The sequence below is a fragment of the Zingiber officinale genome, chromosome 1A, assembly GCF_018446385.1.
Source record: "Zingiber officinale cultivar Zhangliang chromosome 1A, Zo_v1.1, whole genome shotgun sequence".
Classification (NCBI taxonomy): Eukaryota; Viridiplantae; Streptophyta; class Magnoliopsida; order Zingiberales; family Zingiberaceae; genus Zingiber; species Zingiber officinale.
In genome coordinates, this window is record NC_055987.1 from 51,035,996 (window position 1) to 51,180,174 (window position 144,179).

The following is a 144,179-nucleotide window of genomic DNA, read 5'->3' on the forward strand; positions in this document are numbered from 1 at the left end:
CTCAAATTTCTCCAACCCAAACACGCTTAACTTTGGAGTTCTTAAATTTGGACTTCTGAAAAGGAAGGTGCACCTTGGTGATATGGATGGTACCATCTAACCTTTTATGCCATACTTAACTAGAATCTCAGAATCGGGGTATTACAATCATGCTCAAATAAGTTAATATGAGACATTGAACTCATTTGGTTAAGTGAATCTGCTTGAAGATAAAGATGTTGGACCCCGTGGTTGTTTTTGTTGGAATGTATATTAAAAGCCTAGCTTTTTGTATAAACATTGACTTAGAAATAAGAATCATATTGGTCAAATATCTACAAGCTAAGTGTAGTTGTTCAATTAATTTATATTATAGATAACATGGTGTGTGGTGTCATACACAGAAGATCATGTTATCAGTTCTTTATAAATTATAAACAGTTGCTCACGACTAAGATGGATAGGAATAAACCATTGGAATAGTCATAGTATAATTTGGTATTAGTTTATCTTGACTATAAAATTACACTAGTACACTCAGAGTATATTGAGCTGGACCATTTAAGGTAAGTTCTTTTTATACTGACTGAATAAAAGAACAAGACCTTTGTTATTATGAAAGTGTGTGCTCTTAATCATGATATAATAACAAGCACATATACTTAATATTCATTTCTTTGATTTATCAAAGGGTGCAATTTAGTTCGATAAATCAATAGACCCGATAAGTTGAGAAATGATATTATTTATATGGTGTGTTATTGATTATAGAATGAAACTGTAACCTAATAATCTAGGTTGATAATATCCCCAAGAGGAGCTCATAAGGATTGTCATGTTAAACCCTACAGGTGGACTTAGTCCGACATGACGATAAGGTTGAGTGATACTACTCTTGGAGCTAGATATTAATTAAAGAGAGTTGTCAGTAACTCATTTAATTAGTGGACATTTAATATCTTATACACAGGGAGACTAACACACTCATGATAAGAAGGAGCCTATATAGTAATTTGAGATTGGTGCGGTAGTTCAATAATAATTTTTTAGTGGAATGAGATATTATTGATGAACTCGAGTTGGGTGTTCGGGGGGAACACGAGAAGCTTAAGTTCATCGGGAGACCAAAACCAATTTCTCCTCTCGGTCTCTATCGTAGCCTCTTATTTATAAAGTATTATACCCACCTTAAGGTGGTCGACCAAGCCTATCTTGGAGCCCAAGCTAGGGCCGACCAGACCAAGGTGTGTTGTATCCAAGGTGTGGCTGGCCCTAGCTTGGAGCCCAAGCTTAGGTGGCCGGCCACAATAAATTAAAAGTATTTTATTTTTTAAAATATTTCCTTATGTGGGTCTTAAAAGAGTTTAAAATTTAAATCTTTCCTTTTATAGTTTTCTACAAAAGATTAAGAGAAAGGTTTGATATCTTTCCTTATTTGTAGTTAAAAGGAAGATTTTAATTTTTGATAAAACTTTCCTTTTATGAAATCATCCTCATGATTTTAAAAGAGAGTTTTAAAATTAAATCTTTCCTTTTATATCTTTCTATAAAAGATTAAGCGAAAGATATCTTTCCTTATTTGTAGTTAAAAGGAAGATTTTAATTTTAGAGAAAACTTTCCTTTTTGTAAATCATCCACATATTTTAATAGAGAGATTTTAATTTATAAAAGTTTCCTTTTATAACCAACCATGAAGGGAATTTTTAAAAGAGAAATTTTTATTTTAAAAATTTCTGGAAACAAATTAGGAAGTTTTAATTTTGTGTTTAAAACTTTTCTTATTTGGAGGGATTAAGGTGGCCATATATAGTTTAAAAGGAAATTTTTATTAAACTTTCCTTTCATTGGCAAGGAGAATAAGGAAGGTTTTATTAAAACTTTCCTTATTTGCCAAGGCCAAGGAATATAAAAGAGAGGGTAGAGGTGCCTCACCTCACAACAACATCATCTAGTATTCCTCTCTTTTCTTCCTTGGTGGTGGCCGGCCCTCTCTCCCTTCTCTTCTCCTATTCTTCTTCCTTGTATGGCCGACGACATCTTCATCTCAAGGAGCTTGGTGGTGGCCGGATTTTGCTAAAGGAAGAAGAAGAGATAGGAGACTTTGTTTCTTTGCATCCCTTGGAGCTTGGTTGGTGGCCGAAAGTTCTTCATCTCTTGGAGATTAGGAGTGGCCGAAACTTGCTTGAAGAAGAAGGAAACTTGGGTGGATTCTCGTCTCGGTAGATCGTCGCCCACACGACGTTCGAGATAATAAGAGGAATACGATAGAAGATCGTGAGGTCTATAAGCTACAAAAGGTATAACTAGTTATTAGTTTCTGCATCATAACTAGCTCATCCTTTTTGTTTAGATCTTGAAATACCAAATACAAGAGACTAGTGATTCTAGGTTTCGGATTTGTGATTCGAATTTGTGTTTCTTTTGTTTTTTGATCTTGTGATCTGATTGTTCTTAATGGTTAAACCTAGGGTTACTATAAGGAGATTAAATATTGAATTTCTTTGAAAGTCTTTGTCGAGGCAGTGGTGGATGATCCCATACCTAAGAAGGCCTAGTGCCTCACCATGTTTGACCTGAGAGCTGATCTCTGAAATAAATATTTAATCGAATTTATAACATGGGTGGATTTGGATCAATAATGTTAAGTATCGTTTGCGATCCAAGTCTAAACCTCTAAGAACAGATAAGTTAAATTTGGAATCAATAATGTTAAGTTCTGTTTGCGATTCCAAATTTAATTTCTAAAGAACACAATAGGTTGTTAGGAAAGGTTCAGGACTTGTACAAAATTTTTGTACAGGGGAACCGGTACGATTTTCCGAGTAGCAACCAACAATTGGTATCAGGGCTAGGGTTTGCCTCTGTGTGTTTGGTTTTCAGTTTAATTATGCACATGTCATACATAATTTAGGTAGGATAATAGTAGGATATGCTAACTCTATGGTTGCAAGATCCAACTATTATGGCTTATTGTGATTGTGTGTGATTGGACCCTTGGACATGTCAAGGGCATTTTTATGTGTGTGCATGATTGTATTTATTAAATACAGAAGGAGCTGTATTAGGCCTAGGATTTTACTTTTTTGTTCGATCTAGACTTCATGCACATTTCCTTGTGGAATATAGGATCGATATATGTAAAATTCTATTTTTGTCGCGGATCGTATCCTTGCAAGGCACGGTACTATTGAAGCACCAGAGATGCAGCAGAAAAGGAAGCTCGATGGACCCGACGACATGAACCCTAGGGCTGGCAGCACACGGAGGATAGTGATGGAAGAAGCCATAATAGTTGAAAAATTAATTTCGATATTTATTGCTTTTATTTACTGTGATATGTGTGTGTATGTGATGTGTGCTTGCATAAAAAAATTCCTCACCTTAAATAACTAAGTGGGAGAGGGATTAGTAAATAAATTCCACGGTCTCCATTACTGGTTTGTATGTAATGCAACAAACTTGCGTGTTGGCTCTGAGTGCCTCCCTCCACAACGGATGAGTTTGTTTATGGATCACTAGATCAAACTTTCTTTATGAATGATTATTGGTTTGTAGGTGATGCATTCAAACTTGCGAGTTGGCTCTAAGTGCCTTCCTCCACAACGGATGAGTTTGTTTGTGGATCACTAGATCAAACTTCCTTTATAATTACTGGTTTGTAGGTGATGTATTCAAACTTACGTGTTGGCTCTAAGTGCCTTCCTCCACAACGAATGAGTTTGATTGTGGATCACTAGATCAAACTTCCTTTATGGGTAATTATAGGAAATTGTTTAGGTTTGTGTGATCTTCTCTAGGTGAAGGAGCACAATCCTATAAGTAATCAAGTAATGATATACACTTAGGCACATTTAATAGTATCCTCTCCAACGAAGTGACTGCTATTATTTGTGTGACCAAAGAAAAATCAACTATTAATTATAATTGTCATAAAGTTAGGTTGACAAGATAATTAATGGGTAAGACCCTCCTCTTACAAATGTCTGAATTTGTATACATCCACACTAACGTGACATACAAAATTTACGGTGTTTGAGGTGTTGGTGAATTTAAATGATATTGTTTTGAGGAATCAATATTATTTTAAATTCAAAGTTTTGACCAAATATTTGATCAAAGATAGACCAACTATTAATTTTATCTGTCATAAAGTTAGGTTGACGAGATAATAAAATTAATGGATAAAATTTCCTCTTAAAGATTGAATTTGTATACGTCCACACTAACGTGACATACAAAATTCACGGGGATTTTGAGGTGTTGGTCTTGACCAAATATTTTTGTGATTCTTAGGATTTCAAATGTTTGTCAATCCCCTGGCTGTTATACTATAGAATATACTTAGTAGTCTCAATTATAATGATTGGAAACAAAATTGGGACACTAAGGTGGACTGTCCTTTCAGAACTAAGAACAATAAAGGTATTTTTATTCATTAGTTATTGAAACATGTTTAGTGGTGTTATTGACCGGAACCTGGTGTGTAAATACGAAAGTCACTGATCATGTCTGCAATTCATTGCAGGGGTTCCAGGAAACCCGACAACTATATAAAGGGGAAATCACCGTCTACATGGGCACTGCTGCAAAAGTAACAGCTGTTGCAATGAGAGATGTTTATCCTCTGATAGGAATAAAACATGGATTTTGAGAAATTATCTTTACGTACCAAGTTTTAGAAAGAACCTGATTTCAATTTCTAAAACTATTCAAAGAACTTGATATTCTGTCTCTTTTGATAACAAAGTTGTTATCAAGAAAAATAAGGAAGTTATCTGTTCTGATACGTTGGTTGACAATTTATATATTCTAAATCCAATAACTCCCCATGATGCAACAAATGGAAATTAATAACACATTTTCTAACTCTAATAAGAGAAAGCAACCTTCAGAAATGAACCAATCATATCTTTGGCATCTAAAGCTATGCCATATTAACTTGAGTAGGATTCAAAAGATAATAGCCGATGAACTTTTGGGTTCATTGGTGGTGGAAAACTTTCCAACCTGCGAGTCTTACTTGGAAAGAAAAATTACCAAAAGACTTTTTAGTCTAAGGGGTATAGAGCCAAAGATACGTTGGAATCGATTCATTCTGATTTGTGTGGACCTATGACTATCCAGGCAAGAGGTGGTTTCGAATATTTCATCTCTTTTATAGATGACTATTCGAGATATGAGTACATTTACTTGATGCGCCGCAAGTCTAAGTACTTTGATAAGTTCAAAGAGTACAAGGTTGATGTAGAGAAATGTCAAGGTAAAAGTATCAAGACACTGCAGTGAGAACGTAGTGACAAGTACCTCTTAGGAGAGTTTATGAGTCACTTATCAGAAGTCGAGATTCAATCCCAACTGTCTGCACTTGGTACACCCCAATAGAATGGTGTAGTAGAACGAAGGAATAAAACTCTTATGGAAATAGTTAGATCTAATGATGAGTTATTCAGAATTACCAAATTCATTTTGAGGATATAATCTGGAAACGGAAGTGAACATAGTACCTTCTAAGTCAGAACTCTCTACTCCCATAGAATTGTAGAATGGGCGTAAGCCTAGTCTAAAGCATATTCGGTCTTGAGATAGTCCAACACATATGCTGAAGGGAGACACTGATAAGTTGGAATTAAGAACAGGAGTTCACTTGTTTGAGGGTTATCCTAGAGAAACGAAAGGAGGTTTATAGTCCTAAAAATCAGAGGTCATTGTTAGCACCAATGCCCAATTTTAGAAGAGAACTATGTAATGAGCCACAATCCCATAAGTAAATTTGTTCTTACGGAAATAATAAAGGACACGTCTAATCTAGTACCAATAGTACAAGATGAGATACCAGAAGAAACTACAACACGTGTCACAAAAGATGCATAATTACAAATAGTGCCTCGTCGTAGTGGGAGGGTTGTTAGGCATCCTAAAAAATTCATGTTTTGGGAGAGTCTTTGGACTTGATCCCTGGTGAACATGAACCTGATCATCGGACATATGATGAAGCGCTCCAACATAAAGATGCAACATCTTGGCAAAGAGCAATAGAATCTATGTATTTTGATAAAGTCTGGGAGCTTGTAGAACCACTAAATGATATAAAAGCCATTGGGTTTAAATAGCTCTACAAAAGAAAAAGAAGGACAGGTGGGAAGGTGGAAACTTTCAATGCAAGGCTTGTTGAAAAAGGGTATCGATTATGAGGAAATCTTTTTACCGGTAGCCATGCTTAAGTCTATCTAGATTCTTTTATCTTTTGCTACTCATATGGATTATGAGATTTGACAAGTGGATGTCAAGATAACTTTTTTTAATGGAAGTCTTGAAGAAAGCATCCATATGAAGCAACCAGAGGGGTTCATTGCAAAGGGCAAAGAGCATCTAGTATGTAAGCTCAATCGGTCTATTTATGGACTGAAGCAAAGCTTCAAGGTCTTGGAACATCTGGTTTAATGAAATAATCCAGACTAATGGATTTATTTAAATCGGATGAGTCTTGTGTATACAAGAAGTGTGATGGAAACGTGGTGGTATTTCTTGTACTATACGCACATGACATTTTTTTTTGTAGTTGGAAATAATATCAAAGTGTTGTCGGAAGTAAGGGTATGATTGTCCAAGCAATTCGATATGAAGGACTTGGGAGAATGCGCACATATTCTTGCGATTAAAATAATAAGGGATCACAAGAAAAGAATGTTGTGCTTTTCCCGAGCTTCATACATCGATACAATCCTAGCCTGTTTTAGCATACGCTACTCCAAGAAAGGTTTTCTACCTTTTAGACATGGAGTAGCTTTATCTAAAGAGATGTCTCCGAAGACATCAAAGGAGATAGAGGACATGAAGGCAGTTCCTTATGCTTCGGCTGTCGGAAGCCTAATGTATGCTATGTTGTGCATGAGACCAGATATCTATTTTACCGTGGGCATTGTTAGCAGATATCAAAGTAATCCAGGACAGGGACATTGGACTGCCGTAAAGCATATAAGGACTAGAGAGTATATGCTGGTCTACCAAGCAGATGATTTGCTCCCTGTGGGTTACACGGATTTTTGACTTCCAATCAGATAGGCACAATAGTAAGTCAACCTTGAGGTTTTGTGTTTACTTTAGGAAGTGAAGTCATAACTATGAAGGAGTGTTAAGCATTGGTACTTTTTCAGACTCCACTATGGAAACTAAAAATATGGTACCCTCTAAGGCAACCATAGAAGTTATATGGCTCAGAAACTTCATGATGGACTTAGACATGATTTCTGGTTTGTCCAAAAATTATTACAATTTATTATAATAATAGTGGTGCAGTAGCAAACTTGAAGAAACCATAATTCCATAAGGCAAGTAAACACAATAGAGCGCAAGTACCACCCAATACGAGACATCGTATAACGAGGAGAAGTTGTTGTCGCCTACATTGCATCAGGTGATAACCTGGGAGATCCTTTCAATAAGTCCCTTAAGGCAAGAGCTTTTGATCGGCATGTTGAAGGGTTGGGAATCAGATGTATGACAGGGTACATGGCAGCATAGACTTTTAGTATAAGTGGGAGATTGTTGAAATGTATACTAAAATGCTAGCTTTTTGTATACACATTTACTTAGAAATAAGAATCATATTGGTCAAATATCTACAAGCTAAGTGTAGTTGTTCAATTAATTTATATTGTAGATAACATGGTGTATGGTGTCACATATAGAAGATCATGTTATCAGTTCTTTATAAATTATAAACAATTGCTCACGACTAAGATGGATAGGAACAAACCATTGGAATAGTCGTAGTGTAATTTGGTATTAGTTTATCTTGACTATAAAATTACACTAGTACACTCAGAGTGTATTGAGCTGGACCATTTAAGATAAGCTCTTTTTATACTGATTGAATAAAAGAACAAGACATTTGTTATTATGGAAGTGTGTGCTCTTAATCATGATATAATAACAAGTACATATACTTAATATTCATTTCTTTGATTTATCAAAGGGTGTGATTTAGTTCGATAAATCAATAGGCCCGATAAGTTAGAAAATGGTATTATTTATATGGTGTGTTGTTGATTATAGAATGAAACTGTGTCCTAGTAATCTAGGTTGATAATGTCCCCAAGAGGAACTCATAAAGATTGTCATGTTAAACCCTGTAGGTGGACTTAGTCCGACATGACGACAAGGTAGTTGAGTGGTACTACTCTTGGAGCTAGGTATTAATTAAAGAGAGTTATCAGTAACTCATTTAATTAGTGGGTATTTAATATCTTAAACATAGGGAGACTAACCCACTCATGATAAGTAGGAGCCCATATATAATATGAGATTGGTGCGGTAGTTTAATAATAACTCTTTAGTGGAATGAGATATTATTGATGAACTCGAGTTGGGTGTTCAGGGCGAACACGGGAAGCTCAAGTTCATTGGGATACCAAAATCAATTCCTCCTCTCGGTCCATATCGTAGCCTCTTATTTATAAAGTATTATACCCACCTATACTCACCTTCTTACCCACCTTAAGGTGGCCGGCCAAGCCTATCTTGGAGCCCAAGCTAGGGCCGGCCAAACTAAGGTGAGTTATATCCAAGGTGTGGCCGATCCTAGCTTGGAGCCCAAGCTTAGGTGGCCGACCACAATAAATTAAAAGGATTTTATTTTTTAAAATATTTCCTTATGTGGAAGCCATGATTTTAAAAGAGAGTTTAAAATTTAAATCTTTCCTTTTATAGCTTTCTACAAAAGATTAAGAGAAAGGTTTAATATCTTTCCTTATTTGTAGTTAAAAGGAAGTTTTAATTTTTGATAAAACTTTCCTTTTATGAAATCATCCTCATAATTTTAAAAGAGAGTTTTAAAATTAAATCTTTCCTTTTATAGCTTTCTATAAAAGATTAAGCGAAAGATATCTTTCCTTATTTGTAGTTAAAAGGAAGATTTTAAATTTAGAGAAAACTTTCCTTTTTGTAAATCATCTACATATTTTAATAGAGAGATTTTAATATATAAAATTTCCCTTTTATAACCAACCATGAAGGGAATTTTTAAAAGAGAAATTTTTATTTTAATAATTTCTGGAAACAAATTAGGAAGTTTTAATTTTGTGTTTAAAACTTTTCTTATTTGGAGGGATTAAGGTGGCTGGCCATATATAGTTTAAAAGGAAATTTTTATTAAACTTTCCTTTCATTGGAAGGAGAATAAGGAAAGTTTTATTAAAACTTTCCTTATTTGCCAAGGCCAAAGAATATAAAAGAGAGGGTAGAGGTGCCTCACCTCACAACAACATCATCTAGTATTCCTCTATTTTCTTCCTTGGTGGTGGCCGACCCTCTCTCCCTTCTCTTCTCCTATTCTTCTTTCTTGTGTGGTCGGCGACATCTTCATCTCAAGGAGCTTGGTGGTGGCCGGATTTTGCTAGAGGAAGAAGATGAGATAGGAGACTTTGTTTCTTTGCATCCCTTGGAACTTGGTTGGTGGCCGAAAGTTCTTCATCTCTTGGAGATTAGGAGTGGCCGAAACTTGCTTGAAGAAGAAGGAAACTTGGGTGGATTCTCGTCTCGGTAGATCGTCGCCCACACGACGTTCGAGATAAGAAGAGGAATATGATAGAAGATCGTGAGGTCTATAAGCTACAAAAGGTATAACTAATTATTAGTTTCCGCATCATAACTAGCTCATCCTTTTTGTTTAGATCTTGAAATATCAAACACAGGAGGCTAGTGATTCTAGGTTTCAGATTTGTGATTCAAATTTGTGTTTCTTTTGTTTTTTGATCTTGTGATCTGATTGTTCTTAATGGTTAAACCTAGGGTTACTATAAGGAGATTAAATATTGAATTTCTTTGAAAGGCTTTGTCGAGGCAGTGGTGGATGATCCCATACCTAATAAGGCCTAGTGCCTTGTCATGTTTGACCTGAGAGTCGATCTCTGAAATAAATATTTAATCAAATTTGTAACATGGGTGGATTTGGATCAATAATGTTATGTATCATTTGCGATCCAAGTCTAAACCTCTAAGAACAGATAAGTTAAATTTGGAATCAATAATGTTAAGTTCTGTTTGCAATTCCAAATTTAATTTCTAAAGAACACAATAGGTTGTTAGGGAAGGTTCAGGACTTGTACAAAATTTTTGTTTAGGGGAACCGATACGATATTTCAAGTAGCAACCAATAGTTTTGATGTGATCAACCAAGTTAGGTTACGTCCTGCTTGTTATTTGCTCCTTGTGTCTCAGTATGTAGGAGCTTAGGAGCACAGGAAGTCGAGCGGAAGACCCAGCTAGCAATAAGGACGACATGGGAAGGGAGCAGACGGGTTCGGTGCGTCCGAAGGACGAGAGAGCTACGGAAGAGTACACCGGTGGACTAGAAGAACATGCACGACGTTTGAGGGATAGAAGCCGGGTCGGAAGCTTGCTCGAGGAGAAGGCCGGAAATTGGGGGTGGGGTGGGCCCTATTTCGGTTAGTCGTAATCACCCAAGCGATCGAAAATTTGGAAGCCTTCGTGAAGATGAAGAAAAGCTGAAGAAGCCATTGGAGGCGCCCTTAACAGTGTTGAAGGTGTCCTAAACGTTGAAGGCACCTTCAACACTAATGAAGGTGCCCTCAACATTGAAGGCGCCTTCAGCCTGGTCAACTCGATCGTTTGCGCGTGGATAAAGTTTTATCCGCTCACCTCGGCTGGAGGCACCCTCAACCTCGTTGGAGGCACCCTCATGGCTCGAGATAAGTTTTCCATGAGCTATATAAAGACTCCTGGAGATAGGAAATAAATCATTAAACTAAGTATTCAATTCCTAGCAACTTGTAAGAGCTTTTAGTGTGTAAAATGCTTCTCTACCTTCAGAGAAGGAGACTTTCTTAGTGTGCCTGTTCAACTGCCTTGGATTAACAACCCCCTGGGTTATAACTAAGTTAAATTTCATGTCTCCCTTTTATTAGTGTTATTTCATATTTTTGTTGCTATTATTTTTTGAGTTGGAAAGTCTTGAGAAGGGTATTCTTTACTTGTAGGCAATTCACCCCTCCCCTCTTGCCGGCCCCGCTGCACCAACAAGTGGTATCAGAGCCAGATAACCTCAGAAGGACTAACTATCGACTGAAGCATCAAGATCAAGATAATGACCGGAACGAGTATTCATCCCCCGAAGCTCGACGGAGACTTCGTTACATGAAAACGAAGAATGGAGGTATTTTTTTAAAACAGATTTTGACATTCTTCTAACTATGAAATTTGGTTTTACAGCTCCAAAAGACAAAGAAGAGTATCAGTGGACGAAGAAGGAGCAAGCCGATTTCGTGGCCAACGGAGAGGTGGGATTTCATCTGCTCAGCGTTCTGCTGCCCCAGGAGGTAAGTCGGATCGGAAGCTACAACTCCGCCAAAGACCTCTGGAAAAATTTTTTGGAGTTCCACGAAGGCACTTCAGAAGCAAAAGTTAGCAAGGCGGGACATCCTCCAAACTCAGCTGACGAATCTCCGGATGAACAACGGCGAGAAGGTGGCGCAACTCCAAGCGAGAATCAAAGAGCTGATAACTCAGCTAATTAATCTCGGAGAATCGTTAACAAATTGAGACTCGATCCGGTACGCGCTCAACACCTTCCCAAGATCTCCAGAATGAGCATCCTTAGTATATGCATACTACATCTCTAAGGACTTTGAGGTAAGTACTTTAGAGAATTTGTTTTCTACATTTGAACTTCACGAGTCTTGAATTGCAGAGCCAAGTCAAGTGAAGTCAAATCTCAATGTAACCCTACAAGCCAAGATGGACAATCCTGACTCTAAAACATCAATCAACGAATCTGAAGCAGCTCTACTGGTAAGAAAGTTAAATAAATTTATTAAAACTAATAAATTTAGATCGAAGTTGAGAAAGCATCAACACAACAGAAGAACGATCCGATGCTACAACTGCAATGAGGAAGGGCACATCAAGGATGACTGTCCAAAACTAAAGAAAAGGGACAAGGAGAAGTCTTAAAGGTCGACGTCCTCGAAGTGCAAGAGTCTGAAGGCTACATAGGATGAATCGTCATCCTTGAAATCAGAAGTTGAAGCCTTCTCGGAATTAGCAATGATGGCCAACCATCTTTTCGAAGAAACTAGCTCGGAGATGAGCATTGATGAAGGGGGAGGATCATCAGAAGAAGAAATCCACGATGAAGGGGGAGCATAAAAAATAGAGATAAGTGAGGTATGTAATCTGACTCCCAAGAAGTCCTTTCAATTCATAAAATTTCTCACTAAAGACTTAGTTAAATTAGAAAAGGAGAATAATGAGTTGAAGTTAAACTTAGCAAAAGCATGCCCACTAGAAATATACAACAATTTAAAATTAGAGAATGAGAAATTGAAAAATGAAGTTGAAAAATGATTATGCATGCTTAAGTAAATTTCCAAAATCAAAACTTAGGATATATGGAAAATTGAATTAGTATATTAGAAAACATTAAGGACAACTTAGAAAAGTTCTCAAAAGTTATGTACCCCCTAAGTTCTTGATTAATCTAGTAGGAAAGAACCTTTATTAGGTTCTAAAATCTTTTCTAGACTAAATTTTTTTATTGAGTTAAAGTTTTCAGCGAGAAATTAAACGTTAAAATTTCTTTATGAGGTTTTGTCTAAGGAAGTGGTTGTTGCTCCAATAACCAAGAAGGCCTAGTGCCTCGCCACGACTTGGAAGCCAAAATATTAAAATAAAATGTTTAATTAATTTTTTGATAAAACATTAAAATTAGAATTAAAAAATGCTTTAAAAAGTTTTTCAAACATTTTTTTAAAATTATTCAAAAATATTTTTATACTTAGAAAAATGTCTTATACATAAAATTTTTACTTAAAAAAATTCTCAAATAATATTTTTTTGCCTAAGTTAAAATTTTCTTTTACTTAGAAAAATTTCAAAAATAGTTATGTTTGCAAAATCATTAAAATTTTTAGTAATTATTTTGAAAAGGATTTCTTTTAAAACTTGAACTTTTCCTTAGAAAACTTCTACTTGAAAATTATGACCTCATATTTTTGTTGTGATCAAAGAGGGAGAGATAGGAACAAGGAACAAGTTTAGGGAGAGTTGAGAATTAAAAAATTTTCTTTTCTTAGGGAGAGCTAAGAATTAAAAATTTCTTTTTCTTAGTATTTCAAATTCTATTATTGCAATCTTTATGCTTAAACTATTAGTTTAGTAATTTCTATAAATTACTATTTGTCTAGTTTTCCCTAACTTGAACTTGGGTTGATGTACATCAAAAAGGGGGAGATTGTTGGACCCCGTGGTTGTTTTGATGTGATCAACTAAGTTAGGTTAGGTCCTGCTTGTTATTTGATCCTTGTGTCTAAGTGTGCAGGAGCTTAGGAGCGCAGTAAGTCGAGTGAAAGACATAACTAGCGAGAAAGACAACACGGGAAGGGAGTCGACGGGCTCGGTGCGTCCGAAGGACGAGAACTACGGAAGAGTACACCGGTGGACGAGAAGAACGTGCGCAGTGTTCGAGGGATGAGAAGCCGGGTCGGAAGCCTGCTCAAGGAGAAGGTCGGAAATTGGGTTCGGGTCGTCAGGTCGTCGGGGTCTTGTTATAGCTCAACCGGATCATCTCGTTAGCAGTGCGCTGAAGAAAGATTTCTTTTTCGATGTTCTCCTAAGCCTCTGCTCAAGATAGGCTTATATAGCCTATGGAGGGCGCCTTCAAGGCCCTTGAGGGCGCCTATATCACAGGCGGATTCGTAGCGCAGATAATATCCACAACTCCCGCAGCTTATCCTCTTGAGGGCGCCTTCAATGCTCTTAAGGGTGCCTCTAAGGCCGTCCGAGGCGCCTCCAGCTCTGCTGTGTAGACTCCTCAACCCTTGCACCCGAGGCGCCTCCAAGCTCGATGGAGGGCGCCTCGGGTACTATTCATCTGAGGCAAAACTTGCTCTTTTGTCCCTGCAAGATATGTTAGTCTCAAAATACCAAGCATACCCTGCAACACAAAGTTAGCACATAATAATAACATAAACATAAATGTCTGACAGCCACCGGACTGTCTGGTTCTGACTTCGGATTTCTGTCCAGAAACCCTAGGTCAAACCGACGCCTACTATTCCCTCAGCGGGGAACGCATCCTCACTTACTCCACTCAGGAGAGTATACTTGTTGCCAGTTCGATCCTCCAGATCAACTGGGCTTTTGCTCAACGCTCGAGTCTTCAGGTCTTTTCACTAGACGTCCGCTCCATGACCCGCCCAGACTTTCCACCCGATCTGCGACACCGGGATTTTCACCTAGAGTTTCCGACTCTAGGACTTTTGCTCGAAGACCTCGACCTACCAAGGCTTTTCACCTAGAGTTACGACCCCCTAGGACCTAGGGTTACCGCCTCCTAGGGTTTTCCATTTGCTTAACCGCAACTAGGACTTTTCTTCACCTAGGGTTACCACCCCTAGGACATAGGGTTACCACCCCTAGGACATAGGGTTACCACCCCTAGGACCTAGGGTTACCACCCCCTAGAATTTTCCACCCGCCTAACCGCAGCTAGGACTTTTGCCTAAGTGCACTTAGGACTTTCCTGTAATTTCATTCAAATATGTTAGATCAAAAGACAACCTAACTTTGAACCCTTTGACATAATCAAAATACAAGTTCGATTGTCGGATGCTCCCCGCACCAACACTTGTGACTATCCCTGGGGCACTGTATATTGGTTTCATTTGTCACTGCTACAGTGGAAGTGCTGTCCAATTTTTCGTTGGACAACCTTACCCTCGGGGCGTGACACTTCCCCCCTTTTGTTTATCATTGCAGCTGAATGGTTCTCTAGAGGTTTGAACAAACTCTTTAATAATCACCCTCAATTGTATTATGATACAAGTTGCTCTTATAGGATGACACACCTTGCTTATGCTGATGATATTATGGTGCTTATGAATGGATCAATTGTGTAAAAAGGTTGAAAATTTTTTTGGACAATTACTTGAGGGTTTCTGGCCAAGATATTAATGTAGGTAAAAGTTCTTTATTTCTTGGCATTTCTAATGAAAAAAGGGCTAAGTTGGAATAGGTTACGGGGTTTACTATGAATTCTGCTCCACTAACATATCTGGGTGTGACAATACTCTCGGGTAATAGGAAGATTGTGCACTTTCAACCTTTGATAGAAAAGGTAAGGAGGAGGCTTATGGGTTGGGATATTTCAAGGCTTTCTTTTGGTAGACATTTGCAACTTATTCAGAGTGTGCTTGCACCATCCTAGTTTATTTGTTGCAGGTGTTGATTCCCCAAATTTCTGTTTTGCGTCATCTGGAAATGATTATGGCAAATTTTTTCTAGGGATCAAATATGTCCAACAAGAGAACCATGGGCTAATGGAGGTGGCTGGGATTCGTAGGCTAACAGAGGTGGCTGGATCTTTCATTATAAAATTATAGTATAGATTCAGGGAGCAAAAGACACCAGGGGCTACTTTTTTACTGAAGGATTATTGTGGATCTGTGTCTCCAGTAGTGGTTTCTTTAAAGAGGAAGGCCTTTATATGTTAGAAAAGGATGATCAGTTTTAGGGAAATTGCTGAAAAACATATTGGCTAGTGTTTGGGACAAGGACAAATCAGTTTCTGGTATGATTCCTGGCTTACTGGTGGACCATTATATCAAAAAGTTAATATTGCTGGAGATCCAGGTATGTTTGTATCTAAGTGTTGGAATTGTCGAAAATGGAATAGGAAAAGCCTGGATGCTGTTTTATCACTTGAGACTGTAGAGAAGGTGAGTCTGATAAACAGATCTAGAAGCTGACTTCTAATGGCAAGTTTTCTATCAAATTAGCTTGGAGTTTAATTAGACAAGCTGGTACCTCATAAGGTATTTGGATGGCTATCTGGAGTAAATTACTGATTCCTAGAATTTCAGTTATTGGATGGAGATTTATAAAACAGAAACTCCCAGTGGAGAGTATCCTTCAGCAGAGGGGCACATCTTTGGCATCCAAGTGTCAATGCTGTTATGAGGTGGAGTCCTGGGAGCATGTGTGTTTTCTCGGCCCCGCTGCTATGGAGGTTTGGAAATGTTTTGGGTGGATGTTTGGTGTAGATAGGTTTTGTTATTTAGAAAGGTGGAGGCATGGCTCGGAATGGTCTTTGGATGGCCATATTAAAGAAGCTATGCCATTTCTGATTTTGTGGAGTTTATGGAGTGCTAGAAATGAGGCTAAGCATGGTGGACTCAAGATAGATGGGAAAAAAATTATTCATGGTATAAACAAATACATCTTTCTTGGCATGGAGGCAGGGATATAAAGAAGCACTGGAAAGGATATGCTGGGGTTGCTCAAAGGTTGGGGGTTTCGTTGAGAATGGAAGTTATCAATACTGCTGATGTAGTATATTGGCGGAAACCAGCTTTTGGAAGCTATAAGGTTAATTCAGATGGCTGTTCAAGAGGAAATCCAGGGGCCTCATCTTTTGGTGTCGTTATTAGAGATCATGAGGGGCAAGTTGTGTTGGCAAAACATGGTTGTATTGGTGTGGGATCTAATGTTCGGGCTGAGCTTGTGGCGATTTTGAAGGGTTTAGAACTATGTATTGAAAATCATTTAGTTTCTATTTGGTTGGAATCTGATTCTATGGTTGCTTTGAAGATGATTCATTCCTCTTCCATTAGCTGGGATTTATGTAAGTTGGTGCATAAAATTCATGAACTTGTGGGGAGGTGTCAAGTAAGGTATACCCATATCTATCATGAGGCTAATGTGGCTACAAATTTTCTTGCCAATCAAGCGTTTATGTTTGACAATGATAGAGTTTTGTCAAGGGAGTTTGTGGATAGAGAGTTTTATGGTATTTGTAAAATAGATAAATGGGGTTACCATACATAAGAGTATCTGGCAAGTATGTGGAGTTTCTTTTTGTTAAGTCTACACTTTAGCCCGTCTAGTGACCATCTACTAAAATGAATTTGGTTACACATTAAGATGGAAAGTTAAAGTGTAAACAAAGGAGTTTCCTGTACTACCTTTGGTGTACACACTTTACTGCAATTTTGATGTGGAAAATTGGTGATGCTAGATGTGTTTGGCAGGATGTTTGTTCACCTTCTTCCGGGTGAGACACTTTGTGTGTTTTCCTTGGCAAGAGATGTGGTGATGTATCAGTTTGGAGTGTATTTGTATTTTATCTGGCTATGTTCATAACTACTGTTTAATGTGCAGGTATATGGATAAATTGTGCTGAGTCTCCATGGAATCTATGGGTATTCTATTTGGTTACTGGAGGAATTCGATTATAGCTGAATGTTATGTGGTTTTCATATGATGAAGTGAGTTAAGGGTGCTTATTGGTGGTTTTAATTGGTATTATTCTAGTAGTTGTTTCTCTTGTGCAGATCTTATATCTTTGTGCTACTAATTTGGAGCCTCAAGAGTTCGCTGAAAAATTTATTTTGCTAGTTGTTTCTTATGGGCATCCTTTATCTTGGTGGTCTTCATGAAATTTCAATTGTTTAAGAAGCTGGTGTATTTCTATGGGGTTTTGATATGAAAACTGATGTGTGCAAAGCTTGGTTTTTGATTTTTTTTATAGGCTTGGGTTTATCTGAGGGCTTAGGTGTGATGGAGTTATGTTGTTAAGAAGTTTGTAAGGAACTAGAGCGCTAAACACGCTTATACGTAGTGGAAATCATCTAATTCCTCCAGGAGATCCATGTGAAGGGAAAAGAAAAATATACTAAGTTTTCTAAAAGAACATGAAAAAGGTTATACCTTTGATGCGTGCACACAGACTCCTGACAGCTTGGATCACAGCCGATCACACGTTCGCGCCTCTATGGTATCCACACGAACAAGTCTTGCCTTCGTTTGTCTCACAAACTCACAAGTAGGAGAAGGAAACCACCTAAGGTTGTGCTAGCAACCTAGAGTAGGTGTTTCGGCCAAGAAGAGAGAAGAGGAAGGAGAGAATGAAGATCTACTCAAAAATGAAGAGAAAATGCTTAAGTACCTATGAAAACACTTAATGAGCATTAATTCAATTAATGAGTCTTAATGAGTATTTACACTCCATTAAGGATCACACTTGAAACTCCTCATTTTAAATTCAATTTCGAAAATTGAATGAAATAATTCATTGAATTTCAAAATTCAATGAATATCTCCATTAATCCTCACTTGAGTCTAACTCAAGTCTAATTCACTTGAGTCTAACTCAAGTCTAATTCAATTGAGTTTTGCTCAATTAATCTCATGCAATTTTAAATTCAATGAATCACATTTCATTAATTTGACTCGACTCCTTGAGTCTAGTTTGAATTGAACTTAATCCAATAATTAGATCCAATTGAGTATAACTCAATAAATCCAATTCAAATTAGACTTAATCCAATGATTCATCATATGAACCCATCTCCAAATCTATTTGTTCTTTGTGTGTGACCCAATAGGTTCTCGTAACGTTGGCAATGTGCCCAAATCATCATTTATATACATAAGCAATGAGTGACATCTAGCAAGGCATCATTGCTACTCAAGTGACAAGAAAGTCGAGATCTGACCTAACCTGTCCGTGGCTATTATCTTGTATGACTTGGTCCATCTATCCTTGATATATAGATTGATCAATGAGGCATAGACCACGTCATTCTCTTATCAAGCTTTGTGTTTCTTGACCTCTAAGTAGACACACTCAATCAAATACATGCTTTCTTGTGTCCTACTAATCAAGGGGTCCACAGATATCACTTCCGTCATATGGAAGGGATACATCCTATATATATCACTCACATCCCTTCGCATAATTCATTGCATACCCAGTGATTGATTTTATTGTCCACCTTGTTACAAGTGACGTTTACCGATACCAAAGTACACAACTCCTTATGTAGGGAATCATAGTGACTTCAGGTCTAAGGACTATTTATACCAATAGTTACATGAGAATGTTTATGACACTCATATAACGATCCATGAAACATTCTCATGGAAGGTCATTCAGTATATATTCTCTAATATATAACCATGTGTCAACTTGATATCTCATATTCATGACTTGTGATATTAAGTCATCCATTGACCTACATGTTAGTCTCAACACATTAATATTATCCTTGTATATTAATGCTTCACTAGGAATAGTTAAGAATAGTATTCTATGTATATCTCAAATATCTCACTATCAATTCAACTAATTAATATGCTATAGATAAGAACCTACTACCCAATGATATTATTATACTTATTCAATCAGCATTGAATTGAAACAAATATAATAACCAACTTTACCTTTTATTAATAATGAAATATGATACAAAATCGAGCCCTTTACAATCATCTCATAATTGGAACTAGGGCTAATACTAACAATAGTAGCTTACCTTGAGATCTCGGAAAATATTAGTTTGGAGTGGAGCTATTTTGAGCGTTCATGTAACTCTTTTGGGTCCTGTAAACTATAGTATGGAGTCACATTTGGCCCCTTCGTACTATGGTTTCTTTCTTATATGAAATTTCTTTTTTTTTAAAAAAAAAAAACAAAAAAGTGGAAGAAAAAGCTAGCGAGAAGGATAGTACGAGAAGAGAGTCAACGGGCTCGGTGCATTTGAGAGATGAAGTGTTGTAGAAGAGTACACCGGTGTATGAGAAGGACGTGCGCGACATTTAAGGAATGAAAAGCTGGAGAAGAAGTCTGCTAAAGGAGAAGGTCGGAGTTGAGTCTAGGTGAGTTCAACTCTGGTTAACCGGAGCATCACCTACGCAAACAAGATTAGCTTGGATGCTGATCTACTTCATGGAAGGCGCCTCCAATCGCTTAGAAGACACTCACATGAATAATTTGAAGGTACCTTCAAGCCTATTAAAGGCACCTTCAATGCTCGTTAGTTAAAGATAAAGTTTTATCTTCAGAGGATAAAACTTAATCTATTGAAGGCGCCTTGGACCTATTTAAAGGGGCCTCTGAGCCACGGATAGGATTTTCCTAGAGATAGGAAATTAATAACAACTTCTGTATTCATTTTCTAATATCTTTCTGAGCTATCAAATAGTGTAACATGCTTCTTCACCTTCAACAAAGGAGAATTTTAATGAGCTTTCATCTGCCTCGGATTAAGAACTACCTAGGTTATAACCAAGTAATTGTAGTCTTCTTAGTTATTTCCTTTTTTATGTTGTTCTTCTTTAATGTTATATTTTCTTAATTAATATTTCATCCTTGCTCAATTAAAATTGTAAGAGATTCTTCTAACTTTGATTTCAGGCTATTCACCCCCTCCCCCTTCTAGCCTACCCCATATGCACCAATAATTGGTATTTTAGAGCAAAACTACTTTAGAAGGATTAACTACTGACCGAAGCAAACAAAATGATGGCCAAACTAAGTATCTACCTGCCGAAGTTCAGTTGGAATTCACCCTATGGAAAAAAGCGAATGGAGGTGTTTTTCAAAACTAATTTTGAAATTTTACTAATAATCAAATACGATTTTATAGCTCCCAAAGATGAATAAGGAGCTGAAAAAAAAAGAATACCAATGGGCAAAAAAAGAATAAGTTGACTTCATAGCTAATGGGTGAGTCGAGTTCAACATGCTGAGTATACTTCTACCCCAGGAAGTCAATCGAATCAAAGCTTATGATTCAACAAAGGAACTTTGGGAGAAGTTCCTTGAGCTACATGAAGGAACGTTTGAAGCAAAGTTCACAAGACAGGACCTACTCCGGAACCAACTAATGAACCTTTGACTGAAAGAAGGAGAGCAAGTAGCACAACTGTACGCCAACCTGAAGGAGTTGATCATTGTACTCATGAATCTCAGGGAAAATGTAACAAATCGAGATTCACTAAGGTACACTTTGAATGATTTTCCTAGAATACAAGAATGGACGTCCATAGTTGACTCATACTACATCTCAAAAGATATAGAGATAAGTTCATTAGAAAGTTTGTTTTCAACTTTAGAACTTCATGAATCTAGATGTGCAGAATTAAAGAAGGAGCCAAGTTAGACAATTGCCCTAAATGTAACACCCCTAGAAAGCCTAGATAAAGTAAGGGCAATGAGAGTACGAATGTAATGAAAAGAATGTGTAGATAGTCTACGTTGAATGTTACGATGGGAAGGATTTAGATGATTAAAACTTTATGAAAGAAAATAAAGTTGAGAAATATAATCATCTATACATGATTTAAAATGTATGGAATTAATGTGGACAAAAGAAAGAAATAAGAGATAATATGTACATGTATGAAATATTTATGCATAATGCATAATATATATGAATTATTATGTGTAAAAGAAAATAAAATGTTAGAAGAGAGATTGAACCTTGGATCTCTTGTAGGGAACATGTATAGGATACCAAAGGGGATAGGAGAATTATTAGTAAAGAGAGGAAGGATTAAGTAGTTAAGAATAAGAAAGGATTCTTTCTACTTAAAAAGAAAAAGAAGTAAAAATATGAATAACCAAGTTTTGAACCTTGGTTCTCTTGTGGATGCATGCATGTGTTAACCAATTGGGATAAGAGAGGATATTGTAAGAGGAGAGATAGAAAATTTTATTAAAGGAGAGAAAAGAGAAAGATTAAGAGAGAACTCACAAGGCATATCTCTAGAATATTCCTATCATAAAGAAGAGGAATAAATGGGGAGGATGAATCAAGTCAAATTTCCTCCCCTCATTTTAGTATAAATAGGCATGGAGGGGTGACTTCAAATTCATCCTCCACTCCTCTCCCTCTCCTCCTCCCTCTTGTGCCGAGACCCCCTCTCTTCTTCTTCTTGTTGCCAAGCAACACAAGAGGAAGGAAGCTCCTCTTCCTCCTCACTCCCTCCCTCTTCTTTCTTCCTTGTTGTTGCCGAGCAACACAAGAGGAAGAGAAGCCTCTTCTTCCTCCTCCTCTCCACCAAAAGACCTAGCCACTCCTCTCCTCCATTGGTGCCGAGCAAAGCAAGCAAGGAAGAAAGGTTCACAAGCAAGTTCTCAACTCTAGGAAACTTAAGCGAAGAAGGTAAGCTTCCCCTCACCTGTGGTACAAGGCTTTTTATATGTTTTTATGATTTTATGAGAATTTTAAAACCTAGAAACAAGTATGAGAAGAGCTTTCGAAATCTAGTGATGTTTAACTAGTCTTCACTAAATGATAGATTTTCTATGCCATGGAAAAGGATTCTTCTTCATATTTTTATACCTATATGATGCTTGATAAGAGGAGCACTTAACCCTAGAATTTCGGCCAAAAATATTTTTAAGAGGCTAGAGAAATTCATTATTTTACTCAACTAGTACAAGGTTCTTCCTATGAAATGTTAGGGACCATGTAATTAGTTTTCTTGCTTAGAAGATGTTTGAACTAAAAGGAAACCCACCCATATGTTTCGGCCAAGAAGGGGTTTAGGGTTAGGAATACCCTTAAATTTAAATAAACATGCTCATGAGGTAGGATACAAAGATGTTAAAAGACTTGTATGTTTCGGCCAAGTTGTTCATGAACTAAATTTATATGTTTGTTTCTTAGTAAATTTTACCATGAAACTCACTTAGGTTTTCATGCTTTAGACTACTTAAAAACCTAGCTAAAGAATGGTAGGTTTCGGCCATGTGAAGGAAATAAAAGAAAAAAAAAAAGGAAAGAAAGAAACCTAGGAAATGTTATGCAATGAAATTTATGTTATGCCATGATATGTGATAGCATATGAAAGGCTATACATAATGAGAAGAATGAAATTTATGTAAATGCCATAATATGTGATAGCATATGAAATGCTATACATAATGAGAAGAATGAAATATATGTAAATGCCATGATATGTGATAGCATATGAAATGCTATACATAATGAGAAGAATGAAATTATGTGAATGCCATGATATGTAATAGCATATGAAATGCTATACATAATGAGAAGAATGAAAAATGAAATGCATGAAAGATTGTTAAGAATATGATATGATAGTTATGCATGATAAATTACTTTGTATGGTTTGTACCAAGGGTGGGCTCCGTAAACGCCCCGGGGTCGATGGAATAAGTAATGGGCTTCTGATGCCCTAGGTCGATGGAGTAAGACTCGGGCCTAGTATGTATGTATGGTAGGGTTCAAGACTTGCTACCTTGGACCTACGTATGATGTATGTGGTACAAACCGGGATCCCAAATGATGATGATATTAATTTCAAGTACTTATAAGTATAAAGTTTTCAAATTCATGATGCATTGCCTACATATGTGCTTGAATTATCTGATGATTAGATATAATGCCATGTGATATTATGATATGAATATGATACCCTTGTATGTCATATGCTTATGATACTATGCATGATATTAATATACGATGATTTTCGGTTTTAGTGAGTAGGAAAGGAACTTACTGGGCCATGAGTGCTCACAGCTTACTTTCCTTGTACCGCAGATAAAGAAAGAAGCTGGATGAGCTAGAGGAGCAACAGGAGGAGCAGATAGTGATGTGTGTGGTGGTGGCTCGGCAAAGAACGATTCGGACAAATTAATATGATTAGTTATAGAATCAATATTTGAACAAATCAGAATATGTGATATTATGCTTAATAAATTAAATTCTTTAAAGTTTTTATTCTTCCGCTGTTATAGTAAAACATGTACGTAAGTAGTATAAGAACGTAGCGCCACCTTTGGTTGGGTAAGAAGGGTGGGGGGTTACAGTTGGTATCAGAGCGAAGTGTTGCCAGCTCACTACACACACATCAAGCTCCTTCCTGTCGCTCCAAGTAAGTACAGTTGCTTAATTTATTTATATGCAAAAAAATTAGTATGATACTCTAGGATACATGAATAATAGCCTAGGAAGGATACCTTAAGCTATACCCTAGAGAAGGGTGCATGATGACAAGTATGTGTTAAAAATTAGTATGATACTCTAGGATACATGAATAATAGCCTCGGAAGGATACCTTAAGCTATACCCTAGAGAAGGGTGCATGATGACAAGTATGTGTTAAAAATAGTATGATACTCTAGGATGCATGAATGGTAGCCTAGGAAGGATACCTTAAGCTATACCCTAGAGAATGGTGCATGATGATAAGTAGGTGATATTCTAGGATGCTTACTTTTTATGATGTGATGTATGCCTAAGTGATGCATACTTTTATGAGATGACGTATGCCTAAGTGATGCATACTTTTATGACATGATGTATGCCTAAGTGATGCATACTTTTATGATATGAGGTGTGCCTAAGTGATGCATGCTTTTATGATACATGATATGTATGACATGTACTTTACTTTCTGTGTGATTGGCTTATACCAAGGGTAAGCTCCACCAGTGTCTTAGGAATCTGAGCAGAAATTGTCATTCTAAGTTCGGGGACGAACTTTCAATAAGTAGGAGAGTTTGTAACACCCCTAGAAAGCCTAGATAAAGTAAGGGCAATGAGAGTACGAATGTAATGAAAAGAATGTGTAGATAGTCTACGTTGAATGTTACGATGGGAAGGATTTAGATGATTAAAACTTTATGAAAGAAAATAAAGTTGAGAAATATAATCATCTATACATGATTTAAAATGTATGGAATTAATGTGGACAAAAGAAAGAAATAAGAGATAATATGTACATGTATGAAATATTTATGCATAATGCATAATATATATGAATTATTATGTGTAAAAGAAAATAAAATGTTAGAAGAGAGATTGAACCTTGGATCTCTTGTAGGGAACATGTATAGGATACCAAAGGGGATAGGAGAATTATTAGTAAAGAGAGGAAGGATTAAGTAGTTAAGAATAAGAAAGGATTCTTTCTACTTAAAAAGAAAAAGAAGTAAAAATATGAATAACCAAGTTTTGAACCTTGGTTCTCTTGTGGATGCATGCATGTGTTAACCAATTGGGATAAGAGAGGATATTGTAAGAGGAGAGATAGAAAATTTTATTAAAGGAGAGAAAAGAGAAAGATTAAGAGAGAACTCACAAGGCATATCTCTAGAATATTCCTATCATAAAGAAGAGGAATAAATGGGGAGGATGAATCAAGTCAAATTTCCTCCCCTCATTTTAGTATAAATAGGCATGGAGGGGTGACTTCAAATTCATCCTCCACTCCTCTCCCTCTCCTCCTCCCTCTTGTGCCGAGACCCCCTCTCTTCTTCTTCTTGTTGCCAAGCAACACAAGAGGAAGGAAGCTCCTCTTCCTCCTCACTCCCTCCCTCTTCTTTCTTCCTTGTTGTTGCCGAGCAACACAAGAGGAAGAGAAGCCTCTTCTTCCTCCTCCTCTCCACCAAAAGACCTAGCCACTCCTCTCCTCCATTGGTGCCGAGCAAAGCAAGCAAGGAAGAAAGGTTCACAAGCAAGTTCTCAACTCTAGGAAACTTAAGCGAAGAAGGTAAGCTTCCCCTCACCTGTGGTACAAGGCTTTTTATATGTTTTTATGATTTTATGAGAATTTTAAAACCTAGAAACAAGTATGAGAAGAGCTTTCGAAATCTAGTGATGTTTAACTAGTCTTCACTAAATGATAGATTTTCTATGCCATGGAAAAGGATTCTTCTTCATGTTTTTATACCTATATGATGCTTGATAAGAGGAGCACTTAACCCTAGAATTTCGGCCAAAAATATTTTTAAGAGGCTAGAGAAATTCATTATTTTACTCAACTAGTACAAGGTTCTTCCTATGAAATGTTAGGGACCATGTAATTAGTTTTCTTGCTTAGAAGATGTTTGAACTAAAAGGAAACCCACCCATATGTTTCGGCCAAGAAGGGGTTTAGGGTTAGGAATACCCTTAAATTTAAATAAACATGCTCATGAGGTAGGATACAAAGATGTTAAAAGACTTGTATGTTTCGGCCAAGTTGTTCATGAACTAAATTTATATGTTTGTTTCTTAGTAAATTTTACCATGAAACTCACTTAGGTTTTCATGCTTTAGACTACTTAAAAACCTAGCTAAAGAATGGTAGGTTTCGGCCATGTGAAGGAAATAAAAGAAAAAAAAAAAAGGAAAGAAAGAAACCTAGGAAATGTTATGCAATGAAATTTATGTTATGCCATGATATGTGATAGCATATGAAAGGCTATACATAATGAGAAGAATGAAATTTATGTAAATGCCATAATATGTGATAGCATATGAAATGCTATACATAATGAGAAGAATGAAATATATGTAAATGCCATGATATGTGATAGCATATGAAATGCTATACATAATGAGAAGAATGAAATTATGTGAATGCCATGATATGTAATAGCATATGAAATGCTATACATAATGAGAAGAATGAAAAATGAAATGCATGAAAGATTGTTAAGAATATGATATGATAGTTATGCATGATAAATTACTTTGTATGGTTTGTACCAAGGGTGGGCTCCGTAAACGCCCCGGGGTCGATGGAATAAGACTCGGGCCTCGTCAGTAATAGGCTTCTGATGCCCTAGGTCGATGGAGTAAGACTCGGGCCTAGTATGTATGTATGGTAGGGTTCAAGACTTGCTACCTTGGACCTACGTATGATGTATGTGGTACAAACCGGGATCCCAAATGATGATGATATTAATTTCAAGTACTTATAAGTATAAAGTTTTCAAATTCATGATGCATTGCCTACATATGTGCTTGAATTATCTGATGATTAGATATAATGCCATGTGATATTATGATATGAATATGATACCCTTGTATGTCATATGCTTATGATACTATGCATGATATTAATATACGATGATTTTCGGTTTTAGTGAGTAGGAAAGGAACTTACTGGGCCATGAGTGCTCACAGCTTACTTTCCTTGTACCGCAGATAAAGAAAGAAGCTGGATGAGCTAGAGGAGCAACAGGAGGAGCAGATAGTGATGTGTGTGGTGGTGGCTCGGCAAAGAACGATTCGGACAAATTAATATGATTAGTTATAGAATCAATATTTGAACAAATCAGAATATGTGATATTATGCTTAATAAATTAAATTCTTTAAAGTTTTTATTCTTCCGCTGTTATAGTAAAACATGTACGTAAGTAGTATAAGAACGTAGCGCCACCTTTGGTTGGGTAAGAAGGGTGGGGCGTTACACTAAAGGTAAGAACAAATGATCCAGACTCGAAAACATCAATCAACGAAGATGAAGCAACCTTAATAGTAATAAATTTTAGTAAATTTCTTAAAGCTAATAAATTTAATAAGTCACAGGCAAAGAAGCACCTTTGGAGAAAGAGGAAAATTCGATGCTACAACTGCCAAGAAGAACAATACATCAAGGATGACTACCCTAAATCAAATTGTCACGCCCCAGAGGAGTCTCTGTCCAAAGAAATTTCGGCAGCATCTCCCCTGTACGGCGGACAATCTGAAACTTTTCTACAAGCACTATATACCTCAGCCACATGCGGCTGGAATAATAACAATAAAAGAAAACAAACACCACGCAGTTAATATCAAATTCAGCCTCTGGCTGACACAACCACGCAGTTAAAAATAAAGCAGCCCACTCGTCTGTACCAAAACCAAAACACAAACTGCTAGCCGGCTAGGCTTACACACCCAATAACAAATACAAACCACCACACAACAACATCAACCCTCCAAAAATAAAACCAGAGTACAGAGCTAAACAAACTGATACATAAAACAAACAAAACATACGTGAAACCGATAAGTCTTCTGATGTGACGTGGGGACCAGCAGACAGGATGCTCCAAGCGATACCATAAATAACCTGGTACCGAAAAAATCAACAGGGTGAGTTCAACAACTCATGAATACCACTGGACATGAGTAGTAAGATATATCTAACAACAATAAACATGGAATACGACTACGATCATATATAGGAATATGCAAACCGAAAGGTAATCCGAGGAAGTCAGACTCACCAGAACTCCTATCCGGATAAAAGGGTCGTCAAAACGAAATCCTGTATGCAGGTCAAAAGTATGCATCCAACCAAAATGCAACAACCAAATGCAGAAACACAATCATATGAATATAAATGCATCAATGCATATGATGCTAATGATGCGTCCTGGTCACCCCTGACGCCAGTCAGTCATCTCACGAGCTGTTACAACCGTGCACTCTGTCGTCACTACTCCCGATGAGTGACCGAGTGGACGGGATGCTGTCGGAGTACTCCTGTCCTGTGACCCCAAATCATAAATGGGGAGCTCAATGCTCTCATCTCTCGGTACACGATGACGGGGAGGATATCTCTACCGGCTACCACGCTGAGTCACCTGACCAACGGAGCCAAACAGAGTCCACCATCTGCCGGCTACCACGCTGCTACACTAAATGCCAGCGGAGCCAAACAGAGCGGAACTGTCTGCTGGGTCATGTGACCAACGGAGCCAAACAGCAGAACCACCACACACCTGCCTGATATACCACTAAACCATGAGTGGGGGTGTGTGCAGTACATGTAACTGGAGATGGGCTCAACCATAGTGGAGCCGAAAATCGCACAGCATGTAATCATGATGCATGTCACTATGCATAACAAAAACTGATCAACATAACCATATCCATATAAACAAAATGGGTACTGTAAAAGCGATGGTCACATACCAAAATCTATAGTACACAGGTCAGATAGAATATCAAAAACCTATGTCCTGAACATAATAAGTATGGAATATCAGTAGGTCAATCCACGGATCTAGGGCATACAGGTCCTCTATGGTATAGCAACCTAGATCCTAAACATATCTCCTTCCATAACATATGTACCAACAATATACACATATCAAGAATCAAGGTCTAGGTACACGAATCAAATATGATATACAAATAGAGATACACAAGCCAGTCATGGCATAAAACCTAAGTATCAGATAATCTCGATACACATGATTGAAACCAAAAGTCTAGAACCTAGTCCTAACCTCAGTAAAACATGGTATGTCACTCATTCTAGAAACTAAGATACTCATGGTAATACAGTACTCATGGCAATAAATCACATGATATAAGCACGGATACGTCACAGGCGATAAACCTAACATGCTATGGATATCAAACAGTGACATACCAAAGACAAACATATTCATTGCTTGTAGTTATAAAATACTATGCATATCCAAAGACAATATCATAAAAGATAAGTCAAGAGGTACCCGCCTTCATACGCAGGTCGTATCAACCGTCCTCAACAAGTCCAAGAGATCGCATCCAACTCAAATCCTACAAATACAGGGTATTCAACAAAACTAAGGATCTATGATCAACATATCAACTATTAATCCCTCCAATCTGATCCAACCCTTTCCTTCACATCAATTTAATCCAAGAATACATAAACTAATGATCCACTTATCCAATCAAATTCACTACCATCAACTACTAAGCATCATGAATCAACCTCAAAACTTACCCGAATTCAAGTGGTTTGCTGATAGCTCACCATCAAAGGATGACTTAAGATCGGAAGGTTGGCCGAAGCCAAGGATCGTCCACGAACAGCACAGCTAGAGCTGTAATGGCTAATAACACCTACAAAGATTCCAAAACAAGTCACTCCTTGAAATCCTTATTCCACATCAATTGACATCAAAGCTAAATACCAACAATAACCTGTTCTCACCTCCTCTTCTTCTTCAACAGCTAGGAAGCCATGGATCGGGGCAGAGTCAACAACAAGCTACCAACACAATGGTAGCCGGAACCAACCGAATACCCTTGCCCGGTCGGCGATCCACTGGAGTAAAGGTAATCCGGCGCTAGGGCACTCCTCAGAGGGTATCCAGTGACAGTGCTAGGGCATGAAGATCGGCCGTGATGGTCGGCTCTGGCAGCACAGAGGGAAAGGAGAGCGTCGGCGGTGATGTTGCTCGGCTAAGGCACGGGATACTAGCCGGAGACCGGTGCTCGGGAGAAGAAGAGAAGGAGAGACCGGCGGTAGACTCCTGTAGCCGGCGGTGTCTCGCGAAGAAGGGGAAAGATGTCGCTAGGCACGCGAAGGAAGGGGAAGAAGGAACCGCCCCGGCGCTGGAGGAACAGCCCCGGCGCTGGAGGAACTGCCCCGGCGCTGGAGGAACCGCCCCGGCGCCGGTTAGGGCAGATGGATGTCGGGCGCGGTGAGGAGAAGAGAAGGCACGGCGTCGGGGAAAAACTCGGGCATACGGGTGAGAATAAGAAAAGAAAAGAAAAAGGGAAAGTAAAGGAAAAAGGAAAAAGGAAATAAAACTTTTCCTCATTAAAACAGGGTAACCTAAACAGGCTTTTCCGAACCCCATTTTTGTCCCCGTTAACTCGTCCATACGAGCTCCGAAAAATTCCCGAAAAATTTCCAAAAATTCCGGAAAAATCCCTTATTAATATCCGCCTATTTTCCGGTATTTTACATTCTCTCCCACTAATAAAAATTTGGTCCCCAAATTTCGTTACCTACCATCAGCAAGTACTAACAACAGATATAGAGCATAAATGCTGAACGGTAATCTAAATCACATACCTCAAGTGAAAAGATGGGGATATCGAGCTCGGATCGTATCCTCGAGCTCCTGAGTAACTTCCTCGTCCAAATGATACTGTCATCCGACTTTAACTAGTCGGATAGTCTTGTTCCGCAACTGACGCTCTTCCCGGTCTAGAATCCGTACCGAAACCTCCTCATAGGTGACGTCAGGCTGAATAGGAACTGAGATATCTGTCTACAAATCTGTCGAGTCGGATATATACCTACTCAGCATAGACACATGGAATACGTCGTGAACACCTGACAGGAACGATGGTAGTGTTAGACGATAAGCTACCGCTCCAATCCTCTTCAAGATCTGGAAAGGTCCAATGTATCGCGGAGCTAGCTTACCTCGGGGCCAAATCTCTTCACTCCTTTCGTGGGTGAAACTCGCAGAAATACATGGTCGCCAATAGAGAACGCTAGGTGTCTGTGTCTCCGATCAACATAACACTTCTGGCGATCCTGCGCCTCTAACATTCTCCGTCTAATAATACGGACCAACTCCTCGTTTTGCTGAGCTCTATGAGGTCCCAACAACTGGGCCTCCCCAACCTCATCCCAAAGGGCGGGTGTACGATAAGACCTACCATACAACGCTTCAAACGGTGCCATCTGACAGGCGAATATAAGCTGTTGTTATAGGCGAACTCTACCAATGACAGATGGTCCTTCCAACTACCTCCAAAATCCAATACACACAATCTCAGCAAGTCCTCTAGAGTATGAAAGGTCCGCTCTGACTGTCCATCTGTTTGCGGATGGAAACTGTACTAAATCAGAGCTGAGTGCCCAAGGCATGTCGCAGACTCTTCCAGAAACGAGACGTGAACCGAGGATCTCCATCCGGAATAATACTAAATGGAACACCACGTGATCGGATGATCTCCCAGCAAAACAGATATACCAACCGATCCAGGAAATCAGTCTTCCGGATCGCCAACGAGTGCGCGGATTGGGTTAATCGATCAACGATTACCCAAATTGCGTCATGACCTCGTCGTGTTCTAGGCAGACTCACCACACAGTCCATGGTAATATGTTCTCATTTCCACTCAGGAAATAGGAATCCGCTGACGTAATCCGGCAGGTATCTGGTGCTCTACCATCACCTGCTGACTGACAAGACATCTAGCTACAAATTATGTGATGTCTTCACTCATATCGTTCCACCAATAGGAACACCTCAAATCTCGATACATGCGGGTCCCGCCTGGGTGGATAGCACATCGTGAGCGATGATCATCCTGACGTAACTCCGATAAGACCGGGTGAGACTGAGGTACGCAATAATCTGCCTCGGAAGTGTATAACACCCTCCTTGTCTCGTGTGAACTCGGTCTGCTACCCGGAAGCTATCTGGCTGCAAATAACCCGCAAATACTGATCAGCAGCCTAGGGCTCTCGGATCCTCGTCCTGATCGACGACTGAGCAACTATGGTAACCAGAGTACCCTGCTCTGTCTGTCCTTATACCTCAAGGCCCAACTCGAAGAAACCTTTAATCAAGTCTGTGACCACAATTCGGTGGCAAGCTAAAGTCCCTCTGAACTTCCTGCTAAGTGCATCGGCAACCACATTAGCTTTTCCTGGGTGATAGCTAATGGTACAATCAAAATCTTTCAGAAACTCCATCCATCTCCCCTGTCGGAGATTTAAGTTCCTTCTAAGTGAACAAATATTTGAGACTCTCATGGTCCGTGAGAATCTCAAATGTAACGCCGTATAGATAAGGCTGCCAAATCTTCAAGGCACAAAATAATGACGGCCAGCCACAAGTCATATACTGGTAGTTCTACTCATGCTCCTACAACTGTCGAAAAACATAGAAGACTACCGTGTCGTGCTGCACCAAAATAGCGCCCAAACTCTGTAGTCATGCGTCGGTATAGAGCACGAATCTATCATCTTCAGAAGGTAAAACCAAAATCGGAGTCACCCCTAGTCTCCGCTTCAGCTCCTCTAAGCTGGTCTCGTAGTCCTCGGACCACATGAACTTCACGCCTTTCCTAGTCAGGCGTGTAAATAGCATAACAATCCGTGAGAAATCCTCAACGCATCTCCGGAAATATCGGCCAAACAAAGGAAGTTGCGAGCCTCTTCTATAGACTCCGTCTACTCCCAACAGTAACATCCTCTATCTCCTGTGTAACCACGATATACTCCTACTGGTGACCGTGTGTCTCAAATATCTCACAGAAAACAACCAAAATACACACTACTGATCTTCACATATAGATGTTCTCGTCGAAACATCTCTAGAACTATGCGAAGGTGGTGTACTTGACTCACCTCAGATCCGTAATAAATCACAACATCGTCAACAAAGACAATGGAAACCGATCCAAACATTCTAGGGATACCCAAATCATCGAGTCCATGGTAACCTCTAGAGCACCTCAAGCACTAATGGTAAAACCAAGACACATAATGTCCGTATCACAGACATTCCTAACCATAAGATCCTCAACAATAAACAGATCTAATCACCAACGATATATAATCACCAAAGAATAGAACCTCCAGTGTGAGAGCAATGCTCTATCACACGAAATACCACATATGTGGGAGCAACGCTCTACCACAAGAAATCCTCCATATGTGGGAGCAACGCTCCACCACAAATAATCCAAAATATGTATCCACAATAAATATGGGAGCAATGCTCCGCTACAACAATCCGCAATATGTAGGAGCAACACTCCACTACAAAACAATCCCTAAATATGTGGGAATCCAGAATAGGTGGAAACTACGCTCTACCACAAACAATCCATAACATGTGGGAGCTACGCTCTACCACAAACAATACATAAGTGCCCAAAGCACCTAACTATCTAGCTAGAGACTGCACAAGATCAATGTGGGTAGCCTAGGGTATAACCACCCAGTAAGCAAATCAAATCCATAGTCAACTCTATCGTCCTCCTAGTGGGTCGGTCACCCACTAATGAGAGAATTAGTTGACAGGGTAAAACAACCAATATTATAATGTAGACATTTAATATTCTACATTTAACATAGGTAGAATCATCATGATGCTACCAACCATATATCTGACATACATGCAAACACCACATATGTATGATCGACATAATCCTCCAATTGGTTCACACCAAAAATACCCACATCTTAGGTATAAATTACCGTGATACCTCCAACAATGTATACCGAACTCGTGTGCATATATCATCGTAGGTAAAATCAACAATACCCCTCAAACAATACTCATATATGAACTATTCATCATAGAACTCCTTCAACTCATAACAATCATATGTACACTTCATAGATATGCATAATCAGCATGTTTAATCCAATCTATCACACAAACCCTATGCCATCTTCTAAGTTATCCAATTAGGTACATACAGTCTAAAATTACAGTACCCATGGAATAGGATATATCGATCCTCTATCAACTGACCAAATCATCAATAGTATATGGCTAATTCAATCCTTTCCCACGTCAGTATAAGCTAAATACTCGATGTGCTCAAGATATCCCACTAAGCACAACAACTCAAGATTCAAACATCTAGAAGTAAAGTAGGTCAATCCCCTACTGTTCGGGTCAACAAAACTAATCGGTCATCTACTAACCAATCAAGAATAAATAAAGCCTCTACAAGCATCTAAGGTAAATCGATCACGACTACCTAAGTCAACAAACATCAATCTATCTTCTACTGACCGATCTAACAAGAATAGATCAATTATCTACTAATGAAATTAACTAAGATAACATGGTATACCACTGGCTGGTCAACATAAAGATATAAATACTATCCACTACCCAGCTATTAAAAGCAGAGGCTGGTATGTGCCTCAAACTACTAACCAAATAGTAGTAACAGAAGCTAAAGCTACTAGAGGTATGATATGTAAAATCACCAAAGCCTATAATCCTTAATCTCTATTAAGGTCAATCAAGATCAGTGGCTAACCCATCACATATAATATATGCTACAACAACCAGACAGGTACTAGTAAAGAGTGCTAATACATGTCATAGACTGTAATAATGAACATAGCATAAACTAATCAAAAAAAGTAGGATAACATATACCAACATACCTCCTATAGCTTGGAGATGTCCTGCTTCTGCCAAGTCCCAAAATCCAAAAAGTCACATCAAGAAGACTAAAACATGAAATCCGAAACACGAGAAATAAAACTCGTAAGCCGATCTCTGATACCAAATAAATTGGTATCAGATAAACCTCAAAAATCCAAAACACATAGCAAGTATCGTAAACCTGGCTCTGATACCACTAAATTGTCACGCCCCAGAGGAGTCTCTATCCGAAGAAATTTCGGCAGCATCTCCCCTGTACGGCGGACAATCTGAAACTTTTCTACAAGCACTATATACCTCAGCCACATGCGGCTGGAATAATAACAATAAAAGAAAACAAACACCACGCAGTTAATATCAAATTCAGCCTCTGGCTGACACAACCACGTAGTTAAAAATAAAGCAGCCCACTCGGCTGTACCAAAACCAAAACACAAACTGCTAGCCGGCTAGGCTTACACAACCAATAACAAATACAAACCACCACACAACAACATCAACCCTCCAAAAATAAAACCAGAGTACAGAGCTAAACAAACTGATACATAAAACAAACAAAACATATGTGAAACCGATAAGTCTTCTGATGTGACGTGGGGACCAGCAGACAGGATGCTCCAAGCGACACCATAAATAACCTGGTACCTGAAAAAAATAGTATCAACGGGGGTGAGTTCAACAACTCAGCGAATACCACTGGACATGAGTAGTAAGATATATCTAACAGCAATAAACATGGAATACAGCTTCCTAATCATATATAGGGAATATGCAAAACTGAAAGGTAACTGAGGAAGCTGTACTCACCAGGAACTCCTATCCAGACAAAAGGGTCGTCAAAACGAAAGTGTCAATAATCCTGTATGCAGGTCAAAAGTATGCATCCAACCAAAATGCAGCAATCAAATGCAGCAAACACAATCATATGAATATAAATGCATCAATGCATATGATGCTAATAATGCGTCCTGGTCACCCTTGACTCCAGTCAGTCATCTCACACACAAATGGTGAGACCGAGTGGGTAGGGCTGTGACAACCGTGCACTCTATCGTCACTACTCCTGATGAGTGACCGAGTGGACGGGATGCTGTCGGAGTACTCCTGTCCTGTGACCCCAAATCATAAATGGGGGAGCTCAATGCTCTCATCTCCCGGTACACGATGACAGGGAGGTATCTCTGCCGACTACCACGCTGAGTCACCTGACCAACGGAGCCAAACAGAGTCCACCGTCTGCCGGCTACTACGCTGCTACACTAAATGCCAGCGAAACCAAACAGAGCGGAACTGACTGCCTGCTACCTCGCTGGGTCATGTGACCAACGGAGCCAAACAGCAGAACCACCACACACCTGCCTGATATACCACTAAACCATGAGTGGGGGTGTGTGCAGTACATGTAACTGGCAATGGGCTCAACCATAGTGGAGCCGAAAATCGCACAGCATGCAATCATGATGCATGTCACTATGCATAACAAAAACTGATCAACATAACCATATCCATATAAACAAAATGGGTATTGTAAAAGCGATGGTCACATACCAAAATCTATAGTACACAGGTCAGATAGAATATCAAAAACCTATGTCCTGAACATAATAAGTATGGAATATCAGTAGGTCAATCCACGGATCTAGGGCATACAGGTCCTCTATGGTATAGCAACCTAGATCCTAAACATATCTCCTTCCATAACATATGTACCAACAATATACACATATCAAAAATCAAGGTCTAGGTACACGAATCATATATGATATACAAATAGAGATACACAAGCCAGTCATGGCATAAAACTTAAGTATCAGATAATCTCGATACACATGACTGAAACCAAAAGTCCAGAACCTAGTTCTAACCTCAGTAAAACATGGTATGTCACTCATTCTAGAAACTAAGATACTCATGGTAATACAGTACTCATGGCAATAAATCACATGATATAAGCACGGATACGTCACAGGCGATAAACCTAACATGCTATGGATATCAAACAGTGACATACCAAAGATAAACATATTCATTGCTTGTAGTTATAAAATACTATGCATATCCAAAGACAATATCATAAAAGATAAGTCAAGAGGTACCCGCCTTCATACGCAGGTCGTATCAACCGTCCTCAACAAGTCCAAGAGATCGCATCCAACTCAAATCCTACAAATACAGGGTATTCAACAAAACTAAGGATCTATGATCAACATATCAACTATTAATCCCTCCAATCTGGTCCAACCCTTTCCTTCACATCAATTTAATCCAAGAATACATAAACTAATGATCCACTTATCCAATCAAATTCACTACCATCAACTACTATGCATCATGAATCAACCTCAAAACTTACCCGAATTCAAGTGGTTTGCTGATAGCTCACCATCAAAGGATGACTTAAGATCGGAAGGTTGGCCGAAGCCAAGGATCGTCCACGAACAGCACAGCTAGAGCTGTAATGGCTAATAACACCTACAAAGATTCCAAAACAAGTCACTCCTTGAAATCCTTATTCCACATCAATTGACATCAAAGCTAAATACCAACAATAACCTGTTCTCACCTCCTCTTGTTCTTCAACAGCTAGGAAGCCATGGATCCGGGCAGAGTCAACAACAAGCTGCCAACACAATGGTAGCCGGAACCAACCGAATACCCTTGCCCGATCGACGATCCACTAGAGTAAAGGTAATCCGGCGCTAGGGCACTCCTCAGAGGGTATCCAGTGACAGTGCTAGGGCATGAAGATCAGCCGTGATGGTCGGCTCTGGCAGCACAGAGGGAAAGGAGAGCGTCGGCGGTGATGTTGCTCGGCTAAGGCACGGGATACTAGCCGGAGACCGGTGCTCGGGAGAAGAAGAGAAGGAGAGACCGGCGGTAGACTCCTGTAGCCGGCGGTGTCTCGCGAAGAAGGGGAAAGATGTCGCTAGGCACGCGAAGGAAGGGGAAGAAGGAACCGCCCCGGCGCTGGAGGAACCGCCCCGGCGCCGGTTAGGGCAGATGGATGTCGGGCGCGGTGAGGAGAAGAGAAGGCACGACGTCGGGGAAAAACTCGGGCATACGGGTGAGAATAAGAAAAGAAAAGAAAAAGGGAAAGTATAGGAAAAAGGAAAAAGGAAATAAAACTTTTCCTCATTAAAACAGGGTAACCTAAACAGGCTTTTCCGAACCCCATTTTTGTCCCCGTTAACTCGTCCATACGAGCTCCGAAAAATTCCCGAAAAATTTCCAAAAATTCCGAAAAAATCCCTTATTAATATCCGCCTATTTTCCGGTATTTTACATAAATAAGAAGGAGAAAGATAAGGGAAAAAGACCAATAAGATTGAAGCATAAACCATGAAGACAACATAGGATGAATCATCATCAGAATCTGAGTTAGAAGAGTACACCGGATTAGCCCTGATGGCAAACCACCAAAGGAACGACGAAAGTTGCTCAAAGATGAGCATCGATGAAGGGGAGCATCATCCGAAGAAAACAACGATGAAGGGAGAGTGTTAGATCATGAGGTAAGTGAGGCATGTTCCCTATCTACGGAACAATCATACGAGTTTATTAAAAGACTTTCCAAAAATATGCTAAAATTAAAAAATGAAAATGCTAAGCTTAAATTAAACCATGCTCTTTAGTAATGTATGATAATTTATAAATGGAAAATAAAAAAATAAAAGCATAAATTGAGAAATTGGAAAATGACAATACATGTTCAAATATTTTTAAATCAAGGTTTAGAAATTATGGTAGAATAAATTAGTACATTATAAATCATAAAGGATAAATAAGGAAAATTCATAGGAATTATGTATCTTCAAAATTTTTAGTGAATCCAATAGGTATAAACATATATTGGATTCTGAAATACTTTCTAGATTAAATTATCAATTTTGATTATTAAGGTACAAATGATTTTAACTTAAAAAATATTTATTTTATCTTCTATTTGAATTTTCTATTCAAAATTTCTAGACTAATAGCACAGTCATGTTTCTACTGAAAGAAATTTTTTCCAAATTTTTTGATGAAAAATAAAATTTCTAATAATTATTTTATGAAAAATTAATTTTTAATATAAAAAATTCAAGAAAATAGAAATTAGGAAACTTTAATTTTTATACAACTAAAAAATGTGTTTTATATATCCAAGAAAATTATAAGAATTTTTAGAGTTGAAAATATATTTTTAAATATTTATTTTAAAAAATTAGATTGTTCTTTAAAATAAATGATTTATGTTAGATTAAATAATATCATTCAGTGGAATTTTTTTTACAGATCTAGATTATTCTTTTTAAGTTCAACCAAAATTTTTATGATTTTTCAAAATTGAAAAGTATTTTTTAAATTATTTTTTGTTAAAAAATTAATTAATAAAAATAGAATATTTTTGAAAATTATTTCTAAAAAATATTAGCCTCTTGTAATTCTTATTTTGTACCCCTAAAAAACTTTTTCAAATTTTTTCTAAATGCTTATTTTATTTTTTCTAATTTTTTTAATGTGATTAAAGGGGTAGAAATAAATATAAATTATAGGGGAGGTGGGATAATTGAAAATTTTATTCCTATACTTATTTGTAAATAATTATTGTCATTGCAATTTTCATTCACTTACTTATTATATTGTATTTTTTTTAAAAAGGGAGAGATTGTAAGTACCCCATCGTAATTTTGATGTGGGCAACCGAGTTAACTTTGGTCCTGTTTATGTTTGATCCTTGTGTCTAAGTGTGTAGGAGCTCAGGAACACAAGAAGTTGAGTGGAAGACGCAGCTAGCGATAAGGATGACACAGGAAAGGAGTCAAAAAGCTCAGTACATCCGACGGACGAGGTGCTGTGAAATAATACACCGGTGGACAAGAAGGACGTGCGTAACGTTCAATGGATGAGAAGCTGGGGAGAAAGTATGCTCAAGGAGAAGTCAGAGTTGGGTTTGTTGGGACCCCAAGGTTGTTTTGATGTGATCAACAAGTTAAATTAGGTCTTGTCGTGTTTTTAACATTGTTTCTAAGTGTGCAGGAGCTTAGGAGCACAGGGAGCCGATCAAAAGATGCAGCTAGCGAGAAGGACGACATGGGAGAGAGCCGACGGTCTCAGTGCATTTGAGGTACGAGGTGCTGTGGAAGAGTACGCGAGCAGACAAGAAGGAGGCGCGCAGTGTTTCCGAGGGACGAGAAGCCGGAGCGGAAGGTTACTCGAGAAGGCCGAAATTGGGTTCGAGTGAGACGTATTTCAGTTGGTTTAAATCACCCAAGCGAGTGGCGCCGAAGTGGAAGACCCGGACCGAGGCGAGCAGCACTGAAGCAGAGGGCTAGGACCAAAAGTCAACTTTATTGACTTTAGTGGTCTGGGCACTCAGAACCATTCTGAGCGCCCAGACCAGTCCGAGCGCCCGGAGCCATTTCGGGTGCCTAAAATTGAATCTTGACCAGATCACAATCAAATGCGATCCGTTACGAAGGGGATAAAATTTTATCCCCTCCCAGGCACCTAGAACCCTTCCAAGTGCCCCGACCAAGGCTATAAATATAGCCTTGGTCTAGAAGCTTTTCAATTCAGTGAAGAAACTGTAACAACACTTGTGCACTTCTATTGTTTTGATTAACTTCCTTCTTTCCGTGCCTTCACTGCTGTAAAAGAGGCTTCTCTGTCTGAAGGAGAATTTAGTGTAATCATCTTCCTTGGATTAACAACCTCCTCGGTTGTAACCAAGTCAATTCTGGTGTCTCTTCTTTATGTTATTTTCTATTTATTTAATTTATGCAAGTGTTAAATTAAGTGTTCGAGAAGGGTAGTTTGTTTTTATTTGTGCAGGCTATTCAACCCCCCTTATAGTCGGCCTAATGGTCTCCAACAAGTGGTATCAGAGTCAGGACGCTTCAGGAGGACTAACCGCCGATCGAAGCACCTAACAAATGGCCGGACCAAGCATATACCCACCAAAGTTTGAGGGGGAGTTCGCAAGATGGAAAAATCGAGTGCAGGTATTTTTCAAAATGGATTTTGAGTTACTCTTAATTATGGAATTTGGTTTTGTAGTACCAGAGGGCAAAGAAAAATATCTTTGGACGAAAAAAGAGCAGGCCGACTACGTGGCAAACAGTAAAGTAGAATTCCATCTACTGAGCGTCCTTCTGTCACAAGAAGTCAATCGAATCGGCATCTACGACTCAGCAAAGGAACTGTGAGAAAAGTTCCTGGAGCTGCACGAAGGAACGTCCGAAGCCAAGCTCACAAGATGGGATTTGCTTCGCAACCAGCTCACCAGCCTGAGACTTGATGAAGACGAAACAGTTGCGCATCTGCACTCGAGAATTAAGGAGCTTATCACCGGGTAGTCGAATCTCAGAGAAAAGGTAAGTAACCGAGATTAGCTAAGGTACGCACTCAATTCTTTTTCTAGAAATACTAAATGGGCATCACTAGTAGATGCTTTTTATATATCTAAGGACTTAGAAAATATTTCCTTAGAAGAATTCTTTTCCACATTTGAAGTGCATGAATCAAGATGTGCAAGTACGAAGGAGCCCAAGCACAATATCGTCCTCAAAGCATCGAAAGACGAACCTGAGTTAGAGTCCTCTCTCGATGACGAGGAAATGGTTATGATGGTAAGACGTTTTAGGAAACTTTGTAAATCTAAGAAAACTAACCATCCGCAGCGTAGAAAGAAAAGGATGATCTGATGCTACCACTGCAACGAAGAAAGGCACGTCAAGGACAACTGCCCAAGCTAAGAAATAAGGACAGAGACAAAGGAAAGAAGTCTGTCCAAAAACACAAGACTTTGAAGGTGACGTGGGGAGATTCGTCTTTCGAATCGGAAGTCAAGGCCTTCTCCGGACTTGCATTAATAGCAAGCCATCAAAACGAGGACTACGATTCAAGCTCGTCTGAAATAAGCATCGAAGCATCGATGAAGGGGGAGCTACGTTGGAAGAAAGTAACAGTTCAGGGGGAGCTACAGATAACGAGATCGACAAGATAAGTAAGGTACGATCTCTCCCACCTGATAAATTATTTAAGTTTGTTAAATTATTAACTAAGGATTGCTATAAATTAGAAAAAGAAATTAAAAATTTAAAAGTAATTCTAGCTAAATCTTGCCCATTAGAAGAATTAGACAAAATAAAATTAGAAAATAAAAATTTGAAAATACAAGTAAATAACTTGAAAAATCATACTTGTTTATCAAATACAAATTCTAGAAAATACAACAATCTAAATTGATATTATATATTTCACAAGGGACAAATTAGGAACATTTCAAAGAAGTATGCCCTTAAGAAATTCTTAGTTAATCCAGTTGGATGAAACCTATATTGGGTTCAAAAGTCTTGTTTAATCTAAATTTTAATTAGACTTAGCGCTTTCAGCAAGAAGATTAAACAACTAATTTCTTTATGAGACTTTGTCTACGAAAGTGTTTGTTGCTCCAATAACCAAGAAGGCCTAGTGCCTCGCCACTGCCTAGAAGCCAAAATATTGAAATAAAATGTTTAATTAACTTACTGATAAAACATTAAAATTGAGATTAAATAATACTTTAAAAAGTTGTTTGTTAAACATTTTTTTTTGAAAATTACTTAAAAAAATTTTTCCGTAAGAATTTTTAACTTAGGAAAATTTTTGTAGAAAAGTCCTCAAAAATATTTATGCTTGCAAAATTTTTTTTCTAGAATATTTTTTTTTTCAAAATTGTCTAAACTTAAAATTTTTTTAGAAATTTTGTAAGTGTTGAAATAAGTTATTGCAAATTTACGATAATATCAAAATAATTTTTCTAAGTTTTCCAAATTATTCCTTTAGAGTTTTCTTTGAACGTCAATTTTTTATGTGATCAAAGGGGGAGAAAGAAAAGTATAAGTCTTGGGGGAGGTAGTCTATGATTTTCTATTTTTTTTTGTACTTTATTGCAATATTATCTGTTTTATTTTTATGTCTATTTACCCTACCTTAATTTAGGTTGCTCACATCAAAAAGGGGGAGATTGTTGGAACCCCAAGGTTGTTTTGATGTGATTAACAAGTTATGTTAGGCCCTGTCGTGTTTTTAACATTGTGTCTAAGTGTGCAGGAGCTTAGGAGCACAGGGAGCCGAGTAAAAGACGCAACTAGCGAGAAGGATGGCACGAGAGAGAGCCGACGAGCTTGGTGCGTCTGAGGTACGAGGTGCTGCGGAAAAGTATGCGGGCGGACGAGAAGGATGCACACGGCGTTTTCGAGGGACAAGAAGTTGGAACGGAAGGTTGCTCGAGAAGATCGAAATTGAGTTCAGGTGAGTCTTATTTCGGTTGGCTGAAATCATTAAAGCGAGCGGAGCCGGAGCAAAAGACCCGGACCGAGACGAGCAGCACCAGAGCAGAGGGCCCAGACCAAAAGTCAACTTTGTTGACTTTAGTGGTTCGGGCGCCCAGACCCGTCTGGGTGCCCGGAGCCATTCCGGGCACTCGAAATTGAATCTTGACCAAATCACAGTCAAACGCGATCTGATGCGAAGGGGATAAAATTTTATCCCCTCCCAAGCGCTTGGAACCCTTCTACGCGCCCTGACCAAGGCTATAAATACAGCCTTGGTCCAGAAGCTTTTCAATTCAGTGAAGAAATTTTAACAACACTTGTGCATTTCTATTATTTTGATTAGCTTCCTTCTTTCTATGCCTTCACTATTGTAAAAGAGGCTTCTCCGCCTGAAGGAGAATTTAGTGCGATCATCTTTCTTGGATTAATAACCTCCCCGGTTGTAACCAAGTCAATTCCGGTGCCTCTTATTTTTGTTATTTTCTGTTTATTTAATTTATGCATGTGTTAAATTAAAAGTCTGAGAAGGGTAGTTTGTTTTTATTTGTGCAGGTTATTCAACCCCCCTCTAGCCGACCCAACGGTCTCCAACTGGGTTTCGGTGAGCTCAACTCTAGTTAACTGGAGCATCACCCACGCGAACAAGATCATCTTTGAGGCTAATCTACTTCATGGAAAGAACCTTGCATGAATAGTGTGAAGGCGTCTTCAAGCTTATTGAAGACACCTTCAATACCCGTTAGTCATTTATCTTTGGTGAATAAAACTTAATTTATTGAAGGTGTCTTGGACTTACTTGAAGGTGTCTCCGAGCCACGGATAGATTTTTTCCAGGGGCTATAAAAAGAGCCTTAGAGATAGAAAATTAATAACTTCTGTTTTCATTTTCGAATATATTTCTGAGCTATCAAAGAATATAAGAGGCTTCTCCTCCTTCAACGAAAGAAAATTTTAATGAGCCTTCATCTGCTTCGGATCAACTACCTAACTTGTAACCAAATAAAACATTAAAATCTTCTTATTTATTTTCTTTTTTATGCTGTTCTTCTTTAATGTTATATTTGCTTAATTAATATTATATCCTTCTCTACTCAAATAGTATATGATTCTTCTAATTTTGATTTCAGACTACTCATCCCCTACCGGCCACGTGCACCAACAGTGCATGTATCAACTAATTTAGTTGTTGTTCGTTTATCAGGTATTATATTTTTCAAATGATATTTTATTTCAAAACTGTGTCCTCCATGTTATTATTCATCCTCTTTCTTTTAAATTGAACTGTCACTCATATTACATTCGGTTCCAACTTTTGAAGCTTTATCTATTTGCGTTAGTTATGTATCTTTCTATAGCATATTTTTTTCTTAGCTATCACATATTTAGATATATAATTTTTGTATGACATATTTCATATGACAATTCAGTGGGTTGTTATTAGGTCATGCCATGGCCAGGCAAGACCTAGTGGGAACTATGCTAAGCTCTTATGTTACCCACAACATCGCCCTAGGTCCATTATAGACTCAGGATGTTTACTTGTGTTAGCCCATGGGCCATGAATTTAGTAATAAATATCATAATATAAATATTTTAAAAAAATATTAAACTAATATTTAATTATATATATATATATATATATATATATATATATATATAATTTGATAGATTTTAAATTAAAAAAAAAATATTTTAGGGATAAAAATTGGTAATTTATATAATTTTATATAGAAAAAATAAAAATTCTTATCTAGGCTTGCGTCCAGGTGTTGTCAATTTCGCAAGTGCATAAAAAAACTCTCAAGCAATAAAAAGATATTGATTCACAAGAACTGGTGAGCAACCACTAGAAGCTTCATAAAATGAATTATCTAGATGGCCGAAGTGCACTTCGCTGGTGTTGTGAACTAGAAGGGGTGAGAGAGAGAGCTGGAGAGAGAAGAGATAGAGAGTGAGAAAAGTTATTGAGGAAGTCTAACTTGGGAAGGTTGTTCTAAGATTTTGATTTCATTATAATGCTCATTGATGTAATATGAATAGTTAATCTTCTATTCTCTATGTTCATGCTCGTAGGAAATCTAACTAAGTATCGGAGTTATCCTATGATAGTCACACTGGAGTGTTTATCCCTTTGACACTTAGTACTATTAAGTAGACAAAATAACATAAATAGTCCAATTAAAGGGATACTTTCTGTCACCAAGGGTCCCCCGGTCATATAATCTAAATTACACAGGTCACTTTCTATGACAGAATTGGTAAAAACCCATTAAGTGCTAATTAGGACCTTCCTTGTAGAGATTTGGTGTGCATTACAGGGGAATGTTTAAGATGTCCGGTTAAAGGTAAACTCTATCACTTAGGGCCCCCGGTCATATAATCTGAGTATTCCCTCTACGTGACCACTGATATACATATTGGTTTAATCAAAGAAAATATATAATCACATAAAGTTCACACACACATTCAATCGAACAAGAACAATACATAAACATGTCATAGAAATAGGAAATAGGCATATCCATAGAGTTTACATCAAATACATATTACAATTACTTCCTATATCCTAGAATAAGAAGAACATACTCCATGCGCAAAGAAATAGGGCTTGAAGACATGAATAAAGGCAAGCAATAACTCATAACACAAAGAAAGGAAAAGAAAGCTTAGCCGAGATGAAAAAGATGTTTTTGAGAACTAATCCTTTGCTTAGGAGGTGGACAGATAATGGTGATAGTGATGAATCATCGAGAATCTATTGGAAGATGAAATGGAATGCCCTAGTTTGTCTTCCCCAAAGGGAAAACTTCCTTCCCAAGAAAAGGGGAGGAGGATCCCTTGTTTATATACAGGGGGCATGACCCCCCTGCCTGTTCCCTCACACGGTCATACTTTAGGGCACGATCATAGTGTACAGTAGCTCACAAATGTGACATGGCCTTGTCCTGAGGCATGGCCTTGCCCTGAGGCATGACCTGCCCATGTGACTCTATCTTAAAGGGACACGTTCATTCCTCTAGGCATAACACAACCATGTGCAGCTTTAAAGGGAGGGGCACGACTATGTCTCAAGGCATGACATTCCCATGTGTAGCATTGTGGGGAGTGACACGACCTACCCATGCTAATTTTTGAAGGAGTCTACATCATGAATTCTTTATCCATTTTTGCTCCATATCGCGTCTTGTCAATGGAAAAAAGGAAAAAGTAGATCTCTGAACAAAATGAGTAATCGTGCTGGTAAAATGATAAAATGAAGTGTGGTGACATAAATTATAATAAAGAAATGAAAGTGAATGTGCATCAATCAATGTCTAAAAGCTTATATAATCTATGCATCACACCTCCAGACTTAAACCTTTTCTTGTCCTCAAGTAAAATCTTGCCATCTAAACCTATGTGTTGGTATAATGCATTATAATCCCTAGTGAATTAATTTAACTCTGTCAAATGGTTGCATTTGTGAGTATGATACTAAAGTAATCTAAGTGTAATCTAAGAAGAAGTTCTTTGTGCTTAGTGTGATGAGTGGCCTCAAGTTTTGATCTCAATGCCTAATCAAATCATCATCTAACTAAATTCCTCATACTCATAGTGATAGACACTTACTTGGCACACGCTCGGTTCATTCCTCTCAAACTATCCAAGGCCTTAAAGGAGTGCTCGAAATCAAGAGAAACATAACATTTATTTCCCTAGTAATCTAACTCGATTTCAAAGTGATAAATTTCTACATTCCACTCACGATGATTATTTTTTTAATCCTTTATTCAAATAAGATATTTCTTTTGTGCTTTAAAAGTGTAGCACTAACACAAATGTATATATAGGAATTCAAGTGTCAGGATAAAGATTTTTCCAATCAAGTTGAGAAGATCTGAGCCTCATCTAGAAACCAAAATGTAGTTTAAGAGGTCGCCATGGGAACACAAGTACTAACAAGTTCTATGAATCATGACTATCTGTAAAGTTAGCTACCATCCAAACTAGGTAAAGTGAAAAGAGATCCTCAAATTAGGTCATCACTCAAATATTTTCAATAAAGACATTGCTCACTTCATGCTATTAAAGAGAGAGAAAAAAATATTCACTAAACATACTAGCATTAAAGATTAACAACATAAGTAAAAAAACAAGTGTGCTAGAATTTCTACATAAGAATAAGTCAATAGTAATGTGATCAATGATAAGCTCAACATGCCACAAAGTAAAACTAAACTATACTGGGAAGCAAGCTGAATCAAAATGTAAACAAGATGAAATAAACTAAGACTAAAGTGAAACAAGAAAGAAGTATGTACCTATGTATAACTCTCCCCATACTTGGAGATTTACTTGTCCCAATGAAATCAAAAAGGTGATGGAGGGTTATAATTAGGGAATACCGAAAATTCATATATGATGACATCATGTTTTCTATCTAAGTCCATGTGGTATTTATACATAGTGTTGATGTCGTAATGGATTTTATGCATTTATGCCCTAAACTTCTCCATTTCCTTCCAATTATTCGTATGAACTTCCATGAAGCAGGTGATCCACTCGAACAACTCATTCTCCTTCATAAAATGGTTTCACAAATACTAGAATTATTCATCTGACATAGTGCTAATTGCTCTAACAAGTTTATATGTGTATTATGGTCATGATGAAGAGTGTCTAAAATAGAGTGAAATTAAAAAAAAAAAAAACTGAACTTAGAAAGAGGATGGCTACTTAGAGGTTTATGACTAGGAAGTCTAATAGGCATAAGTTGTTTTACTGGATTTAACAATAACTGATTATCCTTGATTCGTATGGTGGTTAAGTCATAGTTTAACAAACACAAAGTGAATTTATGTATTAAAATAAGACTAAATCCATCTCTATATTTACAAATCATTCATATTGCATAACATAAAATTATATGAATCCCTGGGTAGCATCTGTTGGTGCTGAAATCACTAAGTAATCAAACTTGTATTTTTATATTTGATAAAGGTTCAAAGTTAAGTTGTGTTATAATCTAACAAGTTTAACTAAGTATGTAGGAAAATCCTAAGTAATCTTGGGCAAGGTGAAAGTCCTAGTCGAGGCTAGGTAAGAAGTAATAGTGGACACTAGGTAGGTGGAAAGTCTTAGCTGTGGTTAGACAATGAAGTCCTTGTCCATGGGACTGGACAAAGTCTTGGCTGGTTGAGGGCGTTGGATGAAATCCTAGGGTTAAGGATACTAGGTGAAAGTCCTAGGGGTCGTGGTAAGTCCATGAGCTTCAAAGGCCTCCTCAGAAGGAGGGGGCACTAGTAAGCCCTGGCGAACAATTCCTTTTCCTTAGCACATAGCCCCACCTTTTTCAGATCGATTGATTCATCGATCAAGGATAATAGAAAAGAATCCACTACATAAAATAAAAGATGCCTTAGTTAGAGAAAGTGTAAGCATCAAACTTAACAAAGCTTATCAAAGGGACATGGCAGTCTCTTTTGAATGGGGCTTAAACCAAAAAGAGATAAGAAGCCCTCTTATAACCATTTGTGAATTCTAAGACATTGATGGCTCAATTTGGGGAGATAAGCAGTAAAGATAGGATCCTTTTTCAATCTTGTAGGATCAGGAAGAGGAGGAAAGGAAGCTTGCCAAGAAGCAGGCCAAGTGACAGAATCAGGTATTACTATGAAGAAGAAATGAGATTTTCAACCCATATTCAAAGATGACATGTCCTCGAGAAGACTGCTTTCAATCGGGACTGGAATAGGAAAATCCCAAATTCTAATGTTTTGGGGATAGGCAAACAGATAAAGATTGTGAGGAGTAGGAGAAATTCTAAACAAGTGGGACAACATGAGCATCCCATATATATAATGGAATGCATTCGACGTAAATTGTTATAGTGGGATGCGAAAATACTGACTTACTTCTGATAAAAATGAGGAAAGAGAAAATGTAAACTAGCCACTAACTGATCGGAGAAGAAAGTCACATGATTATCAGGAGGGAGATGAGGATGCTCATCGGAGGAAGGAAGATGAATGTGGTAATTGGGAGGAATTTCATATATAGATTAGAGATAGACCCTATCAGAGGCATCGAACTTCGAAGAGGTAAGAGTATACCAGGAAGCGAAAGATTCTTGAGCCATGGTAGAATAAAAAGCAGATAAAAGATCAACGACTTACTGGGTGTAAGGTTAAGAGTAAAGAAAGCCGAGGGGAAAAGAGATCGCTGGAAGGAGAAATTAAAGAAGATGAAAGACAAAATGCGGAGAAGGCATAAGGTCAAGGGTTTTATAAGGAGGAATTTAGTTGCTGCCATTAGATTAAAATGGCTCATATAAGGATGATCATTGATTTGCAAAGTTGAATGTGACATTGTGCCATACGAAGTAGTAGATGTCAGTAAATGTCGCAAAGAATGAGTATCTGAGCCACGTGGCATTTACCCAAAATGGGCATTTATGAGGAATGTAATAATTGACACATGTTGTAGTCAAAAATGCCTTTTTGCATGTCCTTGGTACTAGCTCTAACCGGAAACAGATCATTTTTTAAAAAGATCATCAAGTACCTAGAAGAACGATCAAAGACATAAACCTCAAAAATCACTAAGTATATAAGGAGAATGAACGAGACTAAAACTTGAGTCCAGTCAGTCAACTATGTCTCCTTCGACTAGACATGAAGGGGAGGCTAGTAATATGGGTCATAACGAGCAAATCCAGAATATGACATAGTAGTCAAAGTCAAGATGATGTGGCAGTCAAAGGCCAAATGGATGAGCATTCCATACCTAGTTCTATTGATCGTCTAGCCTCAAAATTCTCAGATCTTGCCTGTGCGACTCCACAGCAGAATGTTTGGATAGAGGCTGAACGAACATAAAGATTCTCTATGAACACTAACCGAGTAAAGCCCAACCGGGCCTAGAGATACTTAACCTTATATATATCTTTTAATATACGGTCGGCTAGATAGAGACTGACGAACATAAAGGTTCTCTGTGAACACTTGGCCGGATGAAGCTCAGGCAGGTCTAGAGATACATAACCTTATATATATCTTTTAATATACGGTTGGTCGGATAGAGGCTAAACGAACATAAAGGTTATCTGTGAATACCCGACCGAGCGAAGCCCGGGTGGGCCCAAAGATACTTAACCTTATATATACCTTTTAATATACGGTCAGCCGGATAGAGGTCGAATGAACATAAAGGTTCTCTATGAACACCCAACCGGGCGAAGCCTGGATAGGCCAAGAGATGCTTAACCTTATATATATCTTTTAATATATGGTCAGCCGGATAGAGGCCGAACGAATATAAAGGTTCTTTGTAAACACCCGGCTGGGCAAAACCCAGGCAGGTCGAGAGATACTTAATCTTATATATATATTTCTTAATATATGGTTGGTTGGGTAAAGCCCAGACAGAAATAGAGATACAAGGTCTTATAAAACTCTTAATATAAGATCGACTAGACGAAGACCGATCGAATACAAGACTTCCCTTGTACGCCAGACCATGTAAAGACCGAGCAAGCTGAAAGATACTTATCCTTAGAAAACTCTGCATATCCACTCAGTTAGGCACAGGTTTACTGGGTTTTAATTACGTAATGTCATCTTGTCTCTAAAATAAAGCTCTAACATACATAATCTACCATGTGATTTCTTGAATGAAGCTTTGGCACACTATGCATGGGCACCTTATTAGAATAGATCTTGCAGTATTTAACATATGATAGGGTAGATTGATATAATGGCAAGCAATATGACCAATCTTATAGATCGACCGAGATACTATACTAAAATACAATGACAAACAATACGGTCGACCTTGCGGACCGGTCGAGAATATTTAGCAGGCAAACAACCGACAATATTTTAACAGCTTGACATAGTTGTCAGGGAACATTCCTTTGAAAACTCCTCCAGAGTCTATCTGGTTTCTCATTGATGATTTATCTATAATGACACATTCCTCCAACAATTTCAGAAAAGGTTTAAGTTATAAACGATAAAAAAGGTACATCTATAAGTACAAAAATGATTCCTCAGAAGCTATTTGGGGAACTACCTAACAAACTCTGACGCATGATGCCACCTTATGGTCATGGAGATCATGAGAGGTGGTATAAAAAAGGAGGGTCTTTTCTGTTGGCAAGGTATGCAATTCTCGCATCTGAGACCTTCATTCGGACATCCACTACTGTTCTTCTTCTTCCACTTGCAAGGAAATTGTACTGACTTAAGCATTGGATGGTCTTGCCAAGAACCCCTTCCCTAGTCTTTGGTCACTAATACTTCGTTGGATCGTCTGGTGGTGCGCAGGATCGTTGAGGAGGTTTATCCTTGATCGGAGGATCAACCATTCGTTAATAAACCATCTACCTGAACCAGTACACCATCTCCTCAACCTTCAAACAAGATCAATATACATTTCTATTATATCTAAATAAGATTATATGCATATTTAAAATATTGTTATTGTAATTTTATTTTAATTTTTGTCATGACAATATAGGAGAAATATGATGAGCTAGATCTAGCATAGAGATGTTTTCAAAATAGTGATGATACTGATAGATCTGAGCCCTCTGCTGGTAATAATATAAGTTTATGGCTAGAGACAAGTGGGGGACAGGAAGAAGGATGGATATTGGGAATGAGTTCTTTAGCACAACCTATAGAGTTATTGGTACATCTTCTTCCACCTCACTAGTAGTAATGACACGAATAGAAAATTTGACTGAAGAGGTTAGCAATTTGAAGGGGATAATATTGCAAAAGGATCAAAAAATGAGAGAAATGTGCCAACAAGAGGATCTCATAATGTGACATTTTTAGTTAGGCTCCACTCCAAGTCAGATTTCTCCTAGTTCTTGTGATAATAGTGATGAAGATGATTATCGTGGTGATGGTTCTTTATGAATTTGTTATGTATAAATGTTATTTGTCTAAGAATTAGTATTTTTTAAACATTTTTTATTTGATTGTGAAGCCTTCATTTTTGTATTTTTAATAATATTGTTAATTTGTTTTGAACAAGGTTGGTGAGGCCAAGGAAAGTGGTGGAAATTAAAAATCCGTGTCGGAGGAAGTAAGTCTTTGCATATTAAGTTTTGTGTTAGTTTATAAGATTTTATTTCTTGTTAAAAATGATATTTTTTGTTTATTTTTTTCTAATGTAGGAAAAGAAGAAAAATGGAAGGAGAATGGAGTGTTTGTTGAGGAAGAATAGGACGATGATTTATTTTTGTATCTTTTCATCATCATTTTAGACAATTTGGTATAGGATATTTTTATTTAGATATGATGACTTGTTGAATTGGAGAATGTTAGTGATATAGGTTATGCCAAGCAGATTTAGGAAATGATAGGTATATTAAAAGTTAAGATGAGGTGGTGATCAAGGTTAGAATAGAGTAATGTTTATTACCTGGTTCTGTCGATCATTTTGTAACAAAAGTCCTGGAGGCGTGCTCAAACCTTTCCTAAGCAGGATGCTCAGATAGGGCTGACCAGTTATAAACCTAAGCAAACATAGAGGTACTCAACCTTGTACAGCTTTTAGTATACGATTGGTCGAGCAAAGGCCAAACGGACATAAGGATGACCTTGTGTGTTCAACCGGGCAAAACCCGAGCGAACTTAAAGGTACTCAACCTTGTAAAACTTTTAGTAAATGATCGATCGAGCAAAGACCAAATGGACATAAGAATGCCCTTGTGCGTTTGACCAGGCAAAGCCCGAGCGAATTTAGAGGTACTCAACCTTGTAAAGATATTAGTATACGATCAGCCGAGCAAAGGTCGAATAGACATAAGCATGCCATTGTGCGTTCGACCGGGCAAAGTGTAAAAACCACCATTCTTACTACTCTCTAAGGGTGACCGTTACTTATCTACTAACTCTACTTAACCGGTTTATTAAAAATCTCTAGGAAAACCCTACCGAAAAATTTCGACAGAGTCTCCCCTGTACCGGTGACCATTTTCCATAATACAAACATAATATACTCAGCCACAGGCGGCTGGAAATATATCTCAATCAACCACGCAGTTTAATAAGAAATGAAAACTAACCACAACCACGCAGTTTAATAATTCAAATCATGCAGATAATGAAAAACCGAAAACATACTTCTTACTACATAATTTTCTTATCAACTTAATAAGAAATTAAACTAAACAATTTCTTAAACTAAATGAGTTCTTTAGCTAAGTCCCAAGGACCTCCATAGTCCACACATCACACACTCCTCTTGCATCTCCTTGTTGCCTTCCTTCACTGTATCTTTTCTTTCCCTTTATCTGCAGTAGGAGGAAATGCAGTCTATAAGCATAAAGCTTAGTGAGCACTATCTACTCACAAAAACTCGATATGCAAGTATATAAATAAAAACATGATAAAACTGAATGCTAACATATAAAATTACTCATGCTCATATATAGCAAAGAAAATCATGCTAACTGAAATGCTAATCATTGTATAGCTAAATATGCTCATAAACCAATAAGGGAAGCATACTAAACATGGAAAGCTACTAAACATGTAAAGCTACTAAACATGTAAAGCTACTAAACATGTAAAACTACTAAACATGTAAAACTACTAAACATGCAAAGCTAAACATGCTCATAAGAATAAAACTATAACAGCATGCTGAAAGCAAATAAAACTAAACATGATGAATAATCTAATAGCAAGAAACAAATAAAACTACTACTGCATGCTTCAAATAACAAGAAACTAAACTTTCTAATTCTAAACATATTTGAAGCTTGTTTAATTTGTTTCAAAAGTTATACTTTAATACTTCAAAATAATAATAAACTTCTTTTGGGCCCGGCATTGTACCAACTTTTTTTGCGCGCATCCTTAATAAGAGTCGAGGTAGCTAATCCCGAAAATACTAAGGAACTTCTAGGACTTGTGCCTAGGGGCATCTTGGAGCCCATCCCTTGGACCTTTTGTCCGGTACATGCCCTTTAAAAAGTAAAATACTTCTTTTCTTCTTAACTATTACTTCCTTATACTTGTTATTCTTTTAGCTCTTCTAAAATAAAATGCCTTGGCACTTCTTCAAGCACCTTGCGTGCTGCTAATCCTCAAATGCTGGAATTTAGGATCAGGTTTAAGACCTTGGTCTTTTCTTACTTATTACTTCTCATAATCTTCTAGAAAAGTATAACATGCTTGTGTAGTAGCAAGAAAAATCTAATTCTGCCTGCTTAACATTAAATGGCCAAAAATAAGTTCTTAAAACTGAATACTAGCATGATAACAAAAGATTTAACTTGCTGGAACTTAAAGAAGCCTAAACTGCTTACTTTCATACAAGTTGACTAGTTCATGATTAGCAAACCAGCAAGAAAATCAAACTTGTAATGTACAATATTGTTGTTCGTGCTAGTTAATTACAAAGGAACATCTAACTAAAATGCTAGTTAAACTGAAAATTTGCTCATGTTATTCTAATAACAAAGGAATCTAGAAAATAAAGGAAACCATCGCTGCATGGAATTAACAGAATATCATGCTTACTAACTCAACACAAAAAGGATCTAAACCGCTATGAATTGGTGGCTGTTCTTGCCCATGAATATGCACAACAGAACTTAACAGTAAGCTTCAAAAGGGATCATTCTCAGCCCTAAATGGTTGTTCATGCCTGCTGCAGATACCAAAGGGATACCAATGTACTGCTAATAGAATGAATTGCTATCAACTGAACAGCAAGAAGGCAAGCAAAATTTCCTTAATGAAACTAAAACACATGTTAATCAAATATGCTACAGCGAAGAACTAAAATACCCAAGAACTAATACTCTAGAACAATAAAGAATGTGAAGTACAGTGCTTCTCGTTATAGAACAAAAATACCAGAACATATCCTCTGGAAGCATAGGCATGTATGCTTTAACTACCAGATCTACACACCCCTTTTTAACCTCACGGCAGAACCCAAAAACAACAAGTGAAAACTCTAAATCAATGCCACAAGGAGGATTGTTCATGCTCGGCAAGGAAATGAAGAAGGCAAAATCGCGGAACTACTCCTACTGCAGGTGAGAAGCAACTCACCTTGCTTCTTTTACTTACAACCGAAGAAGATGAAGGATTCTAGGGTTCGGATAACTTGAGTTTTCGGCTTCTTCTTGCGCCCACAGATCCTCCTCGACGATGGTGGTCACACACGGTTGAGGACCCGTCGGAAAAGCCCTTCGTCGGCGCCGGAGAGAAAAAAACCTAGCCCCGTCGCCTCTTTCGCCCGAGCAGAAGTCGCGACGCCGTCGCGAGAAGAGAAGAGGGGTGAGGAAATTTTCGGTCACGGGAAAATACCTAAGTTCTCTTCTTATAACTAGGGTTCTTATTATCTAACTACTGCTTAAGTATTATTCACTCTCTCCTTATTTAACAATTGCCGCCAGCACAGCTGGTCAGGCGGGTTTTGCTCGGGTCAAAGGCCTCGGCTTCGAACCCTCAGCCGCGCACTTTTATTTCCAATTTATTTTAAACGTTCCAACTATAGCTTATATATTTGTCGCTGCCTATCTAATTAGTAGTGGCCGCTGGCGCAGCTGGTCAGCCGAGTTTTGACCCAAGCCAAAGGCCACAGGTTCAAATCCCCAGCCACGCCATTTTGTTTCAATTTATTTCCGTTTTTCCTTACTGCTTAAATATATTCGCTTCCCTTCTTAATCACAAAACAACTGCAGACCGGTTGGTTGGGCTGGTTTTGCTTGGGTCAGTCCGACTCGAGGTCGTGGGTTCGAATCTCACCTTCAACGTTTTTTTTTTAAAACTTCTTTCTTTTTGTAACCCTACTAAACGACCTCCAAAAATTACATAAAAATACTCTAAAAATTCTTTAAAAACTCTAGAATATTTTAAAAGTATTTTCAAATATTTTTATGGACTTTTAGAACTTGAAATAGGTAAAATTGGGTCGTTACAATTCCCCATACCTTATAAAAAGTTCGTCCTCGAACTTAGATCAATTCTGGATACTTCTGTCTCATACTGTCCTCACGCTCCCAAGTGATTTCCTCGTGCTTCTGGTTCTGCCAGATGACCTTCACTAGTGGCACTTCTTTGTTTCTTAATCTCTTGACTGCTCTGTCGACTAGCTGTGTAGGTCTGCTCTCGTAGCTAAGATCCTCTTGGATCTGCACTAATTGAGGCTGAATCACCTGACTAGGGTCGTGAATACACTTCTTTAGCATAGAGACATGAAATACGTTATGTATTGCCGACATGTCCCGTGGTAAATCCAGCTTGTAAGCTACTTTCCCAATCCTTTCTGTGATCAGGTAAGGTCCTACATAACGAGGACTTAATTTGCCCTTCTTGTCAAATCTCATCACTCCCTTCATAGGAGCAACCTTGAGAAAGACTGAATCCCTACGGCGTGTGTCAGCATAACTTTTCTGTCTACTCTGGGCAGTTTCAATCCTCTGTCTGATCTTCTGGATAGCCAGAGTAGTCTCATCTATCAGCTCTGTCTGAATGCCCAGTTCCACTTCCATCTCTATTCTTTCACCTGCTTCTTGCCAACAAAATGGTGATCTGCACTTCCTGCCATACAATGCCTCATAAGGAGCCATCTTGATGGTGGCCTGATAGCTATTGTTGTAGGCAAACTCAGCTAAGCACAGATACTTGCACCAACTGTCTTTAAAATCTAGTGCACAAGCCCTGAGCATATCTTCTAGGATCTGATTTACTCGCTCTGTCTGTCCATCAGTCTGAGGATGGAAGGCTGTGCTGAACTTGAGTTTGGTGCCTAGTGCATTCTGAACGCACTCCCAAAAGTGTGAAGTGAAGCGCCCATCTTTATCAGAAATAATAGATTTGGGAACTCCGTGAAGTCTGATCACCTCTTTAACATACAACTGTGCCAACTGCTCTATAGAGTGGGACACCTTGATAGCTAGAAAATGAGCAGACTTGGTCAATCTATCCACTATTACCCATATCGCATCATATCCATTTGTGGTTCTTGGAAGACCTATTATGAAGTCCATGGATATGTCTTCCCACTTCCACTCTGGTATAGGAAGAGGCTGTAGAACTCCTCCTGGTCTCTGGTGTTCTGCTTTGACCCTCTAACATGTCAGGCAGGTACTGACATATTTAGCTACATCTCTTTTGAGTCCAGACCACCAGAATCTCTGTTTCACGTCTTGATACATCTTGGTAGAACCAGGATGCATGGAATAAGGTGTACTATGAGCTTCTTCCAAAATTTTCTTTCTCAGCTCTTCATCATTGGGAACACAAAGGCGACTCCCCTGATAAAGAATTCCACTGTCTGATACTCGAAACTCCGAATTTCCTTCTTCCTGTATCCCTTGCTTGATCTTTTGGATGTCAGGATCTTCACGTTGCTTTCTCTGTATATCCTCAAGTAGGGTAGACTCTAAGGTCAATGCAGAGAGTTGCCCATAAATAATTTCAAGTCCGAAATCTGACAACTCCTTCTGTAGTGGCAGGGCTAATGATGACAAGGACATCAAGGATGCACTGGCTTTTCTGCTTAGTGCATCTGCCACTTTATTAGCTTTGCTTGGAAGCATAAGCTATAATTTTTCCTTCTTGCATGAGTACAGCTCCTAGGCCCATCTTGGAAGCATCACTGTAGATGTCAAAACTCTTGTCACTTCCTGGAACAGTCAGAATGGGAGCACTGGTCAGTCCCTTTTCAGCTCTTGGAAACTCTGCTCACATTTGTCTGACCATTCAAACTTCTTGTTCTTTCTAGTCAGGGCTATAAGTGGAGAGGCTATCATAGAAAAGTCCTCCACGAATTTTCTATAATACCCGGCTAGACCAAGGGAGCTTCTGATCTCCCTGACGTTCTTGAGTCTATGCCGATCGTTGACTGCTTCTATCTTGGCAGGATCCACTTGGATACCCTCCTTAGAAATGATGTGGCCTAAAAAAAATGCCACCTGACTTAACCAGAACTCGCACTTTGAGAATTTAGCATAAAGCTGTTTCTGCTGTAAGGTCTGCAGGACTATTCTCAAGTGCGTGTCATGCTCCTCTAGGGTTTTGGAATAGACTAGAATGTCGTCGATGAATACGATGACAAATTCGTCAAGATATTCTCTAAACACTCTGTTCATTAAGTCCATGAAGACCGCAGGTGCATTAGTCACTCCAAAAGGCATGACCAAAACTCGTAGCGTCCATATCTAATCCTAAACGCCGTTCTGGGTATATCTCTTTCTTTCACCTTCAGCTGATGGTACCCAGAGCGCAGGTCTATCTTTGAGAACACTGTTGCCCCTCTCAGCTGATCAAATAAGTCATCGATCCTGGGAAGGGGGTACTTGTTCTTGATGGTCACTTGATTCAGAGCTCTGTAATCTATGCACATTCGCTTAGATCCATCTTTCTTCTTGACAAACAACACAGGAGCTCCCCATGGTGAATGACTAGGGCGGATAAAGCCTTTGTCAAGCAGTTCCTGAAGTTGTTCTTGTAACTCGTTTAGCTCTGCTAGAGAAATTCGGTACGAAGCTTTTGAAATTGGCTCCACTTCTCTGTTGGGAGGTAGTCCAGGTAGCTCTTCTGGGAATACCTCTGGATACTCACAAACTACCCGAACTTTCTCCTGCTTAGGTCTTTCTTGTTATCTTTATCCTTCCAGTTCTGATTACTTGACTGGGATCCCTGTTTCCCCACTATCTTGTCTTCTATTTTGACTGGCTTGTGTTGCTTTTGTTGTGTCTTGTTGCTGTTCAGATAGTGCTCACTAATGCCCTGCTGACTAGCTCTTCACCAATCTATGGTCGGTGAGTTTCACTACTCACATTAGGTGTTATTTCTGGTCTCAGCATTAGGAGCATCAGTCTGACTTGTTCTTTCACTGTACTTACTAACTCTAGGCAAAGGTGAGCTAGCCTGTTAAATCTTTTAACCGCTTCTTCTACTGGTAGGTCACCTGGTCTAAATTTTATAAACTCCTCATAATATTTATTGGTGATCCGTTGGCGAAAGAACTCTTAGTAAAACTCTATCTCAAAGTCAACCCAGTTCATCTGGTTGACTGCTCTCTTACTCTTAACTCGCTCCCACTACATACAAGCATCTCCAGATAGGCAGAAAGAGGCACACTTAATGGTATCAACCTTCTCGACTTCTGGTCAGTCAAGAAGCTCCATTGTGCTCTCAAATGTCTTGAACCAAGCTTGGGCATCCCAGGGCTCAGTCGTTCCTGAGAAGCTTTCTGGTTTCAGCTTCAGCCACTGGATGAGATATGCTTCTTGTCTTTTAGATGCTGTGGCGACTTCCAAGGCAGCTGATGGGACTTCAATCACCACTGGGGTCTCCACATTAATGGTTGGGGGAGTGGGAGGAGCTGGCTTCTGATTGGCCATTAGATTGGCAATCACTTACTGCTGCTCGCTACTTGTCTCTGAAGTTGAGCAACAACTTCAGAGAGAATAGGCCCAAGGGTTCTGGGCTCTTCGTTCTCCTGAACTTGGTCCTCAGTATGAACAGTACGGGGATGTCCTCTTCTTAACATCTAATTATGCAGAGGAAAAGTCTTGATAGCTTCTCTAACCCTTCTAATCATACTTATATATATGAATAGAGAAAAGGGAAACAAAATCTTCTATCTTACTTAAGCATTCAAAAACAAATATTCTATACTGCAATTACTAATAAGGAAAGCAGAATAAAGAAATAATTTAAATACTTTCTTACTTGGAGACGGCAAGGATGATGCTGATGTGTGTGTGATGCTGGAGAATGGAACACTGCACTAATACCAACTGTAACGACCACCCTTCTTATTACTACTACTACTCTCTAAGAGTGACCGTTACTTATCTACTAACTCTACTTAACCGGTTTATTAAAAATCTCTAGGAAAACCCTACCGAAAAATTTCGACAGAGTCTCCCCTGTACCGGTGACCATTTTCCGTAATACAAGCATAATATACTCAGCCACAGGCAGCTGGAAATATATCTCAATCAACCACGCAGTTTAATAAGAAATGAAAACTAACCACAACCACGCAGTTTAATAATTCAAATCATGCAGATAATGAAAAACCGAAAACATACTTCTTACTACATAATTTTCTTATCAACTTAATAAGAAATTAAACTAAACAATTTCTTAAACTAAATGAGTTCTTTAGCTAAGTTCCAAGGACCTCCATAGTCCACACATCACACACTCCTCTTGCATCTCCTTGTCGCCTTCCTTCACTGTATCTTTTCCTTCCCTTTATCTGCAGTAGGAGGAAATGCAGTCTATAAGCATAAAGCTTAGTGAGCGCTATCTACTCACAAAAACTCGATATGCATTTATATAAATAAAAACATGCTAAAACGGAATGCTAACATATAAAATTACTCATGCTCATATATAGCAAAGGAAATCATGCTAACTGAAATGCTAATCATTGTATAGCTAAATATGCTCATAAACCAATAAGGGAAGCATGCTAAACATGTAAAGCTACTAAACATGTAAAGCTACTAAACATGTAAAACTACTAAACATGCAAAGCTAAACATGCTCATAAGAATAAAACTATAATAGCATGCTGAAAGCAAATAAAACTAAACATGATGAATAATCTAATAGCAAGAAACAAATAAAACTACTACTGCGTGCTTCAAATAACAAGAAACTAAACTTTCTAATTCTAAACATATTTGAAGCTTGTTTCATTTGTTTCAAAACTTATACTTTAATACTTCAAAATAATAATAAACTTCTTTTGGGCCCGGCATTGTACCAACTTTTTTTGCGCGCATCCTTAATAAGAGTCGAGGTAGCTAATCCCGAAATTACTAAGGAACTTCTAGGCCTTGTGCCTAGGGGCATCTTGGAGCCCATCCCTTGGACCTTGTGTCCGGTACATGCCCTTTAAAAAGTAAAATACTTCTTTTCTTCTTAACTATTACTTCCTTATACTTGTTATTCTTTTAGATCTTCTAAAATAAAATGCCTTGGCACTTCTTCAAGCACCTTGCGTGCTGCTAATCCTCAAATGCTGGAATTTAGGATCAGGTTTAAGACCTTGGTCTTTTCTTACTTATTACTTCTCATAATCTTCTAGAAAAGTATAACATGCTTGTGTAGTAGCAAGAAAAATCTAATTCTGCCTGCTTAACATTAAATGGCCAAAAATAAGTTCTTAAAACTGAATACTAGCATGATAACAAAAGATTTAACTTGCTGGAACTTAAAGAAGCCTAAACTGCTTACTTTTATACAAGTTGTCTAGTTCATGATTAGCAAACCAGCAAGAAAATCAAACTTGTAATGTACAATATTGTTGTTCGTGCTAGTTAATTACAAAGGAACATCTAACTAAAATACTAGTTAAACTGAAAATTTGCTCATGTTATTCTAATAACAAAGGAATCTAGAAAATAAAGGAAACCATCGCTGCATGGAATTAACAGAATATCATGCTTACTAACTCAACACAAAAAGGATCTAAACCGCTATGAATTGGTGGCTGTTCTTGCCCATGAATATGCACAACAGAACTTAACAGTAAGCTTCAAAAGGGATCATTCTCAACCCCAAATGGCTGTTCATGCCTGCTGCAGATACCAAAGGGATACTAATGTACTGCTAATAGAATGAATTGCTATCAACTGAACAGCAAGAAGGCAAGCAAAATTTCCTTAATGAAACTAAAACACATGTTAATCAAATATGCTACAGCGAAGAACTAAAATACCCAAGAACTAATACTCTAGAACAATAAAGAATGTGAAGTACAGTGCTTCTCGTTATAGAACAAAAATACCAGAACATATCCTCTGGAAGCATAGGCATGTATGCTTCTAACTACCAGATCTACACACCCCTTTTTAACCTCACGGTAGAACCCAAAAACAACAAGTGAAAACTCTAAATCAATGCCACAAGGAGGATTGTTCATGCTCGGCAAGGAAATGAAGAAGGCAAAATCGCGGAACTACTCCTACTTCAGGTGAGAATCAACTCACCTTGCTTCTTTAACTTACAATCGAAGAAGATGAAGGATTCTAGGGTTTGGATAACTTGAGTTTTTGGCTTCTTCTTGCGCCCACAGATCCTCCTCGACGATGGTGGTCACACACGGTTGAGGACCCGTCGGAAAAGCCCTTCGCCGGCGCCGGAGAGAAAAAAACCTAGCCCCGTAGCCTCTTTCGCCCGAGCAGAAGTCGCGACGCCGTCGCGAGAAGAGAAGAGGGGTGAGGAAATTTTCGGTCACGGGAAAATACCTAAGTTCTCTTCTTATAACTAGGGTTCTTATTATCTAACTACTGCTTAAGTATTATTCACTCTCTCCTTATTTAACAATTGTCGCCAGCACAACTGGTCAGGCGGGTTTTGCTCGGGTCAAAGGCCTCGGCTTCGAACCCTCAGCCACGCACTTTTATTTCCAATTTATTTTAAACGTTCCAACTATAGCTTATATATTTGTCGCGGCCTATCTAATTATTAGTGGCCGCTGGCGCAGCTGGTCAGCCGAGTTTTGACCCAAGCCAAAGGCCACAGGTTCAAATCCCCAGCCACGCCATTTTGTTTCAATTTATTTCCGTTTTTCCTTACTGCTTAAATATATTCGCTTCCCTTCTTAATCACAAAACAACTGCAGACCGGTTGGTTGGGCTGGTTTTGCTTGGGGTCAGTCCGACCCGAGGTCGTGGGTTCGAATCTCACCTTCAACGTTTTTTTTTTAAAACTTCTTTCTTTTTGTAACCCTACTAAACGACCTCCAAAAATTACGTAAAAATACTCTAAAAATTCCTGAAAAACTCTAGAATATTTTAAAAGTATTTCCAAATATTTTTATCGACTTTTAGAACTTGAAATAGGGAAAATTGGGTCGTTACACAAAGCTCGACTGAACTTAGAGGTATTCAACCTTGTAAACCTTTTAGTATACCATCGGCTGAGCAAAGGCCGAACAAAGGCCGAACAAAGGCTTTAAGTATAATGAGCAAACTTAGAGGTACTCAACCTTGTAAAGCTTTTAGTATATGATTGGCTGAGCAAAGGCCGAACGGACATAAGGATGACCTTGTGCGTTCAACCGGGCAAAGCCCAAGCGAACTTAAAGGTACTCAACCTTATAAAGATTTTAGTATATGATCGGCTGAGTAAAGACCTAATGGACATAAGGATGCCTGTGTGTGTTCGACTAGGCAAAGCCCGGTTAAACTTAGAGGTACTCAGCCTTGTAAAGCTTTTAGCATATGATCGACCGAGCAAAGGCTGAATGAACATAAGGTTGTCTATGTTCGTTGGATTGGATAAAGCTCGATCGAACTTAGAGGTATTTAGACTTATAAGATTCTCAATATACAACTACCTTAACAACTGGCCAGAAGGTATTCAATAGAAGGTATTCTCAATATACGATCGACTTAATGATTGGTCGGGATAAATTCAACAGAAGGTATGTTCAATATATGACCGGCTTAACGATTGATCAGGAGGTATTCAATAGAAGGTATTCTCAATATATGACTGGCTTAATGACTGGTTAAAATATATTTAGCAGACAAGTTGTCAACAACCTTATGACAACCTGTTAGACTTGTTAGGAAATATTCTCTTGAAGCTTCTTCATTAATCAGTTACAGCGATACACTCCTTTGCATATGTCATCAGGGGTGCAAGTTATAAATGACAAAGAAGGTATATCTGGTGTTAAAAAAAAATATTCCTGAAAGGATTATTACACAAAATATAGGTTGTACTTCTCTCATCTTCTAACAAACTCTAACAAATTGGGGACCACCTCATGATCATGGAGGTTATGTTCTTCCACTTTTCCAAGAGAGGAGACTAACTTGAGCATTGGAGGGCCTAGCTAGGATTCTCACACTGGGACTTAGGTCACTAACATTTTGTTGGCTCGTCTTACTATGCGCAGGATTGTTGAGGATTTCTCTTCAAATCTCGAGAAGCTCCTGTTCGTCAAACCATCACTTAACAGAGCCAGCATGCCATCTCATTGCCTACAGATAGGATCAAATTTTGCGTCGTCTATGGGAACTCCTTTCCTAAATCTGAAGCTTTACTATGGAAGAAGCTAGAAAACTCAATACCATAACCTTAACACAAGAAGATATGAAGTTACTTATCAATGCTATGTTAGTTAGAGCCCTAGAGCCAATCATTTGATGATTGTATTTTGGACTTATTGTATCATATTCTATATAAATAAAGGCATTTGGTTTTTGGTTATTATACTTACTTGTATTGGTGCCAAATAAACTAAGTATAATAACATTCTTGAGTAGACGGTTCTCACCTATATCAATCGGTTAGTTTAACCGATAGTGAGATGATATAGGGAACACTACTCTTAATCATTCCTAGTCGAGTATTAACATTCAGGGACAATGTTAATGCAATAATACTAGCATGTAGGTCAACTCGATGACTTGATCTCACAAGTCATGGATATAGAGATATTAAGTTGACACATGGGTATGCATTAGAGAATGTATACTGAATGACCCGCCATGAGAAAGTATCATGGATCGTTATATGAGTGTCATATACTTTCTCATGTGGCTATTAGTATGACTACTAGTCCTTAGACCTGAAGTCACCATGGTTCCCTACATAAGGAGTTATGTACTTTGGTTTCGTCAAACATCACCCGTAACTGGGTGGACCATAAAGGCGATTACTGGGTATGTAACAAATTATGCGGAGGGATGTGAGTGATGTAGATGGGATCTATCCCTCCTATATGACGGGAGAGACATCGGTATTCTTGATAGAGTGAGACCACGAAGTGCATGGCCATGCCCAAATGAGTCAATATAGGATATTGAGCTCATTTGATTGAGTGAGTTTACTTGGAGTTCAAGATTTAGATTGATTAGAGGATGACACGGTCTATGCCTCACATTGATCAATCTAGATGTCTAGGATAGAAGGACACTTGTCATATATTGTGAGGAGTCACAATTAGTAGTCACAAGGTGATGTTGGATCTCAACATTCTTGTAACTTGGGTAGTAATGATGTATTGCTAGATACCGCTCATTACTTATGTTTCTAAATGAGTTTAGGGCATTGCCAACGTTACAAGAACCTATTGGGTCACACACAAAGAACAAGTGGATGGAGATTAGGTTCATATGATGAACCAAGAGGATTAGATTCATTTGATGAATCAAATTGGATTAAGAGTAATCCTAATTGGGCTAATTGAGTTGGACTCAAGTTGATTCATGTGTTCAATGAGTCTAATTTAGATTATGACTCATTGAATCAATTTAATTAAATGAATTAGATTCATTATATTAAATTGGCTTGAATTAAATGGTTGGATTAGATCAACCATGAGAGAGATTAAGTCAAGTTTGACTTGACTTGAGAGGAAGATGAAGAGTCAAGTTTGACTTGACTTTATGCCACCTCATTGGTGAGTTGGCATTAAGTGGACCAATGATGATGCTCCACATCATCATGGTTACTTAAGTGAAGTGCCACCTCATGGGAGTTACCAAGAGTTGTGACTCTTGGTATCCCATGGAGGTTACAAACCACTTAATTAGATGAAAAGAGTTTCATTTTTGCAAGTGTAACTCTCATTCAAGTGATCTTCCTCCACCTAAGCTCTCTTCTTGCTTCTTCTCTTCTCTTGGTCGTGGGTTTCAAGCAAGGGAGAAGAAAGGAGAGTGAATCTAATCCAAGAAGAAATGTTAGTGAAAGTCACATAGAGATTTTAGAGAAGTGTGTTCTCTTCTTTTCTTTTCTTCTTCTTCCAATCCTACCCGAGAGCCCTAGAGAGTGCTAGCACACTTGTGATGCTCTCTTCTCCTGTAACGCCCCGCCCCTCCTGCTAAGACGACGGGGGGTTACTTACATTACTTAACAACTTAATAACTTATTACAGCGGAAGTCTTACTTGTACATTTTTGAAACATAGAGTCCACCTGTCATACTTAACATTATTTCAACACATATAGAGTAAACATGATAAAATGTCATAGAGTCCTATATAAACTAGGCATAATTTCCATTAAACAAAAGCAGGTCTTTTTTTTTTTCTTCTTTAGCCAGTCACTGCCACACACATCCTGCTAGCCCCTCCTGTTGCTCTCCTAGTTCATCCATCCTTTGCCCTTATCTGTGGTACAAGAAAGTAAGCTGTGAGCACTCATGGCTCAGTAAGTTCCTTTCATACTCACAAAAACCGTATAGCATGTCATCAATCATAAAACATACATCATAGCATAAGATATCATGGCATAACATACATGATCATCATACATGTCATAAGCATCATCATAGATATCATGGCATAATCATGGCATAAACACAAGGTAGCATGGCATATCATAACATGATCATCATAATTATCATGGTTTATTCCTAAGGTATATGCATGGTGAACTCTTAAACATACATCATGGAACATATGCATTATGCCCTTTTTTTTTTTTTAAAATGTATAGCATAGATACTTAAACATAATCTCAACATAAGAGGGGATCCCGGCTTGTACCACGTACATAAATGCGCGCGTCCTAGTAGGTTCAAGGTAGCAAGTCTTGAACCCTACAAGGCATACATATACTAGGCCCGTTTCTTAGTCCATCGACCTAGGGGCACTTAGGAGCCCATCCCTAACGAGGCCCGTTTCTTAGTCCATCGACCCCGGGGTGCTTATGGAGCCCACCCTTGGTACAAAGCCTTAAAAGTAAAATAGCATGTCATATCTACATAGTCCATATTACTCATGTCATATTCATATTATGAAGAGTGCTCTTGATCCCACTTATAGGGAAGCAACTCTTTTAGGCATAGCTTAACGTATGTATATTTGAGCACACAACATATCATGATTTTGAGCACACAACATATCATGAACACATGCATAATTAAGCATACAACCTATCATGAGTTTAAGCACACAGCATATAGCATATCATGAATTTGAGCACATAGCATATCATGAGTTTAGGCACATAGTACATCATGAATTTGAGCACACAGCATATCATGAAGTTAAGCACATAGCATATCATGACTTTGAGCACACAGCATATCATGAAAATAAGCCCATAACATATCATGAAATTTAGCACACAGCATATCATGAAAGTAAATACATGGCATATCATGAAACTTAGCACACAGCATATCATGAAAGTAAATACATGGCATATCATGAAACTTAGCACACAGCATATCATGATCTTAAGTACATAGCGTATCATGAAATTTGACCTAGCATACATAAATAGACATCACAGCATATCATACTCTTAACATATCATAAAGCATCGCATGTGAAGTTCATGGGAGAATCTAGTTAGGTCTTTAACCCTAGTAACAAGGGGTGGCCGAAACATGTAAAATGGTTTGGGTTAGCAAACAACAAAAAGAACAAGTGAACCCTAAACATTTATCATTTCTTAGAACATAAGGGACATCTTAAGCATGTTAGGTATAGGTTCCAAGCTTTCTAGTTCCTTTTTCATAACATGGCCGAAACCCATTAAGCCTTTATTTTGGCTATAAACATCATACAAGCATGAAAACCCTAACAATTGTCACATCACATTTCATGAGAAACAACTTGAGCATGTTTGATTTAGGTTCTAAGTTCTCTAAGCCTTTAACCCCAACATGGTCGAAACCCTAGCAACATGTTTCTAGGTTACATGTAACATAAAAAGATTGAACTTCATGTTGATACAGTCTGACCTGGCTGTTATTTTGATGTTGACACGGATTTAAGTTTGTATCAGATGTTAATTAAACTCGTTTTAATTAATGATCAAGGTTGATCGAGTGGAAGGGAAAAGTCCAAGTTGGAAACTTCGCACGCGAAGTCAGAGAGGGCTTGGTAGCTCGTTCTCCGGACTAGGTCAGAGAGGGCTCGGTAGCTCGTTCTCTGGACCTGACAAAGTCGGAGAGGGCACGGTAGCTCGTTCTCCGGACTAGGTCAGAGAGGGCTCGGTAGCTCGTTCTCTGGACCTGACAAAGTCGGAGAGGGCACGGTAGCTCGTTCTCCGGACTAGGTCAGAGAGGGCTCGGTAGCTCGTTCTCTGGACCTGACGAAGTCGGAGAGGGCTCGGTAGCTCGTTCTCCGGACTAGGTCAGAGAGGGCTCGGTAGCTCGTTCTCTGGACCTGACAAAGTCGGAGAGGGCTCGGTAGCTCGTTCTCCGGACTAGGTCAGAGAGGGCTCGGTAGCTCGTTCTCTGGACCTGACGAAGTCGGAGAGGGCACGGTAGCTCGTTCTCCGGACTAGGTCAGAGAGGGCTCGGGAGCTCATTCTGTGGACCGAATTAGGTCAGAATGATTCCATGGTACATTGGATCGGTCTGCCGACCGATCCAGTGATACATAAGACAGTGGATCGGTCGGCAGACCGATCCAGTGAAGTTGTAAAACTGAGTTTCCATGGATCGGTGTGGTGACCGATCAGGAAACACTCAGTAGCACACTGAGTGTAATCTGATCGATGCACTCAGTAGCACACTGAGTGTAATCTGATCGGTCTGTAGACCGATCAGAAGATGCTATTGCGAAGAGAAGAGGGAAGGATCGGTCATGGAGACCGATCCAGCTGCGGCCTGATCGGTCTCCACGACCGATCAGGTAATCTGTGGACCGATCAGGATATGTCCTGATCGGTCCATGGATCGGTCTGGTGACCGATCCACACATAATCTGATTTGTTCGATGTTCTGCGATTCCTCCACTGCATCTGATTTGTCTGATTCATGTGATATAATCCTCTGTGCTGTTAGTTTTTGAGTTTGCAGGATTACAGGCACCATTCCAAGCATAATTTCAAATTAAGTGCATAAGAGGAATACAACAAATGGACTTTCTGCTGTGATTCACGGCGCATGGTGCATTTCAAGTATCAACGGCTACTGGTGAGATCTGGCTGTGATCTGCTTTGCTCCTGGTGATTGGTTTGAGCTCAGAAGACACCAGTGAAGACTATAATTTCATTGGTGTGAGTTCAGAGGACCAGGTAAGGAGAAAAAGGGATTGGCTGCAGCGATGATTTTGTGCAGATTTACCACGATCCGTGATAGCAGAGAACAGGGGGCTTAAGAAGCAAAAAACAGCGAGAGTAAAGTAGCAGAAGCAAGCAAGAAAGTGAAAAAAACGTTCTGTTGATTGTTGTGGTGTTCTTGAGCTCTCGAGTGAAAAACTGTTGTCTTTGAAGTTCTCTGTTTCCACTGATCCTCGCGTGGTTGTAAGCTTTAGTTCATTCTTCTGTGCCACCGAGGTCTGTAAGTCTTGTGCTTTAACATATATATTTCTTGAGACTTTGTGGAGAGGTTACTCCACCGAGAAGGAGGATCTTTAGCTGAAATTTATCTGGGGTGCGATCTACCGAAGATCAAGGATTCGTCCACCTTACGGACACGCCGAGGAGTAGGGGTAAGTTATCCCCGAACCTCGTAAATTCGTGTGTTAGTGTCCTTGTTTCTTTTTGTTTTAGTTTCCTAATTCCGTTGTGCTAACAAGTTTCCTTATAGAAATTGTGTTTAAGTTTTTTAAAAAGGCTATTCACCCCCCTCTAGCCATCTAAGATCCTAACAAGTGGTATCAGAGCCTGGTGCTCTTTCAACTAGACTAACATCCTAAGGAGCAAGAAGATGGCAATGAAGGAAGGATTCAGCACCAACAGACCACCCTTCATCGATGGAGCAGATTTCTAGTATTGGAATAGCCGCATGGAGTATTACCTCAAGACTGATATCTCCATGTGGTTCTCGGTCAAGGAAGGCTTCACACCACCGAAGGACGAAGAAGGTAAGGAACTCGATTCATCAAGGTGGTCTACTGAACAAACTCGTAAAGGGCAAGCCGATGCCAAGGCAGTAGTCACCTTACAATGCGGGATTGCCAAGGATCAACTCGTCAAGGTAGGTCCATTCTCGAGTGCAAAAGACTTATGGAACAAGCTTATCGAGCTCCAAGAAGGAACTCGTGATTCTCGGATAGCCAAGAGGGACCTATTCTTGAATCAACTACAAAATCTCACTATGAAGGAAAATGAAACGGTAAGTGAACTACATGGGAGGTTCAAGGAAATCATCAATGGTCTACATTCCGTGGATGAACGCGTGGAGAATCGCGATCTAGTAAGGTACGCTCTTAAATCCTTTCCAAGGAATGCCTTGTGGTCATCTATGGTAGATGCCTACAAGGTTTCCAAGGATCTTTCCATTGTAAAGTTAGATGAATTCTTTTGTGAAATGGAACTTCATGAACTTGCTAACAAAGGTTAAAAGGAGAAAGGTATAGCTTTGGTTGCAGGAGAAAAGAGCAAGGATGGGAGAAGAAAGAAAGGAAAGAAGAAGGAGAAAGAGATTCTTTCATCCTCATCCTCCTCCGAGTCCGATGATGAAGGTGGATCATCATCAAGCGAGATGGCAAATTTTGTGAGGAGGATCATGAGAAGAAGCAGGAGATACAAAGGTAAGACTGTAGATCAAAATATTGATAAGTCTAACGTTACTTGCTATGAGTGTAGCAAGAAAGGCCACTACCGGAGTGAGTGTCCAAAACTCAAGAAGGAGGAACCGGCCAAAAAGAAGGAGGAGAGAGCCAAGAAGAAGAAAGCTCTGAAGGCCACTTGGGATGAATCTTCCTCAAGCTCATTGGAGGAGGAAGAGAAGAAGGAGAAGAGTATTCGACAATTGGCACTTATGGCAAGGGAGGAGTCCGAGTCTGAGAGTGATGACTCAAGCACTTCAGCCGCGACTTCATCATCTTCGGATGATGAAGAGGTAACCTCTTCTCACTTAGAAAAATGCTATAAGACTATTACACATTTGTCTACATTGCTTAAAAAATCAAAAACAGAAAATAAATCATTAAAAGAAGAAGTAGAAAACTTGAGAGCTCTTAGGGAAGATGAGGTTGATGACCTACATCTAGAGCTCCTTGAGGATGAGAACAAGGCCTTGAAGGGTGAGGTTGAGAAACTCAAGAAAATGCTTGAGAAATTCTCAACTAGCTCTAAGACCCTAGACATGATTCTAAATGCCCAAAGGGCGGTCTACAACAAGGCTGGATTAGGATACCAACCTAAGGAGTCTAGCTTTATTTCTTTAGTGTCAAGAACCCAATTTCATAGATCGCATGTTTCTAGGGTTCATGAGACTAGGAAGAAGGTAACAAAGGCATGGGTGCCTAAGTCCTTTATTGTAGATGCATTAGGTCCCAAGATTTGGGTACCTAAAACATCTATCTTTCGTGTCTTGTAGGCATTGGTAAAGGGGGAGCGTCTATCAACTTGGTTTGTTGATAGTGGATGCTCCAAGCACATGACCGGGGACAAGTCACTATTTTCTACCATTCAAAACAAAAATAGAGGTAATGTGTCTTTTGGTAATAATGGTAGTCTTAAGGTTATAGGAGTTGGAGACATTCATATATCCGAATGCCTCCAAATCAAGAATGTCCTTCTAGTCAAGGGGATGACTTTTAATCTCCTAAGTGGCAGTCAATTGTGTGATACCGGTTACACAATTGAGTTTCATTCGAGTCAATGTCTAGTCAAAAACATTGACACACTTGACACGGTACTAGTAGGCACAAGGGTAGATAACATTTATCAAGTTTCTTTTAAAAGTGCTACTAATGCTCTTGCTAAGTGTTTCATGTCGAAAGAAGAAGAATCGTGGCTTTGGCATAGGAGGTTGGCTCATGTGAACATGAAGAATATCCGAAAGCTGGTCAACAAAGGGTTAGTGCAAGGCTTACCAAGCATCAAGTACCAAAAGACCAAATTGTGTGATGCATGTCAGAAGGGTAAGCAAACTAAAGCGCCTCATAAAGGTAAAAGCGCTGTAAGTACAACCACTGCTTTAGACCTATTACATATGGATTTGTTTGATTACAGTAGTGTTATTTCATTGAATGGAAGTAGATACTGTTTTGTGATTATTGATGACTTTACTAGGTATACATGGACCTTCTTTTTGAAAACTAAGGATCAAACCATAGATATCTTTATTTCCTTTTGTAGAAGAACTGAAAATGAAAAATCAACAACAATTAAAACCATTAGAAGTGATCATGGTGGGGAATTTCAAAATCATAGGTTTTTAGAATTTTGTCAAGAAAAGGGATATAGGCATGAGTTCTCTACTCCAAGGACCCCACAGCAAAATGGGGTTGTGGAGAGAAAGAACCGAGTCTTACAAGAGGCTGCACGAAGTATGCTCAATGAGTACTCACTACCGAGTTACTTATGGGCTGAAGCTGTAAATACAGCTTGCTATGTGCAAAACCGAATCCTGATACATAGGTTTTTAGGAAAGACTCCCCATGAACTTTGGTTTGGAAAATCCCCTACAATTAAGCATCTTAGGGTGTTTGGTTGTAAGGTGTTTATTTTGAACACCAAGGACCATCTTGGAAAATTTTCGGCCAAGGCTGATGAAGGGATACTGGTCGGGTACTCGCTCACCAGCAAAGCCTATCGAGTCTACAACAATAGGACTAAATTGATTGAAGAGTCCTCTGATGTAGCTTTTGAAGAAATCCCTAACTTAAATGATCAATCAAGGGATGTAGGAGAAATTCAACTTGAACTTAGAAGGCTAAGTTTGAATGATCGAAACATAGAAAGAGTCGAAGTTGACTCTGATGATGATGAATAAAGGCAACAAAGAACTCAATCTTATCCTTTGCCTGATATTGAGTCCTTGCCTGTGCCTAGTGAGACCATTCATGAGGCACCACCAACACTAAGACAATCTAGGATAGCCACTAGTCATCCCCAAGACCAAATTGTGGGAGACATCTAACAAGGGGTTAGGACTAGGTCATTCTTTAGAAATGAGTCTAATGAAGTCGCATTGATTTCAGAGATTGAACCAAAATTAGTTGATGTGGCATTGCGCGATCCTGATTGGATCATAGCTATGCAAGATGAGTTATGTCAATTTGAAAGGAGCCAAGTGTGGGACTTAGTTCCTAGACCTAAGAAGACCACCATTATTGGAACTAAATGGGTCTTCAAAAATAAGTTAAATCAAAAGGGAGAAGTTGTAAGAAACAAGGCAAGACTTGTAGCCAAGGGCTATAGTCAAGTCGAAGGTCTCGATTATGATGAGACTTATGCTCCCGTGGCCCGATTAGAGTCCATTCGTTTGATGCTAGCTTTTGCTGCACATAGAGGTTTCAAGCTCTATCAAATGGATGTTAAATCTGCCTTCTTAAATGACTTTATTAGAGAAGAAGTCTATGTTGAACAACCACCGGGGGTTTGTGAATACCGAAGCTCCAAACCACGTGTACAAACTCAAGAAAGCACTTTATGGGCTTAAACAAGCACCACGAGTTTGGTACGAAAGGTTGTCAACATATTTACTAGAAAAGGGTTTTGTAAGAGGCCAAATAGACCCAACACTATTTCTGCGTAGAGATGGTGAAAACATTTTTGTAGCCCAAGTGTATGTCGATGACATCATTTGTGGATCAAATAACAAGGGCTATTTGAATGAATTTATCACTCACATGGAAAGTGAGTTTGAGATGAGTCTAGTAGGAGAATTGACATTCTTCCTTGGACTGGAAATCAAACAAACTCGAGATGGAATTTATGTCCATCAGACGAAATACACTCAAGAGATGCTCAAAAAATTCAACATGAGTGACTCTAAGGAAGTGTCCACTCCAATGGCAACAAACACTCGTCTTGACAATGATGAGAGTGGGAAACCAGTTGATCTAACGCAATATAGAAGCATGATCGGTAGTCTTCTATATCTCACAGCTAGTCGACCGGACATACTTTTTGCTGTGGGCATGTGTGCTAGATATCAAGTTTGTGCCAAGGAATCTCATTTAACTGCAGTTAAGAGAATTCTAAGATATCTCAAGGGCACAATTAGAGTAGGTCTTTGGTACCTCGTACGGAGTCTTTTGATTTGATAGGCTATACCGATTCCGATTATGCTGGATGCAAATTGGATCGGAAAAGCACTAGTGGAGGTTGTCAATTCTTAGGAGCATCATTGGTTAGTTGGTCAAGTTGGAAGCAACATTGTGTTGCTCTCTCCACGACCGAGGCTGAATACATTGCCATGGGAGAGAGTGTATCACAATTGTTGTGGATGATTCACACTCTAGAAGATTATGGACTTTCATATAAAGGAGTGCAAGTGTTGTGTGACAACATTAGCACAATAAACCTAACGAAAAATCCAGTCCATCATTCTAGGACCAAACACATTGAAGTGCGTCATCACTTCATTAGAGATCACGTAGCTAGGGGAGACATTGCACTCACATATGTTGAGTCAAAGTCAAACCTAGCCGATATTTTCACCAAACCTCTTCCGGAAAATGAATTTAGTCATTTAAGGAGAGAATTGGGAATGTGTTTGGCTCAATAAGTCATTTTGACCACATCATGATCAATAAGGACAACTACAGATGACAAGAGAAATTGGGAAATTAATTTGGGCAACTTGGAAACATCTCACACAAACTATAAGGTTTAACAAAATATTTTTGGTTGCTAGAAATGGGGTGAGATGCTAGGATCAACCAAATTATTCAAAATGTATCATGCATCCCTTGAATAATTAGGTTGAAGAGACATAAATTGAGTATGGGGAAGACCATTACATAATTCATGTGTATTTGGTTCCTAGATCTTACTCATATATTCCAACCAAGGAATCTTGGTTGGACTTTTGCCTAGAAATTATCCAATTATGGTTGTTGGTTGATGTGTTGATTGGTATTGTTGTTTGATTCATTTCATGATCTTGTTTGATAATAAGATAGGTTGTTAAAGGAAATAATAGCAATTTGAATATATTTTAAAAAAAAATTTGAAACTGATCATAACAATCCTAAGTCTTAATTAATACCTTGGTTCACTATAGGTAATAGTTTTATAAGGTTTTCTGAGATTGGAATTCTAAGATTCCAAATGTCTGAGTTTTTGGTTTTAAAGTCTGAAACTTTCGGGCTCTAAACAAGCTCAGACCGTAAGAGCTCATTTTTTGAATATATTTGTGGGTGTTGACTCTTAGGTTCTAGGTTATGAATTTGGGAGGTTCTGAGTTCTTGAGTTCTGAACTTTTCAGAATTCTCGATAGACAACGGCGCAAAATTTCAGTTACTAAAATTGCTGAAATTTGAAATCACTGATTACCAGACACTGATCGGTCCAAGGACTGATCAGGATGATATCTGATCGGTCTCTACGACCGATCAGGTGAGTTCCACCTCTCTGTTCGATATCTGATCGGTCAGCAGACCGATTAGGGGTTCTGGCACGTATCACTAGTTCCTGATCGACCTCTGATCGGTCCGGGGACCGATCAGGAGGTTCCCTGATCGGTCTCCACGACCGATCAGGAGGCTCTGGCACGCATCCACCTCTGATCGGTCCAGGGACCGATCAGGAGGCTTCTTGATCGGTCTCCACGACCGATCAGGACACTCCCTGACCGATCAGGATTTCTCTTGATCGGACAGCCGTCCGATCATTTCATCAACTGTATACCCATCAGTAAACCATTAAAACTTCCCGATCCCTTCTTTTCTTCTTTCACGCGGAACCCTAGCCGACTCCTTCCCTCACCTCACTCTTTCTCTTCTCGTTGCACGCGGACCTCTAGCCGAACCCTAGCTGAAGCTCTAACTCTCCGAAACTCTAGCCAAAAGTTCAATGGCACCAAGGTAACTCTCTACCTCTCTAGAACGTTGGCAGTTCAGTTTCATTTCTAACCATATATGTTTTTGTTGTGCTGGTGGCTCCGGTGCTCACTCATTGCCCCATTTTACCACTTTGTTAAACCTTAGAAAGAAAGTAGTGGGTGAAGGGACCTCTAAATCTAAGTCACCTGAGAAATCCAAGTCCCAGGCACCCTCCCGACCTCAACCTTCCTCTTCGTCAAGATTCCCGAACCGCCAGTTTGAGCAAGCATTTCAACAGAGGACATTCAAGCTGCTTCCATGTCGATCTATGGATCGAAAGTACATGGATGAATTTTGTCCCTCTGTATCCGAAACCCTAGCCTATTATAAACTTGACTCGGTCGTCTACCTAGAAAGGGACATCAACTATGATCTAGTCTCTAAATTCTATAACAATTTTCATCAGAACGGTGATGGTGTTTATAAAACCCGAGTCGCTAAAAGAACTATCGATTTCTCCATCAGAGAATTCTTTGGGTATCTAGGTTGTCGGATGTGTTCAGGAGATCCTTTTCCCATCTATCCTGATTTACCAGAGTCATTACCTCCTCCACTTGATGTCTCACCTGATTCCATCTATGAGTATTTCTTTGGACACCCTAGACCGGATGGACTAGATGAGCTAGATGTTGACTTCCCTACTTTTGCAGCCTTGAGATTATATCCTCAAGACTACATTCTTTTTAAGATTGTCACGAACTGCCTTCTACCTATCACATCTAAACCATTATCTGAGATCCGACCATATCATTGTCTTATGCTTTATGGTTTACGTCGGCGTCTCGATTTTGACATTATGTCCAGCATCTATTCTTCGATCATCTCCTATTCTCAGCCTAGCAGCTCCACCGTTTATATGCCTTATGGGCATATAATTACCGATTGGCTCGAGACCCTTCAGATAGATGTGTCTAAGGGTAGGATAGTGAATGTAACACCCCTATAAAGCCTAGATAAGAAAGTAAGGATAATGAGAGTTTGAAGGTAGTGAAAAGAAGGTGTAAATATTCTAAGTTGGATATTAAGATGGGAAGGATTTAGATGATTAAAACTTTATGAAAGAAAATAAAGTTGAGAATATAAATCATCTATATTTATAATACATGGAATTAATGTAAACAAAAGGAAGGAATATGAGATAATATATATGTGTATGAAATATTTATGCATAATGCATAATATGGTGATATATGAATTATTATGTACAAAAGAATATCAATAATATGTTAGAAGAGAAATAGGATTGAACCTTGGACCTCTTGTAAGGAACATGTATAGGATATCAAAGGGGATAGGAGAATTATTGATAAGGAGAGAAAGGACTAAGTAGTTAAGAATAAGAAAGGATTCTTTTTACTTAAAAGGAAAAGGAAGTAAAAAGAAGTAAAAATATACATAACCAAGTTTTGATCCTTGGTTCTCTTGTGGATGCATGCATATGTTAACCAAGTGTGATAGGAGAGGATATTGTAAGAGGAGATATAGGAATTTTAATTAAAGGAAAGAAAAGAGAGAAATTAAAGGAAAGAAAAGAGAGAACTCAAGAAGCATTTCTCTAGAATATTCTTATCATTAAAGAGGAGAAATAAATAAGGAGGATGAATCAAGTCAAGTTTTCCTCCCCTCATTTTAGTATAAATAGGCATGGAGGGGTGGCTTCATCCTCAACTCACTCTCCTCCTCTTCCCCTAGAGGTGCCGAGACACTCCCTCTTTTCTTTCTTTCTTTTTGTTGCCAAGCAACACAAGAGGAAGAAGCCTCCTCTTCTTCCTCCTCCTCTCCACCAAAAGACCTAGCCACTTCTTCCTCCATTGGTGCCGAGCAAAGCAAGCAAGGAAGAAAGGTCCACAAGCAAGTTCTCAACTCTAGGAAACTTAAGCAAAGAAGGTAAGCTTCCCCTCACCTGTGGTACAAGGCTTTTATGTGATTTTCGGATTTATAAGGATTAGAAAATCTAGGAAAGAATTTAAGAAAATTCGGCTAAAGAAAAGGTTTTAAAATCTAAGATGATTTAAACAAGACATCATTTCATGATAAGATTTTCTATGCTATGTAGAAGGATTCTTTTCCATGATTTTATACTGATATGATGTATGATCAGAGGAGTATCTAACCCTAGGATTTAACCAAAAATATTTTAAAGAGGCTAGGAAGATTATTGTCTAACCAAACTAATGCAAGGTTCCTTCTATGAAATGCTAAGGACCTTTCTATAGTTTTCTTGCTTGGAAATTAATTGGAACCAAAAGAAAACTCACTTGTATGCTTCGGACCAGAAAGGTTAAGGGTTAGAAAGACCTTCAAAAAAAAAATTTAAATAAACATGCTCCTATGATAGGATATAAAGTTTCTTAAAGGGTGTTCACATTGCTAGAAACTCATGAACTCTTTTTAGGGTTTTTCGGCCATGATAAAAGGGATAGCTTAGATTAGCCTAAACAAAAATATTAATATGCTCAAGACCTCTGTGATATTATGAAATGAAAGTTGATTAATGCTCTCATGTTTAATTGGAATGTAGAAAATTAGTTACATGATATAAGACATGTAAGATCACAAGAGTCCTAGCTTGTTTATGATCCAATTTTGTGTATGATGTTCTTAGTAACTTTTTCCATGATATTTACTTAGGCTTTCCATGCTTTAGGACACTTAAGAAACCTAGCTTAAGGACTGGTAGGTTTCGGCCATGAAGGAAAATAAAAGAAAAAGGGAAAGAAACCTAGGAAATGCTATACATAATGAGAAGAAATGAAATTATGTTATGTAATATGCCATGATATGTTATAGCATAGGAAATTCTATACATAATGAGAAGAAATGAAATTATGTTATGTAATATGCTATGATATGTTATAGCATAGGAAATGCTATACATAATGAGAAGAAATGAAATTATGTTATGTAATATGCCATGATATGTTATAGCATAGGAAATGCTATACATAATGAGAAGAAATGAAATTATGTTATGTAATATGCTATGATATGTTATAGCATAGGAAATGCTATACATAATGAGAAGAAATGAAATTAAGTTATGTAATATGCCATTATATGTTATAGCATAGGAAATGCTATACATAATGAGAAGAAATGAAATTATGTTACGTAATATGCCATGATATGTTATAGCATAGGAAATGCTATACATAATGAAAAGAAATGAAATTATGTTACGTAATATGCCATGATATGTTATAGCATAGGAAATGCTATACATAATGAGAAGAAATGAAATTATGTTACGTAATGATATGTTATACCATAGGAAATGCTATACATAATGAAAAGAAATGAAAAAGGAAATGCATGAAAGATTGTTAGGGACATGATATGATAGTTATGCATGATAAGTTATTTTTTTTGTATGGTTTGTACCAAGGGTGGGCTCCGTAAACGCCCCGGGGTCGATGGAGTAAGACTCGGGCCTCGTCAGTAATGGGCCTCTGAATGCCCTAGGTCGATGGAGTAAGACTCAGGCCTAGTATGTATGCATGGTAGGGTTCAAGACTTGCTACCTTGGACCTACCTATGAAGCGCGCGCATTATGTATGTGGTACAAACCGGGATCCCCTCTAATGATGATATTAATTTCAAGTACTTATAAGTATAAGTTTTCAAATTCATGATGCATTGCCTACATATGTGCTTGAATTATCTGATGATTAGATATAATGTCATGTGATATTATGATATGAATATGAATATGATACCCTTGTATGTCGTATGCTTATGATACCTCGCATGTTATTGATATGCAATGATATGAATTCGGTTTTAGTGAGTAGGAAAGGAACTTACTAAGCCATGAGTGCTCATAGCTTACTTTCCTTGTACCGCAGATATGGGGGACGGATATTCGGAACGACGGAGCAGCAGGAGGAGCAGATAGTGATGTGTGTGGTGGTGGCTCGGCAAGAACGATTCGGACAAATTAATATTTTTAGTTATATGATCAATATATGCACATTCGAACTAATCAGAATATGTGATATCATGCTTATTTAAATAAAAGGAATGATTTAAAATTTTCCGCTGTTATAGTATAACTAAAGCATGTACGTAAGTAGTATAAGATCGTAGCGCCGCCCTTGGGTAAGAAGGGTGGGCGTTTTACAGGTGGTATCAGAGCGAAGTTTTGCCAGCTCACTACACACACATCAAGCTCCTTCCTGTCGCTCCAAGTAAGTACAGTTGCTTAATTTATTTATATGCAAAAATTAGTATGATACTCTAGGATACATGAATAATAGCCTAGGAAGGATACCTTAAGCTATACCCTAGAGAAGGGTGCATGATGACAAGTATGTGTTAAAAATAGTATGATACTCTAGGATGCATGAATGGTAGCCTAGGAAGGATACCTTAAGTTATACCCTAGAAAATGGTGCAAGATGATAAGTAGGTGATATTCTAGGATGCATGAATGGTAGCCTAGATACAAGAACCTTAGGCTATAACATAAGAGGAATAATGAATCTTTAAAATCTTGTAGAAATGGACTATATCCCATTCGAATACGATCCCGAGGATGTAGAATATTTTGGCGAATACCTCGAGTTCGCGGATGAACCCGATATGCTGGAATACTTCGACAACTATGTGAGCGACTCGGAATCTCCGGAACACGGCGAGTTCGGAGAGGAAGATCTCGAGGAAATCGAGGAAGGGAATTCGGACGATAATGAAGATGAAGATTCAGAAATTATGGAATATTATGAAGGAGAGAACGAGTTTTCTGAGATGGGCGAGGATGAATTTAACCTTGCTGAATACATGGAAATGGGTTTCAACCCCAACGATATAATAGACTTCGAGTGGGGACTGAACAACCTCGAGGGGGAACTAAACGAAGACCCGATGGAACCGGACGAACATGTTGAAGAAGACGAGGGAATGGATGAAGAGACAATAATCGACCCGGAAGAGGCATCGGAGATTCAACCTCCGATAATGCCTGATCCACCCCAGAATGATCTGGGCAAGTCGATACAGGTTGGGTTGATGATGACTACTGCTATCATGTCCTTTATGGCAGGAGTAGTCACAACCTACCTGCCCTTTTAAGAGAAGAAGTTATGAAAAAAAAATGTAATAAAAGCTTTTGATGAATAAAAAGAGTAGAAATGGTATCAATTTAGGCATGAGTCAAGTAAGAATGATAATACCATCGGCTAGATCTTGACGCGTATGAATGGTAAGGTAATCTAAAGATGATATGACAACCTAAGAAAGAATACCTCAACGATAACCCAAACATGGCATGAAACCTAGACATGATATGTTAAGATATTCATGCATAAATGATAACTTAGACTAAACTTATTATCATTTAGGAAAATAAGTATGACTAGAAGACGAAATGCCAGAACAGAGGAGACCGTACCTCCACCTGATTGGGCACATGTAGTTACTGAGCTACAACGACAGCTTACGGAACAGCAACAGATGATTGCTGCCATGATGAATCAACAAGGGAATCCTGCTACCCCAAATCAGAATAATATGCCAACTATACCAGTAGTTGAACCGGAGCCAGTAGCAGCACCGGTACCACTAGTGAATCTGGCACCGGTAGTTCGTCAAGAAGCGTATTTGATCCAGTGGCAAAGACTGAGGCCAGAGAAATTCTCTGGTACTTGTGAAGCATGGGACGCACAAGCTTGGTTTAAGACAATGGAGAGCATGATAGAACTATTGGACTGGCCTGAGCATGAAAAGGTCAAATGCGTATCATTCTGTCTCACGGGAGACTCCCGAATGTGGTGGGACAGAGTGAAAGTGAAAAGACCAGTAAACCAAATGAGTTGGGCAGATTTTGAGACGGAATTCTTCGAAGAATTCTTCCACACTCGGGTGACAAGTAGGCACTATGATGAATTCACCGAATTTCGGCAAGGTGACCTAACGGTAGAAGAAGCGATGAAAAGATTCAACCGCCTGGCACGACTATGCCCGGAATTAGTTAGGACGGAGGGAGAAAGGGTCAGGCTTATGCTAAAGATGCTCAGACCCGAGATAGCACTTAATGTGGCCGGCGGAGTTAACAGGCCGCGGACCACAGAGGAGTTAATTAGTAGTGCCCTGAATACTGAACACTACCTGAAGGCACTAGGCAAGGACAAGAAGCAAGCTCAGATGGAAGAACTGGAAAATATCAAGGCCAACTGGAAAGGGAACCACGGTGGAAAGGGAAAGCGACGGAACGACACTAAGAATGGTCCGTCCAACAAGCAGCTCAAGTTTTCTCAGTGCAATACATGTGGGAAGAAACATCCAGGAACATGTCGTACGAGCACTAATAAGTGTTACAACTGTGGGATAGAGGGTCATAAAGCAAAAGACTGTCGTAAGGGCAAAATTAAATGCTACGACTGTGGACTGGAAGGACATCTATCTAGAGACTGCCCTACCAAAACTAAAGCACCACAGTATGTTCTGAATCAAGGTGGTCCCGCAAGGTTACACCAACTGCAGACTTCTATTGAGGGACCTTCAATGAGTCAAGGGAGATTGGAAGCTCCACCAACGTCTAAGGAATCTGAGCAGAAATTGTCATTCTAAGTTCGGGGACGAACTTTCAATAAGTAGGGGAGATTGTAACACCCCTAGAAAGCCTAGATAAGAAAGTAAGGATAATGAGAGTTTGAAGGTAGTGAAAAGAAGGTGTAAATATTCTAAGTTGAATATTAAGATGGGAAGGATTTAGATGATTAAAACTTTATGAAAGAAAATAAAGTTGAGAATATAAATCATCTATATTTATAATACATGGAATTAATGTAAACAAAAGGAAGGAATATGAGATAATATATATGTGTATGAAATATTTATGCATAATGCATAATATGGTGATATATGAATTATTATGTACAAAAGAATATCAATAATATGTTAGAAGAGAAATAGGATTGAACCTTGGACCTCTTGTAAGGAACATGTATAGGATATCAAAGGATAGGAGAATTATTGATAAGGAGAGAAAGGACTAAGTAGTTAAGAATAAGAAAGGATTCTTTTTACTTAAAAGGAAAAGGAAGTAAAAAGAAGTAAAAATATACATAACCAAGTTTTGATCCTTGGTTCTCTTGTGGATGCATGCATATGTTAACCAAGTGTGATAGGAGAGGATATTGTAAGAGGAGAGATAGGAATTTTAATTAAAGGAAAGAAAAAGAGAAATTAAAGGAAAGAAAAGAGAGAACTCAAGAAGCATTTCTCTAGAATATTCTTATCATTAAAGAGGAGAAATAAATAAGGAGGATGAATCAAGTCAAGTTTTCCTCCCTCATTTTAGTATAAATAGGCATGGAGGGTGGCTTCATCCTCAACTCACTCTCCTCCTCTTCCCTAGAGGTGCCGAGACACTCCCTCTTTTCTTTCTTTCTTTTTGTTGCCGAGCAACACAAGAGGAAGAAGCCTCCTCTTCTTCCTCCTCCTCTCCACCAAAAGACCTAGCCACTTCTTCCTCCATTGGTGCCGAGCAAAGCAAGCATGGAAGAAAGGTCCACAAGCAAGTTCTCAACTCTAGGAAACTTAAGCAAAGAAGGTAAGCTTCCCCTCACCTGTGGTACAAGGCTTTTATGTGATTTTCGGATTTATAAGGATTAGAAAACCTAGGAAAGAATTTAAGAAAATTCGGCTAAAGAAAAGGTTTTAAAATCTAAGATGATTTAAACAAGACCTCATTTCATGATAAGATTTTCTATGCTATGTAGAAGGATTCTTTTCCATGATTTTATACTGATATGATGTATGATCAGAGGAGTATCTAACCCTAGGATTTAACCAAAAATATTTTAAAGAGGCTAGGAAGATTATTGTCTAACTAAACTAGTGCAAGGTTCCTTCTATGAAATGCTAAGGACCTTTCTATAGTTTTCTTGCTTGGAAATTAATTGGAACCAAAAGAAAACTCACTTGTATGCTTCGGACCAGAAAGGTTAAGGGTTAGAAAGACCTTCAAAAAAAAAATTTAAATAAACATGCTCCTATGATAGGATATAAAGTTTCTTAAAGGGTGTTCACATTGCTAGAAACTCATGAACTCTTTTTAGGGTTTTTCGGCCATGATAAAAGGGATAGCTTAGATTAGCCTAAACAAAAATATTAATATGCTCAAGACCTCTGTGATATTATGATATGAAAGTTGATTAATGCTCTCATGTTTAATTGGAATGTAGAAAATTAGTTACATGATATAAGACATGTAAGATCACAAGAGTCCTAGCTTGTTTATGATCCAATTTTGTGTATGATGTTCTTAGTAACTTTTGCCATGATATTTACTTAGGCTTTCCATGCTTTAGGCCACTTAAGAAACCTAGCTTAAGGACTGGTAGGTTTCGGCCATGAAGGAAAATAAAAGAAAAAGGGAAAGAAACCTAGGAAATGCTATACATAATGAGAAGAAATGAAATTATGTTATGTAATATGGCATGATATGTTATAGCATAGGAAATGCTATACATAATGAGAAGAAATGAAATTATGTTATGTAATATGCTATGATATGTTATAGCATAGGAAATGCTATACATAATGAGAAGAAATGAAATTATGTTATGTAATATGCCATGATATGTTATAGCATAGGAAATGCTATACATAATGAAAAGAAATGAAATTATGTTACGTAATATGCCATGATATGTTATAGCATAGGAAATGCTATACATAATGAGAAGAAATGAAATTATGTTACGTAATGATATGTTATAGCATAGGAAATGCTATACATAATGAAAAGAAATGAAAAAGGAAATGCATGAAAGATTGTTAGGGACATGATATGATAGTTATGCATGATAAGTTATTTTTTTGTATGGTTTGTACCAAGGGTGGGCTCCGTAAACGCCCCGGGGTCGATGGAGTAAGACTCGGGCCTCGTCAGTAATGGGCCTCTGAATGCCCTAGGTCGATGGAGTAAGACTCGGGCCTAGTATGTATGCATGGTAGGGTTCAAGACTTGCTACCTTGGACCTACCTATGAAGCGCACGCATTATGTATGTTGTACAAACCGGGATCCCCTCTAATGATGATATTAATTTCAAGTACTTATAAGTATAAGTTTTCAAATTCATGATGCATTGCCTACATATGTGCTTGAATTATCTGATGATTAGATATAATGTCATGTGATATTATGATATGAATATGAATATGATACCCTTGTATGTCGTATGCTTATGATACCTCGCATGATATTGACATGCAATGATATGAATTCGGTTTTAGTGAGTAGGAAAGGAACTTACTGAGCCATGAGTTCTCATAGCTTACTTTCCTTGTACCGCAGATATGGGGGACGGATATTCGGAACGACGGAGCAGCAGGAGGAGCAGATAGTGATGTGTGTGGTGGTGGCTCGGCAAGAACGATTCGGACAAATTAATATTTTTAGTTATATGATCAATATATGCACATTCGAACTAATCAGAATATGTGATATCATGCTTATTTAAATAAAAGAAATGATTTAAAATTTTCCGCTGTTATAGTATAACTAAAGCATGTACGTAAGTAGTATAAGATCGTAGCGCCGCCCTTGGGTAAGAAGGGTGGACGTTTTTACAGTGAAGATGGTCAGACAGGATTGCCGGCTTGGGAAGCCAGCATTTTCCAAGTCTGGAATCATAGGACAAAATGGGGATGTTCGGTGGAAGGATTGGAGAGCTCTAGGTGAGTTACCACGGGGACCTCCACGACAGGTTGCTCCTGTTGCTGCTCCTCCTGCTGCTGACGATGGAGAGGCCGATCCTGATCTGCGCTGGCAGATCGCCGAGTTGGAGAGTCGCTTTGATCGACACGATGAGCTGCTGGCTGCTGAGCTCCATGGACTGCGCGTTCGGATCGACCAGCGCTACGATGATCTACGCAGTCAGCAGCTGGTGATGCAGCAGCTGCTTCTGGGCTGGATGGCCAACTACCCACCTCCACAGCATTACTCGGGCCATCCATCTTCGAGCTCCAGCATGCCGCCTCAGGGTTATGAGCCTCTCGCGGATGGTGATGAGTTTCCTCATGTTGAGGATATTGATTGATATATTCTGTGTGTCACTTTTCCTGTCTGTATTTTGGATGCTACTTGTTGGATATCTTTGTCTGACCTGGATACTTATGCTACTCGTATATTTTTACTATTCATTTATCTATTTCTTGCTTTTCCTTATGCTTCAGTTCATATTCATATGCTGTTTCTATGCCATGACTTGATTGTATTTTATCTCTCACTGTCATATAATACACTTCGAGGGAACTCTAGGTGCATTAAGAAACGACAGTATGGGTTAACGGGGAGTCTTTTGAGTCTTATCACCCCATTCGCACCTTTTCGGTGTTTGACAAAGGGGGAGAGATATCTAAGTTTAGAGATGTATGAAGGTTTGATTTTAGGGGAGAAGATAACGGGGAGGATCTTGATTCTCGTTATTGACTTCCTTACATCATGGTATATTCATCTTAGGGGAAGGATCTTGATTCCCCTAAAATTGTGAAAATAAGAACATTTCTCATCTAAACTTAAATCGTGTTGTCAAACAACAAAAAGGGGGAGATTGTTGATACAGTCTGACCTGGCTGTTGTTTTGATGTTGACACAGATTTAAGTTTGTATCAGATGTTAATTAAACTCGTTTTAATTAATGATCAAGGTTGATCGAGTGGAAGGGAAAAGTCCAAGTTGGAACCGCACCAAGTCGAGAGGGCTTGGTAGCTCGTTCTCCTGACTAGGTCCGAGAGGGCTCGCTCGCTCTCCGGACCCGACAAAGTCGGAGAGGCACGAGCTCGTTCTCCGACTAGGTCCGAGAGGGCTCGTGGCTCGGGACCGACAAAGTCGGAGAGGGCACGGTAGCTCGTTCTCGGACTAGGCCGAGAGGACTCGTTCTCTGGACCTGACGAAGTCGGAGAGGGCTCGGTAGCTCGTTCTCTGGACCTGACGAAGTCGGAGAGGGCTCGGTAGCTCGTTCTCCGGACTAGGTCAGAGAGGGCTCGGTAGCTCGTTCTCTGGACCTGACGAAGTCGGAGAGGGCACGGTAGCTCGTTCTCCGGACTAGGTCAGAGAGGGCTCGGGAGCTCATTCTGTGGACCGAATTAGGTCAGAATGATTCCATGGTACATTGGATCGGTTTTCCGACCGATCCAGTGATACATAAGACAGTGGATCGGTCGGCAGACCGATCCAGTGAAGTTGTAAAACTGAGTTTCCATGGATCGGTCTGGTGACCGATCAGGAAACACTTAGTAGCACACTGAGTGTAATCTGATCGGTCTGTAGACCGATCAGGAAACACTCAGTAGCACACTGAGTGTAATCTGATCGGTCTGTAGACCGATCAGAAGATGCTATTGCGAAGAGAGACCGATCGAGCTGCGGCCTGATCGGTCTCCATGACCGATCAGGTAATCTGTGGACCGATCAGGATATGTCCTGATCGGTCCATGGATCGGTCTGGTGACCGATCCACACATAATCTGATTTGTTCGATGTTCTGCGATTCCTCCACTGCATCTGATTTGTCTGATTCATGTGATATAATCCTCTGTGCTGTTAGCTTTTGAGTTTGCAGGATTACAGACACCATTCCAAGCATAATTTCAAATTAAGTGCATAAGAGGAATACGACAAATGGACTTTCTGCTGTGATTCGCGGCGCATGGTGTATTTGAAGTATCAACGGCTACTGGTGAGATCTGGCTGTGATCCGCTTTGCTCCTGGTGATTGGTTCGAGCTCAGAAGACACCAGTGAAGACTGTGATTTCATTGGTGTGAGTTCAGAGGACCGGGTAAGGAGAAAAAGGGATTGGCTGCAGCGATGATTTTGTGCAGATTTACCACGATCTGTGATAGCAGAGAACAGGGGGCTTAAGAAGCAAAAAACAGCGAGAGTAAAGTAGCAGAAGCAAGCAAGAAAGTGAAAAAACGTTCTGTTGATTGTTGTGGTGTTCTTGAGCTCTCGGGTGAAAAACTGCTGTCTTTGAAGATCTCTGTTTCCACTGATCCTCGCGTGGTTGTAAGCTTTAGTTCATTCTTCTGTGCCACCGAGCTCTGTAAGTCTTGTGCTTTAACATATATATTTCTTGAGACTTTGTGGAGAGGTTACTCCACCGAGAAGGAGGATCTTTAGCCGGAATTTATCAGGGGTGCGATCTACCGAAGATCAATGATTCGTCCACCTTACGGACACGCCGAGGAGTAGGGGTAAGTTATCCCCGAACCTCGTATATTCGTGTGTTAGTGTCCTTGTTTCTTTTTGTTTTAGTTTCCTAATTCCGCTGTGCTAACAAGTTTCCTTGTAGAAATTGTGTTTAAGTTTTTTAAAAAGGCTATTCACCCCCCTCTAGCCATCTAAGATCCTAACACTTCATACCAATATTCCAATACATTATTAGTGCAGGAAGCATCCGACGATCGAACCTAAATTTTGATAATGGCAAAGGGATTCAAAGTTAAGATTCCTTGTTATCTAACATGTTGAGTGAGTATTTCAGGAAAGTCCTAACTGTGGTTAGGCAGGTGAAAACCCTAGGGGGTGGTAACCCTAGGTCCTAGGGGGTGGTAACCCTAGATGGAGAAAAGTCCTAACTGCGGTTAGGCAAAGGGAAAACCCTAGGGGATGGTAACCCTAGGTCATAGGGGGTGGTAACCTTATGCGGAAAGTCTTGGCAGGTCGATGGCTTCAGGCAAAAGTCCTAGGGGGTGGTAACCCTAGGTGGAAAGTCCTGGTGTCGCGAACCAGGTGAAAGTGTGGACTAGCCGGGAAGCGGATGTCCAGCAGAAAGTCCGGAAGCATCGAGTGCTAAGCAAAAGTCCAGTCGATCTGGAGGATCGACTGGCAACAGGTAAATCTCCTGAGTGGAGTAGGTGAGGACGCGTTCCCCGTAGAGGGAACAGTAGGCGTCGGGTCGACCTAGGGTTTCCGGTTGGAAACCCGAAGTCAGACTCGGACAGTCCGGAGACTGTCTATACTTTATTTATCATGTGTATTGTGCTAACTTTGTGTTGCAGGATTGTGTTTGGGACTAACATATCTTGCAGGTGCAAAGGAGCAACCTAATTCCTCGGATGAATAGTGTCCGAGGCGCCTCCATGGAGCTTGGAGGCGCCTCGGGTACAAAAGCTGACCTGGCCGCGAAACAGGGTTGAAGGCGCCTCGGCTGGCTCTGGTGGCTCCTTGGAAGGCGCCTTCAAGGCCCTTGAAGGCGCCCTCAAAGGTGATAAGCGCAAACTGGTCAGCGCTCATCTGCACGGTGGACTCGGAGCCTAGGAGGCGCCTTCAGAGGCCTTCAAGGCGCCTTGGATGCCCTTTATAAGGGGACTTCGAGCAGCATTGAAGTATAACAACTGCCAAGCGATCCTTGTGCTGCGTGCTGCTCAATCAACGACCCTGAAGTGCTGTTACGAGTCCACGACGACCAGGAGCTTCGAGATTACGATTCTGTCATCGGTATACTTGTTTTTAATTACTGTACTAATTGTAAATCTTGTACTCTTTTACGTACTTATAAGTGTTGCCCACCGAAAGCGATCAAGGATCGCGGGCCTTCGAGTAGGAGTCCACCTAGGCTCCGAACGAAGTAAAACTTCTTGTGTCCCTCTGTGATTGCATTCGTTATTTCCGCTGCGTATATTTACTTTGATAGTTTTACGATTCCGATACGATCAAAATAGCCACGAGCGCTATTCAACCCCCCTCTAGCGCGTCTCGATCCAACAATTGGTATCAGAGCAGGGTCGTCTTGAATCAGTGCAACCACTATTCGAGATAATTTTTTTTTATGGTTTTGTTCGGAGTCGATTAGAATTTAGCCTCATAGCTATATTCTAATTTCTTTTCACGAATCGATTTTCTGCTCAAAGTTGGACAATACCACTTGAGCCTGTTATTTTTTTCTTCCTCCCGCACTACTAATCCAAGACTTAGTCTTGGAATAGATATTGTTGTTTCTGTCTTCGTAGATCTAAATGGCCCAACAAGAAGGATATAGCACCGTTCGTCCCCCACTATTTTCCGGAGAGGACTTCGGATATTGGAAGGGACGAATGGAAATATATTTGAAGATCCAGTTCGACACCTGGATGATCATCAAAACAGGACTGGAACTACCAACTGGTACCGACGGTAAGCCTACATCCTGTGAAAACTGGGAGCCAGCATTTATCAAAAAGGTGGAAGCCAACGCCAAAGCCACCTGCACCATCCAATGCGGTCTTACCAAAGAAGAGCTCAACAGAGTCGGTCCATTCTCCTCCGCAAAGGAACTATGGGAGAAACTGATCGAACTTCACGAAGGAACCTCTGAAACTAAGGTAAGTAAGCGTGATTTGTTACTTAATAAACTATATAATTTGAAAATGCAGGAAGGCGAGACGACAAGTTCTTTACACGCTCGAATTCAAGATATCTTGAATTCTCTTCATGGAATCGGGCAGAAAGTAGAAAACAGAGATATAATAAGGTATGCCCTTAACTCATTTCCTAGGAGTACATTGTGGGCATCAATGGTGGATGCCTACAAAGTCTCTAAGGATTTGTCTTCCTTAAAATTAGACGAGTTATTTAGTGAATTCGAACTCCATGAACAAACTAATGCACAGCCATCCGAGAAAGGTATTGCTTTGATTGCAGGAACGAGTCGAACACGGGAATCAAGAGGACGACGAAAAGTTGAATCAGAATCAGAAGACGAACCCAATTTAGAAGATTCAGAAGATGAACTGGCCAGCGAGTTTGTGAATCTTGTAAAGAAGCTCTACAAGAAGAAAAAGGGATTCAACAAGAAAGATCTAAAGAAGGCAGTTCAATCCAAGGAGGCTCAACAGAACTCAAAGGCAAAGTACGAAGTCACTTGCTACGGGTGCAACCAGAAGGGGCATATAAAAGCCAACTGGCCCAATCAAAAGGAAGCCAAGAAGCAAAGAAGAAAGAAGGCACTAAAGGCAACCTGGGACGAATCTTCTTCGGAGGACGAAGACGACGAACTCGACCAAATGAGTTTACTCGCATTGATGGCCCGGGACCAGATCAACGAATCCGAGAGCGAGTCAGAAGCCGACTCCGAGCAAAGCCACGGATCCGCATCCGTTTCCGAAGGGCCAGACTCCGCTGTGAGTATTCCTAGGCTTAATAATTTAATCAATTATTTACTTCGCAAATTAGCCAAGTCAAATTTGAAAATTAAGTCACTTTTAAAAGAAGTAACCATTCTTAAAGGAGTAACTAACTCAACATCTTTAACTGAAGATTCAACTCAAGTACAACAACTTGAGAAAGAAAATTCAAATCTGAAAAATCAGTTAAAAGATTTAAAAATTACTTTAGAAAAGTTCTCTCTGGGCTCCAAGAATTTGGATCTAATTCTTGGGACACAAAGAGCCATCTACAATAGAACTGGGCTAGGATATAAAAGTAAAAAGAAATATAAATCTTATTTATCCTTAATAAACAAACAAAGTAGTAAATCAGTCCAAGCATGGGTCCCCAAGTCCAAATTAATCAATCAAATTGGACTTGGCCAATACTGGGTTCCGAAGGATCAAATATACTACCTCGACAGACCATATCGAGGCCATGATCCAGGGAAAGCTAAAATGAAAACGATCTTAATTAAAAATTCCAAAAGAAATTAAATTAAAAATTCAAAATTCAAAATTCAAAACTCAAAATTAAATTAAAATAATAAATTCAAAACTCAAATTTAAATTAAATTAAAAATTAAAAATTAAAAATTCAAAATTCAAAACTCAAAATTAAATTAAAATACAAAATTAAATTCTAATAAATTAAAAACTCAAAATTAAATTAAATTAAATTAAAAATTCAAAATTCAAAACTCAAAATTAAATTAAAATCCAAAATTAAATTCTAATAAATTCAAAACTCGAAATTAAATTAAATAAAATAAAAATTCAAAATTAAATTGAAAACTAGATGGAGGATCCAAACTAGCTGGCACCTCCAACTGAACTACCCAATAGGGTAACTGAACCTAATCTATCCAAAATGGGTAAACAAGAATAGATTACCCGGCAGGGTAATTAAGGTTAGATTAAAACGGGATAATTTTAACTTGAACCACAGTACTGGTGAAGTTTTTGGATGATAGTACGTTAGGGAAGCTTGGGCATCGCATGTCTAGGAAGATATGGCTTCGACCTGGTGCATTTGGCCAAGTGGAATTGACCGAAGCTACCCTTAAATGGATCCTAACTAGTTAGACCAAGGTTTTGTACTAAGTTCAGTGGGTAGGACTATTTGGGAAACCTCGAAGGCATGGTTACTTTAATGAGCTCCTTGTGACTCACCATAGCCCAGAAGTTTATCCAAAGAATGCTTACTTGTTGAACCCAAAGCTAAACCTGAATCTAACACAAAGTTAAACCAGACCCTTGAATTCAACAATAAATCATCTCACATCAATTATAGGATTCCCTGATTGACAATTTAGATCGGGTGAGATGACTAAGAAATAAAATTATTTAAAAATCTTTTCATAATTAATTTCAAAATTATTTAAAAATCTTTTCATAATTAATTTTCAAAATTATTTAAAAATCTTTTCATAATTTCATTTCAAAATTAATTAAAAATCTTTTCAAAATTTCATTTCAAAATTAATTAAAAATCTTTTCAAAATTTCATTTCAAAATTAATTAAAAATCTTTTCAAAATTAATTTCAAAATTGTTTAAAAATCTTTTCAAAATTAATTTCAAAATTATTTTAAAAAAAACTTAAATTTCAAAATCATTTAAAAAAAAACCTAAATTTCAAAATTACTTTAAAAAACTTAAATCTCAAAATTATTCTTAAACTCAATAAACATAAGTGTTTGCTAAATTGTCTTGAAATAGAAAATTTAAGGAGACAATAAACATAGTGTCTGCTTCAATCACGCTATCTTTAATCCATTAAAAAGAAACCAATTCAACTACTTCATGTGTAGGAATTGGATCAATGGATGTTGGATAGTGGATGCTCCAGACATATGACTAGAGATAAGTTGAAGTTTACCAAACTCAAATACAAGAGTCTAGGATCAGTTGCATTCGGCAACAACGGTAAACTTAAAGTAATCGGAAAAGGTAATATTGAACTTAGTTCCGATTTCATTATTCGAAATATTTTATTGGTTGAAAATTTTAACTTTAATTTACTAAGTATAAGTCAATTGTGTGACAGCGGATACCTAGTTAATTTCGATAAATCTGGATGTCTAGTTAAAAATACTGAAAATCCAGAAATTAAACTTAAGGGACTTAGGAAAAATAACATCTACACAATTAATTTATCAATATCCTCAATAAAATGTCTCTTGACACAGCAAGAGGAAACCCAACTGTGGCACAGAAGGTTGGGTCACACACACACAAGACTTATTTCAAAAATAAGTCAAAATGGTCTAGTTAGAGGTTTGCCCAAATTAAAATTTATTGAAAATTCAATCTGTGATGCATGTCAAAAAGGAAAACAAACCAAGTCAATCCACAAGTCAACTAACCTAGAAAGATCCAACACCATACTTGAGCTCATTCACCTTGATCTATTTGATTCACATGGAGCCAAATCACTAAACAAGAACCAATATTGCTTAGTAATAATTGATGACTACTCTAGGTACACTTGGGTAAAATTTCTAAAAACAAAAGATGAAACCTATGAAATATTTAGTAATTTTTGCAACTTAACGGAAAATGAAAAAGATACTAAAATTAAAAGAATAAGAAGTGATCACGGAGGAGAATTTGAAAATCATAAGTTCACCCAATTTTGTAAAATAAATGGATACCAACATGAATTTTCATGTCCTAGAACCCCCCAACAAAATGGACTAGTGGAACAAAAAATAGAACATTACAAGAAGCAGCTAGAACTATGTTAAATGAATATCACTTAAATCATCAATTTTGGGCTGAAGCGATAAATACTGCAAATTACATTCAAAACAGAATTTTAATTAATAAATTTCACAATAAAACAGCATATGAACTCTACTATAATAAAATTCCCAATCTAAACTATCTAAAAGTATTTGGGTGTAAAGTTCACATTTTAAATACTAAAGATTACTTAGGAAAATTTACACCCAAATCTAACCAAGGAATATTCTTAGGATACTCCTCTACCAGTAGAGCCTTTAGAGTATTTAATCAAAATACCTTGAAAGTTGAAGAAACAACTAATGTAATATTTGATGAAGAAAACAATTTACCTAATATAAATGAAAATATTGACACTAATCCAAGAGCAGTAGACAATGATGAAATCCAACCTAATCATAATGAGTCAGAAGAACCGGTTTCTGACTCACAAATAAGACCAACTAGAATAAGCACCTCTCACCCACCTGACCAAATTTTGGGTGACCCAAACCTAGGAGTCAGAACTCGATCGTCCTATAGAAACCTTAGTCAGATTGCTTTAATTTCTAAAATTGAACCTAAAACTATAGAAGAAGCCCTGCCTGATCCAGACTGGATCATTGCGATGCAGGAAGAATTAGCCCAATTTGAGAGAAACCAAGTCTGGGACCTTGTACCTAAACCCATAGATAAATCAATAATAGACACTAAATGGGTTTTTAGGAACAAGTTGGATGATCACGGTGATATAGTAAGAAACAAAGCAAGGTTAGTAGCCAAAGGGTTTAGTCAAGTCGAAGGCTTAGACTATGATGAAACTTATGCTCCAGTAGCTAGACTCGAGTCCATTAGAATGTTATTAGCCTATGCAGCCAATAAAGGATTCAAATTGTACTAAATGGACGTTAAGTCAGCCTTTTTAAATGGCTTTATCAAGGAAGAGGTCTACGTAAGCCAACCTCCAGGGTTTTAAGACATAGACTACCCTAATCACGTATTTAAATTAAAAAAGGCACTATATGGACTAAAACAAGCCCCTAGAGCATGGTATGAAAGATTATCTAATTACTTAATATCCAAAGAATTTAACCAAGGACAAATCGATCCTACTTTATTCATGAAAATTATAGGAAAAGACATCTTTATAGCCCAAATCTATGTTGACGACATAATCTTTGGTTCAACCAATTCAAAATTCTTAAAAGAATTCGTCAAATTAATGGAAAGTGAATTTGAAATGAGTATGGTTGGAGAACTTAATTTCTTCTTAGGCTTACAAATTAAACAAACTAAAGATGAGATCTACATTTATCAAACTAAATATGCTAAAGAGTTAATTAAAAAATTCTGTATGGAAAATTCAAAAATTATAAATACTCCAATGGCAACCAACATAAACATTGACTCTGACCCTGAAGGAAAACCAGTTGACTCAAAATACTATAGAAGTGCCATAGGTAGCTTACTTTATCTAACTGCAAGTCGACCCGACATATTGTTTGCAGTAGGTATCTGCGCAAGATACCAATCATGTGCAAAAGAGTCACAGCTATCTTATGTTAAAAGAATACTTAGGTATATTAAAGGAACTTTAAATGTAGGACTTTGGTATCCAAGAACTTGCATCTTTGACCTTTACGGTTATTCTGACTCAGACTATGCTGGGTGCAAGCTAGACAGAAAAAGTACAAGTGGTAGCTGCCAGATTCTAGGTCAGTGCCTAGTAAGTTGGTCGAGCAGAAAGCAACATTGTATTGCTCTATCCACCATAGAAGCTGAATACATAGCTCTAGGAGAATGTGCATCTCAACTACTATGGATGATGCATACGTTAAAAGACTATCAACTAGAGTATAAAAATACACAAATCTTCATTGATAATATCAGCTCAATTAATCTCACCAAGAATCCTATTCACCACTCTAGGACTAAACACATAGAGGTAAAACACCACTTTGTAAGGGACCATGTAGCTAAAGGTGAAATTGCACTCAACCACGTTGAGTCCAAATCAAACCTAGCTGACATCTTTACAAAACCCTTACCTGAACTTGAGTTCAGTGCACTTAGAAGGCAAATAGGAATGTGTTGGGTAGAGTAGTGTTCTTATTTTTTTTAAAATAACTCTCATTGTTCTTTTCAAATTCTAAGAAAATTTCAAAATTTCCAAATCCCTAGACTTACTTATCATTTTCTTTCAAATTCTAGGAAAAATATTTTTCAAAATTCCCAAGTTCCTAGATTTTTTTCAAAATTTTGGAATTAGCCTAGGTTTTCCCCCTAGATATCATGTTCCCCTAGAATTAAGCCAGAGCATCTCACAAACACCTATGTTTACCTTGATTGTGTTTGAAAGATATAGAACGGTGTAAGATGCATAGGGTATAGCCTGGACTCAAGAATGTTTATATCTGTGCATTAATATGAGTTTGGGCGTTAAATATGCAATAAACATTAATCAAGTTAAGCTCTCCAGCTCTAGTCAAGTCTATCTGGACCAAAATAACTTAACTTGACTAACCTAGTGAAAGCTATTGTCCTGTAGACTATCAGCAAGTAACTAAAGGTTAGACAGTTGGTAAAGGATACTCAATTTTTCTTCTTAAAGAATGTTTTTGCTCTTTATAGCCCTGATACCTAATAAATCAATCTATTGAACATGTCTTGTGCTTGGACTTAAGGACCAACTGAACTTAAATAACCTTGTCTTAAAACTTTATTGAAACTAAGTTCCAATTGACATTAACTTTCAAACCCTGTTGAACTTAGCTAACCTGTTAACCTTAGTAAAATCATGTACAACTCAAACAAACATCTATTATTACCCATTTTTTGATATATGGCAAAGGGGGAGAGTAGAAGGAAATTCAAAGAATTAAAGAAAATTGAAAGAAATTCAAATTTTAAAAAGTGAGCTTTTATTAAGGGGGAGTCTTTATATTAAGGGGGAGCTCTGCACTTAATTTAGTTCTGCACTTAACTAACATTATGCTTGTATTTTCATGCTTATCTTTTAATGGCATTATTTTCTTAACTTTGAATTTTTGTTGCCATAATCAAAAAGGGGGAGATTGTTGGTGCAGGAAGCATCCGACGATCGAACCTAAGTTTTGATAATGACAAAGGGATTCAAAGTTAAGATTCCTTGTTATCTAACATGTTGAGTGAGTATTTCAAGAAAGTCCTAACTGCGGTTAGGCAGGTGAAAACCCTAGGGGGTGGTAACCCTAGGTCCTAGGGGGTGGTAACCCTAGGTGGAGAAAAGTCCTAACTACGGTTAGGCAAAGGGAAAACCCTAGGGGATGGTAACCCTAGGTCATAGGGGGTGGTAACCCTATGCGGAAAGTCTTGGTAGGTCGATGGCTTCAGGCAAAAGTCCTAGGGGGTGGTAACCCTAGGTGGAAAGTCCTGGTGTCACGAACCAGGTGAAAGTCTGGACTAGCCGGGAAGCGGATGTCCAGCAGAAAGTCCGGAAGCGTCGAGTGCTAAGCAAAAGTCCAGTCGATCTGGAGGATCGACTGGCAACAGGTAAATCTCCTGAGTGGAGTAGGTGAGGACGCGTTCCCCGTAGAGGGAACAGTAGGCGTCGGGTCGACCTAGGGTTTCCGGTCGGAAACCCGAAGTCAGACTCGGACAGCCCGGAGACTATCTATACTTTATTTATCATGTGTATTGTGCTAACTTTGTGTTGCAGGATTGTGTTTGGGACTAACATATCTTGCAGGTGGAAAGGAGCAACCTAATTCCTCAGATGAACAGTGTCCGAGGCGCCTCCATGGAGCTTGGAGGCGCCTCGGGTACAAAAGCTGACCTGGCCGCGAAACAGGGTTGAAGGCGCCTCGGCTGGCTCTGGAGGCGCCTTGGAAGGCGCCTTCAAGGCCCTTGAAGGCGCCCTCAAAGGTGATAAGCGCAAACTGGTCAGCGCTCATCTGCACGGTGGACTCAGAGCCTAGGAGGCGCCTTCAGAGGCCTTCAAGGCGCCTTGGATGCCCTTTATAAGGGGACTTCGAGCAGCATTGAAGTATAACAACTGCCAAGCGATCCTTGTGCTATGTGCTGCTCAATCAACAACCCTGAAGTGCTGTTACGAGTCCACGACGACCAGGAGCTTCGAGATTACGATTCTGTCGTCGGTATACTTGTTTTTAATTACTGTACTAATTGTAAATCTTGTACTCTTTTACGTACTTATAAGTGTTGCCCACCAAAAGCGATCAAGGATCGCGGGCCTTCGAGTAGGAGTTGACCTAGGCTCCGAACGAAGTAAAACTTCTTGTGTCCCTCTGTGATTGCATTCGTTATTTCCGCTGCGTATATTTACTTTGATAGTTTTACGATTCTGATACGATCAAAATAGCCACGAGCGCTATTCACCCCCCCTCTAGCGCGTCTCGATCCAACATACATATCATGAGAAACACCATAAGTACTTTTAGTCTAAGTGTTAAGCTTCTCAAGGTTTTTAACCTAATGTGGCCGAATCTTGTTAAGCATGAAAATTAGGTTTCTAGTGGCATAATAGCATGAAGACCATAAGAATTTTCCTAGCATTCATTTCAAGGAATAACATGGACCACTTAGTTTAGAATTTTGAGCATCCTAGGTCAAAGAACCAAGTGTGGCCGAAAGTTGTAGAATAAGCAAATTCAAGTTTCAAGCAACATAGGAACATTAGTTTACTTCATATCTTTTCTTCAAGAAGATCATAAGTATCTTAGGCTTGATTTAAACTTTCCTAGGGTTCAAGTCTTAACATGGCCGAAACATCTTATACATAAAAATTATAGTTCAATTTAACCTAAGATCATGGCATGTCATATTAGCTTCCTATCTTGTCTTATGAAAATCATAGCATGCTAAACTTTTAGGTTTTAAGCCCTTTTAGGCCCTCAACTCTATCATAGCCGAAAGTTCATGAAGATGGAATCAAGTTTAAATTAACATACAAGTGGGAAAAAACATTAACAACACCATCTACCATAAGGTACATATCGTAAGGATAAGAGAACATGCTTTGTTTAAGGTCTAGAGTTCTTTTCTAGTTCTTTTGTTCTTTCTTGGCCAAAAGTCTAAGCCCATAAACTTATGTTCTAACAAAACATTTCAGCATGAAAATATTAGTCTAACCCCCTTATCATAAATTACATATCATAGGAAACATCATGAACTTACCTAGTTGGTTTTCAAGTTCTTAAAACCTTTCTTATTTTTGTTTTGGGCCGAAACCCTCATGAAACAAACATAGATTTTTTTCTAGCAATATATTTACATGACAATTGTAGAGCTATTGTACCACAGGTGAGGGGAACTTACATCCTTTCGCTTGTGGTTTTTCTTTCTTAAGAGAAGAATATCCAAGGAGCTAAGCAAGGAAGGAGCTTCTTCTTCTTGTGTCTCCTTTGGTTTCCTTTGCTTGGAAGGGCTAGAACTTGAAGACTTCTTCTTGAAAATTAGTTTTCTTGGAGAAGAACTTGACCTAGTGTTCGGATCAAGGAGAGGGAAGACCTCTTAGTCTCGGTAAAGAAGAGAAAAGGAGGAAGGAGGAGGAAGAAGGAGAAAATGAGGGATTTACTTTCTCATTTTTCTATTTATTCACCATGAGGGGAATTTATGCCTTCGTTTACTCCCTTCCTTAACTCTCCCATGTCACTTCCCTTGGTTCTCACGAGAATGAGAAGAGGGAGAAGTGAGGAAGGCAACTTGTCTTCTTCTTGTTCCTTCTCTTAACCAAGAGGAAAAAGAGGTAAGCAAATTTGGTTTTCTCTTGCTTCTTGCTTTATTTTCTTTTTCTCTCCTTTAACTAACATTTTCATCTCTTCCTATCCATATGTTACTCTCTATCCTAGTGGTGATCATGCCATAAATCTTTCTCCATTGTTTGTGAGAGGTTCAAGTTTCAATCCTTGACCTTCTCCTCTTATCTTATTATTATATATCATTATTTTATTTTCTTTCTTTTTCTCTTATTTCTGAGTTCTAGTGGAAATAATTACTCATGTACTTATAGAAATTCATGGATGTTACATCTCCATCCTTGAGTGTTAGAGAACACTTCTTGTTCGTGTGGATATCACTAGAGAGTTGTCTACGTTGACAACTTCGAGATCCGGTGTACCGTTGGACGAGCGGGATTTGCGAGGGCACGCTTCAAAGGTATAACTCTTATCTACTGTAGATCTAGAGTATGAAACTCGTATTCGTATGTTTTCGAAATTTTTCTTCGCACGGATCCGTTGGATAAGGGGTTTCGGGGTTTCCGCGACGCGAAAAAGCGGTTTTCGCGTCCCGAAAAACCCAACAGTGGTATCAGAGCCACGTGCGAAGTTTGTACGAGTTTAGTTTTTGCTTATATGAAAAAAATTCAGTTCTGTGATATTCTGTAATTTTATGGTTTTTAGAGTTTTTATGGGTATTTTTCTCGTAGAAGGGAAGCACAAGTGTTTCGGCACTTGTAGGCTTCGACTACCGAGAAGAATTTTCCAAAACGGCAAAGTTTTGCCCCAAAATTTTTTGGGACGGCGGGATTAGGCGCTGTTAGATCAAAAAGGAACCCTCACGATGGTTAGATCGCGGGTAGGGGCGCTGTCCTTGGCCCCGCAAGAGGATTCGTTCCGCGATTGCGCCCGAAAACGCTAAACGGGACCGCCGGGAAAAATTTACTCGTAAAATTGTAAAAATTATAAAAAAAATTACAGAAAATTATGAAAATATATAATTTTGAATTATATATTAATTTTGTGATAGTCATGGCCCAAAAAGACCCAATGTGATTGGATTTGTGTTGTAATTCATAATACGACCTGCATGCCATCATGTGATGTGTGTGCTGTATTTTGATTCGTGACCTGCGCGTCGTGCCTTCTATTTTATTCTTGTTGTAAATTAGATTTAGACTCGAATGTAACTCGAGTTTCTAAAATTGTAATATACAAAATTGGAGCGGTGGAAGATCCACTCGAGACGGAGTTACGAGGAAGGCGCGAGCAACACAAGGTGGTCAAAAGAAAGGAGCTTGAGAAGCTATTAACCTTAGGTTGACCATCCGATCTTCTCATTGGCTTGAGAAGATCGTAGTAGGGCCATGACATAATCACAAAATTTAATTAATTGCTTGTGTATATATGATGCATGTTTAAGTAATTAATTAGTGCCTAGCGATTAGATTAGATCTAAATCGTGCACATGATGCACTCTTCGATTAGAATTGATCTATCGAGTATATGATACGCATCATCATTTAGATTAGATCTAAAACGTGTTAACTCGTAATGCCTACCATGCCGTGATACCTACCACTACCTCGATCGCATGTTGTTGTTGAATCTGCCAAAGCAGAGCAACACATACTATCTTGGTAGGGTACGGAGGGACAATCTTGGTCCCGCCTATCAACGTATGGGTGAGTACAACTCAATTAGATTGAGTATTCCTATTTTACTCGGTTGGAACGAGTACAACTATAGGCATTCTTCCAACGGTTGGAAAGGTAGGTCAAAATCACGTTTATATTAACTCTTGGGCGTATTAGCCAAAGCTAACTCGAGTTTTAATATAAATGCGGATTTTATCCTATAAACAAGAGTTGCATAGAGATGTAATTGGTAATCGTTACCTACCGATCATACTAAGTCTTGGGCGTATTAGCCAAAGCTAACTCAAGGGTTAGTATGATGTGGATCTTGTCCCACATGAATTATAGAATTCAGTGGGAGCATCATTTAGTTAAAGGCCTAATTAAATGATTAAGAATATGATATTTATTTCTGCATTTATTTCTGTTGTAGAATTTCCATGACGTCGAACACGAACATCTTCTCTCTGCGTTCTGTCCTTAAGAATGACAAGCTCAACGGAGCAAATTTCCTGGACTGGTACAGGAATCTGAGAATAGTTCTCACTCAGGAACGTAAACTGTACGTTCTGGAGCATCCCATCCGGAGGCTCCTCCTGCCACTACCACACGAGCAGACCGTGATGCTTACAAAAAGCAACAAGATGATGCATTAGATGTGTCCTGTCTTATGCTCGCGACCATGAACTCTGAGCTTCAGAAGCAACATGAGTTGATGGGTGCTTACGATATGGTTGAACATCTTTGTCACCTATATCAAGGACAAGCAAGGCACTGGAAGAGGAACTCCAAAGAATACCTGGAAGATCTTAAGAAGAAAAGAAATAAGATTTCTACTTCAGGTATACTTGTTATAGAAGTCAACCTCTCTATTTCTTCATCGTGGGTATTAGATACCGGATGTGCTTCGCACATTTGTACTAATGTACAAGCGCTGAGGAATAGCAGGGCATTGACGATGTAACGCCCGAAAATTCTCAAAACTATTTTAGAAATATTCTATGATTTTTCTGGAATTTTAGGATATTTTTACAGAATTTTTAGAGTAGCGGAAGTAGCAAAAACAAATAGAAAACGAAAATGGCTTAAGCGGGAATCGAACCCGGGACCTCTCGGGTCCGCTAAACCTTTAGTTAGCCTTAGAACCGGTGAACCCAGCAGGGCCGTGCTGGAAGAGAAGGGAAACATTTATATTTATATTGGAGTTGGGCCTAGTTACCCACTTAATATAAATTAAAAACTTAAGTTGGTTTGGGTTATTTTGGAGTTTGGTTCGGCAACCTCTTCCCCTCCAAACCCTCACGCCGAACACCTCTCCCTCTTCTCCCTCTCTCGGCGCCAACCACAAGGAGAACTAGGGTTCCATCCCTAGGGTCCCAAGGTCACTTTCCGGCCACGATTTCAGCACAAGGACGTTCCCCTCCGCGAGTAGAGCACGTGGACGCGGGCGAATCGTCGAGAAGTCGTCTCCACCGGAATTCATAGTGATTATATTTGTAAGAAATCTAGCACACAAGGTAAGAAACCCCTCACCTGCAGTATAAGTAGCTCCGTTTGGTTTTATATGCACTAGTTTAGCTATATGCTGTTTTTATCGACGCATAGGGTGAATTTGACCCTCCTCGCAGATTTAGGGATTTAGTGAGTACTTCTAGATGGGCCGGACACGTATTCCCTCTTCAGTGGGGGCTCCTAGACGTTGTCGGGTGCCTAGAAGTGGTCTCCCTGATAGAGGGGAGAGTTGGGGCACATTAGGTGTTCGATAAAATAGCTAGTTAAGTTAAAATGCAAATTAGGCATTTTAAATAGCTCAGTTAAATGCATTAGGAGCATTTAAATCAGTAAATCAGTTTATTATAGTTTATATGGGACTACGGTCCAATGGGTGGGCTCCCACAGTCGCCTCTAGGTTCAGACAACCTAGCTCTAGGTTCAGATAACCTAGAAACAACAAGTTAAAACAGTTAGCTATATTCAGTATTTTATTTTCAGTGGCACTGTACTGGATCAGATATCCATTGGGTTGGACTCCTACAGTCGTCCCTAGGTTTAGATAACCTAGTTAACCCTACTAAATTCGGGACTTGTAAACCCGGGTCTAGTTAGGGATGCGCGCACAGCAAGTACAGTTGTCGGGCCCAAACAGCATGATTATGTATTTTCACTTATTATGAATTAGTTTTCAAAGCTCAAATTAGTTATGTTAGTTGAGTTGGAATTCAGTATCAGTTTAGCTACAGTTTAGCCTATTATATGTTCAGTTCAGTGATCTTTATTGATTCATATGCTTATATGCCATGCCATGTTTAGTTTATTCAGTATACTTATCATAACCTTTTAAACAGCATGATTTCAAAACATATTTGCATCGTATGCATGTTTTAGTGAGGTAGATGGTTTCTTACTAAGTTTTAAGCTTACAGATACTTTTTCCTTATACTGCAGATAAAGGTAAAGGAAGGATGGATTAGCGGAGGCTGGAGGGCAATGCTACGAAGATGTGTGTGGGCAGGAACTTGGAGTAGAGATCTTAGGGAACCTTAGCAAGCTTTGTTTCAAACATTAGAACTTTTCAGTGTTTTTGTCATCTTGCACTTTAGTAGGTTAGTCGCTATGAATTAGATAACTATGCACCTTATTATTCTTAGAACACCTCTTTTATGTTGTTAGAATGTTAGTTGTTGTCGTTGGAGTGTTTCCTAGTCATTTTAGTACTTGTAATGTGATTGAGGCACGAAATAGTGCTGAAATCAGACCCTTGGCACGGAATCAGAAACTCGAATTGATCAGCTGATCGATTCGAGAGTTTCCAATCGATCGAAGGATCGACTGGGCATCTGGTTTCGCGAACAGTAGGCTTCTGGATCGATCGGTCGATCGATCCAGCCAATTCCGTCGCGAACAGAAGGCTCTGGGATCGATCACTGGATCGATTGATCAGTCTGGATCGATCAGCCGATCGATCCAGAATATTGCCCAAGCACAGTAGCTTGCTGGATCGATCACTGGATCGATCCAACCTATGACCCGCATACAGTAGCCGGCTGGATCGATCACTGGATCGATCCGACTATTCCAATCGATCCGTGGATCGATTGGGAGGTCTGGTATCAGTGGGGGAGTGTCTAAGTGCAGTTCCTTGGCCATGGGGAAGGTAAAACATGTTATGAGTAGTTAGTTTGCCTCCCTTAGCATGTATAGAACCAAGAAATGTCAGTAGTTTAGTAAAATTTTAATTAGTCCAGCTTCCGCATATGTCTTTAGTAATGGTCAGGGAATAGTTTAGCACAGCATAACTGTAGAGATCGGCCTTACAGCCTAGTTAGTAGAAGGCGGGTCGTTACAGAGTGGTATCAGAGCAGTGATCCATACTTCCTACACACACATCAGCATTGAACCTGCAGCTTCCAAGTAAGAATACCTCTACTTTATTTATGTTTCTTGCTTTCTTGTATAGCTCACGTTTATAGATAAACTGCTTCATGATAGTATGTGATAGTATATAACATGATAACGATAGTTATACAATTATGATTGTAATAGTTATTCATGTTCTGTCCTCTACGTCTTTAGCAATGGAACGAGGACGCCCAGCTAGAAGGGCACTAGCTACTGAGCCCCAGCAAGAGGCAGGCAGTTCAGTGCCTCCCCCAGACCTTACAGCATTAGTGGCTCAGTTACAGCAGCTAGCTGAATAGCAACAGGAGATAGCCACCCTCAAGGCTAATCAACAGAGTACCCCCACAGTCACCCCGGAACCGAATCTGACGACTCCAGAAGTCTTAGAGGTTCCACCAGCTCAGCCTACAGTGCCAGTGCCAGCACCAGTACCAGCAGCTGAGCCAAGAAAGGAAGCCTATCTGATCCAGTGGCAGCGAGTCAAGCCAGAGAACTTCTTAGGCACTAGTGAATCATGGGATGCACAAGCCTAGTTCAAAACACTGGAGAGCACGATGGAGCTTCTGGACTGGCCAGAACACGAGAAGGTGAAGTGTGCCTCCTTCTGCCTGACAGGAGACGCACGCATGTGGTGGGAAAGAATCAGAACGAAGCGCCCAGTGAACCAGATGTTATGGGCTGACTTCGAGAAGGAATTCTTCGAGGAGTTCTTTCACATACGGGTTACAAACCGCCACTATGACGAGTTCACTGAGTTTCGTCAGGGCAACCTTTCAGTTGAGGAAGCTGTGAAGAAATTCAACAGGTTGGCTCGTCTATGCCCGGAGCTAGTCAGCACAGAGAAGGAACGAATCCGGTTGATGCTCAAGATGTTGAGGCCAGAGATAGCAGTGAACGTGGCTGGTGGCATACATAGGCCACAAACCACAGAGGAGTTAGTGAGCAGTGCCTTGACCACAGAGCATTACCAGAACACCATAAAGCAGCAGAAGCAAGTCTCCTCAGAGTCCAAAGGCCAAGGAAACTCTCACACTCAAAAACAGCAAGGCCACAACTCTAACTGGAAAGGGAACTCCAACAGCAAGCGCAAATCAGGGAGTGACCCAAAAGGAGGACCATCTAGCAAGCGACCCAGTTATCCAAAGTGTGCTACTTGTGGGAAATTCCACCCAGGGGTTTGTCGCAAGGGCACACGAGGATGTTTTGAATGTGGACAAGAAGGGCACATGGCCAAGCAGTGCCCGAACAAGACCGGTCTTCCTCAACCACAGCAGATTCAGTGTGCAGGCCAGCCAGCTCAATTATATCAGATGCAGGCCGCTCTAGAAGGTCCACTTATCAGCCAGGGCAGATTAGAAGCCCCTCCAGCTATGGCGAATGCGAGGATCTACTCACTCACCAGAGAGGACGTAGCCAATGCCTCGACAGTTGTCACAGGTCAGTACAGTATAGTGCTACTGTTCTATTTGATACTGGGGCAACCCATTCATATATAGCCAGGATGTTCTCCGGAAAATTAGAAATACCCTCGGAGGTACTCAGTGGTCAGTTTTTGATGGCATTACCTTCAGGAGAGATCATGACATCCACGCGCTGGCTCAGAGCAGTGCCGGTCATTATAGCAGACAGAGAGCTCTTTTGTGATCTGATAGTGCTAGAGATGACCGACTATGACGTTATCTTTGGAATGAACTTTCTGATCAGATACGATGCTACCATAGAGTGCCGTAAACAGAAAGTCATCTTCCAACCTGAAGCGGCAGTGCAATTTGAATACAACGGGGAACTAAAGAGAAAGGCCAAGAAGTTTCTCTCAGCTATGAAAGCACAGAAGCTACTGGATTCAGGATGTACAGGATTCCTAGCACACGTAGTTAACGCCAGCCAGGACAAGAACCAACAGCTAGCAGAGGTTCGAGTCGTATGTGACTACCCAGCAGTCTTCCCTGAAGAGTTACCAGGCTTAGCACCAGACAGGGAGATTGACTTTGAGATAGAGCTCATTCCCGGTACAAATCCTATCTCCAAAGCGCCTTATCGCATGGCTCCAGCAGAACTGAAGGAACTTCAGGAGCAACTATAGGAGCTGCTTGACAAGGGTTTCATACGCCCGAGCCACTCACCATGGGGAGCGCTTGTACTGTTCATGAAGAAGAAGGATGGAAGCATGCGACTGTGCATAGACTACAGATCACTGAACCAAGTCACGATCAAGAACAGGTATCCCCTCCCCAGAATCGATGACCTGTTCGACCAGCTGAAGGGAGCAGCAGTGTTCTCTAAAATAGATCTCAGATCAGGTTATCATCAGGTGAAGGTTAAAGAAGGGGATATACCCAAGACAGCATTCAGAACCAGATACGGACACTACAAGTTCATAGTCATGCCCTTTGGCGTGACCAATGCTCCAGCTACATTCATGGATCTCATGAACAGAGTATTCAGGGAGTATTTAGATAAGTTTGTTATTGTGTTTATCGATGACATCCTTATCTACTCAGGAACTCAGGAAGAACACTCAGAGCACCTGAAAACAGTATTGCAGACCCTTCAGCAAAACCAGCTATACGCCAAGTTCACGAAATGTGAATTTTGGCTAGATCAGGTGTCCTTCCTGGGTCATATCATCTCGAAGGATGGTATTATGGTAGATCCCAGAAAGATAGAAGCAGTAAGTAACTGGAAGAGACCTAAGAACGCCAGCGAAATCAGGAGCTTTCTGGGATTAGCAGGATATTATAGGAAGTTTATAGAAGACTTCTCCAGGATAGCCTCAACACTGACAGCTCTCACCAGAAAGAACAGAAAATTTCAGTGGACAGAGGACTGCGAGAATAGCTTCAGCGAGCTAAAAAGGAGATTGACCAGTGCTTCCATTTTGGCTCTACCAGACAACACCAGCAGCTTTGACATCTATAGTGATGCCTCTAAGTTGGGACTAGGAGCAGTACTGATGCAGAACGGCAAGGTGATCACCTATGCCTCCAGACAACTCAAGGATTATGAGAAGAATTATCCTACTCATGACCTTGAGCTTGCAGCAGTAGTGTTCGCTCTCAAAATTTGGAGACATTACTTATATGGAGCTCAGTGCAGAGTGTATACAGATCATTAGAGTCTGAAGTATTTCTTCACTCAGAAGGATCTGAATATGCGACAGCGCAGATGGCTAGAGCTGGTCAAGGATTATGATATAGACATCCTCTACTACCCAGGGAAAGCAAATAGGGTAGCAGATGCACTTAGCAGGAAATCCAGTGCTACCTTATTATCTCTTACAGCCATGTCACTGCCCCTACAGAAGGAGATCGTAGACTTTGGCCTCGAACTCATCGTTGGACAACTCTCTACTATGACCCTAGAGTCTACCTTGCTTGGTGATATTCAGTCAGCTCAGGAGCAGGACCCTGAAATTCAGAAAATCAAGCAAGGGCTAGCAGAATCAGAAAGTAGAGAATTCAGAGTGTCCGATAGCGGGGTGTTGTATTTTGGTGACAGACTCTGTGTTCCAGATCAGGAGGAGCTACGGAGACGAATTTTAGATGACGCTCACAAGACTCCCTATGCGATGCATCCAGGTTCCACCAAAATGTATCAAGACCTGAAGAACCATTTTTGGTGGCCTGGGATGAAGCGAGACATCGCCAGATATGTTAGCATCTGCCTCACCTGTCAGAGGGTCAAGGCAGAACATCAGCGACCAGGAGGAGTTCTGCAGCCTATACAGATTCCAGAATGGAAGTGGGAGGATATCTCTATGGATTTCATAGTGGGACTACCCAGAACCACGAATGGTTTTGACGCCATCTGGGTAATAGTCGACAGGTTGACTAAATCAGCCCATTTCTTAGCAATCAAGGTATCCTACTCCATGGAGAAGCTAGCTCAGTTGTATCTCCAGGAGATCGTCAGACTACACGGAGTCCCACAAACCATCATTTCAGATAGAGACAGCAGATTCACATCACACTTCTGGGAGTGTGTACAGTCAGCGTTGGGCACTAAGTTAAAGTTCAGCACAGCATTCCATCCTCAGACAAATGGTCAGACGGAGCGGGTAAATCAGGTACTCGAAGATATGCTCCGAGCGTGTGCCCTAGACTTTAAGGGAAGTTGGTGCAAATATCTGAGCTTAGCAGAATTTGCATAGAACAACAGCTATCAGGCCACTATCGGCATGACACCTTACGAGGCTCTCTATGGGCGGAGGTGTAGATCTCCAATCTGCTGGTATGAGAGTGGTGAACAGAAAGAACTAGAACTTCAGACAGATCTAGTAGCAGATACCACAGCAGTTATACAGCAGATCCGCCAGAGGATAGAGACAGCTCAGAGCCGCCAGAAAAGCTATGCTGATACACGGCGCAGACCCTTAGAGTTTTCAGTTGGGGATTCAGTGTTCCTCAGAGTAGCTCCCATAAAGGGAGTAATGCGTTTTGGGAAGAAGGGCAAGCTATGTCCCAGGTATGTGGGACCATACCTTATCAGCAGAAGAGTGGGCAAAGTAGCATATGAGCTAGAGCTACCCCAGGAAATGTCAGCTGTCCACAACGTATTTCATGTCTCCATGCTGAAGAAGCATACCCCAGATGCCACCCAGGTGATTGAGCCCCAGTCGGTACAGATCCGCGAAGACCTCAGCTATGATAGTCGGCCTATTCAGATAATAGACCGGGCAGTTAAGAAATTGCAGAACAAGGAAGTACCATTAGTCAAAGTCATTTGGCACAGTCACATAGTAGAAGAGGCAACTAGGGAGACAGAAGCCAGCATGAGACAGAAGTACCCAGAATTATTCTAAGTTCGAGGACGAACTTTTTATAAGGTATGGGGGATTGTAATGCCCAAAAAATCTCAAAACTATTTTAGAAATATTCTATTATTTTTCTGGAATTTTAGGATATTTTTACAGAATTTTTAGAGTAGCGGAAGTAGCAAAAATAAATAGAAAACGAAAATGGCTTAAGCGAGAATCGAACCCGGGACCTCTCGGGTCCACTAAACCTTTAGTTAGCCTTAGAACCGGTGAACCCAGCAGGGCCGTGCTAGAAGAGAAGGGAAACATTTATATTTATATTGGAGTTGGGCCTAGTTACCCACTTAATATAAATTAAAAACTTAAGTTGGTTTGGGTTATTTTGGAGTTTGGTTCGGCAACCTCTTCCCCTCCAAACCCTCACGCGGAACACCTCTCCCTCTTCTCCCTCTCTCGGTGCCAACCACAAGGAGAACTAGGGTTCCATCCCTAGGGTCCCAAGGTCACTTTCCGGCGACGATTTCAGCATAAGGACGTTCCCCTCCGCGAGTAGAGCACGTGGACGCGGGCGAATCGTCGAGAAGTTGTCTCCATCGGAATTCCTAGTGATTAGATTTGTAAGAAATCTAGCACACAAGGTAAGAAACCCCTCACCTGCAGTATAAGTAACTCCGTTTGGTTTTATATGCACTAGTTTAGCTATATGCTATTTTTATCGACGCATAGGGTGAATTTGACCCTCCTCGCAGATTTAGGGATTTAGTGAGTACTTCTAGATGGGTCGGACACGTATTCCCTCTTCAGTGGGGGCTCCTAGACGTTGTCGGGTGCCTAGAAGTGGTCTCCCTTGTTGGATCGAGACGCGCTAGAGGGGGGGGGGGGTGAATTGCGCTCGCGGCTATTTCGTTCGATTATCAGAATCCTAAAACGTTCGTAGAGTAATTAAAGCAGCGGAAAAAATTGGGCTGATTCAAAAAAAAATTGGGCTAATTCGACTCCGAAAACGAAAAAAAAAAACTGCGAAAAAAATTGTTTTGAAAGGTGGTTGCACCAATTCAAAACGACCCCGCTCTGATACCAATTGTTGGATCGAGACGCGCTAGAGGGGGGGGGGGGTGAATAGCGCTCGCGGCTATTTCGTTCGATTATCGGAATTGTAAAACGTTTGTAGAGTAATTAAAGCAGCGGAATAAATGAAACAAACACAAGAACACAGTGGTTTACTTCGTTCGGAGCCTAGGTCGACTCCTACTCGAAGGCCCGCGATCCTTGATCGCTTTCCGTGGGCAACAACTATAATTTCGTATTAATATTACAGATTAATTACAAAAATGTAACTGCAATTAAAATTATACCGACAACAGTAGTAGAAAGGGAATCTGAGCTTCGGGTCGTCGGAATGTTGCAACAGCACTTCGGAAGCAGCACTTGAGTAGAACACAGCAGAATGGAAGCTTGGAAGTTGTTGTACTTGTGCTACTGCTCGAGACCCCTTATAAAGGGTGTTCAAGGCGCCTTAACTGTTCATCAAGGCGCCTTGAACGAGCCGAGTCACCCGCGTGGATCAGCACGGACCTGGTCGAACTCTATCTGGTTCAAGGCGCCTTCAGGCTATCCAAGGCGCCTTCAACCTCCGGTCCAAGGCGCCTTGAACTCCTTTCAAGGCGCCTCCAGTTTGCTGCGCTGGCCTTTTCCTGGCTCGCACCCGAGGCGCCTCCAAGCTCCATGGAGGCGCCTCGGACACTGTTCATCCGAGTTCTTCTTTGTGTTTTTGGTACCTGCAAGTATGTTAATCCAAAAATACCTGCAACACAAAGTTAACACAAAATAATAGTATGAATATGAAATTATGACAGTCTCCGGACTGTCCGGGTCTGACTTCAGATTTCCTGCCGGAAACCCTAGGTCGACCCGACGCCTACTGTTCCCTCTACGGGGAACGCGTCCTCGGAGATTTACTTGCCGACGATCCTCCAGATCGACTGGACTTTTGCTCGGCACTCGATGCTCCCGGACTTTCTGCTGAACATCCGCTTCACCGGCCAGTTCAGACTTTCATCTGGTTCGCGACACCAGGACTTTCCACCTAGGGTTACCACCCCCTAGGACTTTTGCCTGAAGCCATCGACCTGCCAAGGCTTTCCGCATAGGGTTACCACCCCCTATGACCTAGGGTTACCACCCCCTAGGGTTTTACCTTGCCTAACCGCAGTTAGGGCTTTCCTGAAACACTCAGCAAACACTGTCAGAAAACAAAGCACCTTAACTTTGAATCCTTTGCCATTATCAAAACTTAGGTTCGATCGTCGGATGCTTCCCGCACCAACAATCTCCCCCTTTTTTATTATGGCAATACGTAATTCAAAGTTAAGAGAAAAAACAACATATGCATAAAGTTAACCAAGCTTAAGTAAATAAACTTCAAATGCAATAACAGTTAAGCTGGAAACTTTTTACCTTGGTAATATTAGACTCCCCCTTAATAAACGCCCTCCTTTTATTAAATATTTTGAATTTTCCTTTAACTTTAATTTACCTACTCTCCCCCTTTGCCATATATCAAAAATAAACCAGTTTGAAAGTAGATTTGTATTTTTTCTGAAGGAATATTTTCAAAGAGGGATAACAATGAATTTTCTTCTTAGATTGCCAAATTTGAAAATACTTAGCTATATATTTAGCTTCGAAATGATTTGTATTGAGAAAATATTTTGCCAAATAGCTAAGTTTAGAGTACAATCTAACTGAGTCTAGTTAAAATAGTCTTTAAAATTAACTGAGTTTGAAAATATGAGTATTTGAATTTTCAATAAAGGAATTTGCTTAGAAGTTATAAGATAAGAGGTCACTTGAAAACTTTAAAACGTTATAAAAAGTTGACTAGTTTTGAAAATATTTGAATACTTAATTACATGGGCAAGTTAAAAAAAACTGTAATTAAGTTTTGAATATGCATTTTGAAGAAACTTTGATATTAAAAAATATATAGTTTTGGTTCACAGGGAGTAGTAGTAGTTTGTTTTCTAGTCCAAGCATGAGTCAAATTAAATTACTGAGTTTAATTTGATTAAGTATCAGAGCCTTGAAATAATTAGGTAAAGTAATTTGATTAGAACCTTAAAGTACAATCATGCTTAAAAAAATTGAAACACACTTTTCCCAATTGTCTAACCTTTAGCTACTTGCTGATTGCCTAGAGGGCAGTAGCTTTCACATGGTTAGTCAAGTTGAGTTAATTTGATCCAGGTAGACTTGACTAGAGCTGGAGAACTTAACTTGATTAATGTTTATTGCATATTTAACGCCCAGACTCATATTGATGCACAGATATAAGCATTCTTGAGTCCAGGCAATACCCTATGCATCTCACGCCTTTCTAAGTTTTTCAAGACACAAGCAAGGTATACCTAGGTGATTGTGAGATGCTCTGGCTTTAATCTAGGGGTACATGATATCTAGGGGAAAACCTAAGCTAAATCCAAATTTTAACAATCTAACAAAATTGGAGTTTTGAAAACTATTTTTCCTAGAATTTTAAAAGCAAATGATAACCAAAAAAAACATTGTCTATTCTACCCAACACATTCCTATTTGTCTTCTAAGTGAGCTAAACTCAAGTTCAGGTAAGGGTTTTGTGAAGATGTCAGCTAGATTTGATTTTGACTCAACATAGTTGAGTATAATATCACCCTTAGCTACATGATCCCTTACAAAATGGTACTTCACTTCTATATGTTTAGTCCTTGAGTGATGAATTGGGTTTTTTGTTAAATTTATGGAACTTATATTATCAATTGAGATTTTTGTGTTATGATAGTTCAGTTGATAGTCTTTAAGAGTGTGCATCATCCAAAGCAATTGAGATGTGCATTCACCTATGGCTATATATTCAGCTTCAGTGGTAGATAGAGCAACACAGTGTTGCTTTCTACTTGACCAAGTTACTAGGCATTGTTCTAGAAATTGACAACTACCACTTGTGCTTTTTCTATCTAACTTGCATCCGGCGTAATCTGAGTCAGAATAGCCAAGAAGGTCAAAGGTGCAAGTTCTAGGGTATCAGAGTCCTATATTTAGAGTACCTTTAATGTACCTAAGTATTCTTTTAACATAGGTTAAATGTGACTCTTTTGCACAAGATTGGTATCTTGCGCACATACTAACTGCAAATAATATGTCGGGTCGGCTTGCAGTTAGGTAAAGCAGGCTTCCTATGGCACTCCTATAGTACTTTGGATCTACTAGTTTTCCTTCAGGGTCAGAGTCTATGTTAATGTTGGTTGCCATTGGTGTATTTATTATTTTTGAATTTTCCATGCAGAATTTTTTAATTAATTCCTTTGCATATTTAGTTTGATAAATATATATTCCATCTTTAGTTTGTTTTATTTGTAAGCCTAAGAAAAAATTAAGTTCACCAACCATACTCATTTCGAATTCATTTTCCATTAATTTAGTAAATTCTTTTAAAAATTTAGAGTTATTTGATCTAAAAATTATATCATCAACATAGATTTGAGCTATGAAGATGTCTTTGTCTACAGTTTTTACAAATAGAGTTGGATCTATTTGACCTTGGTTGAAACCTTTGGATATTAAGTGATTTGACAATCATTCATACCATGCCCTAGGGGCTTGTTTAAGTCCGTACAAGGCCTTTTTTAACCTAAATACATGATTAGGATATCCTAAGTCCTCAAATCCTGGGGGTTGGCTTACATATACTTCCTCCTTAATAAATCCATTTAAGAATGCTGACTTGACATCCATTTGGTATAGTTTAAATCCTTTGTTTGCTGCATAGGCTAACAACATTCTAATGGATTCGAGTCTAGCTACTGGGGCATAGGTTTCATCATAGTCCAAACCTTCAACTTGGCTGAATCCTTTAGCTACAAGCCTAGCCTTATTTCTAATTATTTCGCCTTGATCATCTAGCTTGTTTCTAAATACCCATTTTGTATCGATTATTGACTTATTTGAGGGTTTAGATACAAGTTCCCAGACTTGATTTCTCTCAAATTGGGCTAACTCTTCCTGCATAGCTATGATCCAGTCCGGGTCAGGTAGTGCTTCTTCTATTGTTTTTGGTTCGATTTTAGAAATTAGGGCAATCTGACTGTGAATTCTATAGGAGGATCTAGTTCTTACCCCTAGATTTGGATCACCCAAAATTTGATCAGATGGGTGAGAGGTACTTACCCTAGTTGGTCTGATAAGTGGGTCAGGGGCTGGTTCCTCTGGTATATTAAGATTTGGTTGAATTTCATCATCTTCTATATTTCTTGGGTCAACTTCAACATTCTCATTTATATTTGGTAGATTATATTCTTCATCAAATATTAAATTAGTTGTTTCTTCAACTTTTAGGGTGTTTTGATTGTAGACTCTATAGGCTCGACTGTTTGAGGAGTATCCTAAAAATATTCCTTTGTTAGATTTGGGTGTGAATTTTCTTAAATAATCTTTAGTATTTAAAATGTGAACTTTACATCCAAATACTTTTAAATAATTTAGGTTAGGAATTTTATGATAATATAGTTCATAAGGGGTTTTCTTGTGAAATTTGTTGATCAAGGTTCGATTTTGAATATGGTTTGCAGTATTTATTGCTTCTGCCCAAAATTGGTGATTTAAGTTATATTCATTTAACATGGTTCTTGCGGCTTCTTGTAGAGTTCTATTTTTACGTTCCACCAGACCATTTTGTTGGGGGGTTCTAGGACATGAAAATTCATGTTGATATCCATTTATTTTACAAAATTGGGTAAATTTATGATTTTCAAATTCCCCTCCGTGATCACTTCTTATTCTTTTAATTTTAGTATCTTTTTCATTTTCTATTAATTTACAAAAGTTACTAAATATTTCATAGGTTTCATCTTTAGTTTTGAGGAATTTTACCCATGAAAATCTAGAGTAGTCATCGATTATTACTAAGCAATACTGGTTCTTGCTTAGTGACTTAGCTCCATGTGAATCAAATAGGTCAAGGTGAAGGAGCTCAAGTAAGGAGCTGGTTCTTTCAAGATTTGTTGATTTGTGTGTTGACTTAGTTTGTTTTCCTTGTTGACACGCATTACAGATAGAATTTTCAATGAATTTTAGTTTTGGTAAACCTTTAACTAAACCATTATGACTCATTTTTGAAATGAGTCTAGTGTGAGTGTGACACAATCTTCTGTGCCACAAATCAGTTTCCTCTTCTTGTGTTAGAAAACACCTTTTTGAGGATGTCGGTAGATTAATTGAATACATATTATTTATCCTAAGTCCCTTAAGTAAGATTTCAGGATTTTCAATGTTTTTAACTAAACACCTGGTTTTGTCAAAAGTTACTAAGTATCCGCTATCACACAATTGACTTATACTTAATAAATTAAACTTGAAATTTTCAACTAACAGGACTTTTCGAATAATAAAATCGGAGTTGAGTTCAATATTACCTCTTCCGATTACCTTAAGTTGACCTTCGTTACCGAATGCAACTGATCCTAAGTTCTTGTACGTTAGTTTAGTAAACTTCAATTTATCTCCAGTCATGTGTCTGGAGCAGCCACTATCCAGCATCCATTGATCCAATTCCTACATAGTAAGTGGTTGAATTGTTTTAATGGATTTCATGATAGTTTAAATTGAAGTAAACTTGTTAGAGATAAATTTTTGAAAGAGTTTTGAATAATTTTGAAATTTAGTTTAATTTCGAGATTTAGTCTTAAAATAATTTTGAAATTTAAGTTTTTCAAAATAATTTTGAAATTTAAGTTTTTAAAATAATTTTAAGTTTAAAATAATTTTGAAATTTAAGTTTTAAAATAATTTTGAAATTTATGATTTTAAAATAATTTCGAGATTTAGTTTTAAAATAATTTTGAAATTTAAGTTTTTAAAATAATTTCGAGATTTAGTTTTAAAATAATTTTGAAATTTAAGTTTTTAAAATAATTTTAAGTTTAAAATACTTTTGAAATTTAAGTTTAAAATAATTTTGAAATTTAAGTTTAAAATAGTTTTGAAATTTAAGTTTTTTAAAATAATTTTGAAATTTAAGTTTTTAAAATAATTTTGAAATTTAAGTTTTTTAAAATAATTTTGAAATTTAAGTTTTTAAAATAATTTTGAAATTTAAGTTTTTAAAATAATTTTGAAATTTAAGTTTTTAAAATAATTTTGAAATTTAAGTTTAAAATAATTTTGAAATTTAAGTTTAAAATAATTTTGAATTTTAAGTTTAAAATATTTTTGAATTTTAATTTTAAATTTCTTAATCATCTCACCCGACCTAGATTTTCAATCAGGGAATCCTATAATTGTTGTGAGATGAATTATAATTCAATTTTAAGGTTTGGGTTAACTTTGTGTTAGATTCAGGTTTAGCTTTGGGTTCAACAAGTAAGCATTCTCTGGATAAACTTCTGGGCTATGGTGAGTCACAAGGAACTCATTAAAGTAACCATGCCTTCGAGGTTTTCCAAATAGTCCTACCCATTGAGCTTAGTACTAAACCTTGGTCTAACTAGTTAGGATCCATTTAAGGGTAGCTTCGGTCAGTTCCACTTGGCCAAATGCACCAGGTCGAAGCCATATCTTCCTAGACATGCGATGCCCAAGCTTCCCTAACGTACTATCATCCAAAAACTTCACCAGTACTGTGGTTCAAGTTAACCTTAGTCCGTTTTAATCTAACCTTAATTACCCTGCCGGGTGATCTACTCTTGTTTTACCCATTTCGGGTAGATTAGGTTCAGCTACCCTGCCGGGTAATTTAGTTAGGGGTGCCAGCGAGTCTGGATCCTCCATATTGAGTTTTAATTTCAAATTTTGAATTTAATTTTAATTTGAATTTAATTTTAATTTCGAATTTTGAATTTAATTTTAATTTTGAATTTAATTTTAATCTTAATTTTAATTTTAATTTTCAATTTAATTTTAATTTTGAATTTAATTTTAATTTTAATTTGAATTTTAATTTTAATTTTGAATTTAATTTTAATTTTAATTTGAATTTGAATTTAATTTTAATTTTAATTTCGAATTTTGAATTTTTAAATTTTTAGGATTGTTTTTCTTCTTGCTCCCCCTGGATCATGGCCTCGATATGGTCTATCGAGGTAGTATATTTGATCCTTCGGAACGCAGTATTGGCCAAGTCCAACTTGATTGACCAAGTTAGACTTGGAGACCCATGCTTGGACTGATTTAACACTTTGTTTGTTTATTAATGATAAATAAGATCTATATTTACTTTTGTATCCCAGCCCAGTTCTGTTGTAGACGGCTCTTTGTGTCCCAAGAATCAAGTCCAAATTCTTAGAGCCCAAAGTAAACCGTTCTAAGGTATTTTCTAAATTTTTAACCTGATTTGTTAGACTTGAATTTTCTTTCTCAAGTTTTTGAACTTGAGTTGGTAATTCAGTCTGACTCTGGTCAGGTAAAGGTTTGGTGTTAGCCACTTCTTTAAGGACACTTACTTCCTTTAGTAGTGACTTAACTTTCAGGTTTAACTTAGCTAATTTGCGCAATAAATAGCTAACTAAAGTATTCAACCGGGAGATACTTACAGCGGGGTCTGGTCCTTCGGAAACGGATACGGATCCGTGGCTTTGCTCGGACTCGGCCTCAGACTCGCTCTCGCATCTGTATTCGACGACTTGGTCTCGGGCCATTAATGCAAGTAGACTCGTTTGTTCGAGCTCGTCGTCGTCGTCCTCCGATGAAGATTCGTCCCATGTTGCCTTAAGGACCTTTTTCCTTCTTTGCTTTTTGACCTCCTTCAGGTTAGGGCAGTTGGTCTTGATGTGCCCTTTTTGGTTACACCCGTAGCATGTAACTTCAAACTTCATCTTTGTATTTTGTGGGCCTTCCTTTGATTTTACTGCCTTCTTTAGATCTCTTTTGTCGAATCCTTTCGTCTTGTAGAGCTTCTTCACGAGGTTTACCAGCTCGGTTGTAATGTCACCTTCTTCATCGTCAGAATCTGGTTCAGCTTCTGATGCTGGTTCGGTTCTCCGTCGTGGTCTTGGTTCCCGGGTTCGGCTTGTACCTGCAACCAACGCAATACCTTTCTCGGTAGGCTGTGCATTAGTCTGCTCATGAAGTTCAAATTCACTAAAAAGTTCATCTAGTTTTAAAGAAGATAAATCCTTGGAAACTTTGTAGGCATCTACCATTGATGCCCACAATGTATTCCTTGGAAACGAGTTTAGGGCATACCTTATCACGTCCCGATTTTCTATCTTTTGGCCAATTCCGTGAAGAGAGTTAAGGATATCTTGTATTCTCGCGTGAAGAGAGCTCGCTGTTTCGCCTTCCTGCATTTTTAGATTATATAATTTATTAAGCAAAAGATCTCTTTTACTTACCTTGGTGTCGTCAGTGCCTTCATGGAGTTCGATGAGCTTTTCCCAGAGCTCCTTTGCAGAGGAGAACGGGCCGACCCTGTTGAGCTCTTCCTTGGTAAGGCCGCACTGGAGGGTGCAGGTAGCTTTGGCGTCGGCTTCCACCTTTTTGATTAGAGAGGCATCCCACTTCTCGCAGGGAGTCGGTTTGCCGTCGTCATCGGATGGTAGCTGAAGTCCCGTCTTTATGATCATCCACGTTTCGAATTGTATCTTTAGATACGTTTCCATTCTTCCCTTCCAGTAGCCAAAATCTTCTCCGGAGAATAGCGGGGGACGTACAGTGCTGAAGCCCTCTTGTTGGGCCATTTATAATATGCAACAACAGAAGATAACAGAATATGTTCCAAGACTAAGTCTTGGATTAGTAGTGCTGGAATAAAGAATAATAAAAACGAACTCGAGTGGTGTTGCACCTACTTCGAGCAAAAGTCGATTCGAGGGAAACAAAAATTAGAATATAGCTATAAGGCTAAATTCTAATTCGACTCCGAAAACGAAAAAAAAAAACTGCGAAAAAAATTGTTTTGAAAGGTGGTTGCACCAATTCAAAACGACCCCGCTCTGATACCAATTGTTGGATCGAGACGCGCTAGAGGGGGGGGTGAATAGCGCTCGCGGCTATTTCGTTCGATTATCGGAATCGTAAAACGTTTGTAGAGTAATTAAAGCAGCGGAATAAAGGAAACAAACACAAGAACACAGTGGTTTACTTCGTTCGGAGCCTAGGTCGACTCCTACTCGAAGGCCCGCGATCCTTGATCGCTTTCCGTGGGCAACAACTATAATTTCGTATGAATATTACAGATTAATTACAAAAATGTAACTGCAATTAAAATTATACCGACAACAGTAGTAGAAAGGGAATCTGAGCTTCGGGTCGTCGGAATGTTGCAACAGCACTTCGGAAGCAGCACTTGAGCAGAACACAGCAGAATGGAAGCTTGGAAGTTGTTGTACTTGTGCTACTGCTCGAGACCCCTTATAAAGGGTGTTCAAGGCGCCTTAACTGTTCATCAAGGCACCTTGAACGAGCCGAGTCACCCGCGTGGATCAGCACGGACCTGGTCGAACTCTATCTGGTTCAAGGCGCCTTCAGCCTATCCAAGGCGCCTTCAGCCTATCTAAGGCGCCTTCCACCTCCGGTCCAAGGCGCCTTGAACTCCTTTCAAGGCGCCTCCAGTTTGCTGCGCTGGCCTTTTCCTGGCTCGCACCCGAGGCGCCTCCAAGCTCCATGGAGGCGCCTCGGACACTGTTCATCCGAGTTCTTCTTTGTGTTTTTGGTACCTGCAAGTATGTTAATCCAAAAATACCTGCAACACAAAGTTAACACAAAATAATAGTATGAATATGAAATTATGACAGTCTCCGGACTGTCCGGGTCTGACTTCGGATTTCCTGCCGGAAACCCTAGGTCGACCCGACGCCTACTGTTCCCTCTACGGGAAACGCGTCCTCACCTACTCCACTCAGGAGATTTACCTGTTGCCAGTACGATCCTCCAGATCGACTAGACTTTTGCTCGGCACTCGATGCTCCCGGACTTTCTGCTGAACATCCGCTTCACCGGCCAGTTCAGACTTTCACCTGGTTCGCGACACCAGGACTTTCCACCTAGGGTTACCACCCCCTAGGACTTTTGCCTGAAGCCATCGACCTGCCAAGGCTTTCCGCATAGGGTTACCACCCCCTATGACCTAGGGTTACCACCCCCTAGGGTTTTACCTTGCCTAACCGCAGTTAGGGCTTTCCTGAAACACTCAGCAAACGCTGTCAGACAACAAAGCACCTTAACTTTGAATCCTTTGCCATTATCAAAACTTAGGTTCGATCGTCGGATGCTTCCCGCACCAACATCCCTGATAGAGGGGAGAGTTGGGGCACACTAGGTGTTCGATAAAATAGCTAGTTAAGTTAAAATGCAAATTAAGCATTTTAAATAGCTCAGTTAAATGCATTAAGAGCATTTAAATCAGTAAATCAGTTTATTATAGTTTATATGGGACTACGGTCCAATGGGTGGGCTCCCATAGTCGCCTCTAGGTTCAGACAACATAGCTCTAGGTTCAGATAACCTAGAAACAACAAGTTAAAACAGTTAGCTATATTCAGTATTTTATTTTCAGTGGCACTGTACTGGATCAGATATCCATTGGGTTGGACTCCCACAGTCGTCCCTAGGTTTAGATAACCTAGTTAACCCTACTAAATTCGGGACTTGCACGCACAGCAAGTACAGTTGCCGGGCCGAAACAGCATGATTATGTATTTTCACTTATTATGAATTAGTTTTCAAAGCTCAAATTAGTTATGTTAGTTGAGTTGGAATTCAGTATCAGTTTAGCTACAGTTTAGCCTATTATATGTTCAGTTCAGTGATCTTTATTAATTCATATGCTTATATGCCATGCCATGTTTAGTTTATTCAGTATACTTAGCATAACTTTTAAACAGCATGATTTCAAAACATATTTGCATCGTATGCATGTTTTAGTGAGGTAGATGGTTTCTTACTAAGCTTTAAGCTTACAGATACTTTTTCCTTATACTGCAGATAAAGGTAAAGGAAGGATGGATTAGCAGAGGCTAGAGGGCAATGCTACGAAGATGTGTGTGGGCAGGAACTTGGAGTAGAGATCTTAGGGAACCTTAACAAGCTTTGTTTCAAACATTAGAACTTTTCAGTGTTTTTGTCATCTTGCACTTTAGTAGGTTAGTCGCTATGAATTAGTTAACTATGCACCTTATTATTCTTAGAACACCTCTTTTATGTTGTTAGAATGTTAGTTGTTGTCGTTGGAGTGTTTCCTAGTCATTTTAGTACTTGTAATGTGATTGAGGTACGAAACAGTGCTGAAATCAGACCCTTGGCACGGAATCAGAAACTCGAATCGATCAGCTGATCGATTCGAGAGTTTCCAATCGATCGAAGGATCGACTGGGCACCTGGTTTCGCGAACAGTAGGCTCCTGGATCGATCGGTCGATCGATCCAGCCAATTCCGTCGCGAACAGAAGGCTCTGGGATCGATCACTGGATCAATTGATCAGTCTGGATCGATCAGCCGATCGATCCAGAATATTGCCCAAGCACAGTAGCTTGCTGGATCGATCACTGGATCGATCCAACCTATGACCCGCATACAGTAGCCGGCTGGATCGATCACTGGATCGATCCGACTATTCCAATCGATCCGTGGATCGATTGGGAGGTCTGGTATCAGTGGGGGAGTGTCTAAGTGCAGTTCCTTGGCCATGGGGAAGGTAAAACATGTTATGAGTAGTTAGTTTACCTCCCTTAGCATGTATAGAACCAAGAAATGTCAGTAGTTTAGTAAAATTTTAATTAGTCCAGCTTCCGCATATGTCTTTAGTAATGGTCAGGGAATAGTTTAGCACAGCATAACTGTAGCGATCGGCCTTACAGCCTAAATAGTAGAAGGCGGGTCGTTACAGACGAAGGGTGAAATAGACCTACGAGTAGGCAATGGGGTGACGCCCGCCCTCCCAGGTAGCACTAAGGCCACCACGGAGGGACGGACGTCACTGAAACATAGACATCAATTACTAATGCATATAGATTCATGGCAGCGGAAGACTTATTTAAAAATTTTTTTCTTTGATAATATGCATTTAGTTTACTTATCAATGCATGTGAATCAAAGCATACTGAACATTTCATCATATCATCATCATTCTAACATGAGTAAAATATCATAAGGGTATGAAATACTAGCTGAAATCATCATCATATGCATAGGGTCCAACTTAGTTCACATGCACAGCTTAACTAATTATAAGTTCCAAAACTTAAGTAGATCTATCCACCGAGCACTTCCACACACATCCATCACCTTTCCTGCTACTCCCCTTAATTGATCCATTCCTTGCCTTTATCTGCAGTACAAGGAAAACGTGTAGCTATAAGCCAAAGGCTTAGTGAGGTCCTTGCCTACCCATAATCCAAAAAAACACATAACATAACATAACATGTAGAAAACATAGCATAGCATAACATAGCATGGAGAATCATAACATAGAACATATCTTATCATGTAAAAACCATAACATCTCATAACATAACATGAGAGAAAGCAAAACATAATATATCATATCACATAAGGAGCATAACATATCAAAGTATATCATGTGAGTGTATATCATGATTCATATCACATTCTGTAAGCATATATCATGAAGCCTATCATATCATGTAACATGTATCATAACTCATACCTGTTCATAAGGGTGCATAAACATAATTTCATAAATATGTGCATGTAGATGCAATATGTATATTTTTAAAACATGTATCATGGAATGCACATATGCATCATGCTTCTTTCAAAACATATAGTATACATACTTGAATATCATATCATCATCATGAGAAGGGCCCTGGCTTGTACCACATGTAAACATAAATGCGCGCAATCCCTAGGACAGGGTAGCTAGCCCTGAACCTACTAGGGATCTAGGTCCGTTCATAGTCCGTCGACCTAGGGGCGTACTGAGGAGCTCATCCCTTAACGAGGTCCGTTCATAGTCAGTCGACCCCGGGGCACTTATGAAGCCCACCCTTGGTACAAGCCATACAAAGTAAAATATCATGCATATCATATCTCATCATATCATACATGTCATAATTCTTTTTATATCATTAAGAGAGCTCTTGATCACAACTTAAGGGAAGCATCTCTTTACCATAGCATGAAGAGTGCTCTTGATCCCAACTTAAGGGAAGCAACTCTTTTCCATAACATGAAGAGTGCTCTTGGTCCCAGCTTAAGGGAAGCAACTCTTTAGGCTTTTATTCTTACATAAGCCATTCATACATGCATTATGAAACATAACATGTTCTTATCATAACATAAAGTATAACATGTCATTTTCATATCATCAAACATGGCATATCATCTCATGAACTTAGCATACATATCATGAACATGGCATATCATATCATGAGTCTAGCATATCATATCATTAACATGGCATATCATGTCATAAGTCTATCATATCATATAATGAACATGGCATATCATATCATAAGACATAGCAATGCAACATATCATAAGGCATATTTTCATCTTATCATGAAGCATGAAAGCTTAATCTTACTCATATATCAAAGGCTACATATCATGAGAATACATAACATGTTTAGTTAGGTTTAAACTCTTTCCTAACCCAATTAATCCATCTTGGCCGAACCACATCAGTAGGTTTCATCCTCATTTCATTCCATATTAAGCATAGAACTTACCCATCTAACATGTAAACTTGATCTAAACACATACAAGGCATTATACTTCATGAATAAGCATGTTTGAGTTCAAAACTCTAACCTTAATCCATTTATCTCAATTTGGCCGAAACACATCAGTAGGGTTCTTATATCATTTGGTTCCATATGAAGCATAAAACTTATCCACATAACATGTAAACTTGACCTAAGCACATACAAGACATTATACTTCATGAATAAGCATGTTTGAGTTCAAAATTCTAACCCTAACCCATTTATTTTTATTTGGCCGAAACATATCAGTAGGGTTTCATATCATTTTATTCCATATGAAGCATAAAACTTAAACATATAACATGCAAATTGGATCTAAGTATATACAAGGCACTATACAGGCATATACAAGGCACTATACTTCATGAATAAGCCTATTAGAGTTCAAAACTTTAACCTTAACATATTTATCTAAATTTGGTCGAAACATATCAGTAGGGTTTCATATCATTTTATTCCATATGAAGCATACAACTTAAACATATAACATGCAAATTTGATCTAAGCATATACAAGGCACTATACAAGCATATACAAGGCACTATACTTCATGAATAAGCCTATTTGAGTTCAAAACTTTAACCTTAACCTATTTATTTCAATTTGGCCGAAACATATCAGTAGGGTTTCATATCATTTTATTCCATATGAAGCATACAACTTAAACATATAACATGCAAATTTGATCTAAGCATATACAAGGCACTATACAAGCATATACAAGGCATTATACTTCATGAATAAGCCTATTTGAGTTCAAAGCTTTAACCCTAACCTATTTATCTCAACTTGGCCGAAACATATCAGTAGGGTTTCATATCATTTTATTCCATATGAAGCATAAAACTTAACCATATAACATGTAAACTTAATCTAAGTATATACAAGGCATTGTACAAGCACATACAAGTCACCATACTTCATGAATGAGACTATTTGAATTCAAAATTCTAACCCTAACTTATTTATCTAAATTTGGCCGAAACATATCAGTAGGGTTTCATGATTTTTCATTCCATATCAAGCATAAAAAAAATAAGTTATCCACATATAAAATTTCCTACATCATAAAAGAGTACAACTACTATGGTTTCTATGCAAAATTCTTGACCTAAGGCCAATAAGTCATGTTGGCCGAAACATATGTATAGAAATCTCCTTGTTTTTGTCACAACATGAAGAATGAGAACTTAACTATCAACACATAAAATTCACATATCATATAAGTATGAAATCAAGCATGTTCTCACAAGAAAAGAACCTAGCCTTAACCCTCTTTTGTCTCTTGGCCGAAATATTCATAGTGAGGGTTTAGATTTCTTTTTTTTTTTTTATAAAACATAACTTGAAACTTGTTGACCCTAAAAGATCATCCATCAAAACCCACAAGAAAATTTTACGGTTTTGAAAACTCTTGAAAAAAAAACTTAACGATCGATTCGACAACAACTTGTACTGCAGTGAGGGGAATACTCACATCCTTCGCTAAATTCTCTAAGGAGGGAACCTTGCTTGTGAATCCTTCCTAGAGGAGAGCTTCCTTGCTCCTTGGTCTCGGCAAGAGGATGAGAGGGAGAGAGAGATCACGGTGAGGGAGAGTAGGAGGAGAATGAGAGCAAATGACAACTCATCTTTAATTTCCTCCTTTTATTCATTATGAGAGGAGGAAGGAAAATATATTTTTCTTCCTCCTTTCTTTTACTCTCTTCATAATTAAGAGAAAAGTCTAGATACATCCCTTCTTGGTGAGTAAGAAAGATATATTCTAGAGCATATCTTCATTAGAGAGGGAGAAGACAACTCTCACTTCTCCTTCTAAGAGAAGAGTCTTTTCTTCTTACATTTAATTATGGTTTCCCTCTATTTCCTAACAATAATTTCTCTTGGTCTAGTGGTTATCTTATTCAGGCATCTAATGAGAGATCTAGAGTTCAAGTCCTAGACCTTATGTATTTTTATTTCTATTTTATTTGTTTAAGTGTTCGGCTAGGAGAAAAATTCAACTAAAGCATATATATTTTTCTTTATTCATGATAGAATATTCTAGAATTTTGCTAAGGACCCTATGGGTGTTACAGTCTCCCATACCTTATAAAAGTTCGTCCTCGAACTTAAAATAGCTCGGGGTACTTCTGTCTCATATCGTCTTCGCGTTCCCAAGTCGCTTCTTCCAACCGTTTGATTTTGCCACAGAACCTTTACTAAAGGTATTTCCTTGTTCCTTAGCCTTTTAATATCTCGATCTAATATCTGAATCGGTCGGCTCTCGTAGCTCAGGTCCTCTTGAACTTGAACTGTCTCTGGTTCGATCACTTGATCTGCGCCACCCATGTACTTCTTGAGCATTGAGACATGGAACACATTGTGAATAGCCGACATTTCTGGTGGTAACTCTAGTTCATAAGCCACCTTGCCAACTCTCTTCAGAATTTGATATGGTCCTACATATCAAGGACTTAGTTTTCCCTTCTTTCCGAATCTCATCACTCCTTTCATAGGAGCTACTTTGAGGAATACTGAATCCCCGACGCTGAATTCCAGCGGCCTACGTCGCTTATCTGCATAATTCTTCTGCCGACTTTGGGCAGTCTCTATTCTTTGGCGGATCTTCTGTATTGCACGGGTGGTGTTGTCGATAAGATCGGTTTGAAATCTCATTTCCTTCTTTTCACCGCCTTCATACCAGCATATAGGGGATCTACATTTTCTCCCGTACAATGCTTCGTACGGTGCCATACCAATGGTAGCTTGATAGCTATTGTTATAGGCGAATTCCGCTAAGCATAGATATCGGCACCAGCTCCCTTTGAAGTCCAGGGCACAAGCTCGTAACATATCTTCCAATACTTGATTCACCCTTTCTGTTTGCCCGTCAGTCTGAGGGTGAAAGGCAGTGCTGAACAATAATTTCGTACCCAGAGCTTTCTGAACACATTCCCAAAAATGTGAAATAAAACGGCCATCTCTATCAGAGATGATGGTCTTAGGGATCCCATGCAGTCTGATAATCTCTTTGACATATAATTGGGCTAGCTGTTCGATCGAGTAGGTCATCTTGATTGCCATAAAATGGGCCGATTTTGTCAACCTGTCCACAATTACCCATATAGCATCGTAGCCATTCGTCGTTTTGGGAAGTCCCGAAATGAAGTCCATGGAAATATCCTCCCATTTCCATTCTAGAATCTGAATTGGCTGCAGTACACCTCCAGGTCTCTGGTGTTCTGCTTTAACTTTTTGGCAGGTCAGACAAGTACTGACGTGCTGAGCCACATCCCTCTTCATACCAAACCACCAGAATTTCTTCTTCAGGTCTTGGTACATTTTGGTGGATCCAGGATGCATTGCGTATGGTGTCGCATGCGCCTTCTCTAATAACTTTTTCTGCATCTCTGAATCGTCGGGAATACATAGGCGATCCTTGAAGTACAGTATTCCACTGTCAGCGATACGAAATCCGTTATCCTTCCCTTCTAAGACTTCTTTCTTGATCCTTTGGATACTGGGGTCACGGGTTTGTTTCTCCAATATATTGTCGAATAATGTTGTTACTAGGGTCAGGGTAGAGAGTTGCCCGGTCACATTCTCGATCCCCTGACTGGTAATGTTTCTCGGCTTCCCGATAAATTCATATTTCGGTTCGCATTTAGGATTTGATAACATATTTGCATAATGACCACTAATAGGTATCTGACCTGTAATGACCGTCGAAGCACTTGTCCCATCTTCTCTGGTGAGGGAGTGGATCCTGGCATTCGTCATAGCTGGTGGGCTTCTAGTCTTCCTTGGCTTATCTGAGGGCCTTCTAGTGCAGCTTGCATTAGATGTAGCTGTGAGGGGGCACCTCTGTTCTGGATACTTTGCTGCTGAGGTGTCTGCATCTGAGTAGGACAATTTCTGGCCAAGTGTCCTTCCAATCCGCAGCTGTAGCACTTATTCGTGCCCACACGGCATTTTCCCGGATGCTTCTTTCCGCAGGTGGTGCACTGAGGAAACATAGGTTGCTTGTTCGCTGAACCACCATGAGAACTATTCCATTGTTTTCTTTTACCGTTGGAGTTTCCCTTCCAGTTGGTTCTGATATGTTGAGGTTTCTGAACTTGACTCTTACCCTCATTCATCGCCTTCTGATAGTGTTCAGTGATCAGAGCACTGCTAATTAATTCCTCGGTGGTCTGTGGTCTATTAACGCCGCCGGCCACATTTAAGGCTATCTCGAGTCTGAGCATCATCAGCATAAGTCTGACCCTTTCTCTTTCTGTACTGACCAGCTCTGGACATAGGCGTGCTAATCGGTTAAATTTCTTCACGGCCTCATTCACTGATAGGTCACCTTGCCGAAACTCGGTGAACTCGTCGTAGTGTTTATTGGTCACCCGCATATGGAAGAACTCTTCAAGGAATTCAGTCTCGAAGTCTGTCCATCTCATCTGATTCACCTGTCTCCTTGCTTTGACTCGGTCCCACCACATTCTGGCATCGCCTGTAAGGCAAAACGATGCACACTTAACCTTCTCGTGTTCAGGCCAATCTAAAAGCTCCACGATGCTTTCCACAGTCTTAAGCCACGCCTGAGCATCCCATGGCTCACAGTTTCCGGAGAAGGCTTCTGGCTTTAGCCACTGACTCAGGTATGCCTCTTGTCGGACCACTGGAATAGGAACTACCGGTGGTACCGGTGCCGGAGGTACTGGTACAGCCGCAGGTATAATAGGTATCGCATTCGGGTTCCCTGGTGGTGTAATAGGATTCCCTTGCTGATTCATCAATGTAGTGATCGTTTGTTGCTGTTCCGTGACCTGACGCTGGAGCTCGGTAATCACATGCATCAGATCAGGTGGAGGTACCGTCTCATCTGCTCGGGTAGTTCGTGTTCTAACCATGCTTTATCTTCAATAATCACAATAAGCTAATATAAGTTATCGTTATTCATAACCAGGCTACCTTAAGGTTGTTATTGTTCCTAATCTACCATCATATATATCTAAGCTAAAAATGTGATAAATAAATAAATAAGATAATAAGCATGCATATTATCAAACATCATAAAGAAATAGATCAAGCATAAATATCACATCAAAATAAAATTTAAGCATAAAATTCTTACTTGGAGCGGCAGGATAAAGGCTTGATGTGTGTGTAGTGGAAGGTAGACCTGCTCTGATACCATACTGTGACGCCCGCCCTCCCAGGTAGCACTAAGGCCACCCCGGAGGGACGGACGTCACTGAAACATAAACATCAATTACTAATGCATATGGATTCATGGCAGCGGAAGACTTATTTAATTTTTTTTTTCTTTTATCATATGCATTTAGTTTACTTATCATGGCATGTGAATCAAAGCATACTGAACATTTCATCATATCATCATCATTCTAACATGAGTAAAATATCATAAGTGTATGAAATACTAGCTGAAATCATCATCATAAGCATAGGGTCCAACTTAGTTCACATGCACAGCTTAACTAATTATAAGTTCCAAAACTTAAGTAGATCTATCCACCGAGCACTTCCACACACATCCATCACCTTTCCTGCTACTCCCCTTAATTGATCCATTCCTTGCCTTTATCTGCAGTACAAGGAAAACGTGTAGCTATAAGCCAAAGGCTTAGTGAGATCCTTGCCTACCCATAAATCCAAAAAAACACATAACATAACATAACATGTAGAAAACATAGCATAACATAACATAGCATGGAGAATCATAACATAGAACATATCTTATCATGTAAAAACCATAACATCTCATAACATAACATGAGAGAAAGCAGAACATAATATATCATATCACATAAGGAGCATAACATATCAAAGTATATCATGTGAGTGTATATCATGATTCATATCACATTCTGTAAGCACATATCATGAAGCCTATCATATCATGTAACATGTATCATAACTCATACCTGTTCATAAGGGTACATAAACATAATTTCATAAATATGTGCATGTAGATGCAATATGTATATTTTTAAAACATGTATCTTGGAATGCACATATGCATCATGCTTCTTTCAAAACATATAGTATACATACTTGAATATCATATCATCATCATGAGAAGGGCCCTGGCTTGTACCACATGTAAACATAAATGCGCGCAATCCCTAGGACGGGTAGCTAGCCCCGAACCTACTAGGGATCTAGGTCCTTTCATAGTCCATCGACCTAGGGGCGTACTGAGGAGCCCATCCCTTAACGAGGTCCGTTCATAGTCCGTCGACCCCGGGGCGCTTATGGAGCCCACCCTTGGTACAAGCCATACAAAGTAAAATATCATGCATATCATATCTCATCATATCATACATGTCATAATTCTTGTCATATCATTAAGAGAGCTCTTGATCCCAACTTAAGGGAAGCATCTCTTTACCATAGCATGAAGAGTGCACTTGATCCCAACTTAAGGGAAGCAACTCTTTTCCATAACATGAAGAGTGCTCTTGGTCCCAGCTTAAGGGAAGCAACTCTTTAGGCTTTTATTCTTACATAAGCCAATCATACATGCATTATGAAACATAACATGTTCTTATCATAACATAAAGTATAACATGTCATTTTCATATCATCAAACATGGCATATCATCTCATGAACTTAGCATACATATCATGAACATGGCATATCATATCATGAGTCTAGCATATCATATCATTAACATGGCATATCATGTCATAAGTCTATCATATCATATCATGAACATGGCATATCATATCATAAGACATTGCAATGCAACATATCATAAGGCATATTTTCATCATATCATGAAGCATGAAAGCTTAATCTTACTCATATATCAAAGGCTACATATCATGAGAATACATAACATGTTTAGTTAGGTTTAAACTCTTTCCTAACCCAATTAATCCATCTTGGCCGAACCACATCAGTAGGTTTCATCCTCATTTCATTCCATATTAAGCATAGAACTTACCCACCTAACATGTAAACTTGATCTAAACACATACAAGGCATTATACTTCATGAATAAGCATGTTTGAGTTCAAAACTCTAACCTTAATCCATTTATCTCAATTTGGCTAAAACACATTAGTAGGCTTCTTATATCATTTGGTGCCATATGAAGCATAAAACTTATCCACATAACATGTAAACTTGACCTAAGCACATACAAGGCATTATACTTCATGAATAAGCATGTTTGAGTTCAAAACTTTAACCCTAACCCATTTATTTCAATTTGGTTGAAACATATCAGTAGGGTTTCATATCATTTTATTCCATATGAAGCATAAAACTTAAACATATGACATGCAAATTGGATCTAAGTATATACAAGGCACTATACAAGCATATACAAGGCACTATACTTCCTGAATAAGCCTATTAGAGTTCAAAACTTTAACCTTAACCTATTTATCTCAATTTGGTCGAAACATATCAGTAGGGTTTCATATCATTTTATTCCATATGAAGCATACAACTTAAACATATAACATGAAAATTTGATCTAAGCATATACAAGGCACTATACAAGCATATACAAGGCACAATACTTCATGAATAAACCTATTTGAGTTAAAAACTTTAACCTTAACCTATTTATTTCAATTTGGCTGAAACATATCAGTAGGGTTTCATATCATTTTATTCCATATGAAGCATACAACTTAAACATATAACATGCAAATTTGATCTAAGCATATACAAGGCACTATACAAGCATATACAAGGCATTATACTTCATGAATAAGCCTATTTGAATTCAAAGCTTTAACCCTAACCTATTTATCTCAACTTAGCCGAAACATATCAGTAGGGTTTCATATCATTTTATTCCATATGAAGCATAAAACTTAACCATATAAAATGCAAACTTAATCTAAGTATATACAAGGCATTGTACAAGCACATACAAGTCACCATACTTCATGAATGAGACTATTTGAATTCAAAATTCTAACCCTAACTTATTTATCTGAATTTGGCCGAAACATATCGGTAGGGTTTCATGATTTTTCATTCCATATCAAGCATAAAAAAAATTAAGTTATCCACATATAAAATTTCCTACATCATAAAAGAGTACAACTACTATGGTTTCTATGCAAAATTCTTGACCTAAGGCCTATAAGTCATGTTGGCCGAAACATATGTATAGAAATCTCCTTGTTTTTGTCACAACATGAAGAATGAGAACTTAACTATCAACACATAAAATTCACATATCATATAAGTATGAAATCAAGCATGTTCTCACAAGAAAAGAACCTAGCCTTAACCCTCTTTTGTCTTTTGGCCGAAATATTCATAGTGAGGGTTTAGATTTCTTTTTTTTTTTTAATAAAACAAAACTTGAAACTTGTTGACCCTAAAAGATCATCCATCAAAACCCACAAGAAAATTTTACGGTTTTGAAAACTCTTGAAAAAAAAACTTAACGATTGATTCGACAACAACTTGTACTGCAGTGAGGGGAATACTCACATCCTTCGCTAAATTCTCTAAGGAGGGAACCTTGCTTGTGAATCCTTCCTAGAGGAGAGCTTCCTTGCTCCTTGGTCTCGGCAAGAGGATGAGAGGGAGAGAGAGATCATGGTGAGGGAGAGTAGGAGGAGAATGAGAGCAAATGACAACTCATCTTTAATTTCCTCCTTTTATTCATTATGAGAGGAGGAAGGAAAATATATTTTTCTTCCTCCTTTATTTTACTCTCTTCATAATTAAGAGAAAAATCTAGATACATCCCTTCTTGGTGAGTAAGAAAGGAATATTCTAGAGCATATCTTCATTAGAGAGGGAGAAGACAACTCTCACTTCTCCTTCTAAGAGAAGAGTCTTTTCTTCTTACATTTAATTATGGTTTCCCTCTATTTCCTAACAATAATTTCTCTTGGTCTAGTGGTTATCTTATTCAGGCATCTAATGAGAGATCTAGAGTTCAAGTCCTAGACCTTATGTATTTTTATTTCTATTTTATTTGTTTAAGTGTTTGGCTAGGAGCAAAATTCAACTAAAGCATATATATTTTTCTTTATTCATGATTGAATATTTTAGAATTTTGCTAAGGACCCTATGGGTGTTACAAATGGAGCACGAGTTGCTGCTATTGCTGTAGGAACTTATCATCTATCTCTTCCCTCTGGGCTTGTACTAGAATTAGATGATTGTTGTTATGTGCCTGCCTTGCCTAAGAACATAATTTCAGTTTCTTGTTTAGACAAGAAAGGATTTTCGTTTATAATAAAAAACAAATGTTGTTCTGTCTATTTAAATGATATGTTCTATTGTAGTGCACCTCTGATAAATGGACTTTATATTCTAGACCTGGAAAGCCCTATCTATAACATAAATACCAAGATGTTCAAGTCAAATGACCTGAACCAAACCTACCTCTGGCACTGTCGCTTAGGTCATATAAATGATAAGCGCTTATCCCAGCTCCATAAGGATGGTTTGCTGGACTCATTTGATTTAGAATCATATGAGATATGCGAGTCATGCCTATGAGGCAAGATGACCAAGACTCCCTTTAGTGGGCATAGCGAGAGAGCAACTGATTTGTTAGGACTCTTACATAGTGATGTATGTGGCCCTTTCAATGTCGCTGCTAGAGGCGGTTATAGATACTTCATCACATTTACTGATGACTTCAGTAGATATGGTTATGTGTACTTGATGACACATAAGTCTGAATCCTTTGAAAAGTTCAAAGAATTCAAGAATGAAGTACAGAACCAGCTTGGCAAGAGTATTAAGATACTTCAATCCGATCGAGGTGGAGAATACCTTAGCCATGAGTTCCGTGACTATCTAGCAGAGTGTGAGATCCTATCCCAACTCACTTCTCCTGGAACACCACAGTGGAATGGTGTATCTGAAAGGAGGAATCGTACCCTATTAGATATGGTGCGATCGATGATGAGTCACACAGATCTTCCGATATACCTTTGGGGTTATGCTCTAGACACGACAGCTTTTATACTCAACCGAGTTCCATCAAAGGTCGTGATAAAGACACCATATAGGATACGGACTGGGAGAGATGCCCAGGTGTCTTTCATGAGGATTTAGGGTTGTGAGGCTTACGTTAGACGTCAAGTCTCAGACAAATTAGGACCTAAATCCGACAAGTGCTATTTTATTGGATATCCCAAGTAAACTAAGGGATATTACTTCTACATTCCTAGTCAGCACAAGTTAGTTGTGGCAAAGACTGGGGTCTTTCTAGAAAGGGACTTTGTTTCTAGAAAGACTAGTGGGAGCACGTTCGATCTTGAAGAAGTTCAAGATGCGAACAATAGTACTGAAGCCTCGATGGAAATTGAACTGGAACCACAAAGTGTTGTGGATGATGTTGTTCCACAAAGAGTTGAGGAACAACAACCAGTTCAAGTAGACATACCTCTTCGCAGGTCTGATAGGGTACGTCGTCAGCCTGAGAGATACTCATTTCTCTTGTCTGACCATGATGACGTTGTGCTCATAGAGGATGAGCCTACCACCTATCAGGAAACTGTGATGAGACCAGATTCTGAGAAATGGCTAGAAGCCATGAGATCCGAGATGGAATCCATGTACACCAACCAAGTATGGACTTTGGTTGATCCACCTGAAGGGGTAAAACCCATTGGGTGTAAGTGGGTCTTTAAGAGAAAGACTGACATGGATGGACTTATCTATAAGGGTCGCTTGGTAGCTAAAGGTTTCAAGCAGATTCATGGTATTGACTATGATGAAACCTTTTCTCCAGTAGCGATGTTTAAGTCCATTCGGATCATGCTTGCTATTGCAGCCTACCATGACTATGAGATATGGCAGATGGATGTCAAAACCGCGTTTCTGAATGGAAACCTACTCGAGGATGTGTACATGACACAACCTGAGGGTTTTGTAGATCCACAACATACTAGCAGAGTATGCAAGCTACATAGGTCCATTTATGGACTAAAGCAAGCTTCTCGGAGCTGGAATCTTCGTTTCGATGATGCAATCAAACAGTTTGGTTTCATCAAAAACGAAGATGAACCTTGTGTCTACAAGAAGGTTGTAGGGGACATAGTTGTCTTCCTCATATTGTATGTGGATGACATACTACTCATTGGGAAGGACATCCCTATGCTTCAGTCTGTCAAGACTTGGCTAGGGAGTTGCTTCTCAATGAAGGATTTAGGTGAAGCATCCCGCATTCTTGGGATACATATCTATAGAGATAGATCTAAGAGATTTCTTGGCCAAAGTCAGAGTACATACATTGACAAGGTACTCCTTCGGTTTGTCATGCAGAACTCCAAGAAGGGATTTCTGCCGATGTCACATGGCGTGAGTCTTTCGAAGACTCAAGGTCCCTCTTCTAGAGAGGAGAGAGACTGCATGGATCAGATCCCTTATGCCTCAGCCATAGGATCGATCATGTACGTCATGCTATGTACTCGACCTGATGTCTCGTATGCTTTGAGCATGACGAGCAGATACCAGTCAGATCCAGGTGAAAGTCACTGGATAGCGGTCAAGAATATTCTTAAGTACTTGAGAAGGACTAAAGAATATTTCTTGATATATGGAGGCAATGATGAGCTGGCTGTAAAGGGTTACAGTGATGCTAGCCGACCGGGATGACTATAGATCACAGTCCGGGTTCGTGTTTTGCATTAATGGTGGTGTTGTGAGTGGAAGAGTTCAAGGACACGAGTCGATTCTACAACCGAGTACATTGCCGCATCGAGGCAAAAGGAGGCGCTTGGATTCGCAAGTTCATCACTGAACTTGGGGTGGTTCCTAGCATTGCTGACCCTATTGAGCTCTATTGTGACAACAATGGAGCTATAGCACAGGCGAAGGAACCTCGCTCACACCAGCGGACCAAACACATACTACGGCGCTTCCATCTCATTCGAGAGATCATCAAGAGAGGAGATGTGAAGCATTGCAGAGTACCTACAGAGGCTAACATCGCAGATCCCTTGACCAAGGCTTTGGCACAGTGGAAGCATGATGGTCACACTAGGTCATTTGGGCTTAGAGCCTACACTGATTGGCACTAGTGCTAGTGGGAGATTTTTAGCTAGAGCCCTAGAGCCAATCATTTGATGATTGTATTTTGGACTTATTGTATCATATTCTATATAAATAAAGACATTTGGTTTTTGGTTATTATACTTACTTGTATTGGTGCCAAATAAACTAAGTATAATAACGTCCTTGAGTAGACGGTTCTCACCTATATCAATCGGTTAGTTTAACCGATAGTGAGATGATATAGGGAACACTACTCTTAATCATTCCTAGTCGAGTATTAACATTCAAGGACAATGTTAATGCAATAAGACTAGCATGTAGGTCAACTCGATGACTTGATCTCACAAGTCATGGATATAGAGATATCAAGTTGACACATGGGTATGCATTAGAGAATGTATACTAAATGACCCGCCATGAGAAAGTATCATGGATCGTTATATGAGTGTCATATACTTTCTCATGTGGCTATTAGTATGACTACTAGTCCTTAGACCTGAAGTCACCATGGTTCCCTACATAAGGAGTTATGTACTTTGGTTTCGTCAAACGTCACCCATAACTGGGTGGACCATAAAGGCGATTACTAGGTATGTAACAAATTATGCGGCGGGATGTGAGTGATGTAGATGGGATCTATGATAGAGTGAGACCACGAAGTGCATGACCATGCCCAAATGAGTCAATATAGGATATTGAGCTCATTTGATTGAGTGAGTTTACTTGGAGTTCAAGATTTAGATTGATTAGAGGATGACATGGTCTATGCCTCACATTGATCAATCTAGATGTCTAGGATAGAAGGACACTTGTCATATATTGTTAGGAGTCACAATTAGTAGTCACAAGGTGATGTTGGATCTCAACATTCTTGTAACTTGGGTAGTAATGATGTATTGCTAGATACCGCTCATTACTTATGTTTCTAAATGAGTTTAGGGGCATTGCCAATGTTACAAGAACCTATTGGGTCACACACAAAGAACAAGTGGATGGAGATTAGGTTCATATGATGAACCAAGAGGATTAGATTCATTTGATGAATCAAATTGGATTAAGAGTAATCCTAATTGGGCTAATTGAGTTGGACTCAAGTTGATTCATGTGTTCAATGAGTCTAATTTAGATTATGACTCATTGAATCAATTTAATTAAATGAGTTAGATTCATTATATTAAATTGGCTTGAATTAAATGGTTGGATTAGATCAACCATGAGAGAGATTAAGTCAAGTTTGACTTGACTTGAGAGGAAGATGAAGAGTCAAGTTTGACTTGACTTTATGCCACCTCATTGGTGAGTTGGCATTAAGTGGACCAATGATGATGCTCCACATCATCATGGTTACTTAAGTGAAGTGCCACCTCATGGGAGTTACCAAGAGTTGTGACTCTTGGTATCCCATGGAGGTTACAAACCACTTAATTAGATAAAAAGAGTTTTATTTTTGCAAGTGTAACTCTCATTCAAGTGATCTTCCTCCACCTAAGCTCTCTTCTTGCTTCTTCTCTTCTCTTGGTCGTGGGTTTCAAGCAAGGGAGAAGAAAGGAGAGTCTACTCCATTTTCTCAGAGGATGTTGGATGATCCGTTGCCCAAGCATTATCAGAACCTGAATATAGGAGAATATTTAGGAATTACCGACCTAGAGGATCATCTCCTTAAATTTGACATGCCGCCCTTCTTCAACAATTAATGGACGGTGTAAAATGTCGAATGTTTCTCATTACATTTGGCGGAGCAGCCCAGTGATGGTTCAAGCGATTGTTGGATAATTCTATCCACCGCTTCAAGGATTTTTGTGAGGTATTTCTCCATCACTTCTCTAGCAATCGACGATATCACAAGACCCCTTGGTGTCTCTTCTCCCTTAAAAAAGGGCCCGAGGAGTCCATTCAAGCCTACATTAAGAGGTTCAATCAGGTGACCATGGATGTTCCCACAACCACCTCAGAGATTCTAGTAAATGCTTTTTCTCAAGAGACTCGCAACTTCCTTGGCATGGCGGGATGTTACCGGAGATTGGTTGAGGGTTTCTCTAGCATTGTTATGTCATTGACTAGACTGGCTAGGAAAGGAATGAAATTTTCTTGGACAGAGGCTTGTGATACCAGTTTCAGAAGCTGAAATGAAAAGATGATAAGTGCACTCGTCTTAATTTTACCTTCTAATGTAGACAGATTTGTACTCTACACAAATGTATCGTTACTAAGGGTCAGGTGCAATTTCGATGCAGCATGAGCGAGTAATTCCATATGCTTCTCGATAGTTGAAACATTATGAGGAGAATTATCTAGTTCATGATTTGGAGTTAGTAGCTACCATTTTCATGTTGAAAATATGGTAACATCATTTATACATGATTTGTTATTTCTGTGTGAGATTATGTGTGTTCCTGTTCACATCTTGTCCGGGAGGAATTACTACAGGAAGCACAACGTTTTCGATTTGCGATACATCCGAGTGGTACCCGATGTATATACTTGGAGTATCACTATTGGTGGAGCGACATGTTGAAAGACATTGCAGATTTTGTAGCTTGATGTCTAGCATGTCAGCAAGAGAAGGCTGAACATCAGAGACTAGCATGATTGCATTAGTAGATTCAGATACTAGAATGGAAATGTGAGCATGTTATAATAGACGTGGTTGTGAGATTACCTGTAACACCCACGAAATATTTAAGCTGTACATATGGATATTCTCTTTTAGAATAAAAGGGAAATGGAAATAGAACCAAAAAGAAATAAAAAAGAAAGAGAAGTTAAGGCTTGAACCATGAACCCCTCACAATAGATAAAGCTAAATGGGTATGATAACCACTAGAGTCATGAATGATATATGATTAGCAAAGAATGGAAATTGTAGTTAAAAGTAAGAGTATGATTAAGTAAGGGAGCAAGAGAATGTCAAGTAGCTTTCCTCCTCTTCCTCTTGGAAGGAACAAGCAAAAGACAAAAGGCAAGTTGCCTTTTTCTTCTTCTTCTTTCTATTTTCGTGGGAATGAAGAGGGTGAGAGAATAGAGGAGTCAAGAGGATGAATTGGGACATTCTTCCTTTTTCCTCATTAAGGATAAATAGGAATGAGAGAAGAGAAGGGAAAGAAAGATTGGCTACTTCTTCCTCCTTCTTCTTCTTCCTCCTTCTTTCTCCTTCTTCCTCCTCCACCGAGACCTAGAACTCTTTCCTCTCCCATTTACGAATCCAAGCTAAGGTTTTCTCCCTAAGAAAACTAATTCACAAGAAGAAGTCCTCAAGATCTACTCCTTACAAACAAGAGAAGCAAAAGGGAGAACTAGAAGGAGAAGCTTTCTTCTTCCTCTTCACAAGGGTACCTTCTTTTAAGAAAAACCAAGCAAGAGGAAGTAAGTATCCCCTCACCTGTGGTACAAGTAGTTCATGTGTTTTTCCATGAGTTTAGATTGCTTAAAAATCTAGGGTTGCTTCTTGAAACTTCGACCACCAAAGTATAAAAACTTAAGGAAGCTTAAGACCTAAACTAAACATGCTCACTATGTTTTTATGATATGTACCCTATGATAGAAGATTAGTTTAGTGTTCTTATGCTTGTACGTTTCTTAGAACTTAGATTCATGTTCCTTAACCGTTCGGCCATGATAAGATTAAAAGACCTAGGAAAGCTTAAGACCTAACTAAACATGCTCACGATGATCCTTATGATATGTAACTTAGGATATGAGTTGTGTTTAAAATTCTCATGTTTTTATTTATGTTGCTTGTAGTCTAGACCTATACCTAGAAGGTTTCGGTCATGATAGAAATGAAGGCCTAGGAGAAATTAAAATTTAATCTCTCATGCTCATGACTTTCCTTATGATATGGTGTGATGAGTTCTTAGTGTTTTCATGCTTGCATGTTGCTTAGAACCTAGATGCATTCCACTTAGGGTTTCGGCCATGATGAGATTAAAGGTCTAAGAAAGCTTAGAATCAAATCTAATATGCTCATGGTTTTCCTTATGATATGATATGAAGTTAGCTTGATATTCTTATGCTTGTATGTTGCTTAGACTTAGTTTCATGCTCCTTAAACCTTCGGCCATAACAAGATTAAAATAGCTAGGAAGCTTAGAACCTAATGTAATGCCCGCCCTCACTGCTAACCCTAAGGGACGGGGCTACGATACTCTATGTACAAATAACAGCGGAAGACTTAAAATAATTTTCTTAGTTTAATAAAAACTTTTCTTTTGTTTTCCTTTTAATCAAATCCGAACTACACTATCAGTGCCTTAATAACATGATAACAAATTTAGTAGAAACATAACACCAAGTCACACATATTGTACTACAATTCATGATACCAAAGCGTAGTTCTTAAAAGTTTTATAGCAGGTTCTTATTTGGTTGCCTAGCCACCGCCACACACATCTCCTTGCCTCTCCTGCTTCTCCTCTAGCTCATCCAGCTTTTTCCTTTATCTGTGGTACAAGGACAGTAAGCTGTGAGCACTCATGGCTCAGTAAGTTCCTTTCCTACTCACTAAAACCGAAAATCATAGTATAATCAAAGAATGTCTCAACATGGCATCATCTCAATTAGTCATGACATAATGTAACATACTCTTTTAAGCATATCATGCAACATGAAGAAATCATAACTAGTCATGGCATATCATAGCGTAAGCATAGCATGAAGCATAACATAATCTTATCTAATCATGGCATATCATCATAAGGAGTCATGGCATATCATACACATGAACATATCATGGAACATAACATAATCATATCTAACCATGGCATATCATAAATCATCATAAGGTATATGCAATATGATTTTGGAAAACATGTATCCGAAAAACATGTGTATGTCTCATGACCTTTAAAACCATTTCTTCTTACATATATACTTGAACATAATCTCAACTTAAAGGGGATCCCGGCTATGTACCACTTACATATTGCGCGCAACCTATGTAGGTCCAAGGTCGCAAGTCTTGAACCCTACAAGGAAACATACTAGGCCCGAGTCTTACTCCATCGACCTAGGGGCACTTAGGAGCCCATCCCTAACGAGGCCCGAGTCTTAATCCATCGACCCCGGGGCGCTTATGGAGCCCACCCTTGGTACGAGCCACATAAAGTAAAGTACATGTCATACTTATACATATCATACATCATAAAAGCATGCATCACTTAGGCATACATCATGTCATAAAAGTATGCATCACTTAGGCATACATCATATCATAAAGGTATGCATCACTTAGGCATACATCATGTTATAAAGGTATGCATCACTTAGGCATACATCATACCATAAAAGTATGCATCACTTAGGCATACATCATATCATAACAATATGCATCACTTAGGCATAGATCATAAAAACATGCATATCTCAAGCACAAAGCATATCATCAAGCATGCATGATTTAACCACATAGCATATCATGCAAGCATGCATATTTTAAGCACTAAACATAGCATCAAAGCATGCATAATTTAACCATATAGCATATCATGAAAGCATGCATATTTTAAGCACTAAACATAGCATCAAAGCATGCATAATTTAATCACATAGCATATCATGAAAGCATGCATATTTTAATCACTAAACATAGCATCAAAGCATGCATAATTTAACCACATATCATAACATAAGCATGCATATTTTCAGCTCATATCATATCATCAAAGCATGTAAAATTTACCCACATATCATAACATAAAACATGCATCTTTTGAACTCATAACACATTGTAGAAATTCTCATTTTTGTATAGCTCACAAGCATACATGTCTAAGCATAAAGTGTATCATGTGCTCATCCAATCATGAGAAACAATGTAACATGATTAACTTGGGTACTAAGCTTCCTAATCCCTTAGGTTCTTATCTTGGCCGAAACCCTCTTAGGTGCCAATCTAGGTTTTAAACAACATCCAAGCATGTAGAACCTAGTTCATCCACATATCATTTTCATAGGAAGTGTTATAAACAAGATTTACTTGGACTCCAAGTTCTCCAAGTCCTTAAACCTCATTTGGCTGAACCTTAACAAGTGTGAAACAAGGTTCTAAATGACATAAAGCATGGAAACCTTAACCATATTTATAGCATTTATTTCAAGGAATATGGTAAGCACAATTAAGTTAGTTTCTAAATTCTTTAAGCCCTTAAAATTATGTCATGGCCGAAATTTACAAGTACTCATTTAGGTTTTCAAGGAAGCATACAAGCATGTGAACTTACTCTAACATCATGTATAAATTCATAAGTGGCCTCATACAAGTGGTCATGGCCGAAACTTCCCTTAGCATCAATTTAGGTCACTAACAACATATAGCATGTACATTTTAGCTTTCTACATTTCATATTTCATGGAGAGTGACATGAGCATATTCAATGTAAGTTCTAGGGTTTCTAAAGCATGTATTCCCTTCTTGGCCGAGACTTAGAGGTGTCCATTTGAATCATAGTTAAATATATAAGCATGTGAACACAAACAACATGTTATCCCAATTTCATAATAAGCATCTTGAACACATGAGGTCTAAATTTTAAGGTTTCTAGGTCTTTAAACCCTACATGGCCGAACCTCATCAAGCATGGAATTTGTTCAAATGGCATACAAGCATAGAAAGTCATAATACATTTCATAACATGTATAAAAGTCAAGCACTATAAGCATACATTCAAGTTGTGTCTTAGGTTTCCTAGGTTTTTCCTTTCTGTATCTCATAGCATATGTTTGGCCGAAACCTTCCAAGTCTTTAAACTAGGTTTTAGGTGGCCTAAAGTATGGAAAACCTAACCAAGTTTTATGGCAAAAATATCAAAGAAACTATACATACAAGTTTGGTTCACAAACAAGCTAGGACCCTTGTGGTCTTAATTAACATATATCATGCAACCAATTTTCCTATACTCTAATTAAGCATGGGAGCACAAACAACTTTCATATCTTATTGTCATGTAGGTTTTGAGTATGTTAAAAATCTGTTTAAGCTATTCTAAAGCATCCACCTTACCATGGCCGAAACATTAAAAGTGATGTTCATGAGTTTCTATTAACATACAAGCATGCAACTCTTTAAGAAACTCTATATTCTATCATATAAACATGGTAAGTTTAAATTCAAGTCTTCCTAACCCTAAACCCTTCCTTGGTCGAAACTTGTGAGTGGGATACTTTTGGTTCCAAGTAACCTTCAAGTATGAAAACGATAATGGATCCTTAACCATTTATTTAGAGGGTTTTGTGCAAGTTAGGTAAACAATTAAATTCCCTAGCCCTTACAAAACCTTTTTGGCCGAAACTCTAGGGTTAGATACATCCCTAATCCAACATCACATATATATAAAAATATGAGAGAAAACCTTCTTACAAAGAATAGAAAAATTATCATGAATCAAAGCTTATATTAAACCTTCCTAGGATCAACAAGTCCTTCCTTTGGCCGAGTTTTCACAACTTTGTTTCTAGGTTTTAAAATCCTCATAAAATCCAAAAACACATTAAAATCCCTTGTACCACAGGTGAGGGGAAGCTTACATCCTTTTCGCTTGTGATTCTAAAGTATGGTGATGGAAGAAGAGGTCTCTTCTTCTTGTTCTCCTCCTTTGATTTCCTTTGGTAGCCCTCCTTTGTATCCTAGGAGGAACTTTGTTTGTTTTTGGGCCGAAAATGGAGGAGAGGGGGCTGAGGTTCTCGTTGATGGAGAGGAGAGAATGAGAGAAATGAGAGAAAAATAAAATCTCCTCTTTACATACTCTCTTTTATGTTAAGGGGGAAGAGGTAGCAAAATTGGTTTTTGCTTTCCTTCTCCCTTAGCCCTTTTTTTTCATTTTTTCTTTTTATTTTATTTATTTATTTGTTCTCATCATTCATGATGAAACAAGGGGGAATGAATCCCCTTAATTCCCCTCTTTAAGTCACGGCAAAAGATGAAGAAGAGGGAGAGAAAAGAAAGAAGGCAAGTTGCCTTTCTCTTGCTCTTTTCTTGTTTTCTTTTGGCTAGCCTTTACTCTCACCCTTATCATGAGTTTCCCTCCTTTGCTATCAATATATTATTCCTATCCCAACTGGTTTTTACCCATTAATCCTATCATTTACATCATGAGAGGTTCAAGGTTCAATCCTTGACAACTCCCTATTTTATTTCTTTTTTATTTCTTTTTGGTTCAACATTCTACTAATATTTTTCTAAGGCAAATTCATCATTCTCTTATTTTATCTTAAAAGATTAGTGGGTGATACAGTACTCCGTACCTCATAAAAAGTTCGTCCTCGAACTTTAAAATAGTTACATCAGGTGGCACTGAACATCCAGCTGAGTGCATCGGCCACTTTGTTCGCCTTTCCTGGGTGATAAAGAATCTCGCAGTCGTAATCTTTAACTAGCTCGAGCCATCGGCGTTGCCTCATATTCAGGTCTTTTTGCGTGAAGAAATATTTCAGACTCTGATGGTCGGTATAAATCTTACACTGAGCTCCATACAAATAGTGTCTCCATATTTTGAGAGCGAAGACCACGGCTGCTAGTTCTAAGTCGTGAATGGGATAATTCTTCTCATGCTCTTTAAGTTGTCTAGAAGCGTAGGCAATGACTTTGCCATCTTGCATGAGTACAGCTCCAAGTCCTGTGATGGAAGCATCGCTGTACATATCGAAGCCTCTGTTGGTTTCCGGGAGAGTAAGAATCGGAGCACTGGTTAGTC